Raw genomic sequence first — 144,179 nt, forward strand, 5'->3', positions numbered from 1 at the left:
CTTTTAATATTGTATTAGTAAATGTTGAAATTATCATGAATTAACTAAATAATAAACATCAAAGGGGTGGCTGATTATGATTTGACTTGTTTAACTTTAGTGAGTGTGTAGTGTCGCTGTTTGGGCAGAAACAACATCTGCAAAGTTACCACGCTCAAAGCTCAAAGCAAAGAAAGATATTTTCTCTTACAGAAATCTCTCTTTCAGGACTACAACAAACGGCCGGTAGGAACTACAACGAGTTAGTGACATCACTAACCCTAACATTTGCATAACCCCGCCCCCGGGATCAGGTGGAGTTGCTGTAGTCGAGCACATTTGGGAGTCGCTCGAGCTGTCGTCCGTCTTTCACATTTATTGATACAGTACGAACACAAATGCAATAGCACGTCTTAAACCGAGATGACAACAAGTTATAACCGTAATTAAATTATCCCTGTTCAGACTAGTGTAACGTTATACAGAGAACAACAATGGAGTCCGTTAGCGCATTTAAAGGACGAAGCACGCGATCGTGTCGTTTACTGATGTTTACTCACGCGACGATAGCCGACAGCACAGACATCTGAAGCAGTTTAACTCACCGGCTGCTTCCAAAGCAGGACCGAACCTTTATCGCTGGGACCGCTCCGTCAGAAACACACTTCTTTGGTATGATTTGGTAAAGTCCTGACAGCAGTGGCGTGGAGATCCACTTTGCGACGCGACTGAAGCGATGTTGTGAAGCTTCCCGTCATTTCTGCGTTCAAATCGGTTCAAATGCAGCGCTGCCTTCCCAGAATGCTGTGCTGAAGCGCTGAAGTCGCTCGACGTCACCCAGAGGAATAAAGTGGAGCGCGGCGCGTCAGAAGTGTTCACGGACGACTGGATCTGCAGCTGAGAGTGTGTATGGGCGTGTGTTTCCTCTCTCGCTCTAGTCACGCGCGCGCGCTCACCCTACCGGGAGAAGAGCCCGTACGGCCCATACAAGGACCTTCCGCTCTATTAACGTCAAGCCGACCCATACTCGAAAAAAACTCTCCGAAACTTGTGAGAAACCGGAAGGAGTATTTTTGACACAGAAATACTCCATCAAACGTCCAACATTAGTTTTTGAAACTTTGTCTATGTTTAGGATGGGAATCCACGTCTTTAACAGTGGAAAGCTCAGTATGCATGAAACAGCATTTCACCGCCCCTTTAAACTAAACTATCCCCGTTTTCTGTTCATCAGCAGATATCATAATCGTAATGACATTAATGATTCTGCAGTATTCTGGGTTAAATACTGTGGCCTGTAAATGTTTATATATATTGTATTTTTTCGTCTTGCATGTTGTGTGTGACTTACAATTAAAAATAATGATAATCATTTTGATGAAAATAATTTCCTCAGTTTGTAAAAACAATAGAAAGTACAGTGAAAACGTGTTCACAGAGTCGTTCTTAGTGATGGGCATTTTCAAAAGTCTTGAACACCTTCGAATCATTTTCCTTTGTTTTGAACCAGTGTCAAACTGCCCGAGTCACATGACTCCCGTAAACAAGGCTTTGTTACATCATAACCGTTTCGAAACATTTCAAAATTTCAATGGTTTGCAACTTAGTGGCCATTAATCTTGGTCAACCCGTGAGTCCATATGTTTTTTTTATTTTATTTTTTCCTTTTTTATTCATGGTTCCCCACACATGACGTGGAAAAACATATGTATATTTTACATATTGTCATCAATCAGTTCCCACGCCTTATAATACGTCAGCATATTTTACTTATTAGTTTACTTATTAGCTCAATTCGGCCATAATTTAATAAAATAAGGGATCTCAATAATACGTCATTGGAATGAGTTCCTAACGCTTATGATTTACTAAACCAAGAGAACAAATTCTTAATTCATGGCCACAATATCTATAATTTGTTAATTATAAATTTGTTTAATAAAAAGGAAGAGATAGAGTTAATAGTCTCTTTTATTGGCCCGATTATTTATTTGGGAAGCTGAACAAGGTGATCTTTCCCTCACACACTCACACACACTTCTTTAGTGAAATTGTTGATCTTGGGTCTAAACACACAACGCCAGCACACACAACTGCTCCCATAACCCAGACCAAGCTCGATGAAGTGTTTGTGTGTGTGTGTGTATGTGTGTGTGGACGTGTAATCCCTATGTTATGGAATGCAAAATAATGCAATATCCGAAATCCTTGTCCTTGTGGGGACATTTTTAGGTCCCCATGAGGAAAACATCTTATAAATCACACAGAAGGAGTTTTTTTGAGAAAGTAAAAATGCAGAATGTTTCCTGTGATGGGTGGGTTTAGGGGCTGTGTGTGTGTGTGTGAGTGTGTGAGTGTGTGTGTGTGTGTGTGTGTGTGTGTGTGTGTGTGTGTGTGTGTGTGTGTGTGTGTGTGTGTGTGTGTGTGTGTGTGTGTGATGGGTAGGTTTAGGGACAGGGGCAGTGTAGGGGGATAGAAAATATGGTTTGTACAGTATGAAATCCATTACGTCTATGGAAAGTCCCCATAAAACATGGAAAAACTACATGTGTGTGTGTGTGTTTGTGGGGGGGGGGGTCTATCTCTTTAGCTCCGCCCACTGCACACCTCCACAGACTCGGCTGTTTCCAGAAAGAATCGGTTCAGTGTGTCTGTCTTTTATAAATATGATAAACTAAAGACTCTTGTGAGATATGAAGGATCAACACGACTCTATAGAGACTCAAGATTAACATGAGACTGCCGTGTGTTTGTTATGACACTTTAATGCTATTAGCTAATTTGCAAATTGCATTTAATAGATTACGCTATCAATAAAACATTTGCATTTGGTTTGTAAAAGGGTGTTTTACTGTTCTGTGTGTGGCGTTTCCAGCGCTTTCTCCCATAGTTGCTCCTGCTTCGCTGCACAGACCTCTTTAAAAGTGAAGTGTGTAATTTTGGTGGAATTACACAAATAATGACTGTTTTCAAACAGGTTTTCTATTGGTCTGACAAACAGAGAGTCTAATGACATCATTTGAGTCACTGTATCTCAAATAAACACAGCAATGTTTTTTTAAAGCGAGTCACTGTTTACTGTTTTCAGCCCACTCATCCGTACAGTGGCTTATTGACTCCATAACCTGGGACAGGAGAAAGTATTTTAACATCCAAAAAATGACACACATCAGCTTTTACTGTTCTTCACGCTCATTTAATGAAGGTCTGTTCTCTTCAAGCATGTGTGTGTGTGTATCATGAGTAGTGTGTTTGTCATGCATCCCTCGGACTGGGATAAGAATGGACCCTTTATTTGACATTCTTGGCTGTATTATTCTTGCTCTGACATGTTTCCATATACCCGGAAACATGTCTTACTCATCAGTGCGCACTCATGCCGGACCCTGGGTGGCTCCTTTCCCTCCAAATGCACAAACATGTGACCACAAACACAAGTGTAGACCAAACATCAGATGAGCTGGAAATGGTCAGTGTTTACGCTGTCAGGGAGAGCAATGACGCTTTGGGACTGTTTACTGCTGATGTTGAAAAACATGTAATTAATCAGCCGCATCGCTCCATGCTTGTTATTATTTGTTGAAACGTGCCCAGTGCAACGTTTCGTCCATCTCTCGGAAAGCTGGGCGGAAGTTGCATCGGCTGGATTTATTTGGAGACCGGGAGGTCACAGCCCTTCCAGGCAATCTTGTCAAATTGGAAAGTGTTTTCGTGCTTGTCCCATTCACTTCTCTGGAAGCATTGTACTGTTTATTATTCATGTTTATCTGGTATACACTCACCTAAAGGATTATTAGGAGCACACAATAATAATGTGTTTGACCCCCTTTCGCCTTCAGAACTGCCTTAATTCTCCGTGGCATTGATCAACAAGCTGCTGAAAGCATTCTTCAGAAATGTCGGCCCATATTGATAGGAGAGCATCTTGCAGTTGATGGAGATTTGTGGGATGCACATCCAGGGCACGAAGCTCCCGTTCCACCACATCCCAAAGATGCTCTATTGGGTTGAGATCTGGCGACTGTGGCGGCCATTTTAGTTCAGTCAACTCATTGTCATGTTCCAGAAACCAATTTGAAATGATTGGAGCTTTGTGACATGGTGCATTATCCTGCTGGAAGTAGCCATCAGAGGATGGGGACATGGTGGTCATAAAGGGATGGACATGGTCAGAAACAATGCTCAGGTAGGCCGTGGCATTTAAACGATGCCCAATTGGCACTAAGGGGCCTAAAGTGTGCCAAGAAAACATCCCCACACCATTACACCACCACCACCAGCCTGCACAGTGGGAACAAGGCATGATGGATCCATGTTCTCATTCTGTTTACGCCAAATTGTGACTCTACCATCTGAATGTCTCAACAGAAATCGAGACTCATCAGACCAGGCAACATTTCTCCAGTCTTCAACTGTCCAATTTTGGTGAGCTTGTGCAAATTGTCGCCTCTCTTTCCTATTTGTAGTGGAGATGAGTGGTACCCGGTGGGGTCTTCTGCTGGTGTAGCCCATCCGCCTCAAGGTTGTGTGTGTGTTGTGGCTTCACAAATGCTTTGCTGCATACCTCGGTTGTAACGAGTGGTTATTTCAGTCAAAGTTGCTCTTCTATCAGCTTGAATCAGTCGGCCCATTCTCCTCTGACCTCGAGCATCAACAAGGCATTTTCTCCCACAGGACTGCTGCATACTGGATGCTCTTCCCTTTTCACACCATTCTTTGTAAACCCTAGAAATGGTTGTGTGTGAAAATCCCAGTAACTGAGCAGATTGTGAAATACTCAGACCGGCCCGTCTGGCACCAACAACCAGAAAAAAGTTCAAAAAGTTCAAAGTGTAATGTCCACTGGGTGGCGCTAAAAGCTCAGTTTTTTTCCAGAACAGATGTGCGTGAATCTGGCATGTTTTGTTACATTGTTTTTTTAATGTACATCCAAGCTAAACCTGCAACAGCAAATGTGACAAAAATAAGATTGTCATGTAATTTTAACTTGTGTTTTGAACTCGTCTTTTATCATGAGTCGTTTTTAATGGGATTCATACCTGAGCTTTCAGCATTGCAATGACAATGTCAGAATAAATATGTCACAAAAGCTGAACATATGTAGCTGGTTAAGTGATGCAAACTCCAAAATGTGTTAGATTATTTTAAAAACTATAAAAATACTGCTGTTTCACTGCCTATTGTTGCATTTCTGCTGGAAACTCCAGTGATATGACCCTATTGGTACATATTTTGCGTTTTGCCAATAAGACCAAGGCAAACATCACCATTACTATTGCTCATACTGTGGGTCGGTGATTTACCCAAATTCCCAAGTGAACATTCATGCATACACTTTGTGCTACGAAAATGCATGATGCATCAAATATCGCTGCTTGCTGAGAAAGCTGTGCGATTGTTTATTTATGTTTTTCAACTGGCAGACCATCAACTGACGTCTCATAGACTTGCATTGGCTGTTTTACAGGCCACGTAACCTCTATGAGTAGCCTGACGTGGTCATCCTCAGCTCTAGTCAGAATATGAGTCTGTGATTATGGGGCGTCTTTCAACCCAACCAGGAAAGACATCAATTTGATAGACCTACAGCCAATCAGAGCAGCGAAGGGTGGCTTTTGTCAGTCCTAAGGTTCTGGCGCTCTAAGGCCGCATTAAAACTGCAGGTCTTAATGTACAATTCCAATTGGGTGACTATATACGTTTTTTTTGACGACCCACTTACTTCCAAAGACGTTCTGGCCCAGAACAGGAAGTAACACGGCACGATATTCAATGGATGCAGATGAAATTATTATTCATGTTTTGCTTCCCGTACTATCTTCAAAGTACAGCTAAATATTGCTCTCGTAAGAAGAAAAAAGAGGAGAGCCTTTGATCGCAGTTCTTGACTTCGTTTGACTCCGTCCCTTTCTTTTTAATGAATAACTCATTTGTGATGTATATTGCAATACATTACCAATTGAGCTATGCTAAACCTGAAATATTTAGCAGATAAAAGGGAAAAATGCTTTAAAATGAAAGTGTCCTGTTGTCAATAGGAGCAGAACTTTAGTAAACGCTCCTATTGATCGTATTTCATGAGTTTAAATATTGTCGATAGGAGCACAACTTTAGTAAACGCTCCTATGGGTCGTATTTCATGAGTTAAAATATTGTCAATAGGAGCACAACTTTAGTAAACGCTCTTATGGGTCGTATTTCATGAGTTAAAATATTGTCAATAGGGGCACAACTTTAGTAAACGCTCCTGTGGGTCGTATTTCATGAGTTAAAATATTGTCGATAGGGGCACAACTTTAGTAAACGCTCCTGTGGGTCGTATTTCATGAGTTAAAATATTGTCGATAGGGGCACAACTTTAGTAAACGCTCCTGTGGGTCGTATTTCATGAGTTAAAATATTGTCAATAGGAGCACAACTTTAGTAAACGCTCCTGTGGGTCGTATTTCATGAGTTAAAATATTGTCGATAGGGGCACAACTTTAGTAAACGCTCCTCTGGGTCGTATTTCATGAGTTAAAATATTGTCGATAGGAGCACAACTTTAGTAAACGCTCTTATGGGTCGTATTTCATGAGTTAAAATATTGTCAAAAGGAGCACAACTTTAGTAAACGCTCCTGTGGGTCGTATTTCATGAGTTAAAATATTGTCGATAGGGGCACAACTTTAGTAAACGCTCCTGTGGGTCGTATTTCATGAGTTAAAATATTGTCAATAGGAGCACAACTTTAGTAAACGCTCCTGTGGGTCGTATTTCATGAGTTAAAATATTGTCAATAGGAGCACAACTTTAGTAAATGCTCTTATGGGTCGTATTTCATGAGTTTAAATATTGTCAATAGGAGCACAACTTTAGTAAATGCTCTTATGGGTCGTATTTCATGAGTTAAAATATTGTCAATAGGAGCACAACTTTAGTAAACGCTCCTGTGGGTCGTATTTCATGAGTTAAAATATTGTCAATAGGAGCACAACTTTAGTAAACGCTCCTGTGGGTCGTATTTCATGAGTTAAAATATTGTCAATAGGAGCACAACTTTAGTAAACGCTCCTATGGGTCGTATTTCATGTGTTAAAATATTGTCAATAGGAGCACAACTTTAGTAAACACTCCTATGGGTCGTATTTCATGAGTTAAAATATTGTCGATAGGGGCACAACTTTAGTAAACGCTCCTCTGGGTCGTATTTCATGAGTCAAAATATTGTAAATAGGAGCACAACTTTAGTAAACACTCCTATGGGTCGTATTTCATGAGTTAAAATATTGTCGATAAGGGCACAACTTTAGTAAACGCTCCTATGGGTCGTATTTCATGAGTTAAAATATTGTCAATAGGAGCACAACTTTAGTAAACGCTCCTGTGGGTCGTATTTCATGAGTTAAAATATTGTCAATAGGAGCACAACTTTAGTAAACGCTCCTCTGGGTCGTATTTCATGAGTTAAAATATTGTCAATAGGAGCACAACTTTAGTAAACGCTCCTGTGGGTCGTATTTCATGAGTTAAAATATTGTCAATAGGGGCACAACTTTAGTAAACGCTCCTCTGGGTCGTATTTCATGAGTTAAAATATTGTCAATAGGAGCACAACTTTAGTAAACGCTCCTGTGGGTCGTATTTCATGAGTTAAAATATTGTCAATAGGAGCACAACTTTAGTAAACGCTCCTGTGGGTCGTATTTCATGAGTTAAAATATTGTCGATAGGGGCACAACTTTAGTAAACGCTCTTATGGGTCGTATTTCATGAGTTAAAATATTGTCGATAGGGGCACAACTTTAGTAAACGCTCCTCTGGGTCGTATTTCATGAGTTAAAATATTGTCGATAGGGGCACAACTTTAGTAAACGCTCCTCTGGGTCGTATTTCATGAGTTAAAATATTGTCGATAGGGGCACAACTTTAGTAAACGCTCCTGTGGGTCGTATTTCATGAGTTAAAATATTGTCGATAGGGGCACAACTTTAGTAAACGCTCCTCTGGGTCGTATTTCATGAGTTAAAATATTGTCAATAGGAGCACAACTTTAGTAAACGCTCCTCTGGGTCGTATTTCATGAGTTAAAATATTGTCGATAAGGGCACAACTTTAGTAAACGCTCCTATGGGTCGTATTTCATGAGTTAAAATATTGTCAATAGGAGCACAACTTTAGTAAACGCTCTTATGGGTCGTATTTCAAGAGTTAAAATATTGTCAATAGGAGCACAACTTTAGTAAATGCTCTTATGGGTCGTATTTCATGAGTTTAAATATTGTCAATAGGAGCACAACTTTAGTAAATGCTCTTATGGGTCGTATTTCATGAGTTAAAATATTGTCAATAGGAGCACAACTTTAGTAAACGCTCCTGTGGGTCGTATTTCATGAGTTAAAATATTGTCGATAGGAGCACAACTTTAGTAAACGATCCTCTGGGTCGTATTTCATGAGTCAAAATATTGTCGATAGGGGCACAACTTTAGTAAACACTCCTATGGGTCGTATTTCATGAGTTAAAATATTGTCGATAGGAGCACAACATTAGTAAACGCTCCTGTGGGTCGTATTTCATGAGTTAAAATATTGTCAATAGGAGCACAACTTTAGTAAACGCTCCTGTGGGTCGTATTTCATGAGTTAAAATATTGTCAATAGGAGCACAACTTTAGTAAACGCTCCTATGGGTCGTATTTCATGTGTTAAAATATTGTCAATAGGAGCACAACTTTAGTAAACACTCCTATGGGTCGTATTTCATGAGTTAAAATATTGTCGATAGGGGCACAACTTTAGTAAACGCTCCTCTGGGTCGTATTTCATGAGTCAAAATATTGTAAATAGGAGCACAACTTTAGTAAACACTCCTATGGGTCGTATTTCATGAGTTAAAATATTGTCGATAAGGGCACAACTTTAGTAAACGCTCCTATGGGTCGTATTTCATGAGTTAAAATATTGTCAATAGGAGCACAACTTTAGTAAACGCTCCTGTGGGTCGTATTTCATGAGTTAAAATATTGTCAATAGGAGCACAACTTTAGTAAACGCTCCTCTGGGTCGTATTTCATGAGTTAAAATATTGTCAATAGGAGCACAACTTTAGTAAACGCTCCTGTGGGTCGTATTTCATGAGTTAAAATATTGTCAATAGGGGCACAACTTTAGTAAACGCTCCTCTGGGTCGTATTTCATGAGTTAAAATATTGTCAATAGGAGCACAACTTTAGTAAACGCTCCTGTGGGTCGTATTTCATGAGTTAAAATATTGTCAATAGGAGCACAACTTTAGTAAACGCTCCTGTGGGTCGTATTTCATGAGTTAAAATATTGTCGATAGGGGCACAACTTTAGTAAACGCTCTTATGGGTCGTATTTCATGAGTTAAAATATTGTCGATAGGGGCACAACTTTAGTAAACGCTCCTCTGGGTCGTATTTCATGAGTTAAAATATTGTCGATAGGGGCACAACTTTAGTAAACGCTCCTCTGGGTCGTATTTCATGAGTTAAAATATTGTCGATAGGGGCACAACTTTAGTAAACGCTCCTGTGGGTCGTATTTCATGAGTTAAAATATTGTCGATAGGGGCACAACTTTAGTAAACGCTCCTCTGGGTCGTATTTCATGAGTTAAAATATTGTCAATAGGAGCACAACTTTAGTAAACGCTCCTCTGGGTCGTATTTCATGAGTTAAAATATTGTCGATAAGGGCACAACTTTAGTAAACGCTCCTATGGGTCGTATTTCATGAGTTAAAATATTGTCAATAGGAGCACAACTTTAGTAAACGCTCCTGTGGGTCGTATTTCATGAGTTAAAATATTGTCAATAGGAGCACAACTTTAGTAAACGCTCCTGTGGGTCGTATTTCATGAGTTAAAATATTGTCAATAGGAGCACAACTTTAGTAAACGCTCCTGTGGGTCGTATTTCATGAGTTAAAATATTGTCGATAGGGGCACAACTTTAGTAAACGCTCTTATGGGTCGTATTTCAAGAGTTAAAATATTGTCGATAGGAGCACAACTTTAGTAAACGCTCCTATGGGTCGTATTTCATGAGATAAAATATTGTCGATAGGAGCACAACTTTAGTAAACGCTCCTATGGGTCGTATTTCATGAGTTAAAATATTGTCAATAGGAGCACAACTTTAGTAAACGCTCCTGTGGGTCGTATTTCATGAGTTAAAATATTGTCGATAGGGGCACAACTTTAGTAAACGCTCCTCTGGGTCGTATTTCATGAGTTAAAATATAGTCAATAGGAGCACAACTTTAGTAAACGCTCCTGTGGGTCGTATTTCATGAGTTAAAATATTGTCGATAGGGGCACAACTTTAGTAAACGCTCTTATGGGTCGTATTTCATGAGTCAAAATATTGTCGATAGGGGCACAACTTTAGTAAACGCTCTTATGGGTCGTATTTCATGAGTTAAAATATTGTCAATAGGAGCACAACTTTAGTAAACGCTCCTGTGGGTCGTATTTCATGAGTTAAAATATTGTCGATAGGGGCACAACTTTAGTAAACGCTCTTATGGGTCGTATTTCATGAGTTAAAATATTGTCAATAGGAGCACAACTTTAGTAAACGCTCTTATGGGTCGTATTTCATGAGTTAAAATATTGTCAATAGGAGCACAACTTTAGTAAACGCTCCTGTGGGTCGTATTTCATGAGTTAAAATATTGTCGATAGGGGCACAACTTTAGTAAACGCTCTTATGGGTCGTATTTCATGAGTTAAAATATTGTCAATAGGAGCACAACTTTAGTAAACGCTCCTGTGGATCGTATTTCATGAGTCAAAATATTGTCGATAGGGGCACAACTTTAGTAAACGCTCTTATGGGTCGTATTTCATGAGTTAAAATATTGTCAATAGGAGCACAACTTTAGTAAACGCTCCTGTGGGTCGTATTTCATGAGTTAAAATATTGTCAATAGGAGCACAACTTTAGTAAACGCTCCTGTGGGTCGTATTTCATGAGTTAAAATATTGTCAATAGGAGCACAACTTTAGTAAATGCTCTTATGGGTCGTATTTCATGAGTTTAAATATTGTCAATAGGAGCACAACTTTAGTAAATGCTCTTATGGGTCGTATTTCATGAGTTAAAATATTGTCAATAGGAGCACAACTTTAGTAAACGCTCCTGTGGGTCGTATTTCATGAGTTAAAATATTGTCGATAGGAGCACAACTTTAGTAAACGATCCTCTGGGTCGTATTTCATGAGTCAAAATATTGTCGATAGGGGCACAACTTTAGTAAACACTCCTATGGGTCGTATTTCATGAGTTAAAATATTGTCGATAGGAGCACAACATTAGTAAACGCTCCTGTGGGTCGTATTTCATGAGTTAAAATATTGTCAATAGGAGCACAACTTTAGTAAACGCTCCTGTGGGTCGTATTTCATGAGTTAAAATATTGTCAATAGGAGCACAACTTTAGTAAACGCTCCTGTGGGTCGTATTTCATGAGTTAAAATATTGTCAATAGGAGCACAACTTTAGTAAACGCTCCTGTGGGTCGTATTTCATGAGTTAAAATATTGTCAATAGGAGCACAACTTTAGTAAACGCTCCTGTGGGTCGTATTTCATGAGTTAAAATATTGTCGATAGGGGCACAACTTTAGTAAACGCTCCTCTGGGTCGTATTTCATGAGTTAAAATATTGTTAATAGGAGCACAACTTTAGTAAACGCTCCTGTGGGTCGTATTTCATGAGTTAAAATATTGTCAATAGGAGCACAACTTTAGTAAACGCTCCTGTGGGTCGTATTTCATGAGTTAAAATATTGTCGATAGGGGCACAACTTTAGTAAACGCTCTTATGGGTCGTATTTCATGAGTTAAAATATTGTCGATAGGGGCACAACTTTAGTAAACGCTCCTCTGGGTCGTATTTCATGAGTTAAAATATTGTCGATAGGGGCACAACTTTAGTAAACGCTCCTCTGGGTCGTATTTCATGAGTTAAAATATTGTCGATAGGGGCACAACTTTAGTAAACACTCCTATGGGTCGTATTTCATGAGTTTAAATATTGTCAATAGGAGCACAACTTTAGTAAATGCTCCTGTGGGTCGTATTTCATGAGTTTAAATATTGTCGATAGGGGCACAACTTTAGTAAACGCTCTTATGGGTCGTATTTCATGAGTTTAAATATTGTCAATAGGAGCACAACTTTAGTAAATGCTCTTATGGGTCGTATTTCATGAGTTAAAATATTGTCAATAGGAGCACAACTTTAGTAAACGCTCCTGTGGGTCGTATTTCATGAGTTAAAATATTGTCGATAGGAGCACAACTTTAGTAAACGATCCTGTGGGTCGTATTTCATGAGTTAAAATATTGTCAATAGGAGCACAACTTTAGTAAACGCTCCTGTGGGTCGTATTTCATGAGTTAAAATATTGTCAATAGGAGCACAACTTTAGTAAACGCTCCTGTGGGTCGTATTTCATGAGTTAAAATATTGTCAATAGGAGCACAACTTTAGTAAACGCTCCTGTGGGTCGTATTTCATGAGTTAAAATATTGTCGATAGGGGCACAACTTTAGTAAATGCTCTTATGGGTCGTATTTCATGAGTTAAAATATTGTCAATAGGAGCACAACTTTAGTAAACGCTCCTGTGGGTCGTATTTCATGAGTTAAAATATTGTCGATAGGGGCACAACTTTAGTAAACGCTCCTCTGGGTCGTATTTCATGAGTTAAAATATTGTCAATAGGAGCACAACTTTAGTAAACGCTCCTGTGGGTCGTATTTCATGAGTTAAAATATTGTCGATAGGAGCACAACTTTAGTAAATGCTCTTATGGGTCGTATTTCATGAGTTTAAATATTGTCAATAGGAGCACAACTTTAGTAAATGCTCTTATGGGTCGTATTTCATGAGTTAAAATATTGTCAATAGGAGCACAACTTTAGTAAACGCTCTTATGGGTCGTATTTCATGAGTTAAAATATTGTCAATAGGAGCACAACTTTAGTAAATGCTCTTATGGGTCGTATTTCATGAGTTTAAATATTGTCAATAGGAGCACAACTTTAGTAAACGCTCTTATGGGTCGTATTTCATGAGTTTAAATATTGTCAATAGGGGCACAACTTTAGTAAACGCTCTTATGGGTCGTATTTCATGAGTTAAAATATTGTCAATAGGAGCACAACTTTAGTAAATGCTCTTATGGGTCGTATTTCATGAGTTTAAATATTGTCAATAGGAGCACAACTTTAGTAAATGCTCTTATGGGTCGTATTTCATGAGTTAAAATATTGTCAATAGGAGCACAACTTTAGTAAACGCTCCTGTGGGTCGTATTTCATGAGTTAAAATATTGTCGATAGGAGCACAACTTTAGTAAACGATCCTCTGGGTCGTATTTCATGAGTCAAAATATTGTCGATAGGGGCACAACTTTAGTAAACACTCCTATGGGTCGTATTTCATGAGTTAAAATATTGTCGATAGGAGCACAACATTAGTAAACGCTCCTGTGGGTCGTATTTCATGAGTTAAAATATTGTCGATAGGGACACAACTTTAGTAAACGCTCCTGTGGGTCGTATTTCATGAGTTAAAATATTGTCAATAGGAGCACAACTTTAGTAAACGCTCTTATGGGTCGTATTTCATGAGTTTAAATATTGTCAATAGGAGCACAACTTTAGTAAACGCTCCTGTGGGTCGTATTTCATGAGTTAAAATATTGTCGATAGGGGCACAACTTTAGTAAACGCTCTTATGGGTCGTATTTCATGAGTTTAAATATTGTCAATAGGAGCACAACTTTAGTAAATGCTCTTATGGGTCGTATTTCATGAGTTAAAATATTGTCAATAGGAGCACAACTTTAGTAAACGCTCCTGTGGGTCGTATTTCATGAGTTAAAATATTGTCGATAGGAGCACAACTTTAGTAAACGATCATATGGGTCGTATTTCATGAGTTAAAATATTGTCAATAGGGGCACAACTTTAGTAAACGCTCCTCTGGGTCGTATTTCATGAGTTAAAATATTGTCAATAGGAGCACAACTTTAGTAAACGCTCCTGTGGGTCGTATTTCATGAGTTAAAATATTGTCGATAGGGGCACAACTTTAGTAAACGCTCCTATGTGTCGTATTTCATGAGTTAAAATATTGTCGATAGGGAGCACAACTTTAGTAAACGCTCTTATGGGTCGTATTTCATGAGTTAAAATATTGTCGATAGGAGCACAACTTTAGTAAACGCTCCTGTGGGTCGTATTTCATGAGTTAAAATATTGTCAATAGGAGCACAACTTTAGTAAACGCTCCTATGGGTCGTATTTCATGAGTTAAAATATTGTCAATAGGAGCACAACTTTAGTAAACGCTCCTGTGGGTCGTATTTCATGAGTTAAAATATTGTCAATAGGAGCACAACTTTAGTAAACGCTCCTGTGGGTCGTATTTCATGAGTTAAAATATTGTCAATAGGAGCACAACTTTAGTAAACGCTCCTGTGGGTCGTATTTCATGAGTTAAAATATTGTCAATAGGAGCACAACTTTAGTAAACGCTCCTGTGGGTCGTATTTCATGAGTTAAAATATTGTCGATAGGGGCACAACTTTAGTAAACGCTCCTATGGGTCGTATTTCATGAGTTAAAATATTGTCGATAGGGGCACAACTTTAGTAAACGCTCCTATGGGTCGTATTTCATGAGTTAAAATATTGTCGATAGGAGCACAACTTTAGTAAACGCTCCTCTGGGTCGTATTTCATGAGTTAAAATATTGTCAATAGGAGCACAACTTTAGTAAACGCTCTTATGGGTCGTATTTCATGAGTTAAAATATTGTCAATAGGAGCACAACTTTAGTAAATGCTCTTATGGGTCGTATTTCATGAGTTAAAATATTGTCAATAGGAGCACAACTTTAGTAAACGCTCCTGTGGGTCGTATTTCATGAGTTAAAATATTGTCAATAGGAGCACAACTTTAGTAAATGCTCTTATGGGTCGTATTTCATGAGTTTAAATATTGTCAATAGGAGCACAACTTTAGTAAATGCTCTTATGGGTCGTATTTCATGAGTTAAAATATTGTCAATAGGAGCACAACTTTAGTAAACGCTCCTGTGGGTCGTATTTCATGAGTTAAAATATTGTCGATAGGAGCACAACTTTAGTAAACGATCCTCTGGGTCGTATTTCATGAGTTAAAATATTGTCGATAGGGGCACAACTTTAGTAAACGCTCCTGTGGGTCGTATTTCATGAGTCAAAATATTGTCGATAGGAGCACAACTTTAGTAAACGCTCCTCTGGGTCGTATTTCATGAGTTAAAATATTGTCGATAGGGGCACAACTTTAGTAAACGCTCCTCTGGGTCGTATTTCATGAGTTAAAATATTGTCGATAGGGGCACAACTTTAGTAAACTCTCCTGTGGGTCGTATTTCATGAGTTAAAATATTGTCGATAGGAGCACAACTTTAGTAAACGCTCCTCTGGGTCGTATTTCATGAGTTAAAATATTGTCGATAGGGGCACAACTTTAGTAAACACTCCTATGGGTCGTATTTCATGAGTTAAAATATTGTCGATAGGAGCACAACATTAGTAAACGCTCCTGTGGGTCGTATTTCATGAGTTAAAATATTGTCGATAAGGGCACAACTTTAGTAAACGCTCCTCTGGGTCGTATTTCATGAGTTAAAATATTGTCAATAGGAGCACAACTTTAGTAAACGCTCCTATGGGTCGTATTTCATGTGTTAAAATATTGTCAATAGGAGCACAACTTTAGTAAACACTCCTATGGGTCGTATTTCATGAGTTAAAATATTGTCGATAGGGGCACAACTTTAGTAAACGCTCCTATGTGTCGTATTTCATGAGTCAAAATATTGTCAATAGGAGCACAACTTTAGTAAACACTCCTATGGGTCGTATTTCATGAGTTAAAATATTGTCGATAGGGGCACAACTTTAGTAAACGCTCCTCTGGGTCGTATTTCATGAGTCAAAATATTGTCAATAGGAGCACAACTTTAGTAAACACTCCTATGGGTCGTATTTCATGAGTTAAAATATTGTCGATAAGGGCACAACTTTAGTAAACGCTCCTATGTGTCGTATTTCATGAGTTAAAATATTGTCAATAGGAGCACAACTTTAGTAAACGCTCCTATGGGTCGTATTTCATGAGTTAAAATATTGTCGATAGGGAGCACAACTTTAGTAAACGCTCTTATGGGTCGTATTTCATGAGTTAAAATATTGTCGATAGGAGCACAACTTTAGTAAACGCTCCTATGGTTCGTATTTCATGAGTTAAAATATTGTCGATAGGGGCACAACTTTAGTAAACGCTCCTATGGGTCGTATTTCATGAGTTAAAATATTGTCGATAGGGAGCACAACTTTAGTAAACGCTCTTATGGGTCGTATTTCATGAGTTAAAATATTGTCGATAGGAGCACAACTTTAGTAAACGCTCCTATGTGTCGTATTTCATGAGTTAAAATATTGTCGATAGGGGCACAACTTTAGTAAACGCTCCTCTGGGTCGTATTTCATGAGTTAAAATATTGTCGATAGGAGCACAACTTTAGTAAACGCTCCTGTGGGTCGTATTTCATGAGTTAAAATATTGTCGATAGGAGCACAACTTTAGTAAACGCTCCTGTGGGTCGTATTTCATGAGTTAAAATATTGTCGATAGGGGCACAACTTTAGTAAACGCTCCTATGTGTCGTATTTCATGAGTTAAAATATTGTCGATAGGGAGCACAACTTTAGTAAACGCTCTTATGGGTCGTATTTCATGAGTTAAAATATTGTCGATAGGAGCGCAACTTTAGTAAACGCTCCTATGGGTCGTATTTCATGAGTTAAAATATTGTCAATAGGAGCACAACTTTAGTAAACGCTCCTGTGGGTCGTATTTCATGAGTTAAAATATTGTCAATAGGAGCACAACTTTAGTAAACGCTCCTCTGGGTCGTATTTCATGAGTTAAAATATTGTCGATAGGGGCACAACTTTAGTAAACGCTCCTCTGGGTCGTATTTCATGAGTCAAAATATTGTCAATAGGAGCACAACTTTAGTAAACACTCCTATGGGTCGTATTTCATGAGTTAAAATATTGTCGATAAGGGCACAACTTTAGTAAACGCTCCTATGTGTCGTATTTCATGAGTTAAAATATTGTCAATAGGAGCACAACTTTAGTAAACGCTCCTATGGGTCGTATTTCATGAGTTAAAATATTGTCGATAGGGAGCACAACTTTAGTAAACGCTCCTGTGGGTCGTATTTCATGAGTTAAAATATTGTCGATAGGGGCACAACTTTAGTAAACGCTCTTATGGGTCGTATTTCATGAGTTAAAATATTGTCGATAGGAGCACAACTTTAGTAAACGCTCCTATAGGTCGTATTTCATGAGTTAAAATATTGTCGATAGGGGCACAACTTTAGTAAACGCTCCTATGGGTCGTATTTCATGAGTTAAAATATTGTCAATAGGAGCACAACTTTAGTAAACACTCCTATGGGTCGTATTTCATGAGTTAAAATATTGTCAATAGGAGCACAACTTTAGTAAACGCTCCTGTGGGTCGTATTTCATGAGTTAAAATATTGTCGATAGGAGCACAACTTTAGTAAACGATCATATGGGTCGTATTTCATGAGTTAAAATATTGTCGATAGGAGCACAACTTTAGTAAACGCTCTTATGGGTCGTATTTCATGAGTTTAAATATTGTCAATAGGAGCACAACTTTAGTAAACGCTCCTATGTGTCGTATTTCATGAGTTAAAATATTGTCGATAGGGGCACAACTTTAGTAAACGCTCCTATGTGTCGTATTTCATGAGTTAAAATATTGTCGATAGGAGCACAACTTTAGTAAACGCTCCTGTGGGTCGTATTTCATGAGTTAAAATATTGTCGATAGGGGCACAACTTTAGTAAACGCTCCTATGTGTCGTATTTCATGAGTTAAAATATTGTCGATAGGGGCACAACTTTAGTAAACGCTCCTATGTGTCGTATTTCATGAGTTAAAATATTGTCGATAGGAGCACAACTTTAGTAAACGCTCCTATGGGTCGTATTTCATGAGTTAAAATATTGTCAATAGGAGCACAACTTTAGTAAACGCTCCTGTGGGTCGTATTTCATGAGTTAAAATATTGTCAATAGGAGCACAACTTTAGTAAACACTCCTATGGGTCGTATTTCATGAGTTAAAATATTGTCAATAGGAGCACAACTTTAGTAAACGCTCTTATGGGTCGTATTTCATGAGTTAAAATATTGTCAATAGGAGCACAACTTTAGTAAACACTCCTATGGGTCGTATTTCATGAGTTTAAATATTGTCGATAGGAGCACAACTTTAGTAAACGCTCCTATGGGTCGTATTTCATGAGTTAAAATATTGTCAATAGGAGCACAACTTTAGTAAACGCTCCTGTGGGTCGTATTTCATGAGTTAAAATATTGTCAATAGGAGCACAACTTTAGTAAACGCTCCTATGGGTCGTATTTCATGAGTTAAAATATTGTCAATAGGAGCACAACTTTAGTAAACGCTCCTGTGGGTCGTATTTCATGAGTTAAAATATTGTCAATAGGAGCACAACTTTAGTAAACGCTCCTATGGGTCGTATTTCATGAGTTAAAATATTGTCGATAGGGAGCACAACTTTAGTAAACGCTCTTATGGGTCGTATTTCATGAGTTAAAATATTGTCGATAGGAGCACAACTTTAGTAAACGCTCCTATGGGTCGTATTTCATGAGTTAAAATATTGTCGATAGGGGCACAACTTTAGTAAACGCTCCTATGGGTCGTATTTCATGAGTTAAAATATTGTCGATAGGAGCACAACTTTAGTAAATGCTCTTATGGGTCGTATTTCATGAGTTAAAATATTGTCAATAGGAGCACAACTTTAGTAAACGCTCCTGTGGGTCGTATTTCATGAGTTAAAATATTGTCAATAGGAGCACAACTTTAGTAAACGCTCCTCTGGGTCGTATTTCATGAGTTAAAATAATGTCGATAGGGGCACAACTTTAGTAAACGCTCTTATGGGTCGTATTTCATGAGTTAAAATATTGTCAATAGGGGCACAACTTTAGTAAACGCTCCTCTGGGTCGTATTTCATGAGTCAAAATATTGTCAAAAGGAGCACAACTTTAGTAAACGCTCCTCTGGGTCGTATTTCATGAGTTAAAATATTGTCGATAGGGGCACAACTTTAGTAAACGCTCTTATGGGTCGTATTTCATGAGTTTAAATATTGTCAATAGGAGCACAACTTTAGTAAATGCTCTTATGGGTCGTATTTCATGAGTTAAAATATTGTCAATAGGAGCACAACTTTAGTAAACGCTCCTGTGGGTCGTATTTCATGAGTTAAAATATTGTCGATAGGAGCACAACTTTAGTAAATGCTCTTATGGGTCGTATTTCATGAGTTAAAATATTGTCAATAGGAGCACAACTTTAGTAAACGCTCCTGTGGGTCGTATTTCATGAGTTAAAATATTGTCGATAGGAGCACAACTTTAGTAAACGATCATATGGGTCGTATTTCATGAGTTAAAATATTGTCGATAGGAGCACAACTTTAGTAAACGCTCTTATGGGTCGTATTTCATGAGTTTAAATATTGTCAATAGGAGCACAACTTTAGTAAACGCTCCTGTGGGTCGTATTTCATGAGTTAAAATATTGTCGATAGGGGCACAACTTTAGTAAACGCTCTTATGGGTCGTATTTCATGAGTTTAAATATTGTCAATAGGAGCACAACTTTAGTAAATGCTCTTATGGGTCGTATTTCATGAGTTAAAATATTGTCAATAGGAGCACAACTTTAGTAAACGCTCTTATGGGTCGTATTTCATGAGTTAAAATATTGTCGATAGGAGCACAACTTTAGTAAACGCTCCTATGTGTCGTATTTCATGAGTTAAAATATTGTCGATAGGGGCACAACTTTAGTAAACGCTCCTCTGGGTCGTATTTCATGAGTTAAAATATTGTTGATAGGAGCACAACTTTAGTAAACGCTCCTGTGGGTCGTATTTCATGAGTTAAAATATTGTCGATAGGAGCACAACTTTAGTAAACGCTCCTGTGGGTCGTATTTCATGAGTTAAAATATTGTCGATAGGGGCACAACTTTAGTAAACGCTCCTATGTGTCGTATTTCATGAGTTAAAATATTGTCGATAGGGGCACAACTTTAGTAAACGCTCCTATGTGTCGTATTTCATGAGTTAAAATATTGTCGATAGGAGCACAACTTTAGTAAACGCTCCTGTGGGTCGTATTTCATGAGTTAAAATATTGTCGATAGGGGCACAACTTTAGTAAACGCTCCTATGTGTCGTATTTCATGAGTTAAAATATTGTCGATAGGGGCACAACTTTAGTAAACGCTCCTATGTGTCGTATTTCATGAGTTAAAATATTGTCGATAGGAGCACAACTTTAGTAAACGCTCCTATGGGTCGTATTTCATGAGTTAAAATATTGTCAATAGGAGCACAACTTTAGTAAACGCTCCTGTGGGTCGTATTTCATGAGTTAAAATATTGTCAATAGGAGCACAACTTTAGTAAACACTCCTATGGGTCGTATTTCATGAGTTAAAATATTGTCAATAGGAGCACAACTTTAGTAAACGCTCTTATGGGTCGTATTTCATGAGTTAAAATATTGTCAATAGGAGCACAACTTTAGTAAACACTCCTATGGGTCGTATTTCATGAGTTTAAATATTGTCGATAGGAGCACAACTTTAGTAAACGCTCCTATGGGTCGTATTTCATGAGTTAAAATATTGTCAATAGGAGCACAACTTTAGTAAACGCTCCTGTGGGTCGTATTTCATGAGTTAAAATATTGTCAATAGGAGCACAACTTTAGTAAACGCTCCTATGGGTCGTATTTCATGAGTTAAAATATTGTCAATAGGAGCACAACTTTAGTAAACGCTCCTGTGGGTCGTATTTCATGAGTTAAAATATTGTCAATAGGAGCACAACTTTAGTAAACGCTCCTATGGGTCGTATTTCATGAGTTAAAATATTGTCGATAGGGAGCACAACTTTAGTAAACGCTCTTATGGGTCGTATTTCATGAGTTAAAATATTGTCGATAGGAGCACAACTTTAGTAAACGCTCCTATGGGTCGTATTTCATGAGTTAAAATATTGTCGATAGGGGCACAACTTTAGTAAACGCTCCTATGGGTCGTATTTCATGAGTTAAAATATTGTCGATAGGAGCACAACTTTAGTAAATGCTCTTATGGGTCGTATTTCATGAGTTAAAATATTGTCAATAGGAGCACAACTTTAGTAAACGCTCCTGTGGGTCGTATTTCATGAGTTAAAATATTGTCAATAGGAGCACAACTTTAGTAAACGCTCCTCTGGGTCGTATTTCATGAGTTAAAATAATGTCGATAGGGGCACAACTTTAGTAAACGCTCTTATGGGTCGTATTTCATGAGTTAAAATATTGTCAATAGGGGCACAACTTTAGTAAACGCTCCTCTGGGTCGTATTTCATGAGTCAAAATATTGTCAAAAGGAGCACAACTTTAGTAAACGCTCCTATGGGTCGTATTTCATGAGTTAAAATATTGTCGATAGGAGCACAACTTTAGTAAACGCTCTTATGGGTCGTATTTCATGAGTCAAAATATTGTCGATAGGGGCACAACTTTAGTAAACGCTCCTGTGGGTCGTATTTCATGAGTTAAAATATTGTCGATAGGGGCACAACTTTAGTAAACGCTCCTATGTGTCGTATTTCATGAGTTAAAATATTGTCGATAGGGGCACAACTTTAGTAAACGCTCTTATGGGTCGTATTTCATGAGTTAAAATATTGTCGATAGGGGCACAACTTTAGTAAACGCTCCTATGTGTCGTATTTCATGAGTTAAAATATTGTCGATAGGGGCACAACTTTAGTAAACGCTCCTATGGGTCGTATTTCATGAGTTAAAATATTGTCGATAGGAGCACAACTTTAGTAAACGCTCCTCTGGGTCGTATTTCATGAGTTAAAATATTGTCGATAGGGGCACAACTTTAGTAAACGCTCTTATGGGTCGTATTTCATGAGTTTAAATATTGTCAATAGGAGCACAACTTTAGTAAATGCTCTTATGGGTCGTATTTCATGAGTTAAAATATTGTCAATAGGAGCACAACTTTAGTAAACGCTCCTGTGGGTCGTATTTCATGAGTTAAAATATTGTCGATAGGAGCACAACTTTAGTAAATGCTCTTATGGGTCGTATTTCATGAGTTAAAATATTGTCAATAGGAGCACAACTTTAGTAAACGCTCCTGTGGGTCGTATTTCATGAGTTAAAATATTGTCGATAGGAGCACAACTTTAGTAAACGATCATATGGGTCGTATTTCATGAGTTAAAATATTGTCGATAGGAGCACAACTTTAGTAAACGCTCTTATGGGTCGTATTTCATGAGTTTAAATATTGTCAATAGGAGCACAACTTTAGTAAACGCTCCTGTGGGTCGTATTTCATGAGTTAAAATATTGTCGATAGGGGCACAACTTTAGTAAACGCTCTTATGGGTCGTATTTCATGAGTTTAAATATTGTCAATAGGAGCACAACTTTAGTAAATGCTCTTATGGGTCGTATTTCATGAGTTAAAATATTGTCAATAGGAGCACAACTTTAGTAAACGCTCCTGTGGGTCGTATTTCATGAGTTAAAATATTGTCGATAGGGGCACAACTTTAGTAAACGCTCTTATGGGTCGTATTTCATGAGTTAAAATATTGTCGATAGGGGCACAACTTTAGTAAACGCTCCTCTGGGTCGTATTTCATGAGTTAAAATATTGTCGATAGGGGCACAACTTTAGTAAACGCTCCTCTGGGTCGTATTTCATGAGTTAAAATATTGTCGATAGGGGCACAACTTTAGTAAACGCTCTTATGGGTCGTATTTCATGAGTTTAAATATTGTCAATAGGAGCACAACTTTAGTAAATGCTCCTGTGGGTCGTATTTCATGAGTTAAAATATTGTCGATAGGGGCACAACTTTAGTAAACGCTCTTATGGGTCGTATTTCATGAGTTTAAATATTGTCAATAGGAGCACAACTTTAGTAAATGCTCTTATGGGTCGTATTTCATGAGTTAAAATATTGTCAATAGGAGCACAACTTTAGTAAACGCTCCTGTGGGTCGTATTTCATGAGTTAAAATATTGTCGATAGGAGCACAACTTTAGTAAACGATCCTATGGGTCGTATTTCATGAGTTAAAATATTGTCAATAGGAGCACAACTTTAGTAAACGCTCCTGTGGGTCGTATTTCATGAGTTAAAATATTGTCAATAGGAGCACAACTTTAGTAAACGCTCCTGTGGGTCGTATTTCATGAGTTAAAATATTGTCAATAGGAGCACAACTTTAGTAAACGCTCCTGTGGGTCGTATTTCATGAGTTAAAATATTGTCAATAGGAGCACAACTTTAGTAAACGCTCCTGTGGGTCGTATTTCATGAGTTAAAATATTGTCGATAGGGGCACAACTTTAGTAAACGCTCCTCTGGGTCGTATTTCATGAGTTAAAATATTGTTAATAGGAGCACAACTTTAGTAAACGCTCCTGTGGGTCGTATTTCATGAGTTAAAATATTGTCAATAGGAGCACAACTTTAGTAAACGCTCCTGTGGGTCGTATTTCATGAGTTAAAATATTGTCGATAGGGGCACAACTTTAGTAAACGCTCTTATGGGTCGTATTTCATGAGTTAAAATATTGTCAATAGGGGCACAACTTTAGTAAACGCTCCTCTGGGTCGTATTTCATGAGTTAAAATATTGTCGATAGGGGCACAACTTTAGTAAACGCTCCTCTGGGTCGTATTTCATGAGTTAAATATTGTCGATAGGGGCACAACTTTAGTAAACGCTCCTCTGGGTCGTATTTCATGAGTTAAAATATTGTCGATAGGGGCACAACTTTAGTAAACACTCCTATGGGTCGTATTTCATGAGTTTAAATATTGTCAATAGGAGCACAACTTTAGTAAATGCTCCTGTGGGTCGTATTTCATGAGTTAAAATATTGGCGATAGGGGCACAACTTTAGTAAACGCTCTTATGGGTCGTATTTCATGAGTTTAAATATTGTCAATAGGAGCACAACTTTAGTAAATGCTCTTATGGGTCGTATTTCATGAGTTAAAATATTGTCAATAGGAGCACAACTTTAGTAAACGCTCCTGTGGGTCGTATTTCATGAGTTAAAATATTGTCGATAGGAGCACAACTTTAGTAAACGATCCTCTGGGTCGTATTTCATGAGTCAAAATATTGTCGATAGGGGCACAACTTTAGTAAACACTCCTATGGGTCGTATTTCATGAGTTAAAATATTGTCGATAGGAGCACAACATTAGTAAACGCTCCTGTGGGTCGTATTTCATGAGTTAAAATATTGTCGATAGGGGCACAACTTTAGTAAACGCTCCTGTGGGTCGTATTTCATGAGTTAAAATATTGTCAATAGGAGCACAACTTTAGTAAACGCTCTTATGGGTCGTATTTCATGAGTTTAAATATTGTCAATAGGAGCACAACTTTAGTAAACGCTCCTGTGGGTCGTATTTCATGAGTTAAAATATTGTCGATAGGGGCACAACTTTAGTAAACACTCCTATGGGTCGTATTTCATGAGTTAAAATATTGTCGATAGGAGCACAACATTAGTAAACGCTCCTGTGGGTCGTATTTCATGATTTAAAATATTGTCGATAGGGGCACAACTTTAGTAAACGCTCCTATGGGTCGTATTTCATGAGTTAAAATATTGTCGATAGGAGCACAACTTTAGTAAACGCTCCTCTGGGTCGTATTTCATGAGTCAAAATATTGTCGATAGGGGCACAACTTTAGTAAACGCTCCTCTGGGTCGTATTTCATGAGTTAAAATATTGTCGATAGGGGCACAACTTTAGTAAACGCTCCTCTGGGTCGTATTTCATGAGTTAAAATATTGTCGATAGGGGCACAACTTTAGTAAACTCTCCTGTGGGTCGTATTTCATGAGTTAAAATATTGTCGATAGGAGCACAACTTTAGTAAACGCTCCTCTGGGTCGTATTTCATGAGTTAAAATATTGTCGATAGGGGCACAACTTTAGTAAACACTCCTATGGGTCGTATTTCATGAGTTAAAATATTGTCGATAGGAGCACAACATTAGTAAACGCTCCTGTGGGTCGTATTTCATGAGTTAAAATATTGTCGATAAGGGCACAACTTTAGTAAACGCTCCTATGTGTCGTATTTCATGAGTTAAAATATTGTCGATAGGGGCACAACTTTAGTAAACGCTCTTATGGGTCGTATTTCATGAGTTAAAATATTGTCGATAGGGGCACAACTTTAGTAAACGCTCCTATGTGTCGTATTTCATGAGTTAAAATATTGTCGATAGGGGCACAACTTTAGTAAACGCTCCTATGGGTCGTATTTCATGAGTTAAAATATTGTCGATAGGAGCACAACTTTAGTAAACGCTCCTCTGGGTCGTATTTCATGAGTTAAAATATTGTCGATAGGGGCACAACTTTAGTAAACGCTCTTATGGGTCGTATTTCATGAGTTTAAATATTGTCAATAGGAGCACAACTTTAGTAAATGCTCTTATGGGTCGTATTTCATGAGTTAAAATATTGTCAATAGGAGCACAACTTTAGTAAACGCTCCTGTGGGTCGTATTTCATGAGTTAAAATATTGTCGATAGGAGCACAACTTTAGTAAATGCTCTTATGGGTCGTATTTCATGAGTTAAAATATTGTCAATAGGAGCACAACTTTAGTAAACGCTCCTGTGGGTCGTATTTCATGAGTTAAAATATTGTCGATAGGAGCACAACTTTAGTAAACGATCATATGGGTCGTATTTCATGAGTTAAAATATTGTCGATAGGAGCACAACTTTAGTAAACGCTCTTATGGGTCGTATTTCATGAGTTTAAATATTGTCAATAGGAGCACAACTTTAGTAAACGCTCCTGTGGGTCGTATTTCATGAGTTAAAATATTGTCGATAGGGGCACAACTTTAGTAAACGCTCTTATGGGTCGTATTTCATGAGTTTAAATATTGTCAATAGGAGCACAACTTTAGTAAATGCTCTTATGGGTCGTATTTCATGAGTTAAAATATTGTCAATAGGAGCACAACTTTAGTAAACGCTCCTGTGGGTCGTATTTCATGAGTTAAAATATTGTCGATAGGGGCACAACTTTAGTAAACGCTCTTATGGGTCGTATTTCATGAGTTAAAATATTGTCGATAGGGGCACAACTTTAGTAAACGCTCCTCTGGGTCGTATTTCATGAGTTAAAATATTGTCGATAGGGGCACAACTTTAGTAAACGCTCCTCTGGGTCGTATTTCATGAGTTAAAATATTGTCGATAGGGGCACAACTTTAGTAAACGCTCTTATGGGTCGTATTTCATGAGTTTAAATATTGTCAATAGGAGCACAACTTTAGTAAATGCTCCTGTGGGTCGTATTTCATGAGTTAAAATATTGTCGATAGGGGCACAACTTTAGTAAACGCTCTTATGGGTCGTATTTCATGAGTTTAAATATTGTCAATAGGAGCACAACTTTAGTAAATGCTCTTATGGGTCGTATTTCATGAGTTAAAATATTGTCAATAGGAGCACAACTTTAGTAAACGCTCCTGTGGGTCGTATTTCATGAGTTAAAATATTGTCGATAGGAGCACAACTTTAGTAAACGATCCTATGGGTCGTATTTCATGAGTTAAAATATTGTCAATAGGAGCACAACTTTAGTAAACGCTCCTGTGGGTCGTATTTCATGAGTTAAAATATTGTCAATAGGAGCACAACTTTAGTAAACGCTCCTGTGGGTCGTATTTCATGAGTTAAAATATTGTCAATAGGAGCACAACTTTAGTAAACGCTCCTGTGGGTCGTATTTCATGAGTTAAAATATTGTCAATAGGAGCACAACTTTAGTAAACGCTCCTGTGGGTCGTATTTCATGAGTTAAAATATTGTCGATAGGGGCACAACTTTAGTAAACGCTCCTCTGGGTCGTATTTCATGAGTTAAAATATTGTTAATAGGAGCACAACTTTAGTAAACGCTCCTGTGGGTCGTATTTCATGAGTTAAAATATTGTCAATAGGAGCACAACTTTAGTAAACGCTCCTATGTGTCGTATTTCATGAGTTAAAATATTGTCAATAGGAGCACAACTTTAGTAAACGCTCCTGTGGGTCGTATTTCATGAGTTAAAATATTGTCGATAGGGGCACAACTTTAGTAAACGCTCCTGTGGGTCGTATTTCATGAGTTAAAATATTGTCAATAGGAGCACAACTTTAGTAAACGCTCCTGTGGGTCGTATTTCATGAGTTAAAATATTGTCGATAGGGGCACAACTTTAGTAAACGCTCCTCTGGGTCGTATTTCATGAGTTAAAATATTGTCGATAGGGGCACAACTTTAGTAAACGCTCCTGTGGGTCGTATTTCATGAGTTAAAATATTGTCGATAGGGGCACAACTTTAGTAAACGCTCTTATGGGTCGTATTTCATGAGTTAAAATATTGTCAATAGGAGCACAACTTTAGTAAATGCTCTTATGGGTCGTATTTCATGAGTTAAAATATTGTCAATAGGAGCACAACTTTAGTAAACGCTCCTTTGGGTCGTATTTCATGAGTTAAAATATTGTCAATAGGAGCACAACTTTAGTAAATGCTCTTATGGGTCGTATTTCATGAGTTTAAATATTGTCAATAGGAGCACAACTTTAGTAAATGCTCTTATGGGTCGTATTTCATGAGTTTAAATATTGTCAATAGGAGCACAACTTTAGTAAACGCTCCTGTGGGTCGTATTTCATGAGTTAAAATATTGTCGATAGGGGCACAACTTTAGTAAACGCTCCTCTGGGTCGTATTTCATGAGTTAAAATATTGTCGATAGGGGCACAACTTTAGTAAACGCTCCTGTGGGTCGTATTTCATGAGTTAAAATATTGTCGATAGGGGCACAACTTTAGTAAACACTCCTATGGGTCGTATTTCATGAGTTAAAATATTGTCGATAGGAGCACAACATTAGTAAACGCTCCTGTGGGTCGTATTTCATGAGTTAAAATATTGTCAATAGGAGCACAACTTTAGTAAACGCTCCTGTGGGTCGTATTTCATGAGTTAAAATATTGTCAATAGGAGCACAACTTTAGTAAACGCTCCTATGGGTCGTATTTCATGTGTTAAAATATTGTCAATAGGAGCACAACTTTAGTAAACACTCCTATGGGTCGTATTTCATGAGTTAAAATATTGTCGATAGGGGCACAACTTTAGTAAACGCTCCTATGGGTCGTATTTCATGAGTCAAAATATTGTCAATAGGAGCACAACTTTAGTAAACACTCCTATGGTTCGTATTTCATGAGTTAAAATATTGTCGATAGGGGCACAACTTTAGTAAACGCTCCTCTGGGTCGTATTTCATGAGTCAAAATATTGTCAATAGGAGCACAACTTTAGTAAACACTCCTATGGGTCGTATTTCATGAGTTAAAATATTGTCGATAGGAGCACAACTTTAGTAAACGCTCCTCTGGGTCGTATTTCATGAGTCAAAATATTGTCGATAGGAGCACAACTTTAGTAAACACTCCTATGGGTCGTATTTCATGAGTTAAAATATTGTCGATAAGGGCACAACTTTAGTAAACGCTCCTATGTGTCGTATTTCATGAGTTAAAATATTGTCAATAGGAGCACAACTTTAGTAAACGCTCCTATGGGTCGTATTTCATGAGTTAAAATATTGTCGATAGGGAGCACAACTTTAGTAAACGCTCTTATGGGTCGTATTTCATGAGTTAAAATATTGTCGATAGGAGCACAACTTTAGTAAACGCTCCTATGGGTCGTATTTCATGAGTTAAAATATTGTCGATAGGGGCACAACTTTAGTAAACGCTCCTATGGGTCGTATTTCATGAGTTAAAATATTGTCAATAGGAGCACAACTTTAGTAAACGCTCCTGTGGGTCGTATTTCATGAGTTAAAATATTGTCAATAGGAGCACAACTTTAGTAAACGCTCCTGTGGGTCGTATTTCATGAGTTAAAATATTGTCGATAGGGGCACAACTTTAGTAAACGCTCCTATGGGTCGTATTTCATGAGTTAAAATATTGTCGATAGGAGCACAACTTTAGTAAACGCTCTTATGGGTCGTATTTCATGAGTTAAAATATTGTCGATAGGAGCACAACTTTAGTAAACGCTCCTGTGGGTCGTATTTCATGAGTTAAAATATTGTCGATAGGGGCACAACTTTAGTAAACGCTCTTATGGGTCGTATTTCATGAGTTAAAATATTGTCAATAGGAGCACAACTTTAGTAAATGCTCTTATGGGTCGTATTTCATGAGTTAAAATATTGTCAATAGGAGCACAACTTTAGTAAACGCTCCTGTGGGTCGTATTTCATGAGTTAAAATATTGTCGATAGGAGCACAACTTTAGTAAACGATCCTATGGGTCGTATTTCATGAGTTAAAATATTGTCAATAGGAGCACAACTTTAGTAAACGCTCCTGTGGGTCGTATTTCATGAGTTAAAATATTGTCAATAGGAGCACAACTTTAGTAAACGCTCCTGTGGGTCGTATTTCATGAGTTAAAATATTGTCAATAGGAGCACAACTTTAGTAAACGCTCCTGTGGGTCGTATTTCATGAGTTAAAATATTGTCAATAGGAGCACAACTTTAGTAAACGCTCCTGTGGGTCGTATTTCATGAGTTAAAATATTGTCGATAGGGGCACAACTTTAGTAAACGCTCCTATGGGTCGTATTTCATGAGTTAAAATATTGTCGATAGGGGCACAACTTTAGTAAACGCTCCTATGGGTCGTATTTCATGAGTTAAAATTTTGTCGATAGGAGCACAACTTTAGTAAACGCTCCTCTGGGTCGTATTTCATGAGTTAAAATATTGTCAATAGGAGCACAACTTTAGTAAACGCTCTTATGGGTCGTATTTCATGAGTTAAAATATTGTCAATAGGAGCACAACTTTAGTAAACGGTCTTATCGGTCGTATTTCATGAGTTAAAATATTGTCAATAGGAGCACAACTTTAGTAAACGCTCCTGTGGGTCGTATTTCATGAGTTAAAATATTGTCAATAGGAGCACAACTTTAGTAAATGCTCTTATGGGTCGTATTTCATGAGTTTAAATATTGTCAATAGGAGCACAACTTTAGTAAATGCTCTTATGGGTCGTATTTCATGAGTTAAAATATTGTCAATAGGAGCACAACTTTAGTAAACGCTCCTGTGGGTCGTATTTCATGAGTTAAAATATTGTCGATAGGAGCACAACTTTAGTAAACGCTCCTCTGGGTCGTATTTCATGAGTCAAAATATTGTCGATAGGGGCACAACTTTAGTAAACGCTCCTCTGGGTCGTATTTCATGAGTTAAAATATTGTCGATAGGGGCACAACTTTAGTAAACGCTCCTCTGGGTCGTATTTCATGAGTTAAAATATTGTCGATAGGGGCACAACTTTAGTAAACTCTCCTGTGGGTCGTATTTCATGAGTTAAAATATTGTCGATAGGAGCACAACTTTAGTAAACGCTCCTCTGGGTCGTATTTCATGAGTTAAAATATTGTCGATAGGGGCACAACTTTAGTAAACACTCCTATGGGTCGTATTTCATGAGTTAAAATATTGTCGATAGGAGCACAACATTAGTAAACGCTCCTGTGGGTCGTATTTCATGAGTTAAAATATTGTCGATAAGGGCACAACTTTAGTAAACGCTCCTCTGGGTCGTATTTCATGAGTTAAAATATTGTCAATAGGAGCACAACTTTAGTAAACGCTCCTATGGGTCGTATTTCATGTGTTAAAATATTGTCAATAGGAGCACAACTTTAGTAAACACTCCTATGGGTCGTATTTCATGAGTTAAAATATTGTCGATAGGGGCACAACTTTAGTAAACGCTCCTATGTGTCGTATTTCATGAGTCAAAATATTGTCAATAGGAGCACAACTTTAGTAAACACTCCTATGGGTCGTATTTCATGAGTTAAAATATTGTCGATAGGGGCACAACTTTAGTAAACGCTCCTCTGGGTCGTATTTCATGAGTCAAAATATTGTCAATAGGAGCACAACTTTAGTAAACACTCCTCTGGGTCGTATTTCATGAGTTAAAATATTGTCGATAAGGGCACAACTTTAGTAAACGCTCCTATGTGTCGTATTTCATGAGTTAAAATATTGTCAATAGGAGCACAACTTTAGTAAACGCTCCTATGGGTCGTATTTCATGAGTTAAAATATTGTCGATAGGGAGCACAACTTTAGTAAACGCTCTTATGGGTCGTATTTCATGAGTTAAAATATTGTCGATAGGAGCACAACTTTAGTAAACGCTCCTATGGGTCGTATTTCATGAGTTAAAATATTGTCGATAGGGGCACAACTTTAGTAAACGCTCCTATGGGTCGTATTTCATGAGTTAAAATATTGTCGATAGGGAGCACAACTTTAGTAAACGCTCTTATGGGTCGTATTTCATGAGTTAAAATATTGTCGATAGGAGCACAACTTTAGTAAACACTCCTATGGGTCGTATTTCATGAGTTAAAATATTGTTGATAGGAGCACAACTTTAGTAAACGCTCCTGTGGGTCGTATTTCATGAGTTAAAATATTGTCGATAGGAGCACAACTTTAGTAAACGCTCCTGTGGGTCGTATTTCATGAGTTAAAATATTGTCGATAGGGGCACAACTTTAGTAAACGCTCCTATGTGTCGTATTTCATGTGTTAAAATATTGTCGATAGGGAGCACAACTTTAGTAAACGCTCTTATGGGTCATATTTCATGAGTTAAAATATTGTCGATAGGAGCACAACTTTAGTAAACGCTCCTATGGGTCGTATTTCATGAGTTAAAATATTGTCAATAGGAGCACAACTTTAGTAAACGCTCCTATGGGTCGTATTTCATGAGTTAAAATATTGTCAATAGGAGCACAACTTTAGTAAACGCTCCTGTGGGTCGTATTTCATGAGTTAAAATATTGTCGATAGGGGCACAACTTTAGTAAACGCTCTTATGGGTCGTATTTCATGAGTTTAAATATTGTCAATAGGAGCACAACTTTAGTAAATGCTCTTATGGGTCGTATTTCATGAGTTAAAATATTGTCAATAGGAGCACAACTTTAGTAAACGCTCCTGTGGGTCGTATTTGATGAGTTAAAATATTGTCGATAGGAGCACAACTTTAGTAAACGATCCTATGGGTCGTATTTCATGAGTTAAAATATTGTCAATAGGAGCACAACTTTAGTAAACGCTCCTGTGGGTCGTATTTCATGAGTTAAAATATTGTCAATAGGAGCACAACTTTAGTAAACGCTCCTGTGGGTCGTATTTCATGAGTTAAAATATTGTCAATAGGAGCACAACTTTAGTAAACGCTCCTGTGGGTCGTATTTCATGAGTTAAAATATTGTCAATAGGAGCACAACTTTAGTAAACGCTCCTGTGGGTCGTATTTCATGAGTTAAAATATTGTCGATAGGGGCACAACTTTAGTAAACGCTCCTATGGGTCGTATTTCATGAGTTAAAATATTGTCGATAGGGGCACAACTTTAGTAAACGCTCCTATGGGTCGTATTTCATGAGTTAAAATATTGTCGATAGGAGCACAACTTTAGTAAACGCTCCTCTGGGTCGTATTTCATGAGTTAAAATATTGTCAATAGGAGCACAACTTTAGTAAACGCTCTTATGGGTCGTATTTCATGAGTTAAAATATTGTCAATAGGAGCACAACTTTAGTAAACGCTCTTATGGGTCGTATTTCATGAGTTAAAATATTGTCAATAGGAGCACAACTTTAGTAAATGCTCTTATGGGTCGTATTTCATGAGTTAAAATATTGTCAATAGGAGCACAACTTTAGTAAACGCTCCTGTGGGTCGTATTTCATGAGTTAAAATATTGTCAATAGGAGCACAACTTTAGTAAATGCTCTTATGGGTCGTATTTCATGAGTTTAAATATTGTCAATAGGAGCACAACTTTAGTAAATGCTCTTATGGGTCGTATTTCATGAGTTAAAATATTGTCAATAGGAGCACAACTTTAGTAAACGCTCCTGTGGGTCGTATTTCATGAGTTAAAATATTGTCGATAGGAGCACAACTTTAGTAAACGCTCCTCTGGGTCGTATTTCATGAGTCAAAATATTGTCGATAGGGGCACAACTTTAGTAAACGCTCCTCTGGGTCGTATTTCATGAGTTAAAATATTGTCGATAGGGGCACAACTTTAGTAAACGCTCCTCTGGGTCGTATTTCATGAGTTAAAATATTGTCGATAGGGGCACAACTTTAGTAAACTCTCCTGTGGGTCGTATTTCATGAGTTAAAATATTGTCGATAGGAGCACAACTTTAGTAAACGCTCCTCTGGGTCGTATTTCATGAGTTAAAATATTGTCGATAGGGGCACAACTTTAGTAAACACTCCTATGGGTCGTATTTCATGAGTTAAAATATTGTCGATAGGAGCACAACATTAGTAAACGCTCCTGTGGGTCGTATTTCATGAGTTAAAATATTGTCGATAAGGGCACAACTTTAGTAAACGCTCCTCTGGGTCGTATTTCATGAGTTAAAATATTGTCAATAGGAGCACAACTTTAGTAAACGCTCCTATGGGTCGTATTTCATGTGTTAAAATATTGTCAATAGGAGCACAACTTTAGTAAACACTCCTATGGGTCGTATTTCATGAGTTAAAATATTGTCGATAGGGGCACAACTTTAGTAAACGCTCCTATGTGTCGTATTTCATGAGTCAAAATATTGTCAATAGGAGCACAACTTTAGTAAACACTCCTCTGGGTCGTATTTCATGAGTTAAAATATTGTCGATAGGGGCACAACTTTAGTAAACGCTCCTCTGGGTCGTATTTCATGAGTTAAAATATTGTCGATAGGGGCACAACTTTAGTAAACTCTCCTGTGGGTCGTATTTCATGAGTTAAAATATTGTCGATAGGAGCACAACTTTAGTAAACGCTCCTCTGGGTCGTATTTCATGAGTTAAAATATTGTCGATAGGGGCACAACTTTAGTAAACACTCCTATGGGTCGTATTTCATGAGTTAAAATATTGTCGATAGGAGCACAACATTAGTAAACGCTCCTGTGGGTCGTATTTCATGAGTTAAAATATTGTCGATAAGGGCACAACTTTAGTAAACGCTCCTCTGGGTCGTATTTCATGAGTTAAAATATTGTCAATAGGAGCACAACTTTAGTAAACGCTCCTATGGGTCGTATTTCATGTGTTAAAATATTGTCAATAGGAGCACAACTTTAGTAAACACTCCTATGGGTCGTATTTCATGAGTTAAAATATTGTCGATAGGGGCACAACTTTAGTAAACGCTCCTATGTGTCGTATTTCATGAGTCAAAATATTGTCAATAGGAGCACAACTTTAGTAAACACTCCTATGGGTCGTATTTCATGAGTTAAAATATTGTCGATAGGGGCACAACTTTAGTAAACGCTCCTCTGGGTCGTATTTCATGAGTCAAAATATTGTCAATAGGAGCACAACTTTAGTAAACACTCCTATGGGTCGTATTTCATGAGTTAAAATATTGTCGATAAGGGCACAACTTTAGTAAACGCTCCTATGTGTCGTATTTCATGAGTTAAAATATTGTCAATAGGAGCACAACTTTAGTAAACGCTCCTATGGGTCGTATTTCATGAGTTAAAATATTGTCGATAGGGAGCACAACTTTAGTAAACGCTCTTATGGGTCGTATTTCATGAGTTAAAATATTGTCGATAGGAGCACAACTTTAGTAAACGCTCCTATGGGTCGTATTTCATGAGTTAAAATATTGTCGATAGGGGCACAACTTTAGTAAACGCTCCTATGGGTCGTATTTCATGAGTTAAAATATTGTCGATAGGGAGCACAACTTTAGTAAACGCTCTTATGGGTCGTATTTCATGAGTTAAAATATTGTCGATAGGAGCACAACTTTAGTAAACGCTCCTATGTGTCGTATTTCATGAGTTAAAATATTGTCGATAGGGGCACAACTTTAGTAAACGCTCCTCTGGGTCGTATTTCATGAGTTAAAATATTGTTGATAGGAGCACAACTTTAGTAAACGCTCCTGTGGGTCGTATTTCATGAGTTAAAATATTGTCGATAGGAGCACAACTTTAGTAAACGCTCCTGTGGGTCGTATTTCATGAGTTAAAATATTGTCGATAGGGGCACAACTTTAGTAAACGCTCCTATGTGTCGTATTTCATGAGTTAAAATATTGTCGATAGGGAGCACAACTTTAGTAAACGCTCTTATGGGTCGTATTTCATGAGTTAAAATATTGTCGATAGGAGCACAACTTTAGTAAACGCTCCTATGGGTCGTATTTCATGAGTTAAATATTGTCAATAGGAGCACAACTTTAGTAAACGCTCCTATGGGTCGTATTTCATGAGTTAAAATATTGTCGATAGGGAGCACAACTTTAGTAAACGCTCTTATGGGTCGTATTTCATGAGTTAAAATATTGTCGATAGGAGCACAACTTTAGTAAACGCTCCTATGGGTCGTATTTCATGAGTTAAAATATTGTCGATAGGGGCACAACTTTAGTAAACGCTCCTATGGGTCGTATTTCATGAGTTAAAATATTGTCGATAGGGAGCACAACTTTAGTAAACGCTCTTATGGGTCGTATTTCATGAGTTAAAATATTGTCGATAGGAGCACAACTTTAGTAAACGCTCCTATGTGTCGTATTTCATGAGTTAAAATATTGTCGATAGGGGCACAACTTTAGTAAACGCTCCTCTGGGTCGTATTTCATGAGTTAAAATATTGTTGATAGGAGCACAACTTTAGTAAACGCTCCTGTGGGTCGTATTTCATGAGTTAAAATATTGTCGATAGGAGCACAACTTTAGTAAACGCTCCTGTGGGTCGTATTTCATGAGTTAAAATATTGTCGATAGGGGCACAACTTTAGTAAACGCTCCTATGTGTCGTATTTCATGAGTTAAAATATTGTCGATAGGGAGCACAACTTTAGTAAACGCTCTTATGGGTCGTATTTCATGAGTTAAAATATTGTCGATAGGAGCACAACTTTAGTAAACGCTCCTATGGGTCGTATTTCATGAGTTAAAATATTGTCAATAGGAGCACAACTTTAGTAAACGCTCCTATGGGTCGTATTTCATGAGTTAAAATATTGTCAATAGGAGCACAACTTTAGTAAACGCTCCTGTGGGTCGTATTTCATGAGTTAAAATATTGTCAATAGGAGCACAACTTTAGTAAACGCTCCTGTGGGTCGTATTTCATGAGTTAAAATATTGTCAATAGGAGCACAACTTTAGTAAACGCTCCTGTGGGTCGTATTTCATGAGTTAAAATATTGTCAATAGGAGCACAACTTTAGTAAACGCTCCTGTGGGTCGTATTTCATGAGTTAAAATATTGTCGATAGGGGCACAACTTTAGTAAACGCTCCTATGGGTCGTATTTCATGAGTTAAAATATTGTCGATAGGGGCACAACTTTAGTAAACGCTCCTATGGGTCGTATTTCATGAGTTAAAATATTGTCGATAGGAGCACAACTTTAGTAAACGCTCCTCTGGGTCGTATTTCATGAGTTAAAATATTGTCAATAGGAGCACAACTTTAGTAAACGCTCTTATGGGTCGTATTTCATGAGTTAAAATATTGTCAATAGGAGCACAACTTTAGTAAATGCTCTTATGGGTCGTATTTCATGAGTTAAAATATTGTCAATAGGAGCACAACTTTAGTAAACGCTCCTGTGGGTCGTATTTCATGAGTTTAAATATTGTCAATAGGAGCACAACTTTAGTAAATGCTCTTATGGGTCGTATTTCATGAGTTAAAATATTGTCAATAGGAGCACAACTTTAGTAAATGCTCTTATGGGTCGTATTTCATGAGTTAAAATATTGTCAATAGGAGCACAACTTTAGTAAATGCTCTTATGGGTCGTATTTCATGAGTTAAAATATTGTCAATAGGAGCACAACTTTAGTAAATGCTCTTATGGGTCGTATTTCATGAGTTTAAATATTGTCAATAGGAGCACAACTTTAGTAAATGCTCTTATGGGTCGTATTTCATGAGTTAAAATATTGTCAATAGGAGCACAACTTTAGTAAACGCTCCTGTGGGTCGTATTTCATGAGTTAAAATATTGTCGATAGGGGCACAACTTTAGTAAACGCTCTTATGGGTCGTATTTCATGAGTTTAAATATTGTCAATAGGAGCACAACTTTAGTAAATGCTCTTATGGGTCGTATTTCATGAGTTAAAATATTGTCAATAGGAGCACAACTTTAGTAAACGCTCCTGTGGGTCGTATTTGATGAGTTAAAATATTGTCGATAGGAGCACAACTTTAGTAAACGATCCTATGGGTCGTATTTCATGAGTTAAAATATTGTCGATAGGAGCACAACTTTAGTAAACGATCCTATGGGTCGTATTTCATGAGTTAAAATATTGTCAATAGGAGCACAACTTTAGTAAACGCTCCTGTGGGTCGTATTTCATGAGTTAAAATATTGTCAATAGGAGCACAACTTTAGTAAACGCTCCTGTGGGTCGTATTTCATGAGTTAAAATATTGTCAATAGGAGCACAACTTTAGTAAACGCTCCTGTGGGTCGTATTTCATGAGTTAAAATATTGTCAATAGGAGCACAACTTTAGTAAACGCTCCTGTGGGTCGTATTTCATGAGTTAAAATATTGTCGATAGGGGCACAACTTTAGTAAACGCTCCTATGGGTCGTATTTCATGAGTTAAAATATTGTCGATAGGGGCACAACTTTAGTAAACGCTCCTATGGGTCGTATTTCATGAGTTAAAATATTGTCGATAGGAGCACAACTTTAGTAAACGCTCCTCTGGGTCGTATTTCATGAGTTAAAATATTGTCAATAGGAGCACAACTTTAGTAAACGCTCTTATGGGTCGTATTTCATGAGTTAAAATATTGTCAATAGGAGCACAACTTTAGTAAATGCTCTTATGGGTCGTATTTCATGAGTTAAAATATTGTCAATAGGAGCACAACTTTAGTAAACGCTCCTGTGGGTCGTATTTCATGAGTTAAAATATTGTCAATAGGAGCACAACTTTAGTAAATGCTCTTATGGGTCGTATTTCATGAGTTTAAATATTGTCAATAGGAGCACAACTTTAGTAAATGCTCTTATGGGTCGTATTTCATGAGTTAAAATATTGTCAATAGGAGCACAACTTTAGTAAACGCTCCTGTGGGTCGTATTTCATGAGTTAAAATATTGTCGATAGGAGCACAACTTTAGTAAACGCTCCTCTGGGTCGTATTTCATGAGTCAAAATATTGTCGATAGGGGCACAACTTTAGTAAACGCTCCTCTGGGTCGTATTTCATGAGTTAAAATATTGTCGATAGGGGCACAACTTTAGTAAACGCTCCTCTGGGTCGTATTTCATGAGTTAAAATATTGTCGATAGGGGCACAACTTTAGTAAACTCTCCTGTGGGTCGTATTTCATGAGTTAAAATATTGTCGATAGGAGCACAACTTTAGTAAACGCTCCTCTGGGTCGTATTTCATGAGTTAAAATATTGTCGATAGGGGCACAACTTTAGTAAACACTCCTATGGGTCGTATTTCATGAGTTAAAATATTGTCGATAGGAGCACAACATTAGTAAACGCTCCTGTGGGTCGTATTTCATGAGTTAAAATATTGTCGATAAGGGCACAACTTTAGTAAATGCTCCTCTGGGTCGTATTTCATGAGTTAAAATATTGTCAATAGGAGCACAACTTTAGTAAACGCTCCTATGGGTCGTATTTCATGTGTTAAAATATTGTCAATAGGAGCACAACTTTAGTAAACACTCCTATGGGTCGTATTTCATGAGTTAAAATATTGTCGATAGGGGCACAACTTTAGTAAACGCTCCTATGTGTCGTATTTCATGAGTCAAAATATTGTCAATAGGAGCACAACTTTAGTAAACACTCCTATGGGTCGTATTTCATGAGTTAAAATATTGTCGATAGGGGCACAACTTTAGTAAACGCTCCTCTGGGTCGTATTTCATGAGTCAAAATATTGTCAATAGGAGCACAACTTTAGTAAACACTCCTATGGGTCGTATTTCATGAGTTAAAATATTGTCGATAAGGGCACAACTTTAGTAAACGCTCCTATGTGTCGTATTTCATGAGTTAAAATATTGTCAATAGGAGCACAACTTTAGTAAACGCTCCTATGGGTCGTATTTCATGAGTTAAAATATTGTCGATAGGGAGCACAACTTTAGTAAACGCTCTTATGGGTCGTATTTCATGAGTTAAAATATTGTCGATAGGAGCACAACTTTAGTAAACGCTCCTATGGGTCGTATTTCATGAGTTAAAATATTGTCGATAGGGGCACAACTTTAGTAAACGCTCCTATGGGTCGTATTTCATGAGTTAAAATATTGTCGATAGGGAGCACAACTTTAGTAAACGCTCTTATGGGTCGTATTTCATGAGTTAAAATATTGTCGATAGGAGCACAACTTTAGTAAACGCTCCTATGTGTCGTATTTCATGAGTTAAAATATTGTCGATAGGGGCACAACTTTAGTAAACGCTCCTCTGGGTCGTATTTCATGAGTTAAAATATTGTTGATAGGAGCACAACTTTAGTAAACGCTCCTGTGGGTCGTATTTCATGAGTTAAAATATTGTCGATAGGAGCACAACTTTAGTAAACGCTCCTGTGGGTCGTATTTCATGAGTTAAAATATTGTCGATAGGGGCACAACTTTAGTAAACGCTCCTATGTGTCGTATTTCATGAGTTAAAATATTGTCGATAGGGAGCACAACTTTAGTAAACGCTCTTATGGGTCGTATTTCATGAGTTAAAATATTGTCGATAGGAGCACAACTTTAGTAAACGCTCCTATGGGTCGTATTTCATGAGTTAAAATATTGTCAATAGGAGCACAACTTTAGTAAACGCTCCTATGGGTCGTATTTCATGAGTTAAAATATTGTCAATAGGAGCACAACTTTAGTAAACGCTCCTGTGGGTCGTATTTCATGAGTTAAAATATTGTCAATAGGAGCACAACTTTAGTAAACGCTCCTGTGGGTCGTATTTCATGAGTTAAAATATTGTCAATAGGAGCACAACTTTAGTAAACGCTCCTGTGGGTCGTATTTCATGAGTTAAAATATTGTCAATAGGAGCACAACTTTAGTAAACGCTCCTGTGGGTCGTATTTCATGAGTTAAAATATTGTCGATAGGGGCACAACTTTAGTAAACGCTCCTATGGGTCGTATTTCATGAGTTAAAATATTGTCGATAGGGGCACAACTTAAGTAAACGCTCCTATGGGTCGTATTTCATGAGTTAAAATATTGTCGATAGGAGCACAACTTTAGTAAACGCTCCTCTGGGTCGTATTTCATGAGTTAAATTATTGTCGATAGGGGCACAACTTTAGTAAACACTCCTATGGGTCGTATTTCATGAGTTAAAATATTGTCGATAGGAGCACAACATTAGTAAACGCTCCTGTGGGTCGTATTTCATGAGTTAAAATATTGTCGATAAGGGCACAACTTTAGTAAACGCTCCTCTGGGTCGTATTTCATGAGTTAAAATATTGTCAATAGGAGCACAACTTTAGTAAACGCTCCTATGGGTCGTATTTCATGTGTTAAAATATTGTCAATAGGAGCACAACTTTAGTAAACACTACTATGGGTCGTATTTCATGAGTTAAAATATTGTCGATAGGGGCACAACTTTAGTAAACGCTCCTATGTGTCGTATTTCATGAGTCAAAATATTGTCAATAGGAGCACAACTTTAGTAAACACTCCTATGGGTCGTATTTCATGAGTTAAAATATTGTCGATAGGGGCACAACTTTAGTAAACGCTCCTCTGGGTCGTATTTCATGAGTCAAAATATTGTCAATAGGAGCACAACTTTAGTAAACACTCCTATGGGTCGTATTTCATGAGTTAAAATATTGTCGATAAGGGCACAACTTTAGTAAACGCTCCTATGTGTCGTATTTCATGAGTTAAAATATTGTCAATAGGAGCACAACTTTAGTAAACGCTCCTATGGGTCGTATTTCATGAGTTAAAATATTGTCGATAGGGAGCACAACTTTAGTAAACGCTCTTATGGGTCGTATTTCATGAGTTAAAATATTGTCGATAGGAGCACAACTTTAGTAAACGCTCCTATGGGTCGTATTTCATGAGTTAAAATATTGTCGATAGGGGCACAACTTTAGTAAACGCTCCTATGGGTCGTATTTCATGAGTTAAAATATTGTCGATAGGAGCACAACTTTAGTAAACGCTCCTCTGGGTCGTATTTCATGAGTCAAAATATTGTCGATAGGGGCACAACTTTAGTAAACGCTCCTCTGGGTCGTATTTCATGAGTTAAAATATTGTCGATAGGGGCACAACTTTAGTAAACGCTCCTCTGGGTCGTATTTCATGAGTTAAAATATTGTCGATAGGGGCACAACTTTAGTAAACTCTCCTGTGGGTCGTATTTCATGAGTTAAAATATTGTCGATAGGAGCACAACTTTAGTAAACGCTCCTCTGGGTCGTATTTCATGAGTTAAAATATTGTCGATAGGGGCACAACTTTAGTAAACACTCCTATGGGTCGTATTTCATGAGTTAAAATATTGTCGATAGGAGCACAACATTAGTAAACGCTCCTGTGGGTCGTATTTCATGAGTTAAAATATTGTCGATAAGGGCACAACTTTAGTAAACGCTCCTCTGGGTCGTATTTCATGAGTTAAAATATTGTCAATAGGAGCACAACTTTAGTAAACGCTCCTATGGGTCGTATTTCATGTGTTAAAATATTGTCAATAGGAGCACAACTTTAGTAAACACTCCTATGGGTCGTATTTCATGAGTTAAAATATTGTCGATAGGGGCACAACTTTAGTAAACGCTCCTATGTGTCGTATTTCATGAGTCAAAATATTGTCAATAGGAGCACAACTTTAGTAAACACTCCTATGGGTCGTATTTCATGAGTTAAAATATTGTCGATAGGGGCACAACTTTAGTAAACGCTCCTCTGGTTCGTATTTCATGAGTCAAAATATTGTCAATAGGAGCACAACTTTAGTAAACACTCCTATGGGTCGTATTTCATGAGTTAAAATATTGTCGATAAGGGCACAACTTTAGTAAACGCTCCTATGTGTCGTATTTCATGAGTTAAAATATTGTCAATAGGAGCACAACTTTAGTAAACGCTCCTATGGGTCGTATTTCATGAGTTAAAATATTGTCGATAGGGAGCACAACTTTAGTAAACGCTCTTATGGGTCGTATTTCATGAGTTAAAATATTGTCGATAGGAGCACAACTTTAGTAAACGCTCCTATGGGTCGTATTTCATGAGTTAAAATATTGTCGATAGGGGCACAACTTTAGTAAACGCTCCTATGGGTCGTATTTCATGAGTTAAAATATTGTCGATAGGGAGCACAACTTTAGTAAACGCTCTTATGGGTCGTATTTCATGAGTTAAAATATTGTCGATAGGAGCACAACTTTAGTAAACGCTCCTATGTGTCGTATTTCATGAGTTAAAATATTGTCGATAGGGGCACAACTTTAGTAAACGCTCCTCTGGGTCGTATTTCATGAGTTAAAATATTGTTGATAGGAGCACAACTTTAGTAAACGCTCCTGTGGGTCGTATTTCATGAGTTAAAATATTGTCGATAGGAGCACAACTTTAGTAAACGCTCCTGTGGGTCGTATTTCATGAGTTAAAATATTGTCGATAGGGGCACAACTTTAGTAAACGCTCCTATGTGTCGTATTTCATGAGTTAAAATATTGTCGATAGGGAGCACAACTTTAGTAAACGCTCTTATGGGTCGTATTTCATGAGTTAAAATATTGTCGATAGGAGCACAACTTTAGTAAACGCTCCTATGGGTCGTATTTCATGAGTTAAAATATTGTCAATAGGAGCACAACTTTAGTAAACGCTCCTATGGGTCGTATTTCATGAGTTAAAATATTGTCAATAGGAGCACAACTTTAGTAAACGCTCCTGTGGGTCGTATTTCATGAGTTAAAATATTGTCAATAGGAGCACAACTTTAGTAAACGCTCCTGTGGGTCGTATTTCATGAGTTAAAATATTGTCAATAGGAGCACAACTTTAGTAAACGCTCCTGTGGGTCGTATTTCATGAGTTAAAATATTGTCAATAGGAGCACAACTTTAGTAAACGCTCCTGTGGGTCGTATTTCATGAGTTAAAATATTGTCGATAGGGGCACAACTTTAGTAAACGCTCCTATGGGTCGTATTTCATGAGTTAAAATATTGTCGATAGGGGCACAACTTTAGTAAACGCTCCTATGGGTCGTATTTCATGAGTTAAAATATTGTCGATAGGAGCACAACTTTAGTAAACGCTCCTCTGGGTCGTATTTCATGAGTTAAAATATTGTCAATAGGAGCACAACTTTAGTAAACGCTCTTATGGGTCGTATTTCATGAGTTAAAATATTGTCAATAGGAGCACAACTTTAGTAAATGCTCTTATGGGTCGTATTTCATGAGTTAAAATATTGTCAATAGGAGCACAACTTTAGTAAACGCTCCTGTGGGTCGTATTTCATGAGTTAAAATATTGTCAATAGGAGCACAACTTTAGTAAATGCTCTTATGGGTCGTATTTCATGAGTTTAAATATTGTCAATAGGAGCACAACTTTAGTAAATGCTCTTATGGGTCGTATTTCATGAGTTAAAATATTGTCAATAGGAGCACAACTTTAGTAAACGCTCCTGTGGGTCGTATTTCATGAGTTAAAATATTGTCGATAGGAGCACAACTTTAGTAAACGATCCTCTGGGTCGTATTTCATGAGTTAAAATATTGTCGATAGGGGCACAACTTTAGTAAACGCTCCTGTGGGTCGTATTTCATGAGTCAAAATATTGTCGATAGGAGCACAACTTTAGTAAACGCTCCTCTGGGTCGTATTTCATGAGTTAAAATATTGTCGATAGGGGCACAACTTTAGTAAACGCTCCTCTGGGTCGTATTTCATGAGTTAAAATATTGTCGATAGGGGCACAACTTTAGTAAACTCTCCTGTGGGTCGTATTTCATGAGTTAAAATATTGTCGATAGGAGCACAACTTTAGTAAACGCTCCTCTGGGTCGTATTTCATGAGTTAAAATATTGTCGATAGGGGCACAACTTTAGTAAACACTCCTATGGGTCGTATTTCATGAGTTAAAATATTGTCGATAGGAGCACAACATTAGTAAACGCTCCTGTGGGTCGTATTTCATGAGTTAAAATATTGTCGATAAGGGCACAACTTTAGTAAACGCTCCTCTGGGTCGTATTTCATGAGTTAAAATATTGTCAATAGGAGCACAACTTTAGTAAACGCTCCTATGGGTCGTATTTCATGTGTTAAAATATTGTCAATAGGAGCACAACTTTAGTAAACACTCCTATGGGTCGTATTTCATGAGTTAAAATATTGTCGATAGGGGCACAACTTTAGTAAACGCTCCTATGTGTCGTATTTCATGAGTCAAAATATTGTCAATAGGAGCACAACTTTAGTAAACACTCCTATGGGTCGTATTTCATGAGTTAAAATATTGTCGATAGGGGCACAACTTTAGTAAACGCTCCTCTGGGTCGTATTTCATGAGTCAAAATATTGTCAATAGGAGCACAACTTTAGTAAACACTCCTATGGGTCGTATTTCATGAGTTAAAATATTGTCGATAAGGGCACAACTTTAGTAAACGCTCCTATGTGTCGTATTTCATGAGTTAAAATATTGTCAATAGGAGCACAACTTTAGTAAACGCTCCTATGGGTCGTATTTCATGAGTTAAAATATTGTCGATAGGGAGCACAACTTTAGTAAACGCTCTTATGGGTCGTATTTCATGAGTTAAAATATTGTCGATAGGAGCACAACTTTAGTAAACGCTCCTATGGGTCGTATTTCATGAGTTAAAATATTGTCGATAGGGGCACAACTTTAGTAAACGCTCCTATGGGTCGTATTTCATGAGTTAAAATATTGTCGATAGGGAGCACAACTTTAGTAAACGCTCTTATGGGTCGTATTTCATGAGTTAAAATATTGTCGATAGGGGCACAACTTTAGTAAACGCTCCTATGTGTCGTATTTCATGAGTTAAAATATTGTCGATAGGGGCACAACTTTAGTAAACGCTCCTCTGGGTCGTATTTCATGAGTTAAAATATTGTCGATAGGAGCACAACTTTAGTAAACGCTCCTATGGGTCGTATTTCATGAGTTAAAATATTGTCGATAGGAGCACAACTTTAGTAAACGCTCCTGTGGGTCGTATTTCATGAGTTAAAATATTGTCGATAGGGGCACAACTTTAGTAAACGCTCCTATGTGTCGTATTTCATGAGTTAAAATATTGTCGATAGGGAGCACAACTTTAGTAAACGCTCTTATGGGTCGTATTTCATGAGTTAAAATATTGTCGATAGGAGCACAACTTTAGTAAACGCTCCTATGGGTCGTATTTCATGAGTTAAAATATTGTCAATAGGAGCACAACTTTAGTAAACGCTCCTGTGGGTCGTATTTCATGAGTTAAAATATTGTCAATAGGAGCACAACTTTAGTAAACGCTCCTATGGGTCGTATTTCATGAGTTAAAATATTGTCGATAGGGGCACAACTTTAGTAAACGCTCCTCTGGGTCGTATTTCATGAGTCAAAATATTGTCAATAGGAGCACAACTTTAGTAAACACTCCTATGGGTCGTATTTCATGAGTTAAAATATTGTCGATAAGGGCACAACTTTAGTAAACGCTCCTATGTGTCGTATTTCATGAGTTAAAATATTGTCAATAGGAGCACAACTTTAGTAAACGCTCCTATGGGTCGTATTTCATGAGTTAAAATATTGTCGATAGGGAGCACAACTTTAGTAAACGCTCCTGTGGGTCGTATTTCATGAGTTAAAATATTGTCGATAGGGGCACAACTTTAGTAAACGCTCTTATGGGTCGTATTTCATGAGTTAAAATATTGTCGATAGGAGCACAACTTTAGTAAACGCTCCTATAGGTCGTATTTCATGAGTTAAAATATTGTCGATAGGGGCACAACTTTAGTAAACGCTCCTATGGGTCGTATTTCATGAGTTAAAATATTGTCGATAGGGAGCACAACTTTAGTAAACGCTCTTATGGGTCGTATTTCATGAGTTAAAATATTGTCGATAGGAGCACAACTTTAGTAAACGCTCCTATGTGTCGTATTTCATGAGTTAAAATATTGTCGATAGGGGCACAACTTTAGTAAACGCTCCTCTGGGTCGTATTTCATGAGTTAAAATATTGTTGATAGGAGCACAACTTTAGTAAACGCTCCTGTGGGTCGTATTTCATGAGTTAAAATATTGTCGATAGGAGCACAACTTTAGTAAACGCTCCTGTGGGTCGTATTTCATGAGTTAAAATATTGTCGATAGGGGCACAACTTTAGTAAACGCTCCTATGTGTCGTATTTCATGAGTTAAAATATTGTCGATAGGGGCACAACTTTAGTAAACGCTCCTATGTGTCGTATTTCATGAGTTAAAATATTGTCGATAGGAGCACAACTTTAGTAAACGCTCCTGTGGGTCGTATTTCATGAGTTAAAATATTGTCGATAGGGGCACAACTTTAGTAAACGCTCCTATGTGTCGTATTTCATGAGTTAAAATATTGTCGATAGGGGCACAACTTTAGTAAACGCTCCTATGTGTCGTATTTCATGAGTTAAAATATTGTCGATAGGAGCACAACTTTAGTAAACGCTCCTATGGGTCGTATTTCATGAGTTAAAATATTGTCAATAGGAGCACAACTTTAGTAAACGCTCCTGTGGGTCGTATTTCATGAGTTAAAATATTGTCAATAGGAGCACAACTTTAGTAAACGCTCCTATGGGTCGTATTTCATGAGTTAAAATATTGTCAATAGGAGCACAACTTTAGTAAACACTCCTATGGGTCGTATTTCATGAGTTAAAATATTGTCGATAGGGGCACAACTTTAGTAAACGCTCCTATGTGTCGTATTTCATGAGTCAAAATATTGTCAATAGGAGCACAACTTTAGTAAACACTCCTATGGGTCGTATTTCATGAGTTAAAATATTGTCGATAAGGGCACAACTTTAGTAAACGCTCCTATGTGTCGTATTTCATGAGTTAAAATATTGTCAATAGGAGCACAACTTTAGTAAACGCTCCTATGGGTCGTATTTCATGAGTTAAAATATTGTCGATAGGGAGCACAACTTTAGTAAACGCTCTTATGGGTCGTATTTCATGAGTTAAAATATTGTCGATAGGAGCACAACTTTAGTAAACGCTCCTATGGGTCGTATTTCATGAGTTAAAATATTGTCGATAGGGGCACAACTTTAGTAAACGCTCCTATGGGTCGTATTTCATGAGTTAAAATATTGTCGATAGGGAGCACAACTTTAGTAAACGCTCTTATGGGTCGTATTTCATGAGTTAAAATATTGTCGATAGGAGCACAACTTTAGTAAACGCTCCTATGTGTCGTATTTCATGAGTTAAAATATTGTCGATAGGGGCACAACTTTAGTAAACGCTCCTCTGGGTCGTATTTCATGAGTTAAAATATTGTTGATAGGAGCACAACTTTAGTAAACGCTCCTGTGGGTCGTATTTCATGAGTTAAAATATTGTCGATAGGAGCACAACTTTAGTAAACGCTCCTGTGGGTCGTATTTCATGAGTTAAAATATTGTCGATAGGGGCACAACTTTAGTAAACGCTCCTATGTGTCGTATTTCATGAGTTAAAATATTGTCGATAGGGAGCACAACTTTAGTAAACGCTCTTATGGGTCGTATTTCATGAGTTAAAATATTGTCGATAGGAGCACAACTTTAGTAAACGCTCCTATGGGTCGTATTTCATGAGTTAAAATATTGTCAATAGGAGCACAACTTTAGTAAACGCTCCTATGGGTCGTATTTCATGAGTTAAAATATTGTCAATAGGAGCACAACTTTAGTAAACGCTCCTGTGGGTCGTATTTCATGAGTTAAAATATTGTCAATAGGAGCACAACTTTAGTAAACGCTCCTGTGGGTCGTATTTCATGAGTTAAAATATTGTCAATAGGAGCACAACTTTAGTAAACGCTCCTGTGGGTCGTATTTCATGAGTTAAAATATTGTCAATAGGAGCACAACTTTAGTAAACGCTCCTGTGGGTCGTATTTCATGAGTTAAAATATTGTCGATAGGGGCACAACTTTAGTAAACGCTCCTATGGGTCGTATTTCATGAGTTAAAATATTGTCGATAGGGGCACAACTTTAGTAAACGCTCCTATGGGTCGTATTTCATGAGTTAAAATATTGTCGATAGGAGCACAACTTTAGTAAACGCTCCTCTGGGTCGTATTTCATGAGTTAAAATATTGTCAATAGGAGCACAACTTTAGTAAACGCTCTTATGGGTCGTATTTCATGAGTTAAAATATTGTCAATAGGAGCACAACTTTAGTAAATGCTCTTATGGGTCGTATTTCATGAGTTAAAATATTGTCAATAGGAGCACAACTTTAGTAAACGCTCCTGTGGGTCGTATTTCATGAGTTAAAATATTGTCAATAGGAGCACAACTTTAGTAAATGCTCTTATGGGTCGTATTTCATGAGTTTAAATATTGTCAATAGGAGCACAACTTTAGTAAATGCTCTTATGGGTCGTATTTCATGAGTTAAAATATTGTCAATAGGAGCACAACTTTAGTAAACGCTCCTGTGGGTCGTATTTCATGAGTTAAAATATTGTCGATAGGAGCACAACTTTAGTAAACGATCCTCTGGGTCGTATTTCATGAGTTAAAATATTGTCGATAGGGGCACAACTTTAGTAAACGCTCCTGTGGGTCGTATTTCATGAGTCAAAATATTGTCGATAGGAGCACAACTTTAGTAAACGCTCCTCTGGGTCGTATTTCATGAGTTAAAATATTGTCGATAGGGGCACAACTTTAGTAAACGCTCCTCTGGGTCGTATTTCATGAGTTAAAATATTGTCGATAGGGGCACAACTTTAGTAAACTCTCCTGTGGGTCGTATTTCATGAGTTAAAATATTGTCGATAGGAGCACAACTTTAGTAAACGCTCCTCTGGGTCGTATTTCATGAGTTAAAATATTGTCGATAGGGGCACAACTTTAGTAAACACTCCTATGGGTCGTATTTCATGAGTTAAAATATTGTCGATAGGAGCACAACATTAGTAAACGCTCCTGTGGGTCGTATTTCATGAGTTAAAATATTGTCGATAAGGGCACAACTTTAGTAAACGCTCCTCTGGGTCGTATTTCATGAGTTAAAATATTGTCAATAGGAGCACAACTTTAGTAAACGCTCCTCTGGGTCGTATTTCATGAGTTAAAATATTGTCGATAGGGGCACAACTTTAGTAAACGCTCCTCTGGGTCGTATTTCATGAGTTAAAATATTGTCGATAGGGGCACAACTTTAGTAAACTCTCCTGTGGGTCGTATTTCATGAGTTAAAATATTGTCGATAGGAGCACAACTTTAGTAAACGCTCCTCTGGGTCGTATTTCATGAGTTAAAATATTGTCGATAGGGGCACAACTTTAGTAAACACTCCTATGGGTCGTATTTCATGAGTTAAAATATTGTCGATAGGAGCACAACATTAGTAAACGCTCCTGTGGGTCGTATTTCATGAGTTAAAATATTGTCGATAAGGGCACAACTTTAGTAAACGCTCCTCTGGGTCGTATTTCATGAGTTAAAATATTGTCAATAGGAGCACAACTTTAGTAAACGCTCCTATGGGTCGTATTTCATGTGTTAAAATATTGTCAATAGGAGCACAACTTTAGTAAACACTCCTATGGGTCGTATTTCATGAGTTAAAATATTGTCGATAGGGGCACAACTTTAGTAAACGCTCCTATGTGTCGTATTTCATGAGTCAAAATATTGTCAATAGGAGCACAACTTTAGTAAACACTCCTATGGGTCGTATTTCATGAGTTAAAATATTGTCGATAGGGGCACAACTTTAGTAAACGCTCCTCTGGGTCGTATTTCATGAGTCAAAATATTGTCAATAGGAGCACAACTTTAGTAAACACTCCTATGGGTCGTATTTCATGAGTTAAAATATTGTCGATAAGGGCACAACTTTAGTAAACGCTCCTATGTGTCGTATTTCATGAGTTAAAATATTGTCAATAGGAGCACAACTTTAGTAAACGCTCCTATGGGTCGTATTTCATGAGTTAAAATATTGTCGATAGGGGCACAACTTTAGTAAACGCTCCTATGGGTCGTATTTCATGAGTTAAAATATTGTCGATAGGAGCACAACTTTAGTAAACGCTCCTCTGGGTCGTATTTCATGAGTCAAAATATTGTCGATAGGGGCACAACTTTAGTAAACGCTCCTCTGGGTCGTATTTCATGAGTTAAAATATTGTCGATAGGGGCACAACTTTAGTAAACGCTCCTCTGGGTCGTATTTCATGAGTTAAAATATTGTCGATAGGGGCACAACTTTAGTAAACTCTCCTGTGGGTCGTATTTCATGAGTTAAAATATTGTCGATAGGAGCACAACTTTAGTAAACGCTCCTCTGGGTCGTATTTCATGAGTTAAAATATTGTCGATAGGGGCACAACTTTAGTAAACACTCCTATGGGTCGTATTTCATGAGTTAAAATATTGTCGATAGGAGCACAACATTAGTAAACGCTCCTGTGGGTCGTATTTCATGAGTTAAAATATTGTCGATAAGGGCACAACTTTAGTAAACGCTCCTCTGGGTCGTATTTCATGAGTTAAAATATTGTCAATAGGAGCACAACTTTAGTAAACGCTCCTATGGGTCGTATTTCATGTGTTAAAATATTGTCAATAGGAGCACAACTTTAGTAAACACTCCTATGGGTCGTATTTCATGAGTTAAAATATTGTCGATAGGGGCACAACTTTAGTAAACGCTCCTATGTGTCGTATTTCATGAGTCAAAATATTGTCAATAGGAGCACAACTTTAGTAAACACTCCTATGGGTCGTATTTCATGAGTTAAAATATTGTCGATAGGGGCACAACTTTAGTAAACGCTCCTCTGGGTCGTATTTCATGAGTCAAAATATTGTCAATAGGAGCACAACTTTAGTAAACACTCCTATGGGTCGTATTTCATGAGTTAAAATATTGTCGATAAGGGCACAACTTTAGTAAACGCTCCTATGTGTCGTATTTCATGAGTTAAAATATTGTCAATAGGAGCACAACTTTAGTAAACGCTCCTATGGGTCGTATTTCATGAGTTAAAATATTGTCGATAGGGAGCACAACTTTAGTAAACGCTCTTATGGGTCGTATTTCATGAGTTAAAATATTGTCGATAGGAGCACAACTTTAGTAAACGCTCCTATGGGTCGTATTTCATGAGTTAAAATATTGTCGATAGGGGCACAACTTTAGTAAACGCTCCTATGGGTCGTATTTCATGAGTTAAAATATTGTCGATAGGGAGCACAACTTTAGTAAACGCTCTTATGGGTCGTATTTCATGAGTTAAAATATTGTCGATAGGAGCACAACTTTAGTAAACGCTCCTATGTGTCGTATTTCATGAGTTAAAATATTGTCGATAGGGGCACAACTTTAGTAAACGCTCCTCTGGGTCGTATTTCATGAGTTAAAATATTGTTGATAGGAGCACAACTTTAGTAAACGCTCCTGTGGGTCGTATTTCATGAGTTAAAATATTGTCGATAGGAGCACAACTTTAGTAAACGCTCCTGTGGGTCGTATTTCATGAGTTAAAATATTGTCGATAGGGGCACAACTTTAGTAAACGCTCCTATGTGTCGTATTTCATGAGTTAAAATATTGTCGATAGGGAGCACAACTTTAGTAAACGCTCTTATGGGTCGTATTTCATGAGTTAAAATATTGTCGATAGGAGCACAACTTTAGTAAACGCTCCTATGGGTCGTATTTCATGAGTTAAAATATTGTCAATAGGAGCACAACTTTAGTACACGCTCCTATGGGTCGTATTTCATGAGTTAAAATATTGTCAATAGGAGCACAACTTTAGTAAACGCTCCTGTGGGTCGTATTTCATGAGTTAAAATATTGTCAATAGGAGCACAACTTTAGTAAACGCTCCTGTGGGTCGTATTTCATGAGTTAAAATATTGTCAATAGGAGCACAACTTTAGTAAACGCTCCTGTGGGTCGTATTTCATGAGTTAAAATATTGTCAATAGGAGCACAACTTTAGTAAACGCTCCTGTGGGTCGTATTTCATGAGTTAAAATATTGTCGATAGGGGCACAACTTTAGTAAACGCTCCTATGGGTCGTATTTCATGAGTTAAAATATTGTCGATAGGGGCACAACTTTAGTAAACGCTCCTATGGGTCGTATTTCATGAGTTAAAATATTGTCGATAGGAGCACAACTTTAGTAAACGCTCCTCTGGGTCGTATTTCATGAGTTAAAATATTGTCAATAGGAGCACAACTTTAGTAAACGCTCTTATGGGTCGTATTTCATGAGTTAAAATATTGTCAATAGGAGCACAACTTTAGTAAATGCTCTTATGGGTCGTATTTCATGAGTTAAAATATTGTCAATAGGAGCACAACTTTAGTAAACGCTCCTGTGGGTCGTATTTCATGAGTTAAAATATTGTCAATAGGAGCACAACTTTAGTAAATGCTCTTATGGGTCGTATTTCATGAGTTTAAATATTGTCAATAGGAGCACAACTTTAGTAAATGCTCTTATGGGTCGTATTTCATGAGTTAAAATATTGTCAATAGGAGCACAACTTTAGTAAACGCTCCTGTGGGTCGTATTTCATGAGTTAAAATATTGTCGATAGGAGCACAACTTTAGTAAACGATCCTCTGGGTCGTATTTCATGAGTTAAAATATTGTCGATAGGGGCACAACTTTAGTAAACGCTCCTGTGGGTCGTATTTCATGAGTCAAAATATTGTCGATAGGAGCACAACTTTAGTAAACGCTCCTCTGGGTCGTATTTCATGAGTTAAAATATTGTCGATAGGGGCACAACTTTAGTAAACGCTCCTCTGGGTCGTATTTCATGAGTTAAAATATTGTCGATAGGGGCACAACTTTAGTAAACTCTCCTGTGGGTCGTATTTCATGAGTTAAAATATTGTCGATAGGAGCACAACTTTAGTAAACGCTCCTCTGGGTCGTATTTCATGAGTTAAAATATTGTCGATAGGGGCACAACTTTAGTAAACACTCCTATGGGTCGTATTTCATGAGTTAAAATATTGTCGATAGGAGCACAACATTAGTAAACGCTCCTGTGGGTCGTATTTCATGAGTTAAAATATTGTCGATAAGGGCACAACTTTAGTAAACGCTCCTCTGGGTCGTATTTCATGAGTTAAAATATTGTCAATAGGAGCACAACTTTAGTAAACGCTCCTATGGGTCGTATTTCATGTGTTAAAATATTGTCAATAGGAGCACAACTTTAGTAAACACTCCTATGGGTCGTATTTCATGAGTTAAAATATTGTCGATAGGGGCACAACTTTAGTAAACGCTCCTATGTGTCGTATTTCATGAGTCAAAATATTGTCAATAGGAGCACAACTTTAGTAAACACTCCTATGGGTCGTATTTCATGAGTTAAAATATTGTCGATAGGGGCACAACTTTAGTAAACGCTCCTCTGGGTCGTATTTCATGAGTCAAAATATTGTCAATAGGAGCACAACTTTAGTAAACACTCCTATGGGTCGTATTTCATGAGTTAAAATATTGTCGATAAGGGCACAACTTTAGTAAACGCTCCTATGTGTCGTATTTCATGAGTTAAAATATTGTCAATAGGAGCACAACTTTAGTAAACGCTCCTATGGGTCGTATTTCATGAGTTAAAATATTGTCGATAGGGAGCACAACTTTAGTAAACGCTCTTATGGGTCGTATTTCATGAGTTAAAATATTGTCGATAGGAGCACAACTTTAGTAAACGCTCCTATGGGTCGTATTTCATGAGTTAAAATATTGTCGATAGGGGCACAACTTTAGTAAACGCTCCTATGGGTCGTATTTCATGAGTTAAAATATTGTCGATAGGGAGCACAACTTTAGTAAACGCTCTTATGGGTCGTATTTCATGAGTTAAAATATTGTCGATAGGAGCACAACTTTAGTAAACGCTCCTATGTGTCGTATTTCATGAGTTAAAATATTGTCGATAGGGGCACAACTTTAGTAAACGCTCCTCTGGGTCGTATTTCATGAGTTAAAATATTGTCGATAGGAGCACAACTTTAGTAAACGCTCCTGTGGGTCGTATTTCATGAGTTAAAATATTGTCGATAGGGGCACAACTTTAGTAAACGCTCCTATGTGTCGTATTTCATGAGTTAAAATATTGTCGATAGGGAGCACAACTTTAGTAAACGCTCTTATGGGTCGTATTTCATGAGTTAAAATATTGTCGATAGGAGCACAACTTTAGTAAACGCTCCTATGGGTCGTATTTCATGAGTTAAAATATTGTCAATAGGAGCACAACTTTAGTAAACGCTCCTGTGGGTCGTATTTCATGAGTTAAAATATTGTCAATAGGAGCACAACTTTAGTAAACGCTCCTATGGGTCGTATTTCATGAGTTAAAATATTGTCGATAGGGGCACAACTTTAGTAAACGCTCCTCTGGGTCGTATTTCATGAGTCAAAATATTGTCAATAGGAGCACAACTTTAGTAAACACTCCTATGGGTCGTATTTCATGAGTTAAAATATTGTCGATAAGGGCACAACTTTAGTAAACGCTCCTATGTGTCGTATTTCATGAGTTAAAATATTGTCAATAGGAGCACAACTTTAGTAAACGCTCCTATGGGTCGTATTTCATGAGTTAAAATATTGTCGATAGGGAGCACAACTTTAGTAAACGCTCCTGTGGGTCGTATTTCATGAGTTAAAATATTGTCGATAGGGGCACAACTTTAGTAAACGCTCTTATGGGTCGTATTTCATGAGTTAAAATATTGTCGATAGGAGCACAACTTTAGTAAACGCTCCTATAGGTCGTATTTCATGAGTTAAAATATTGTCGATAGGGGCACAACTTTAGTAAACGCTCCTATGGGTCGTATTTCATGAGTTAAAATATTGTCGATAGGGAGCACAACTTTAGTAAACGCTCTTATGGGTCGTATTTCATGAGTTAAAATATTGTCGATAGGAGCACAACTTTAGTAAACGCTCCTATGTGTCGTATTTCATGAGTTAAAATATTGTCGATAGGGGCACAACTTTAGTAAACGCTCCTCTGGGTCGTATTTCATGAGTTAAAATATTGTTGATAGGAGCACAACTTTAGTAAACGCTCCTGTGGGTCGTATTTCATGAGTTAAAATATTGTCGATAGGAGCACAACTTTAGTAAACGCTCCTGTGGGTCGTATTTCATGAGTTAAAATATTGTCGATAGGGGCACAACTTTAGTAAACGCTCCTATGTGTCGTATTTCATGAGTTAAAATATTGTCGATAGGGGCACAACTTTAGTAAACGCTCCTATGTGTCGTATTTCATGAGTTAAAATATTGTCGATAGGGGCACAACTTTAGTAAACGCTCCTATGGGTCGTATTTCATGAGTTAAATATTGTCGATAGGGGCACAACTTTAGTAAACGCTCCTATGTGTCGTATTTCATGAGTTAAAATATTGTTGATAGGAGCACAACTTTAGTAAACGCTCCTATGGGTCGTATTTCATGAGTTAAAATATTGTCAATAGGAGCACAACTTTAGTAAACGCTCCTGTGGGTCGTATTTCATGAGTTAAAATATTGTCAATAGGAGCACAACTTTAGTAAACGCTCCTATGGGTCGTATTTCATGAGTTAAAATATTGTCGATAGGGAGCACAACTTTAGTAAACGCTCTTATGGGTCGTATTTCATGAGTTAAAATATTGTCGATAGGAGCACAACTTTAGTAAACGCTCCTATGGGTCGTATTTCATGAGTTAAAATATTGTCGATAGGGGCACAACTTTAGTAAACGCTCCTATGGGTCGTATTTCATGAGTTAAAATATTGTCGATAGGGAGCACAACTTTAGTAAACGCTCTTATGGGTCGTATTTCATGAGTTAAAATATTGTCGATAGGAGCACAACTTTAGTAAACGCTCCTATGTGTCGTATTTCATGAGTTAAAATATTGTCGATAGGGGCACAACTTTAGTAAACGCTCCTCTGGGTCGTATTTCATGAGTTAAAATATTGTCGATAGGAGCACAACTTTAGTAAACGCTCCTGTGGGTCGTATTTCATGAGTTAAAATATTGTCGATAGGAGCACAACTTTAGTAAATGCTCTTATGGGTCGTATTTCATGAGTTAAAATATTGTCAATAGGAGCACAACTTTAGTAAACGCTCCTGTGGGTCGTATTTCATGAGTTAAAATATTGTCAATAGGAGCACAACTTTAGTAAACGCTCCTCTGGGTCGTATTTCATGAGTTAAAATATTGTCGATAGGGGCACAACTTTAGTAAACGCTCCTCTGGGTCGTATTTCATGAGTCAAAATATTGTCAAAAGGAGCACAACTTTAGTAAACGCTCCTATGGGTCGTATTTCATGAGTTAAAATATTGTCGATAGGAGCACAACTTTAGTAAACGCTCTTATGGGTCGTATTTCATGAGTCAAAATATTGTCGATAGGGGCACAACTTTAGTAAACGCTCCTGTGGGTCGTATTTCATGAGTTAAAATATTGTCGATAGGGGCACAACTTTAGTAAACGCTCCTATGGGTCGTATTTCATGAGTTAAAATATTGTCGATAGGAGCACAACTTTAGTAAACGCTCCTCTGGGTCGTATTTCATGAGTTAAAATATTGTCGATAGGGGCACAACTTTAGTAAACGCTCCTCTGGGTCGTATTTCATGAGTCAAAATATTGTCAAAAGGAGCACAACTTTAGTAAACGCTCCTATGGGTCGTATTTCATGAGTTAAAATATTGTCGATAGGAGCACAACTTTAGTAAACGCTCTTATGGGTCGTATTTCATGAGTCAAAATATTGTCGATAGGGGCACAACTTTAGTAAACGCTCCTATGGGTCGTATTTCATGAGTTAAAATATTGTCGATAGGAGCACAACTTTAGTAAACGCTCTTATGGGTCGTATTTCATGAGTCAAAATATTGTCGATAGGAGCACAACTTTAGTAAACGCTCCTATGTGTCGTATTTCATGAGTTAAAATATTGTCGATAGGGGCACAACTTCAGTAAACGATCCTCTGGGTCGTATTTCATGAGTTAAAATATTGTCGATAGGGGCACAACTTTAGTAAACGCTCTTATGTTGCGTATTTCATGAGTCAAAATATTGTCGATAGGGGCACAACTTTAGTAAATGCTCCTATGTGTCGTATTTCATGAGTTAAAATATTGTCGATAGGGGCACAACTTTAGTAAACGATCCTCTGGGTCGTATTTCATGAGTTAAAATATTGTCGATAGGAGCACAACTTTAGTAAACGCTCTTATGGGTCGTATTTCATGAGTCAAAATATTGTCGATAGGGGCACAACTTTAGTAAACGCTCCTATGTGTCGTATTTCATGAGTTAAAATATTGTCGATAGGGGCACAACATTAGTAAACGCTCTTATGGGTCGTATTTCATGAGTTAAAATATTGTCGATAGGAGCACAACTTTAGTAAACGCTCCTATGGGTCGTATTTCATGAGTTAAAATATTGTCGATAGGAGCACAACTTTAGTAAACGCTCCTATGGGTCGTATTTCATGAGTTAAAATATTGTCAATAGGAGCACAACTTTAGTAAACGATCCTCTGGGTCGTATTTCATGAGTTAAAATATTGTCGATAGGGGCACAACTTTAGTAAACGCTCCTATGGGTCGTATTTCATGAGTTAAAATATTGTCGATAGGAGCACAACTTTAGTAAACGCTCCTATGGGTCGTATTTCATGAGTTAAAATATTGTCCATAGGAGCACAACTTTAGTAAACGCTCTTATGGGTCGTATTTCATGAGTTAAAATATTGTCGATAGGAGCACAACTTTAGTAAACGTTCCTATGGGTCGTATTTCATGAGTTAAAATATTGTCAATAGGAGCACAACTTTAGTAAACGTTCCTATGGGTCGTATTTCATGAGTTAAAATATTGTCGATAGGAGCACAACTTTAGTAAACGCTCCTATGGGTCGTATTTCATGAGTTAAAATATTGTCAATAGGAGCACAACTTTAGTAAACGCTCTTATGGGTCGTATTTCATGAGTTAAAATATTGTCAATAGGAGCACAACTTTAGTAAACGCTCCTATGGGTCGTATTTCATGAGTTAAAATATTGTCAATAGGAGCACAACTTTAGTAAACGCTCCTATGGGTCGTATTTCATGAGTTAAAATATTGTTGATAGGGGCACAACTTTAGTAAACGCTCTTATGGGTCGTATTTCATGAGTTAAAATATTGTCGATAGGGGCACAACTTTAGTAAACGCTCTTATGGGTCGTATTTCATGAGTTAAAATATTGTCGATAGGGGCACAACTTTAGTAAACGCTCCTGTGGGTCGTATTTCATGAGTTAAAATATTGTCAATAGGAGCACAACTTTAGTAAACGCTCCTATGGGTCGTATTTCATGAGTTAAAATATTGTTGATAGGGGCACAACTTTAGTAAACGCTCTTATGGGTCGTATTTCATGAGTTAAAATATTGTCAATAGGAGCACAACTTTAGTAAACGATCCTCTGGGTCGTATTTCATGAGTTAAAATATTGTTGATAGGGGCACAACTTTAGTAAACGCTCCTATGGGTCGTATTTCATGAGTTAAAATATTGTTGATAGGGGCACAACTTTAGTAAACGCTCTTATGGGTCGTATTTCATGAGTTAAAATATTGTTGATAGGGGCACAACTTTAGTAAACGCTCCTATGGGTCGTATTTCATGAGTTAAAATATTGTTGATAGGGGCACAACTTTAGTAAACGCTCCTATGGGTCGTATTTCATGAGTTAAAATATTGTTGATAGGGGCACAACTTTAGTAAACGCTCTTATGGGTCGTATTTCATGAGTTAAAATATTGTCGATAGGGGCACAACTTTAGTAAACGCTCTTATGGGTCGTATTTCATGAGTTAAAATATTGTCAATAGGAGCACAACTTTAGTAAACGATCCTCTGGGTCGTATTTCATGAGTTAAAATATTGTCGATAAGGGCACAACTTTAGTAAACGCTCATATGGGTCGTATTTCATGAGTTAAAATATTGTCGATAGGAGCACAACTTTAGTAAACGATCCTCTGGGTCGTATTTCATGAGTTAAAATATTGTTGATAGGGGCACAACTTTAGTAAACGCTCATATGGGTCATATTTCATGAGTTAAAATATTGTCGATAGGAGCACAACTTTAGTAAACGATCCTCTGGGTCGTATTTCATGAGTTAAAATATTGTCGATAGGGGCACAACTTTAGTAAATGCTCATATGGGTCGTATTTCATGAGTTAAAATATTGTCGATAGGAGCACAACTTTAGTAAACGCTCCTATGGGTCGTATTTCATGAGTTAAAATATTGTCGATAGGGGCACAACTTTAGTAAAAGCTCCTACTGGTCGTATTTCATGAGTTAAAATATTGTCGATAGGGGCACAACTTTAGTAAACGCTCCTATGTGTCGTATTTTATGAGTTAAAATATTGTCGATAGGGGCGCAACTTTAGTAAACACTCCTATGGGTCGTATATCATGAGTTAAAATATTGTCGATAGGAGCACAACTTTAGTAAACGCTCCTATGGGTCGTATTTCATGAGTTAAAATATTGTCGATAGGAGCACAACTTTAGTAAACGCTCTTATGGGTCGTATTTCATGAGTTAAAATATTGTCGATAGGAGCACAACTTTAGTAAACGCTCCTGTGGGTCGTATTTCATGAGTTAAAATATTGTCGATAGGAGCACAACTTTAGTAAACGCTCCTGTGGGTCGTATTTCATGAGTTAAAATATTGTCGATAGGAGCACAACTTTAGTAAACGCTCCTCTGGGTCGTATTTCATGAGTCAAAATATTGTCGATAGGAGCACAACTTTAGTAAACGCTCCTCTGGGTCGTATTTCATGAGTCAAAATATTGTCGATAGGAGCACAACTTTAGTAAACGCTCCTATGGGTCGTATTTCAAGAGTTAAAATATTGTCGATAGGAGCACAACTTTAGTAAACGCTCCTATGGGTCGTATTTCATGAGTTAAAATATTGTCGATAGGGGCACAACTTTAGTAAACGCTCCTATGGGTCGTATTTCATGAGTTAAAATATTGTCGATAGGAGCACAACTTTAGTAAACGCTCCTATGGGTCGTATTTCATGAGTTAAAATATTGTCAATAGGAGCACAACTTTAGTAAACGATCCTCTGGGTCGTATTTCATGAGTTAAAATATTGTCGATAGGGGCACAACTTTAGTAAACGCTCCTATGGGTCGTATTTCATGAGTTAAAATATTGTCGATAGGAGCACAACTTTAGTAAACGCTCCTATGGGTCATATTTCATGAGTTAAAATATTGTCAATAGGAGCACAACTTTAGTAAACGCTCCTATGGGTCGTATTTCATGAGTTAAAATATTGTCAATAGGAGCAAAACTTTAGTAAACGCTCTTATGGGTCGTATTTCATGAGTTAAAATATTGTCAATAGGAGCACAACTTTAGTAAACGCTCCTATGGGTCGTATTTCATGAGTTAAAATATTGTCAATAGGAGCACAACTTTAGTAAACGCTCCTGTGGGTCGTATTTCATGAGTTAAAATATTGTCAATAGGAGCACAACTTTAGTAAACGCTCCTATGGGTCGTATTTCATGAGTTAAAATATTGTCAATAGGAGCACAACTTTAGTAAACGCTCCTCTGGGTCGTATTTCATGGGTTAAAATATTGTCAATAGGAGCACAACTTTAGTAAACGCTCCTATGGGTCGTATTTCATGAGTTAAAATATTGTTGATAGGGGCACAACTTTAGTAAACGCTCTTATGGGTCGTATTTCATGAGTTAAAATATTGTCAATAGGAGCACAACTTTAGTAAACGATCCTCTGGGTCGTATTTCATGAGTTAAAATATTGTTGATAGGGGCACAACTTTAGTAAACGCTCCTATGGGTCGTATTTCATGAGTTAAAATATTGTTGATAGGGGCACAACTTTAGTAAACGCTCTTATGGGTCGTATTTCATGAGTTAAAATATTGTTGATAGGGGCACAACTTTAGTAAACGCTCCTATGGGTCGTATTTCATGAGTTAAAATATTGTTGATAGGGGCACAACTTTAGTAAACGCTCCTATGGGTCGTATTTCATGAGTTAAAATATTGTTGATAGGGGCACAACTTTATTAAACGCTCTTATGGGTCGTATTTCATGAGTTAAAATATTGTCGATAGGGGCACAACTTTAGTAAACGCTCTTATGGGTCGTATTTCATGAGTTAAAATATTGTCAATAGGAGCACAACTTTAGTAAACGATCCTCTGGGTCGTATTTCATGAGTTAAAATATTGTCGATAAGGGCACAACTTTAGTAAACGCTCATATGGGTCGTATTTCATGAGTTAAAATATTGTCGATAGGAGCACAACTTTAGTAAACGATCCTCTGGGTCGTATTTCATGAGTTAAAATATTGTTGATAGGGGCACAACTTTAGTAAACGCTCATATGGGTCGTATTTCATGAGTTAAAATATTGTCGATAGGAGCACAACTTTAGTAAACGATCCTCTGGGTCGTATTTCATGAGTTAAAATATTGTCGATAGGGGCACAACTTTAGAAAATGCTCATATGGGTCGTATTTCATGAGTTAAAATATTGTCGATAGGAGCACAACTTTAGTAAACGCTCCTATGGGTCGTATTTCATGAGTTAAAATATTGTCGATAGGGGCACAACTTTAGTAAAAGCTCCTACTGGTCGTATTTCATGAGTTAAAATATTGTCGATAGGGGCACAACTTTAGTAAACGCTCCTATGTGTCGTATTTTATGAGTTAAAATATTGTCGATAGGGGCGCAACTTTAGTAAACACTCCTATGGGTCGTATATCATGAGTTAAAATATTGTCGATAGGAGCACAACTTTAGTAAACGCTCCTATGGGTCGTATTTCATGAGTTAAAATATTGTCGATAGGAGCACAACTTTAGTAAACGCTCTTATGGGTCGTATTTCATGAGTTAAAATATTGTCGATAGGAGCACAACTTTAGTAAACGCTCCTGTGGGTCGTATTTCATGAGTTAAAATATTGTCGATAGGAGCACAACTTTAGTAAACGCTCCTGTGGGTCGTATTTCATGAGTTAAAATATTGTCGATAGGAGCACAACTTTAGTAAACGCTCCTCTGGGTCGTATTTCATGAGTCAAAATATTGTCGATAGGAGCACAACTTTAGTAAACGCTCCTCTGGGTCGTATTTCATGAGTCAAAATATTGTCGATAGGAGCACAACTTTAGTAAACGCTCCTATGGGTCGTATTTCAAGAGTTAAAATATTGTCGATAGGAGCACAACTTTAGTAAACGCTCCTATGGGTCGTATTTCATGAGTTAAAATATTGTCGATAGGGGCACAACTTTAGTAAACGCTCCTATGGGTCGTATTTCATGAGTTAAAATATTGTCGATAGGAGCACAACTTTAGTAAACGCTCCTATGGGTCGTATTTCATGAGTTAAAATATTGTCAATAGGAGCACAACTTTAGTAAACGATCCTCTGGGTCGTATTTCATGAGTTAAAATATTGTCGATAGGGGCACAACTTTAGTAAACGCTCCTATGGGTCGTATTTCATGAGTTAAAATATTGTCGATAGGAGCACAACTTTAGTAAACGCTCCTATGGGTCATATTTCATGAGTTAAAATATTGTCAATAGGAGCACAACTTTAGTAAACGCTCCTATGGGTCGTATTTCATGAGTTAAAATATTGTCAATAGGAGCAAAACTTTAGTAAACGCTCTTATGGGTCGTATTTCATGAGTTAAAATATTGTCAATAGGAGCACAACTTTAGTAAACGCTCCTATGGGTCGTATTTCATGAGTTAAAATATTGTCAATAGAAGCACAACTTTAGTAAACGCTCCTGTGGGTCGTATTTCATGAGTTAAAATATTGTCAATAGGAGCACAACTTTAGTAAACGCTCCTATGGGTCGTATTTCATGAGTTAAAATATTGTCAATAGGAGCACAACTTTAGTAAACGCTCCTCTGGGTCGTATTTCATGGGTTAAAATATTGTCAATAGGAGCACAACTTTAGTAAACGCTCCTGTGGGTCGTATTTCATGAGTTAAAATATTGTCGATAGGAGCACAACTTTAGTAAACGCTCCTATGGGTCGTATTTCATGAGTTAAAATATTGTCGATAGGAGCACAACTTTAGTAAACGCTCCTATGGGTCGTATTTCATGAGTTAAAATATTGTCGATAGGGGCACAACTTTAGTAAACGCTCCTCTGGGTCGTATTTCATGAGTTAAAATATTGTCGATAGGGGCACAACTTTAGTAAACGCTCCTGTGGGTCGTATTTCATGAGTTAAAATATTGTCGATAGGGGCACAACTTTAGTAAACACTCCTATGGGTCGTATTTCATGAGTTAAAATATTGTCGATAGGAGCACAACATTAGTAAACGCTCCTGTGGGTCGTATTTCATGAGTTAAAATATTGTCAATAGGAGCACAACTTTAGTAAACGCTCCTGTGGGTCGTATTTCATGAGTTAAAATATTGTCAATAGGAGCACAACTTTAGTAAACGCTCCTATGGGTCGTATTTCATGTGTTAAAATATTGTCAATAGGAGCACAACTTTAGTAAACACTCCTATGGGTCGTATTTCATGAGTTAAAATATTGTCGATAGGGGCACAACTTTAGTAAACGCTCCTATGGGTCGTATTTCATGAGTCAAAATATTGTCAATAGGAGCACAACTTTAGTAAACACTCCTATGGTTCGTATTTCATGAGTTAAAATATTGTCGATAGGGGCACAACTTTAGTAAACGCTCCTCTGGGTCGTATTTCATGAGTCAAAATATTGTCAATAGGAGCACAACTTTAGTAAACACTCCTATGGGTCGTATTTCATGAGTTAAAATATTGTCGATAAGGGCACAACTTTAGTAAACGCTCCTATGTGTCGTATTTCATGAGTTAAAATATTGTCAATAGGAGCACAACTTTAGTAAACGCTCCTATGGGTCGTATTTCATGAGTTAAAATATTGTCGATAGGGAGCACAACTTTAGTAAACGCTCTTATGGGTCGTATTTCATGAGTTAAAATATTGTCGATAGGAGCACAACTTTAGTAAACGCTCCTATGGGTCGTATTTCATGAGTTAAAATATTGTCGATAGGGGCACAACTTTAGTAAACGCTCCTATGGGTCGTATTTCATGAGTTAAAATATTGTCAATAGGAGCACAACTTTAGTAAACGCTCCTGTGGGTCGTATTTCATGAGTTAAAATATTGTCAATAGGAGCACAACTTTAGTAAACGCTCCTGTGGGTCGTATTTCATGAGTTAAAATATTGTCGATAGGGGCACAACTTTAGTAAACGCTCCTATGGGTCGTATTTCATGAGTTAAAATATTGTCGATAGGAGCACAACTTTAGTAAACGCTCTTATGGGTCGTATTTCATGAGTTAAAATATTGTCGATAGGAGCACAACTTTAGTAAACGCTCCTGTGGGTCGTATTTCATGAGTTAAAATATTGTCGATAGGGGCACAACTTTAGTAAACGCTCTTATGGGTCGTATTTCATGAGTTAAAATATTGTCAATAGGAGCACAACTTTAGTAAATGCTCTTATGGGTCGTATTTCATGAGTTAAAATATTGTCAATAGGAGCACAACTTTAGTAAACGCTCCTGTGGGTCGTATTTCATGAGTTAAAATATTGTCGATAGGAGCACAACTTTAGTAAACGATCCTATGGGTCGTATTTCATGAGTTAAAATATTGTCAATAGGAGCACAACTTTAGTAAACGCTCCTGTGGGTCGTATTTCATGAGTTAAAATATTGTCAATAGGAGCACAACTTTAGTAAACGCTCCTGTGGGTCGTATTTCATGAGTTAAAATATTGTCAATAGGAGCACAACTTTAGTAAACGCTCCTGTGGGTCGTATTTCATGAGTTAAAATATTGTCAATAGGAGCACAACTTTAGTAAACGCTCCTGTGGGTCGTATTTCATGAGTTAAAATATTGTCGATAGGGGCACAACTTTAGTAAACGCTCCTATGGGTCGTATTTCATGAGTTAAAATATTGTCGATAGGGGCACAACTTTAGTAAACGCTCCTATGGGTCGTATTTCATGAGTTAAAATTTTGTCGATAGGAGCACAACTTTAGTAAACGCTCCTCTGGGTCGTATTTCATGAGTTAAAATATTGTCAATAGGAGCACAACTTTAGTAAACGCTCTTATGGGTCGTATTTCATGAGTTAAAATATTGTCAATAGGAGCACAACTTTAGTAAACGGTCTTATCGGTCGTATTTCATGAGTTAAAATATTGTCAATAGGAGCACAACTTTAGTAAACGCTCCTGTGGGTCGTATTTCATGAGTTAAAATATTGTCAATAGGAGCACAACTTTAGTAAATGCTCTTATGGGTCGTATTTCATGAGTTTAAATATTGTCAATAGGAGCACAACTTTAGTAAATGCTCTTATGGGTCGTATTTCATGAGTTAAAATATTGTCAATAGGAGCACAACTTTAGTAAACGCTCCTGTGGGTCGTATTTCATGAGTTAAAATATTGTCGATAGGAGCACAACTTTAGTAAACGCTCCTCTGGGTCGTATTTCATGAGTCAAAATATTGTCGATAGGGGCACAACTTTAGTAAACGCTCCTCTGGGTCGTATTTCATGAGTTAAAATATTGTCGATAGGGGCACAACTTTAGTAAACGCTCCTCTGGGTCGTATTTCATGAGTTAAAATATTGTCGATAGGGGCACAACTTTAGTAAACTCTCCTGTGGGTCGTATTTCATGAGTTAAAATATTGTCGATAGGAGCACAACTTTAGTAAACGCTCCTCTGGGTCGTATTTCATGAGTTAAAATATTGTCGATAGGGGCACAACTTTAGTAAACACTCCTATGGGTCGTATTTCATGAGTTAAAATATTGTCGATAGGAGCACAACATTAGTAAACGCTCCTGTGGGTCGTATTTCATGAGTTAAAATATTGTCGATAAGGGCACAACTTTAGTAAACGCTCCTCTGGGTCGTATTTCATGAGTTAAAATATTGTCAATAGGAGCACAACTTTAGTAAACGCTCCTATGGGTCGTATTTCATGTGTTAAAATATTGTCAATAGGAGCACAACTTTAGTAAACACTCCTATGGGTCGTATTTCATGAGTTAAAATATTGTCGATAGGGGCACAACTTTAGTAAACGCTCCTATGTGTCGTATTTCATGAGTCAAAATATTGTCAATAGGAGCACAACTTTAGTAAACACTCCTATGGGTCGTATTTCATGAGTTAAAATATTGTCGATAGGGGCACAACTTTAGTAAACGCTCCTCTGGGTCGTATTTCATGAGTCAAAATATTGTCAATAGGAGCACAACTTTAGTAAACACTCCTCTGGGTCGTATTTCATGAGTTAAAATATTGTCGATAAGGGCACAACTTTAGTAAACGCTCCTATGTGTCGTATTTCATGAGTTAAAATATTGTCAATAGGAGCACAACTTTAGTAAACGCTCCTATGGGTCGTATTTCATGAGTTAAAATATTGTCGATAGGGAGCACAACTTTAGTAAACGCTCTTATGGGTCGTATTTCATGAGTTAAAATATTGTCGATAGGAGCACAACTTTAGTAAACGCTCCTATGGGTCGTATTTCATGAGTTAAAATATTGTCGATAGGGGCACAACTTTAGTAAACGCTCCTATGGGTCGTATTTCATGAGTTAAAATATTGTCGATAGGGAGCACAACTTTAGTAAACGCTCTTATGGGTCGTATTTCATGAGTTAAAATATTGTCGATAGGAGCACAACTTTAGTAAACACTCCTATGGGTCGTATTTCATGAGTTAAAATATTGTTGATAGGAGCACAACTTTAGTAAACGCTCCTGTGGGTCGTATTTCATGAGTTAAAATATTGTCGATAGGAGCACAACTTTAGTAAACGCTCCTGTGGGTCGTATTTCATGAGTTAAAATATTGTCGATAGGGGCACAACTTTAGTAAACGCTCCTATGTGTCGTATTTCATGTGTTAAAATATTGTCGATAGGGAGCACAACTTTAGTAAACGCTCTTATGGGTCGTATTTCATGAGTTAAAATATTGTCGATAGGAGCACAACTTTAGTAAACGCTCCTATGGGTCGTATTTCATGAGTTAAAATATTGTCAATAGGAGCACAACTTTAGTAAACGCTCCTATGGGTCGTATTTCATGAGTTAAAATATTGTCAATAGGAGCACAACTTTAGTAAACGCTCCTGTGGGTCGTATTTCATGAGTTAAAATATTGTCGATAGGGGCACAACTTTAGTAAACGCTCTTATGGGTCGTATTTCATGAGTTTAAATATTGTCAATAGGAGCACAACTTTAGTAAATGCTCTTATGGGTCGTATTTCATGAGTTAAAATATTGTCAATAGGAGCACAACTTTAGTAAACGCTCCTGTGGGTCGTATTTGATGAGTTAAAATATTGTCGATAGGAGCACAACTTTAGTAAACGATCCTATGGGTCGTATTTCATGAGTTAAAATATTGTCAATAGGAGCACAACTTTAGTAAACGCTCCTGTGGGTCGTATTTCATGAGTTAAAATATTGTCAATAGGAGCACAACTTTAGTAAACGCTCCTGTGGGTCGTATTTCATGAGTTAAAATATTGTCAATAGGAGCACAACTTTAGTAAACGCTCCTGTGGGTCGTATTTCATGAGTTAAAATATTGTCAATAGGAGCACAACTTTAGTAAACGCTCCTGTGGGTCGTATTTCATGAGTTAAAATATTGTCGATAGGGGCACAACTTTAGTAAACGCTCCTATGGGTCGTATTTCATGAGTTAAAATATTGTCGATAGGGGCACAACTTTAGTAAACGCTCCTATGGGTCGTATTTCATGAGTTAAAATATTGTCGATAGGAGCACAACTTTAGTAAACGCTCCTCTGGGTCGTATTTCATGAGTTAAAATATTGTCAATAGGAGCACAACTTTAGTAAACGCTCTTATGGGTCGTATTTCATGAGTTAAAATATTGTCAATAGGAGCACAACTTTAGTAAATGCTCTTATGGGTCGTATTTCATGAGTTAAAATATTGTCAATAGGAGCACAACTTTAGTAAACGCTCCTGTGGGTCGTATTTCATGAGTTAAAATATTGTCAATAGGAGCACAACTTTAGTAAATGCTCTTATGGGTCGTATTTCATGAGTTTAAATATTGTCAATAGGAGCACAACTTTAGTAAATGCTCTTATGGGTCGTATTTCATGAGTTAAAATATTGTCAATAGGAGCACAACTTTAGTAAACGCTCCTGTGGGTCGTATTTCATGAGTTAAAATATTGTCGATAGGAGCACAACTTTAGTAAACGCTCCTCTGGGTCGTATTTCATGAGTCAAAATATTGTCGATAGGGGCACAACTTTAGTAAACGCTCCTCTGGGTCGTATTTCATGAGTTAAAATATTGTCGATAGGGGCACAACTTTAGTAAACGCTCCTCTGGGTCGTATTTCATGAGTTAAAATATTGTCGATAGGGGCACAACTTTAGTAAACTCTCCTGTGGGTCGTATTTCATGAGTTAAAATATTGTCGATAGGAGCACAACTTTAGTAAACGCTCCTCTGGGTCGTATTTCATGAGTTAAAATATTGTCGATAGGGGCACAACTTTAGTAAACACTCCTATGGGTCGTATTTCATGAGTTAAAATATTGTCGATAGGAGCACAACATTAGTAAACGCTCCTGTGGGTCGTATTTCATGAGTTAAAATATTGTCGATAAGGGCACAACTTTAGTAAACGCTCCTCTGGGTCGTATTTCATGAGTTAAAATATTGTCAATAGGAGCACAACTTTAGTAAACGCTCCTATGGGTCGTATTTCATGTGTTAAAATATTGTCAATAGGAGCACAACTTTAGTAAACACTCCTATGGGTCGTATTTCATGAGTTAAAATATTGTCGATAGGGGCACAACTTTAGTAAACGCTCCTATGTGTCGTATTTCATGAGTCAAAATATTGTCAATAGGAGCACAACTTTAGTAAACACTCCTCTGGGTCGTATTTCATGAGTTAAAATATTGTCGATAGGGGCACAACTTTAGTAAACGCTCCTCTGGGTCGTATTTCATGAGTTAAAATATTGTCGATAGGGGCACAACTTTAGTAAACTCTCCTGTGGGTCGTATTTCATGAGTTAAAATATTGTCGATAGGAGCACAACTTTAGTAAACGCTCCTCTGGGTCGTATTTCATGAGTTAAAATATTGTCGATAGGGGCACAACTTTAGTAAACACTCCCATGGGTCGTATTTCATGAGTTAAAATATTGTCGATAGGAGCACAACATTAGTAAACGCTCCTGTGGGTCGTATTTCATGAGTTAAAATATTGTCGATAAGGGCACAACTTTAGTAAACGCTCCTCTGGGTCGTATTTCATGAGTTAAAATATTGTCAATAGGAGCACAACTTTAGTAAACGCTCCTATGGGTCGTATTTCATGTGTTAAAATATTGTCAATAGGAGCACAACTTTAGTAAACACTCCTATGGGTCGTATTTCATGAGTTAAAATATTGTCGATAGGGGCACAACTTTAGTAAACGCTCCTATGTGTCGTATTTCATGAGTCAAAATATTGTCAATAGGAGCACAACTTTAGTAAACACTCCTATGGGTCGTATTTCATGAGTTAAAATATTGTCGATAGGGGCACAACTTTAGTAAACGCTCCTCTGGGTCGTATTTCATGAGTCAAAATATTGTCAATAGGAGCACAACTTTAGTAAACACTCCTATGGGTCGTATTTCATGAGTTAAAATATTGTCGATAAGGGCACAACTTTAGTAAACGCTCCTATGTGTCGTATTTCATGAGTTAAAATATTGTCGATAGGAGCACAACTTTAGTAAACGCTCCTATGGGTCGTATTTCATGAGTTAAAATATTGTCGATAGGGGCACAACTTTAGTAAACGCTCCTATGGGTCGTATTTCATGAGTTAAAATATTGTCGATAGGGGCACAACTTTAGTAAACGCTCTTATGGGTCGTATTTCATGAGTTAAAATATTGTCAATAGGAGCACAACTTTAGTAAATGCTCTTATGGGTCGTATTTCATGAGTTAAAATATTGTCAATAGGAGCACAACTTTAGTAAACGCTCCTTTGGGTCGTATTTCATGAGTTAAAATATTGTCAATAGGAGCACAACTTTAGTAAATGCTCTTATGGGTCGTATTTCATGAGTTTAAATATTGTCAATAGGAGCACAACTTTAGTAAATGCTCTTATGGGTCGTATTTCATGAGTTTAAATATTGTCAATAGGAGCACAACTTTAGTAAACGCTCCTGTGGGTCGTATTTCATGAGTTAAAATATTGTCGATAGGGGCACAACTTTAGTAAACGCTCCTCTGGGTCGTATTTCATGAGTTAAAATATTGTCGATAGGGGCACAACTTTAGTAAACGCTCCTGTGGGTCGTATTTCATGAGTTAAAATATTGTCGATAGGGGCACAACTTTAGTAAACACTCCTATGGGTCGTATTTCATGAGTTAAAATATTGTCGATAGGAGCACAACATTAGTAAACGCTCCTGTGGGTCGTATTTCATGAGTTAAAATATTGTCAATAGGAGCACAACTTTAGTAAACGCTCCTGTGGGTCGTATTTCATGAGTTAAAATATTGTCAATAGGAGCACAACTTTAGTAAACGCTCCTATGGGTCGTATTTCATGTGTTAAAATATTGTCAATAGGAGCACAACTTTAGTAAACACTCCTATGGGTCGTATTTCATGAGTTAAAATATTGTCGATAGGGGCACAACTTTAGTAAACGCTCCTATGGGTCGTATTTCATGAGTCAAAATATTGTCAATAGGAGCACAACTTTAGTAAACACTCCTATGGTTCGTATTTCATGAGTTAAAATATTGTCGATAGGGGCACAACTTTAGTAAACGCTCCTCTGGGTCGTATTTCATGAGTCAAAATATTGTCAATAGGAGCACAACTTTAGTAAACACTCCTATGGGTCGTATTTCATGAGTTAAAATATTGTCGATAAGGGCACAACTTTAGTAAACGCTCCTATGTGTCGTATTTCATGAGTTAAAATATTGTCAATAGGAGCACAACTTTAGTAAACGCTCCTATGGGTCGTATTTCATGAGTTAAAATATTGTCGATAGGGAGCACAACTTTAGTAAACGCTCTTATGGGTCGTATTTCATGAGTTAAAATATTGTCGATAGGAGCACAACTTTAGTAAACGCTCCTATGGGTCGTATTTCATGAGTTAAAATATTGTCGATAGGGGCACAACTTTAGTAAACGCTCCTATGGGTCGTATTTCATGAGTTAAAATATTGTCAATAGGAGCACAACTTTAGTAAACGCTCCTGTGGGTCGTATTTCATGAGTTAAAATATTGTCAATAGGAGCACAACTTTAGTAAACGCTCCTGTGGGTCGTATTTCATGAGTTAAAATATTGTCGATAGGGGCACAACTTTAGTAAACGCTCCTATGGGTCGTATTTCATGAGTTAAAATATTGTCGATAGGAGCACAACTTTAGTAAACGCTCTTATGGGTCGTATTTCATGAGTTAAAATATTGTCGATAGGAGCACAACTTTAGTAAACGCTCCTGTGGGTCGTATTTCATGAGTTAAAATATTGTCGATAGGGGCACAACTTTAGTAAACGCTCTTATGGGTCGTATTTCATGAGTTAAAATATTGTCAATAGGAGCACAACTTTAGTAAATGCTCTTATGGGTCGTATTTCATGAGTTAAAATATTGTCAATAGGAGCACAACTTTAGTAAACGCTCCTGTGGGTCGTATTTCATGAGTTAAAATATTGTCGATAGGAGCACAACTTTAGTAAACGATCCTATGGGTCGTATTTCATGAGTTAAAATATTGTCAATAGGAGCACAACTTTAGTAAACGCTCCTGTGGGTCGTATTTCATGAGTTAAAATATTGTCAATAGGAGCACAACTTTAGTAAACGCTCCTGTGGGTCGTATTTCATGAGTTAAAATATTGTCAATAGGAGCACAACTTTAGTAAACGCTCCTGTGGGTCGTATTTCATGAGTTAAAATATTGTCAATAGGAGCACAACTTTAGTAAACGCTCCTGTGGGTCGTATTTCATGAGTTAAAATATTGTCGATAGAGGCACAACTTTAGTAAACGCTCCTATGGGTCGTATTTCATGAGTTAAAATATTGTCGATAGGGGCACAACTTTAGTAAACGCTCCTATGGGTCGTATTTCATGAGTTAAAATTTTGTCGATAGGAGCACAACTTTAGTAAACGCTCCTCTGGGTCGTATTTCATGAGTTAAAATATTGTCAATAGGAGCACAACTTTAGTAAACGCTCTTATGGGTCGTATTTCATGAGTTAAAATATTGTCAATAGGAGCACAACTTTAGTAAACGGTCTTATCGGTCGTATTTCATGAGTTAAAATATTGTCAATAGGAGCACAACTTTAGTAAACGCTCCTGTGGGTCGTATTTCATGAGTTAAAATATTGTCAATAGGAGCACAACTTTAGTAAATGCTCTTATGGGTCGTATTTCATGAGTTTAAATATTGTCAATAGGAGCACAACTTTAGGAAATGCTCTTATGGGTCGTATTTCATGAGTTAAAATATTGTCAATAGGAGCACAACTTTAGTAAACGCTCCTGTGGGTCGTATTTCATGAGTTAAAATATTGTCGATAGGAGCACAACTTTAGTAAACGCTCCTCTGGGTCGTATTTCATGAGTCAAAATATTGTCGATAGGGGCACAACTTTAGTAAACGCTCCTCTGGGTCGTATTTCATGAGTTAAAATATTGTCGATAGGGGCACAACTTTAGTAAACGCTCCTCTGGGTCGTATTTCATGAGTTAAAATATTGTCGATAGGGGCACAACTTTAGTAAACGCTCCTGTGGGTCGTATTTCATGAGTTAAAATATTGTCGATAGGGGCACAACTTTAGTAAACGCTCCTATGGGTCGTATTTCATGAGTTAAAATATTGTCGATAGGAGCACAACTTTAGTAAACGCTCTTATGGGTCGTATTTCATGAGTTAAAATATTGTCGATAGGAGCACAACTTTAGTAAACGCTCCTGTGGGTCGTATTTCATGAGTTAAAATATTGTCGATAGGGGCACAACTTTAGTAAACGCTCTTATGGGTCGTATTTCATGAGTTAAAATATTGTCAATAGGAGCACAACTTTAGTAAATGCTCTTATGGGTCGTATTTCATGAGTTAAAATATTGTCAATAGGAGCACAACTTTAGTAAACGCTCCTGTGGGTCGTATTTCATGAGTTAAAATATTGTCGATAGGAGCACAACTTTAGTAAACGATCCTATGGGTCGTATTTCATGAGTTAAAATATTGTCAATAGGAGCACAACTTTAGTAAACGCTCCTGTGGGTCGTATTTCATGAGTTAAAATATTGTCAATAGGAGCACAACTTTAGTAAACGCTCCTGTGGGTCGTATTTCATGAGTTAAAATATTGTCAATAGGAGCACAACTTTAGTAAACGCTCCTGTGGGTCGTATTTCATGAGTTAAAATATTGTCAATAGGAGCACAACTTTAGTAAACGCTCCTGTGGGTCGTATTTCATGAGTTAAAATATTGTCGATAGGGGCACAACTTTAGTAAACGCTCCTATGGGTCGTATTTCATGAGTTAAAATATTGTCGATAGGGGCACAACTTTAGTAAACGCTCCTATGGGTCGTATTTCATGAGTTAAAATTTTGTCGATAGGAGCACAACTTTAGTAAACGCTCCTCTGGGTCGTATTTCATGAGTTAAAATATTGTCAATAGGAGCACAACTTTAGTAAACGCTCTTATGGGTCGTATTTCATGAGTTAAAATATTGTCAATAGGAGCACAACTTTAGTAAACGGTCTTATCGGTCGTATTTCATGAGTTAAAATATTGTCAATAGGAGCACAACTTTAGTAAACGCTCCTGTGGGTCGTATTTCATGAGTTAAAATATTGTCAATAGGAGCACAACTTTAGTAAATGCTCTTATGGGTCGTATTTCATGAGTTTAAATATTGTCAATAGGAGCACAACTTTAGTAAATGCTCTTATGGGTCGTATTTCATGAGTTAAAATATTGTCAATAGGAGCACAACTTTAGTAAACGCTCCTGTGGGTCGTATTTCATGAGTTAAAATATTGTCGATAGGAGCACAACTTTAGTAAACGCTCCTCTGGGTCGTATTTCATGAGTCAAAATATTGTCGATAGGGGCACAACTTTAGTAAACGCTCCTCTGGGTCGTATTTCATGAGTTAAAATATTGTCGATAGGGGCACAACTTTAGTAAACGCTCCTCTGGGTCGTATTTCATGAGTTAAAATATTGTCGATAGGGGCACAACTTTAGTAAACTCTCCTGTGGGTCGTATTTCATGAGTTAAAATATTGTCGATAGGAGCACAACTTTAGTAAACGCTCCTCTGGGTCGTATTTCATGAGTTAAAATATTGTCGATAGGGGCACAACTTTAGTAAACACTCCTATGGGTCGTATTTCATGAGTTAAAATATTGTCGATAGGAGCACAACATTAGTAAACGCTCCTGTGGGTCGTATTTCATGAGTTAAAATATTGTCGATAAGGGCACAACTTTAGTAAACGCTCCTCTGGGTCGTATTTCATGAGTTAAAATATTGTCAATAGGAGCACAACTTTAGTAAACGCTCCTATGGGTCGTATTTCATGTGTTAAAATATTGTCAATAGGAGCACAACTTTAGTAAACACTCCTATGGGTCGTATTTCATGAGTTAAAATATTGTCGATAGGGGCACAACTTTAGTAAACGCTCCTATGTGTCGTATTTCATGAGTCAAAATATTGTCAATAGGAGCACAACTTTAGTAAACACTCCTATGGGTCGTATTTCATGAGTTAAAATATTGTCGATAGGGGCACAACTTTAGTAAACGCTCCTCTGGGTCGTATTTCATGAGTCAAAATATTGTCAATAGGAGCACAACTTTAGTAAACACTCCTCTGGGTCGTATTTCATGAGTTAAAATATTGTCGATAAGGGCACAACTTTAGTAAACGCTCCTATGTGTCGTATTTCATGAGTTAAAATATTGTCAATAGGAGCACAACTTTAGTAAACGCTCCTATGGGTCGTATTTCATGAGTTAAAATATTGTCGATAGGGAGCACAACTTTAGTAAACGCTCTTATGGGTCGTATTTCATGAGTTAAAATATTGTCGATAGGAGCACAACTTTAGTAAACGCTCCTATGGGTCGTATTTCATGAGTTAAAATATTGTCGATAGGGGCACAACTTTAGTAAACGCTCCTATGGGTCGTATTTCATGAGTTAAAATATTGTCGATAGGGAGCACAACTTTAGTAAACGCTCTTATGGGTCGTATTTCATGAGTTAAAATATTGTCGATAGGAGCACAACTTTAGTAAACACTCCTATGGGTCGTATTTCATGAGTTAAAATATTGTTGATAGGAGCACAACTTTAGTAAACGCTCCTGTGGGTCGTATTTCATGAGTTAAAATATTGTCGATAGGAGCACAACTTTAGTAAACGCTCCTGTGGGTCGTATTTCATGAGTTAAAATATTGTCGATAGGGGCACAACTTTAGTAAACGCTCCTATGTGTCGTATTTCATGTGTTAAAATATTGTCGATAGGGAGCACAACTTTAGTAAACGCTCTTATGGGTCGTATTTCATGAGTTAAAATATTGTCGATAGGAGCACAACTTTAGTAAACGCTCCTATGGGTCGTATTTCATGAGTTAAAATATTGTCAATAGGAGCACAACTTTAGTAAACGCTCCTATGGGTCGTATTTCATGAGTTAAAATATTGTCAATAGGAGCACAACTTTAGTAAACGCTCCTGTGGGTCGTATTTCATGAGTTAAAATATTGTCGATAGGGGCACAACTTTAGTAAACGCTCTTATGGGTCGTATTTCATGAGTTTAAATATTGTCAATAGGAGCACAACTTTAGTAAACGCTCCTGTGGGTCGTATTTGATGAGTTAAAATATTGTCGATAGGAGCACAACTTTAGTAAACGATCCTATGGGTCGTATTTCATGAGTTAAAATATTGTCAATAGGAGCACAACTTTAGTAAACGCTCCTGTGGGTCGTATTTCATGAGTTAAAATATTGTCAATAGGAGCACAACTTTAGTAAACGCTCCTGTGGGTCGTATTTCATGAGTTAAAATATTGTCAATAGGAGCACAACTTTAGTAAACGCTCCTGTGGGTCGTATTTCATGAGTTAAAATATTGTCAATAGGAGCACAACTTTAGTAAACGCTCCTGTGGGTCGTATTTCATGAGTTAAAATATTGTCGATAGGGGCACAACTTTAGTAAACGCTCCTATGGGTCGTATTTCATGAGTTAAAATATTGTCGATAGGGGCACAACTTTAGTAAACGCTCCTATGGGTCGTATTTCATGAGTTAAAATATTGTCGATAGGAGCACAACTTTAGTAAACGCTCCTCTGGGTCGTATTTCATGAGTTAAAATATTGTCAATAGGAGCACAACTTTAGTAAACGCTCTTATGGGTCGTATTTCATGAGTTAAAATATTGTCAATAGGAGCACAACTTTAGTAAATGCTCTTATGGGTCGTATTTCATGAGTTAAAATATTGTCAATAGGAGCACAACTTTAGTAAACGCTCCTGTGGGTCGTATTTCATGAGTTAAAATATTGTCAATAGGAGCACAACTTTAGTAAATGCTCTTATGGGTCGTATTTCATGAGTTTAAATATTGTCAATAGGAGCACAACTTTAGTAAATGCTCTTATGGGTCGTATTTCATGAGTTAAAATATTGTCAATAGGAGCACAACTTTAGTAAACGCTCCTGTGGGTCGTATTTCATGAGTTAAAATATTGTCGATAGGAGCACAACTTTAGTAAACGCTCCTCTGGGTCGTATTTCATGAGTCAAAATATTGTCGATAGGGGCACAACTTTAGTAAACGCTCCTCTGGGTCGTATTTCATGAGTTAAAATATTGTCGATAGGGGCACAACTTTAGTAAACGCTCCTCTGGGTCGTATTTCATGAGTTAAAATATTGTCGATAGGGGCACAACTTTAGTAAACTCTCCTGTGGGTCGTATTTCATGAGTTAAAATATTGTCGATAGGAGCACAACTTTAGTAAACGCTCCTCTGGGTCGTATTTCATGAGTTAAAATATTGTCGATAGGGGCACAACTTTAGTAAACACTCCTATGGGTCGTATTTCATGAGTTAAAATATTGTCGATAGGAGCACAACATTAGTAAACGCTCCTGTGGGTCGTATTTCATGAGTTAAAATATTGTCGATAAGGGCACAACTTTAGTAAACGCTCCTCTGGGTCGTATTTCATGAGTTAAAATATTGTCAATAGGAGCACAACTTTAGTAAACGCTCCTATGGGTCGTATTTCATGTGTTAAAATATTGTCAATAGGAGCACAACTTTAGTAAACACTCCTATGGGTCGTATTTCATGAGTTAAAATATTGTCGATAGGGGCACAACTTTAGTAAACGCTCCTATGTGTCGTATTTCATGAGTCAAAATATTGTCAATAGGAGCACAACTTTAGTAAACACTCCTCTGGGTCGTATTTCATGAGTTAAAATATTGTCGATAGGGGCACAACTTTAGTAAACGCTCCTCTGGGTCGTATTTCATGAGTTAAAATATTGTCGATAGGGGCACAACTTTAGTAAACTCTCCTGTGGGTCGTATTTCATGAGTTAAAATATTGTCGATAGGAGCACAACTTTAGTAAACGCTCCTCTGGGTCGTATTTCATGAGTTAAAATATTGTCGATAGGGGCACAACTTTAGTAAACACTCCCATGGGTCGTATTTCATGAGTTAAAATATTGTCGATAGGAGCACAACATTAGTAAACGCTCCTGTGGGTCGTATTTCATGAGTTAAAATATTGTCGATAAGGGCACAACTTTAGTAAACGCTCCTCTGGGTCGTATTTCATGAGTTAAAATATTGTCAATAGGAGCACAACTTTAGTAAACGCTCCTATGGGTCGTATTTCATGTGTTAAAATATTGTCAATAGGAGCACAACTTTAGTAAACACTCCTATGGGTCGTATTTCATGAGTTAAAATATTGTCGATAGGGGCACAACTTTAGTAAACGCTCCTATGTGTCGTATTTCATGAGTCAAAATATTGTCAATAGGAGCACAACTTTAGTAAACACTCCTATGGGTCGTATTTCATGAGTTAAAATATTGTCGATAGGGGCACAACTTTAGTAAACGCTCCTCTGGGTCGTATTTCATGAGTCAAAATATTGTCAATAGGAGCACAACTTTAGTAAACACTCCTATGGGTCGTATTTCATGAGTTAAAATATTGTCGATAAGGGCACAACTTTAGTAAACGCTCCTATGTGTCGTATTTCATGAGTTAAAATATTGTCGATAGGAGCACAACTTTAGTAAACGCTCCTATGGGTCGTATTTCATGAGTTAAAATATTGTCGATAGGGGCACAACTTTAGTAAACGCTCCTATGGGTCGTATTTCATGAGTTAAAATATTGTCGATAGGGGCACAACTTTAGTAAACGCTCTTATGGGTCGTATTTCATGAGTTAAAATATTGTCAATAGGAGCACAACTTTAGTAAATGCTCTTATGGGTCGTATTTCATGAGTTAAAATATTGTCAATAGGAGCACAACTTTAGTAAACGCTCCTTTGGGTCGTATTTCATGAGTTAAAATATTGTCAATAGGAGCACAACTTTAGTAAATGCTCTTATGGGTCGTATTTCATGAGTTAAAATATTGTCGATAGGGGCACAACTTTAGTAAACGCTCCTATGGGTCGTATTTCATGAGTCAAAATATTGTCAATAGGAGCACAACTTTAGTAAACACTCCTATGGTTCGTATTTCATGAGTTAAAATATTGTCGATAGGGGCACAACTTTAGTAAACGCTCCTCTGGGTCGTATTTCATGAGTCAAAATATTGTCAATAGGAGCACAACTTTAGTAAACACTCCTATGGGTCGTATTTCATGAGTTAAAATATTGTCGATAAGGGCACAACTTTAGTAAACGCTCCTATGTGTCGTATTTCATGAGTTAAAATATTGTCAATAGGAGCACAACTTTAGTAAACGCTCCTATGGGTCGTATTTCATGAGTTAAAATATTGTCGATAGGGAGCACAACTTTAGTAAACGCTCTTATGGGTCGTATTTCATGAGTTAAAATATTGTCGATAGGAGCACAACTTTAGTAAACGCTCCTATGGGTCGTATTTCATGAGTTAAACTATTGTCGATAGGGGCACAACTTTAGTAAACGCTCCTATGGGTCGTATTTCATGAGTTAAAATATTGTCAATAGGAGCACAACTTTAGTAAACGCTCCTGTGGGTCGTATTTCATGAGTTAAAATATTGTCAATAGGAGCACAACTTTAGTAAACGCTCCTGTGGGTCGTATTTCATGAGTTAAAATATTGTCGATAGGGGCACAACTTTAGTAAACGCTCCTATGGGTCGTATTTCATGAGTTAAAATATTGTCGATAGGAGCACAACTTTAGTAAACGCTCTTATGGGTCGTATTTCATGAGTTAAAATATTGTCGATAGGAGCACAACTTTAGTAAACGCTCCTGTGGGTCGTATTTCATGAGTTAAAATATTGTCGATAGGGGCACAACTTTAGTAAACGCTCTTATGGGTCGTATTTCATGAGTTAAAATATTGTCAATAGGAGCACAACTTTAGTAAATGCTCTTATGGGTCGTATTTCATGAGTTAAAATATTGTCAATAGGAGCACAACTTTAGTAAACGCTCCTGTGGGTCGTATTTCATGAGTTAAAATATTGTCGATAGGAGCACAACTTTAGTAAACGATCCTATGGGTCGTATTTCATGAGTTAAAATATTGTCAATAGGAGCACAACTTTAGTAAACGCTCCTGTGGGTCGTATTTCATGAGTTAAAATATTGTCAATAGGAGCACAACTTTAGTAAACGCTCCTGTGGGTCGTATTTCATGAGTTAAAATATTGTCAATAGGAGCACAACTTTAGTAAACGCTCCTGTGGGTCGTATTTCATGAGTTAAAATATTGTCAATAGGAGCACAACTTTAGTAAACGCTCCTGTGGGTCGTATTTCATGAGTTAAAATATTGTCGATAGAGGCACAACTTTAGTAAACGCTCCTATGGGTCGTATTTCATGAGTTAAAATATTGTCGATAGGGGCACAACTTTAGTAAACGCTCCTATGGGTCGTATTTCATGAGTTAAAATTTTGTCGATAGGAGCACAACTTTAGTAAACGCTCCTCTGGGTCGTATTTCATGAGTTAAAATATTGTCAATAGGAGCACAACTTTAGTAAACGCTCTTATGGGTCGTATTTCATGAGTTAAAATATTGTCAATAGGAGCACAACTTTAGTAAACGGTCTTATCGGTCGTATTTCATGAGTTAAAATATTGTCAATAGGAGCACAACTTTAGTAAACGCTCCTGTGGGTCGTATTTCATGAGTTAAAATATTGTCAATAGGAGCACAACTTTAGTAAATGCTCTTATGGGTCGTATTTCATGAGTTTAAATATTGTCAATAGGAGCACAACTTTAGTAAATGCTCTTATGGGTCGTATTTCATGAGTTAAAATATTGTCAATAGGAGCACAACTTTAGTAAACGCTCCTGTGGGTCGTATTTCATGAGTTAAAATATTGTCGATAGGAGCACAACTTTAGTAAACGCTCCTCTGGGTCGTATTTCATGAGTCAAAATATTGTCGATAGGGGCACAACTTTAGTAAACGCTCCTCTGGGTCGTATTTCATGAGTTAAAATATTGTCGATAGGGGCACAACTTTAGTAAACGCTCCTCTGGGTCGTATTTCATGAGTTAAAATATTGTCGATAGGGGCACAACTTTAGTAAACTCTCCTGTGGGTCGTATTTCATGAGTTAAAATATTGTCGATAGGAGCACAACTTTAGTAAACGCTCCTCTGGGTCGTATTTCATGAGTTAAAATATTGTCGATAGGGGCACAACTTTAGTAAACACTCCTATGGGTCGTATTTCATGAGTTAAAATATTGTCGATAGGAGCACAACATTAGTAAACGCTCCTGTGGGTCGTATTTCATGAGTTAAAATATTGTCGATAAGGGCACAACTTTAGTAAACGCTCCTCTGGGTCGTATTTCATGAGTTAAAATATTGTCAATAGGAGCACAACTTTAGTAAACGCTCCTATGGGTCGTATTTCATGTGTTAAAATATTGTCAATAGGAGCACAACTTTAGTAAACACTCCTATGGGTCGTATTTCATGAGTTAAAATATTGTCGATAGGGGCACAACTTAAGTAAACGCTCCTATGTGTCGTATTTCATGAGTCAAAATATTGTCAATAGGAGCACAACTTTAGTAAACACTCCTATGGGTCGTATTTCATGAGTTAAAATATTGTCGATAGGGGCACAACTTTAGTAAACGCTCCTCTGGGTCGTATTTCATGAGTCAAAATATTGTCAATAGGAGCACAACTTTAGTAAACACTCCTCTGGGTCGTATTTCATGAGTTAAAATATTGTCGATAAGGGCACAACTTTAGTAAACGCTCCTATGTGTCGTATTTCATGAGTTAAAATATTGTCAATAGGAGCACAACTTTAGTAAACGCTCCTATGGGTCGTATTTCATGAGTTAAAATATTGTCGATAGGGAGCACAACTTTAGTAAACGCTCTTATGGGTCGTATTTCATGAGTTAAAATATTGTCGATAGGAGCACAACTTTAGTAAACGCTCCTATGGGTCGTATTTCATGAGTTAAAATATTGTCGATAGGGGCACAACTTTAGTAAACGCTCCTATGGGTCGTATTTCATGAGTTAAAATATTGTCGATAGGGAGCACAACTTTAGTAAACGCTCTTATGGGTCGTATTTCATGAGTTAAAATATTGTCGATAGGAGCACAACTTTAGTAAACACTCCTATGGGTCGTATTTCATGAGTTAAAATATTGTTGATAGGAGCACAACTTTAGTAAACGCTCCTGTGGGTCGTATTTCATGAGTTAAAATATTGTCGATAGGAGCACAACTTTAGTAAACGCTCCTGTGGGTCGTATTTCATGAGTTAAAATATTGTCGATAGGGGCACAACTTTAGTAAACGCTCCTATGTGTCGTATTTCATGTGTTAAAATATTGTCGATAGGGAGCACAACTTTAGTAAACGCTCTTATGGGTCGTATTTCATGAGTTAAAATATTGTCGATAGGAGCACAACTTTAGTAAACGCTCCTATGGGTCGTATTTCATGAGTTAAAATATTGTCAATAGGAGCACAACTTTAGTAAACGCTCCTATGGGTCGTATTTCATGAGTTAAAATATTGTCAATAGGAGCACAACTTTAGTAAACGCTCCTGTGGGTCGTATTTCATGAGTTAAAATATTGTCGATAGGGGCACAACTTTAGTAAACGCTCTTATGGGTCGTATTTCATGAGTTTAAATATTGTCAATAGGAGCACAACTTTAGTAAATGCTCTTATGGGTCGTATTTCATGAGTTAAAATATTGTCAATAGGAGCACAACTTTAGTAAACGCTCCTGTGGGTCGTATTTGATGAGTTAAAATATTGTCAATAGGAGCACAACTTTAGTAAACGATCCTATGGGTCGTATTTCATGAGTTAAAATATTGTCAATAGGAGCACAACTTTAGTAAACGCTCCTGTGGGTCGTATTTCATGAGTTAAAATATTGTCAATAGGAGCACAACTTTAGTAAACGCTCCTGTGGGTCGTATTTCATGAGTTAAAATATTGTCAATAGGAGCACAACTTTAGTAAACGCTCCTGTGGGTCGTATTTCATGAGTTAAAATATTGTCAATAGGAGCACAACTTTAGTAAACGCTCCTGTGGGTCGTATTTCATGAGTTAAAATATTGTCGATAGGGGCACAACTTTAGTAAACGCTCCTATGGGTCGTATTTCATGAGTTAAAATATTGTCGATAGGGGCACAACTTTAGTAAACGCTCCTATGGGTCGTATTTCATGAGTTAAAATATTGTCGATAGGAGCACAACTTTAGTAAACGCTCCTCTGGGTCGTATTTCATGAGTTAAAATATTGTCAATAGGAGCACAACTTTAGTAAACGCTCTTATGGGTCGTATTTCATGAGTTAAAATATTGTCAATAGGAGCACAACTTTAGTAAATGCTCTTATGGGTCGTATTTCATGAGTTAAAATATTGTTAATAGGAGCACAACTTTAGTAAACGCTCCTGTGGGTCGTATTTCATGAGTTAAAATATTGTCAATAGGAGCACAACTTTAGTAAATGCTCTTATGGGTCGTATTTCATGAGTTTAAATATTGTCAATAGGAGCACAACTTTAGTAAATGCTCTTATGGGTCGTATTTCATGAGTTAAAATATTGTCAATAGGAGCACAACTTTAGTAAACGCTCCTGTGGGTCGTATTTCATGAGTTAAAATATTGTCGATAGGAGCACAACTTTAGTAAACGCTCCTCTGGGTCGTATTTCATGAGTCAAAATATTGTCGATAGGGGCACAACTTTAGTAAACGCTCCTCTGGGTCGTATTTCATGAGTTAAAATATTGTCGATAGGGGCACAACTTTAGTAAACGCTCCTCTGGGTCGTATTTCATGAGTTAAAATATTGTCGATAGGGGCACAACTTTAGTAAACTCTCCTGTGGGTCGTATTTCATGAGTTAAAATATTGTCGATAGGAGCACAACTTTAGTAAACGCTCCTCTGGGTCGTATTTCATGAGTTAAAATATTGTCGATAGGGGCACAACTTTAGTAAACACTCCTATGGGTCGTATTTCATGAGTTAAAATATTGTCGATAGGAGCACAACATTAGTAAACGCTCCTGTGGGTCGTATTTCATGAGTTAAAATATTGTCGATAAGGGCACAACTTTAGTAAACGCTCCTCTGGGTCGTATTTCATGAGTTAAAATATTGTCAATAGGAGCACAACTTTAGTAAACGCTCCTATGGGTCGTATTTCATGTGTTAAAATATTGTCAATAGGAGCACAACTTTAGTAAACACTCCTATGGGTCGTATTTCATGAGTTAAAATATTGTCGATAGGGGCACAACTTTAGTAAACGCTCCTATGTGTCGTATTTCATGAGTCAAAATATTGTCAATAGGAGCACAACTTTAGTAAACACTCCTCTGGGTCGTATTTCATGAGTTAAAATATTGTCGATAGGGGCACAACTTTAGTAAACGCTCCTCTGGGTCGTATTTCATGAGTTAAAATATTGTCGATAGGGGCACAACTTTAGTAAACTCTCCTGTGGGTCGTATTTCATGAGTTAAAATATTGTCGATAGGAGCACAACTTTAGTAAACGCTCCTCTGGGTCGTATTTCATGAGTTAAAATATTGTCGATAGGGGCACAACTTTAGTAAACACTCCTATGGGTCGTATTTCATGAGTTAAAATATTGTCGATAGGAGCACAACATTAGTAAACGCTCCTGTGGGTCGTATTTCATGAGTTAAAATATTGTCGATAAGGGCACAACTTTAGTAAACGCTCCTCTGGGTCGTATTTCATGAGTTAAAATATTGTCAATAGGAGCACAACTTTAGTAAACGCTCCTATGGGTCGTATTTCATGTGTTAAAATATTGTCAATAGGAGCACAACTTTAGTAAACACTCCTATGGGTCGTATTTCATGAGTTAAAATATTGTCGATAGGGGCACAACTTTAGTAAACGCTCCTATGTGTCGTATTTCATGAGTCAAAATATTGTCAATAGGAGCACAACTTTAGTAAACACTCCTATGGGTCGTATTTCATGAGTTAAAATATTGTCGATAGGGGCACAACTTTAGTAAACGCTCCTCTGGGTCGTATTTCATGAGTCAAAATATTGTCAATAGGAGCACAACTTTAGTAAACACTCCTATGGGTCGTATTTCATGAGTTAAAATATTGTCGATAAGGGCACAACTTTAGTAAACGCTCCTATGTGTCGTATTTCATGAGTTAAAATATTGTCAATAGGAGCACAACTTTAGTAAACGCTCCTATGGGTCGTATTTCATGAGTTAAAATATTGTCGATAGGGAGCACAACTTTAGTAAACGCTCTTATGGGTCGTATTTCATGAGTTAAAATATTGTCGATAGGAGCACAACTTTAGTAAACGCTCCTATGGGTCGTATTTCATGAGTTAAAATATTGTCGATAGGGGCACAACTTTAGTAAACGCTCCTATGGGTCGTATTTCATGAGTTAAAATATTGTCGATAGGGAGCACAACTTTAGTAAACGCTCTTATGGGTCGTATTTCATGAGTTAAAATATTGTCGATAGGAGCACAACTTTAGTAAACGCTCCTATGTGTCGTATTTCATGAGTTAAAATATTGTCGATAGGGGCACAACTTTAGTAAACGCTCCTCTGGGTCGTATTTCATGAGTTAAAATATTGTTGATAGGAGCACAACTTTAGTAAACGCTCCTGTGGGTCGTATTTCATGAGTTAAAATATTGTCGATAGGAGCACAACTTTAGTAAACGCTCCTGTGGGTCGTATTTCATGAGTTAAAATATTGTCGATAGGGGCACAACTTTAGTAAACGCTCCTATGTGTCGTATTTCATGAGTTAAAATATTGTCGATAGGGAGCACAACTTTAGTAAACGCTCTTATGGGTCGTATTTCATGAGTTAAAATATTGTCGATAGGAGCACAACTTTAGTAAACGCTCCTATGGGTCGTATTTCATGAGTTAAAATATTGTCAATAGGAGCACAACTTTAGTAAACGCTCCTATGGGTCGTATTTCATGAGTTAAAATATTGTCAATAGGAGCACAACTTTAGTAAACGCTCCTGTGGGTCGTATTTCATGAGTTAAAATATTGTCAATAGGAGCACAACTTTAGTAAACGCTCCTGTGGGTCGTATTTCATGAGTTAAAATATTGTCAATAGGAGCACAACTTTAGTAAACGCTCCTGTGGGTCGTATTTCATGAGTTAAAATATTGTCAATAGGAGCACAACTTTAGTAAACGCTCCTGTGGGTCGTATTTCATGAGTTAAAATATTGTCGATAGGGGCACAACTTTAGTAAACGCTCCTATGGGTCGTATTTCATGAGTTAAAATATTGTCGATAGGGGCACAACTTTAGTAAACTCTCCTATGGGTCGTATTTCATGAGTTAAAATATTGTCGATAGGAGCACAACTTTAGTAAACGCTCCTCTGGGTCGTATTTCATGAGTTAAAATATTGTCAATAGGAGCACAACTTTAGTAAACGCTCTTATGGGTCGTATTTCATGAGTTAAAATATTGTCAATAGGAGCACAACTTTAGTAAATGCTCTTATGGGTCGTATTTCATGAGTTAAAATATTGTCAATAGGAGCACAACTTTAGTAAACGCTCCTGTGGGTCGTATTTCATGAGTTTAAATATTGTCAATAGGAGCACAACTTTAGTAAATGCTCTTATGGGTCGTATTTCATGAGTTAAAATATTGTCAATAGGAGCACAACTTTAGTAAATGCTCTTATGGGTCGTATTTCATGAGTTAAAATATTGTCAATAGGAGCACAACTTTAGTAAATGCTCTTATGGGTCGTATTTCATGAGTTAAAATATTGTCAATAGGAGCACAACTTTAGTAAATGCTCTTATGGGTCGTATTTCATGAGTTTAAATATTGTCAATAGGAGCACAACTTTAGTAAATGCTCTTATGGGTCGTATTTCATGAGTTAAAATATTGTCAATAGGAGCACAACTTTAGTAAACGCTCCTGTGGGTCGTATTTCATGAGTTAAAATATTGTCGATAGGGGCACAACTTTAGTAAACGCTCTTATGGGTCGTATTTCATGAGTTTAAATATTGTCAATAGGAGCACAACTTTAGTAAATGCTCTTATGGGTCGTATTTCATGAGTTAAAATATTGTCAATAGGAGCACAACTTTAGTAAACGCTCCTGTGGGTCGTATTTGATGAGTTAAAATATTGTCGATAGGAGCACAACTTTAGTAAACGATCCTATGGGTCGTATTTCATGAGTTAAAATATTGTCGATAGGAGCACAACTTTAGTAAACGATCCTATGGGTCGTATTTCATGAGTTAAAATATTGTCAATAGGAGCACAACTTTAGTAAACGCTCCTGTGGGTCGTATTTCATGAGTTAAAATATTGTCAATAGGAGCACAACTTTAGTAAACGCTCCTGTGGGTCGTATTTCATGAGTTAAAATATTGTCAATAGGAGCACAACTTTAGTAAACGCTCCTGTGGGTCGTATTTCATGAGTTAAAATATTGTCAATAGGAGCACAACTTTAGTAAACGCTCCTGTGGGTCGTATTTCATGAGTTAAAATATTGTCGATAGGGGCACAACTTTAGTAAACGCTCCTATGGGTCGTATTTCATGAGTTAAAATATTGTCGATAGGGGCACAACTTTAGTAAACGCTCCTATGGGTCGTATTTCATGAGTTAAAATATTGTCGATAGGAGCACAACTTTAGTAAACGCTCCTCTGGGTCGTATTTCATGAGTTAAAATATTGTCAATAGGAGCACAACTTTAGTAAACGCTCTTATGGGTCGTATTTCATGAGTTAAAATATTGTCAATAGGAGCACAACTTTAGTAAATGCTCTTATGGGTCGTATTTCATGAGTTAAAATATTGTCAATAGGAGCACAACTTTAGTAAACGCTCCTGTGGGTCGTATTTCATGAGTTAAAATATTGTCAATAGGAGCACAACTTTAGTAAATGCTCTTATGGGTCGTATTTCATGAGTTTAAATATTGTCAATAGGAGCACAACTTTAGTAAATGCTCTTATGGGTCGTATTTCATGAGTTAAAATATTGTCAATAGGAGCACAACTTTAGTAAACGCTCCTGTGGGTCGTATTTCATGAGTTAAAATATTGTCGATAGGAGCACAACTTTAGTAAACGCTCCTCTGGGTCGTATTTCATGAGTCAAAATATTGTCGATAGGGGCACAACTTTAGTAAACGCTCCTCTGGGTCGTATTTCATGAGTTAAAATATTGTCGATAGGGGCACAACTTTAGTAAACGCTCCTCTGGGTCGTATTTCATGAGTTAAAATATTGTCGATAGGGGCACAACTTTAGTAAACTCTCCTGTGGGTCGTATTTCATGAGTTAAAATATTGTCGATAGGAGCACAACTTTAGTAAACGCTCCTCTGGGTCGTATTTCATGAGTTAAAATATTGTCGATAGGGGCACAACTTTAGTAAACACTCCTATGGGTCGTATTTCATGAGTTAAAATATTGTCGATAGGAGCACAACATTAGTAAACGCTCCTGTGGGTCGTATTTCATGAGTTAAAATATTGTCGATAAGGGCACAACTTTAGTAAACGCTCCTCTGGGTCGTATTTCATGAGTTAAAATATTGTCAATAGGAGCACAACTTTAGTAAACGCTCCTATGGGTCGTATTTCATGTGTTAAAATATTGTCAATAGGAGCACAACTTTAGTAAACACTCCTATGGGTCGTATTTCATGAGTTAAAATATTGTCGATAGGGGCACAACTTTAGTAAACGCTCCTATGTGTCGTATTTCATGAGTCAAAATATTGTCAATAGGAGCACAACTTTAGTAAACACTCCTATGGGTCGTATTTCATGAGTTAAAATATTGTCGATAGGGGCACAACTTTAGTAAACGCTCCTCTGGGTCGTATTTCATGAGTCAAAATATTGTCAATAGGAGCACAACTTTAGTAAACACTCCTATGGGTCGTATTTCATGAGTTAAAATATTGTCGATAAGGGCACAACTTTAGTAAACGCTCCTATGTGTCGTATTTCATGAGTTAAAATATTGTCAATAGGAGCACAACTTTAGTAAACGCTCCTATGGGTCGTATTTCATGAGTTAAAATATTGTCGATAGGGAGCACAACTTTAGTAAACGCTCTTATGGGTCGTATTTCATGAGTTAAAATATTGTCGATAGGAGCACAACTTTAGTAAACGCTCCTATGGGTCGTATTTCATGAGTTAAAATATTGTCGATAGGGGCACAACTTTAGTAAACGCTCCTATGGGTCGTATTTCATGAGTTAAAATATTGTCGATAGGGAGCACAACTTTAGTAAACGCTCTTATGGGTCGTATTTCATGAGTTAAAATATTGTCGATAGGAGCACAACTTTAGTAAACGCTCCTATGTGTCGTATTTCATGAGTTAAAATATTGTCGATAGGGGCACAACTTTAGTAAACGCTCCTCTGGGTCGTATTTCATGAGTTAAAATATTGTTGATAGGAGCACAACTTTAGTAAACGCTCCTGTGGGTCGTATTTCATGAGTTAAAATATTGTCGATAGGAGCACAACTTTAGTAAACGCTCCTGTGGGTCGTATTTCATGAGTTAAAATATTGTCGATAGGGGCACAACTTTAGTAAACGCTCCTATGTGTCGTATTTCATGAGTTAAAATATTGTCGATAGGGAGCACAACTTTAGTAAACGCTCTTATGGGTCGTATTTCATGAGTTAAAATATTGTCGATAGGAGCACAACTTTAGTAAACGCTCCTATGGGTCGTATTTCATGAGTTAAAATATTGTCAATAGGAGCACAACTTTAGTAAACGCTCCTATGGGTCGTATTTCATGAGTTAAAATATTGTCAATAGGAGCACAACTTTAGTAAACGCTCCTGTGGGTCGTATTTCATGAGTTAAAATATTGTCAATAGGAGCACAACTTTAGTAAACGCTCCTGTGGGTCGTATTTCATGAGTTAAAATATTGTCAATAGGAGCACAACTTTAGTAAACGCTCCTGTGGGTCGTATTTCATGAGTTAAAATATTGTCAATAGGAGCACAACTTTAGTAAACGCTCCTGTGGGTCGTATTTCATGAGTTAAAATATTGTCGATAGGGGCACAACTTTAGTAAACGCTCCTATGGGTCGTATTTCATGAGTTAAAATATTGTCGATAGGGGCACAACTTTAGTAAACGCTCCTATGGGTCGTATTTCATGAGTTAAAATATTGTCGATAGGAGCACAACTTTAGTAAACGCTCCTCTGGGTCGTATTTCATGAGTTAAAATATTGTCGATAGGGGCACAACTTTAGTAAACACTCCTATGGGTCGTATTTCATGAGTTAAAATATTGTCGATAGGAGCACAACATTAGTAAACGCTCCTGTGGGTCGTATTTCATGAGTTAAAATATTGTCGATAAGGGCACAACTTTAGTAAACGCTCCTCTGGGTCGTATTTCATGAGTTAAAATATTGTCAATAGGAGCACAACTTTAGTAAACGCTCCTATGGGTCGTATTTCATGTGTTAAAATATTGTCAATAGGAGCACAACTTTAGTAAACACTCCTATGGGTCGTATTTCATGAGTTAAAATATTGTCGATAGGGGCACAACTTTAGTAAACGCTCCTATGTGTCGTATTTCATGAGTCAAAATATTGTCAATAGGAGCACAACTTTAGTAAACACTCCTATGGGTCGTATTTCATGAGTTAAAATATTGTCGATAGGGGCACAACTTTAGTAAACGCTCCTCTGGGTCGTATTTCATGAGTCAAAATATTGTCAATAGGAGCACAACTTTAGTAAACACTCCTATGGGTCGTATTTCATGAGTTAAAATATTGTCGATAAGGGCACAACTTTAGTAAACGCTCCTATGTGTCGTATTTCATGAGTTAAAATATTGTCAATAGGAGCACAACTTTAGTAAACGCTCCTATGGGTCGTATTTCATGAGTTAAAATATTGTCGATAGGGAGCACAACTTTAGTAAACGCTCTTATGGGTCGTATTTCATGAGTTAAAATATTGTCGATAGGAGCACAACTTTAGTAAACGCTCCTATGGGTCGTATTTCATGAGTTAAAATATTGTCGATAGGGGCACAACTTTAGTAAACGCTCCTATGGGTCGTATTTCATGAGTTAAAATATTGTCGATAGGAGCACAACTTTAGTAAACGCTCCTCTGGGTCGTATTTCATGAGTCAAAATATTGTCGATAGGGGCACAACTTTAGTAAACGCTCCTCTGGGTCGTATTTCATGAGTTAAAATATTGTCGATAGGGGCACAACTTTAGTAAACGCTCCTCTGGGTCGTATTTCATGAGTTAAAATATTGTCGATAGGGGCACAACTTTAGTAAACTCTCCTGTGGGTCGTATTTCATGAGTTAAAATATTGTCGATAGGAGCACAACTTTAGTAAACGCTCCTCTGGGTCGTATTTCATGAGTTAAAATATTGTCGATAGGGGCACAACTTTAGTAAACACTCCTATGGGTCGTATTTCATGAGTTAAAATATTGTCGATAGGAGCACAACATTAGTAAACGCTCCTGTGGGTCGTATTTCATGAGTTAAAATATTGTCGATAAGGGCACAACTTTAGTAAACGCTCCTCTGGGTCGTATTTCATGAGTTAAAATATTGTCAATAGGAGCACAACTTTAGTAAACGCTCCTATGGGTCGTATTTCATGTGTTAAAATATTGTCAATAGGAGCACAACTTTAGTAAACACTCCTATGGGTCGTATTTCATGAGTTAAAATATTGTCGATAGGGGCACAACTTTAGTAAACGCTCCTATGTGTCGTATTTCATGAGTCAAAATATTGTCAATAGGAGCACAACTTTAGTAAACACTCCTATGGGTCGTATTTCATGAGTTAAAATATTGTCGATAGGGGCACAACTTTAGTAAACGCTCCTCTGGTTCGTATTTCATGAGTCAAAATATTGTCAATAGGAGCACAACTTTAGTAAACACTCCTATGGGTCGTATTTCATGAGTTAAAATATTGTCGATAAGGGCACAACTTTAGTAAACGCTCCTATGTGTCGTATTTCATGAGTTAAAATATTGTCAATAGGAGCACAACTTTAGTAAACGCTCCTATGGGTCGTATTTCATGAGTTAAAATATTGTCGATAGGGAGCACAACTTTAGTAAACGCTCTTATGGGTCGTATTTCATGAGTTAAAATATTGTCGATAGGAGCACAACTTTAGTAAACGCTCCTATGGGTCGTATTTCATGAGTTAAAATATTGTCGATAGGGGCACAACTTTAGTAAACGCTCCTATGGGTCGTATTTCATGAGTTAAAATATTGTCGATAGGGAGCACAACTTTAGTAAACGCTCTTATGGGTCGTATTTCATGAGTTAAAATATTGTCGATAGGAGCACAACTTTAGTAAACGCTCCTATGTGTCGTATTTCATGAGTTAAAATATTGTCGATAGGGGCACAACTTTAGTAAACGCTCCTCTGGGTCGTATTTCATGAGTTAAAATATTGTTGATAGGAGCACAACTTTAGTAAACGCTCCTGTGGGTCGTATTTCATGAGTTAAAATATTGTCGATAGGAGCACAACTTTAGTAAACGCTCCTGTGGGTCGTATTTCATGAGTTAAAATATTGTCGATAGGGGCACAACTTTAGTAAACGCTCCTATGTGTCGTATTTCATGAGTTAAAATATTGTCGATAGGGAGCACAACTTTAGTAAACGCTCTTATGGGTCGTATTTCATGAGTTAAAATATTGTCGATAGGAGCACAACTTTAGTAAACGCTCCTATGGGTCGTATTTCATGAGTTAAAATATTGTCAATAGGAGCACAACTTTAGTAAACGCTCCTATGGGTCGTATTTCATGAGTTAAAATATTGTCAATAGGAGCACAACTTTAGTAAACGCTCCTGTGGGTCGTATTTCATGAGTTAAAATATTGTCAATAGGAGCACAACTTTAGTAAACGCTCCTGTGGGTCGTATTTCATGAGTTAAAATATTGTCAATAGGAGCACAACTTTAGTAAACGCTCCTGTGGGTCGTATTTCATGAGTTAAAATATTGTCAATAGGAGCACAACTTTAGTAAACGCTCCTGTGGGTCGTATTTCATGAGTTAAAATATTGTCGATAGGGGCACAACTTTAGTAAACGCTCCTATGGGTCGTATTTCATGAGTTAAAATATTGTCGATAGGGGCACAACTTTAGTAAACGCTCCTATGGGTCGTATTTCATGAGTTAAAATATTGTCGATAGGAGCACAACTTTAGTAAACGCTCCTCTGGGTCGTATTTCATGAGTTAAAATATTGTCAATAGGAGCACAACTTTAGTAAACGCTCTTATGGGTCGTATTTCATGAGTTAAAATATTGTCAATAGGAGCACAACTTTAGTAAATGCTCTTATGGGTCGTATTTCATGAGTTAAAATATTGTCAATAGGAGCACAACTTTAGTAAACGCTCCTGTGGGTCGTATTTCATGAGTTAAAATATTGTCAATAGGAGCACAACTTTAGTAAATGCTCTTATGGGTCGTATTTCATGAGTTTAAATATTGTCAATAGGAGCACAACTTTAGTAAATGCTCTTATGGGTCGTATTTCATGAGTTAAAATATTGTCAATAGGAGCACAACTTTAGTAAACGCTCCTGTGGGTCGTATTTCATGAGTTAAAATATTGTCGATAGGAGCACAACTTTAGTAAACGATCCTCTGGGTCGTATTTCATGAGTTAAAATATTGTCGATAGGGGCACAACTTTAGTAAACGCTCCTGTGGGTCGTATTTCATGAGTCAAAATATTGTCGATAGGAGCACAACTTTAGTAAACGCTCCTCTGGGTCGTATTTCATGAGTTAAAATATTGTCGATAGGGGCACAACTTTAGTAAACGCTCCTCTGGGTCGTATTTCATGAGTTAAAATATTGTCGATAGGGGCACAACTTTAGTAAACTCTCCTGTGGGTCGTATTTCATGAGTTAAAATATTGTCGATAGGAGCACAACTTTAGTAAACGCTCCTCTGGGTCGTATTTCATGAGTTAAAATATTGTCGATAGGGGCACAACTTTAGTAAACACTCCTATGGGTCGTATTTCATGAGTTAAAATATTGTCGATAGGAGCACAACATTAGTAAACGCTCCTGTGGGTCGTATTTCATGAGTTAAAATATTGTCGATAAGGGCACAACTTTAGTAAACGCTCCTCTGGGTCGTATTTCATGAGTTAAAATATTGTCAATAGGAGCACAACTTTAGTAAACGCTCCTATGGGTCGTATTTCATGTGTTAAAATATTGTCAATAGGAGCACAACTTTAGTAAACACTCCTATGGGTCGTATTTCATGAGTTAAAATATTGTCGATAGGGGCACAACTTTAGTAAACGCTCCTATGTGTCGTATTTCATGAGTCAAAATATTGTCAATAGGAGCACAACTTTAGTAAACACTCCTATGGGTCGTATTTCATGAGTTAAAATATTGTCGATAGGGGCACAACTTTAGTAAACGCTCCTCTGGGTCGTATTTCATGAGTCAAAATATTGTCAATAGGAGCACAACTTTAGTAAACACTCCTATGGGTCGTATTTCATGAGTTAAAATATTGTCGATAAGGGCACAACTTTAGTAAACGCTCCTATGTGTCGTATTTCATGAGTTAAAATATTGTCAATAGGAGCACAACTTTAGTAAACGCTCCTATGGGTCGTATTTCATGAGTTAAAATATTGTCGATAGGGAGCACAACTTTAGTAAACGCTCTTATGGGTCGTATTTCATGAGTTAAAATATTGTCGATAGGAGCACAACTTTAGTAAACGCTCCTATGGGTCGTATTTCATGAGTTAAAATATTGTCGATAGGGGCACAACTTTAGTAAACGCTCCTATGGGTCGTATTTCATGAGTTAAAATATTGTCGATAGGGAGCACAACTTTAGTAAACGCTCTTATGGGTCGTATTTCATGAGTTAAAATATTGTCGATAGGAGCACAACTTTAGTAAACGCTCCTATGTGTCGTATTTCATGAGTTAAAATATTGTCGATAGGGGCACAACTTTAGTAAACGCTCCTCTGGGTCGTATTTCATGAGTTAAAATATTGTCGATAGGAGCACAACTTTAGTAAACGCTCCTATGGGTCGTATTTCATGAGTTAAAATATTGTCGATAGGAGCACAACTTTAGTAAACGCTCCTGTGGGTCGTATTTCATGAGTTAAAATATTGTCGATAGGGGCACAACTTTAGTAAACGCTCCTATGTGTCGTATTTCATGAGTTAAAATATTGTCGATAGGAGCACAACTTTAGTAAACGCTCCTATGGGTCGTATTTCATGAGTTAAAATATTGTCAATAGGAGCACAACTTTAGTAAACGCTCCTGTGGGTCGTATTTCATGAGTTAAAATATTGTCAATAGGAGCACAACTTTAGTAAACGCTCCTATGGGTCGTATTTCATGAGTTAAAATATTGTCGATAGGGGCACAACTTTAGTAAACGCTCCTCTGGGTCGTATTTCATGAGTCAAAATATTGTCAATAGGAGCACAACTTTAGTAAACACTCCTATGGGTCGTATTTCATGAGTTAAAATATTGTCGATAAGGGCACAACTTTAGTAAACGCTCCTATGTGTCGTATTTCATGAGTTAAAATATTGTCAATAGGAGCACAACTTTAGTAAACGCTCCTATGGGTCGTATTTCATGAGTTAAAATATTGTCGATAGGGAGCACAACTTTAGTAAACGCTCCTGTGGGTCGTATTTCATGAGTTAAAATATTGTCGATAGGGGCACAACTTTAGTAAACGCTCTTATGGGTCGTATTTCATGAGTTAAAATATTGTCGATAGGAGCACAACTTTAGTAAACGCTCCTATAGGTCGTATTTCATGAGTTAAAATATTGTCGATAGGGGCACAACTTTAGTAAACGCTCCTATGGGTCGTATTTCATGAGTTAAAATATTGTCGATAGGGAGCACAACTTTAGTAAACGCTCTTATGGGTCGTATTTCATGAGTTAAAATATTGTCGATAGGAGCACAACTTTAGTAAACGCTCCTATGTGTCGTATTTCATGAGTTAAAATATTGTCGATAGGGGCACAACTTTAGTAAACGCTCCTCTGGGTCGTATTTCATGAGTTAAAATATTGTTGATAGGAGCACAACTTTAGTAAACGCTCCTGTGGGTCGTATTTCATGAGTTAAAATATTGTCGATAGGAGCACAACTTTAGTAAACGCTCCTGTGGGTCGTATTTCATGAGTTAAAATATTGTCGATAGGGGCACAACTTTAGTAAACGCTCCTATGTGTCGTATTTCATGAGTTAAAATATTGTCGATAGGGGCACAACTTTAGTAAACGCTCCTATGTGTCGTATTTCATGAGTTAAAATATTGTCGATAGGAGCACAACTTTAGTAAACGCTCCTGTGGGTCGTATTTCATGAGTTAAAATATTGTCGATAGGGGCACAACTTTAGTAAACGCTCCTATGTGTCGTATTTCATGAGTTAAAATATTGTCGATAGGGGCACAACTTTAGTAAACGCTCCTATGTGTCGTATTTCATGAGTTAAAATATTGTCGATAGGAGCACAACTTTAGTAAACGCTCCTATGGGTCGTATTTCATGAGTTAAAATATTGTCAATAGGAGCACAACTTTAGTAAACGCTCCTGTGGGTCGTATTTCATGAGTTAAAATATTGTCAATAGGAGCACAACTTTAGTAAACGCTCCTATGGGTCGTATTTCATGAGTTAAAATATTGTCAATAGGAGCACAACTTTAGTAAACACTCCTATGGGTCGTATTTCATGAGTTAAAATATTGTCGATAGGGGCACAACTTTAGTAAACGCTCCTATGTGTCGTATTTCATGAGTCAAAATATTGTCAATAGGAGCACAACTTTAGTAAACACTCCTATGGGTCGTATTTCATGAGTTAAAATATTGTCGATAAGGGCACAACTTTAGTAAACGCTCCTATGTGTCGTATTTCATGAGTTAAAATATTGTCAATAGGAGCACAACTTTAGTAAACGCTCCTATGGGTCGTATTTCATGAGTTAAAATATTGTCGATAGGGAGCACAACTTTAGTAAACGCTCTTATGGGTCGTATTTCATGAGTTAAAATATTGTCGATAGGAGCACAACTTTAGTAAACGCTCCTATGGGTCGTATTTCATGAGTTAAAATATTGTCGATAGGGGCACAACTTTAGTAAACGCTCCTATGGGTCGTATTTCATGAGTTAAAATATTGTCGATAGGGAGCACAACTTTAGTAAACGCTCTTATGGGTCGTATTTCATGAGTTAAAATATTGTCGATAGGAGCACAACTTTAGTAAACGCTCCTATGTGTCGTATTTCATGAGTTAAAATATTGTCGATAGGGGCACAACTTTAGTAAACGCTCCTCTGGGTCGTATTTCATGAGTTAAAATATTGTTGATAGGAGCACAACTTTAGTAAACGCTCCTGTGGGTCGTATTTCATGAGTTAAAATATTGTCGATAGGAGCACAACTTTAGTAAACGCTCCTGTGGGTCGTATTTCATGAGTTAAAATATTGTCGATAGGGGCACAACTTTAGTAAACGCTCCTATGTGTCGTATTTCATGAGTTAAAATATTGTCGATAGGGAGCACAACTTTAGTAAACGCTCTTATGGGTCGTATTTCATGAGTTAAAATATTGTCGATAGGAGCACAACTTTAGTAAACGCTCCTATGGGTCGTATTTCATGAGTTAAAATATTGTCAATAGGAGCACAACTTTAGTAAACGCTCCTATGGGTCGTATTTCATGAGTTAAAATATTGTCAATAGGAGCACAACTTTAGTAAACGCTCCTGTGGGTCGTATTTCATGAGTTAAAATATTGTCAATAGGAGCACAACTTTAGTAAACGCTCCTGTGGGTCGTATTTCATGAGTTAAAATATTGTCAATAGGAGCACAACTTTAGTAAACGCTCCTGTGGGTCGTATTTCATGAGTTAAAATATTGTCAATAGGAGCACAACTTTAGTAAACGCTCCTGTGGGTCGTATTTCATGAGTTAAAATATTGTCGATAGGGGCACAACTTTAGTAAACGCTCCTATGGGTCGTATTTCATGAGTTAAAATATTGTCGATAGGGGCACAACTTTAGTAAACGCTCCTATGGGTCGTATTTCATGAGTTAAAATATTGTCGATAGGAGCACAACTTTAGTAAACGCTCCTCTGGGTCGTATTTCATGAGTTAAAATATTGTCAATAGGAGCACAACTTTAGTAAACGCTCTTATGGGTCGTATTTCATGAGTTAAAATATTGTCAATAGGAGCACAACTTTAGTAAATGCTCTTATGGGTCGTATTTCATGAGTTAAAATATTGTCAATAGGAGCACAACTTTAGTAAACGCTCCTGTGGGTCGTATTTCATGAGTTAAAATATTGTCAATAGGAGCACAACTTTAGTAAATGCTCTTATGGGTCGTATTTCATGAGTTTAAATATTGTCAATAGGAGCACAACTTTAGTAAATGCTCTTATGGGTCGTATTTCATGAGTTAAAATATTGTCAATAGGAGCACAACTTTAGTAAACGCTCCTGTGGGTCGTATTTCATGAGTTAAAATATTGTCGATAGGAGCACAACTTTAGTAAACGATCCTCTGGGTCGTATTTCATGAGTTAAAATATTGTCGATAGGGGCACAACTTTAGTAAACGCTCCTGTGGGTCGTATTTCATGAGTCAAAATATTGTCGATAGGAGCACAACTTTAGTAAACGCTCCTCTGGGTCGTATTTCATGAGTTAAAATATTGTCGATAGGGGCACAACTTTAGTAAACGCTCCTCTGGGTCGTATTTCATGAGTTAAAATATTGTCGATAGGGGCACAACTTTAGTAAACTCTCCTGTGGGTCGTATTTCATGAGTTAAAATATTGTCGATAGGAGCACAACTTTAGTAAACGCTCCTCTGGGTCGTATTTCATGAGTTAAAATATTGTCGATAGGGGCACAACTTTAGTAAACACTCCTATGGGTCGTATTTCATGAGTTAAAATATTGTCGATAGGAGCACAACATTAGTAAACGCTCCTGTGGGTCGTATTTCATGAGTTAAAATATTGTCGATAAGGGCACAACTTTAGTAAACGCTCCTCTGGGTCGTATTTCATGAGTTAAAATATTGTCAATAGGAGCACAACTTTAGTAAACGCTCCTCTGGGTCGTATTTCATGAGTTAAAATATTGTCGATAGGGGCACAACTTTAGTAAACGCTCCTCTGGGTCGTATTTCATGAGTTAAAATATTGTCGATAGGGGCACAACTTTAGTAAACTCTCCTGTGGGTCGTATTTCATGAGTTAAAATATTGTCGATAGGAGCACAACTTTAGTAAACGCTCCTCTGGGTCGTATTTCATGAGTTAAAATATTGTCGATAGGGGCACAACTTTAGTAAACACTCCTATGGGTCGTATTTCATGAGTTAAAATATTGTCGATAGGAGCACAACATTAGTAAACGCTCCTGTGGGTCGTATTTCATGAGTTAAAATATTGTCGATAAGGGCACAACTTTAGTAAACGCTCCTCTGGGTCGTATTTCATGAGTTAAAATATTGTCAATAGGAGCACAACTTTAGTAAACGCTCCTATGGGTCGTATTTCATGTGTTAAAATATTGTCAATAGGAGCACAACTTTAGTAAACACTCCTATGGGTCGTATTTCATGAGTTAAAATATTGTCGATAGGGGCACAACTTTAGTAAACACTCCTATGGGTCGTATTTCATGAGTCAAAATATTGTCAATAGGAGCACAACTTTAGTAAACACTCCTATGGGTCGTATTTCATGAGTTAAAATATTGTCGATAGGGGCACAACTTTAGTAAACGCTCCTCTGGGTCGTATTTCATGAGTCAAAATATTGTCAATAGGAGCACAACTTTAGTAAACACTCCTATGGGTCGTATTTCATGAGTTAAAATATTGTCGATAAGGGCACAACTTTAGTAAACGCTCCTATGTGTCGTATTTCATGAGTTAAAATATTGTCAATAGGAGCACAACTTTAGTAAACGCTCCTATGGGTCGTATTTCATGAGTTAAAATATTGTCGATAGGGGCACAACTTTAGTAAACGCTCCTATGGGTCGTATTTCATGAGTTAAAATATTGTCGATAGGAGCACAACTTTAGTAAACGCTCCTCTGGGTCGTATTTCATGAGTCAAAATATTGTCGATAGGGGCACAACTTTAGTAAACGCTCCTCTGGGTCGTATTTCATGAGTTAAAATATTGTCGATAGGGGCACAACTTTAGTAAACGCTCCTCTGGGTCGTATTTCATGAGTTAAAATATTGTCGATAGGGGCACAACTTTAGTAAACTCTCCTGTGGGTCGTATTTCATGAGTTAAAATATTGTCGATAGGAGCACAACTTTAGTAAACGCTCCTCTGGGTCGTATTTCATGAGTTAAAATATTGTCGATAGGGGCACAACTTTAGTAAACACTCCTATGGGTCGTATTTCATGAGTTAAAATATTGTCGATAGGAGCACAACATTAGTAAACGCTCCTGTGGGTCGTATTTCATGAGTTAAAATATTGTCGATAAGGGCACAACTTTAGTAAACGCTCCTCTGGGTCGTATTTCATGAGTTAAAATATTGTCAATAGGAGCACAACTTTAGTAAACGCTCCTATGGGTCGTATTTCATGTGTTAAAATATTGTCAATAGGAGCACAACTTTAGTAAACACTCCTATGGGTCGTATTTCATGAGTTAAAATATTGTCGATAGGGGCACAACTTTAGTAAACGCTCCTATGTGTCGTATTTCATGAGTCAAAATATTGTCAATAGGAGCACAACTTTAGTAAACACTCCTATGGGTCGTATTTCATGAGTTAAAATATTGTCGATAGGGGCACAACTTTAGTAAACGCTCCTCTGGGTCGTATTTCATGAGTCAAAATATTGTCAATAGGAGCACAACTTTAGTAAACACTCCTATGGGTCGTATTTCATGAGTTAAAATATTGTCGATAAGGGCACAACTTTAGTAAACGCTCCTATGTGTCGTATTTCATGAGTTAAAATATTGTCAATAGGAGCACAACTTTAGTAAACGCTCCTATGGGTCGTATTTCATGAGTTAAAATATTGTCGATAGGGAGCACAACTTTAGTAAACGCTCTTATGGGTCGTATTTCATGAGTTAAAATATTGTCGATAGGAGCACAACTTTAGTAAACGCTCCTATGGGTCGTATTTCATGAGTTAAAATATTGTCGATAGGGGCACAACTTTAGTAAACGCTCCTATGGGTCGTATTTCATGAGTTAAAATATTGTCGATAGGGAGCACAACTTTAGTAAACGCTCTTATGGGTCGTATTTCATGAGTTAAAATATTGTCGATAGGAGCACAACTTTAGTAAACGCTCCTATGTGTCGTATTTCATGAGTTAAAATATTGTCGATAGGGGCACAACTTTAGTAAACGCTCCTCTGGGTCGTATTTCATGAGTTAAAATATTGTTGATAGGAGCACAACTTTAGTAAACGCTCCTGTGGGTCGTATTTCATGAGTTAAAATATTGTCGATAGGAGCACAACTTTAGTAAACGCTCCTGTGGGTCGTATTTCATGAGTTAAAATATTGTCGATAGGGGCACAACTTTAGTAAACGCTCCTATGTGTCGTATTTCATGAGTTAAAATATTGTCGATAGGGAGCACAACTTTAGTAAACGCTCTTATGGGTCGTATTTCATGAGTTAAAATATTGTCGATAGGAGCACAACTTTAGTAAACGCTCCTATGGGTCGTATTTCATGAGTTAAAATATTGTCAATAGGAGCACAACTTTAGTACACGCTCCTATGGGTCGTATTTCATGAGTTAAAATATTGTCAATAGGAGCACAACTTTAGTAAACGCTCCTGTGGGTCGTATTTCATGAGTTAAAATATTGTCAATAGGAGCACAACTTTAGTAAACGCTCCTGTGGGTCGTATTTCATGAGTTAAAATATTGTCAATAGGAGCACAACTTTAGTAAACGCTCCTGTGGGTCGTATTTCATGAGTTAAAATATTGTCAATAGGAGCACAACTTTAGTAAACGCTCCTGTGGGTCGTATTTCATGAGTTAAAATATTGTCGATAGGGGCACAACTTTAGTAAACGCTCCTATGGGTCGTATTTCATGAGTTAAAATATTGTCGATAGGGGCACAACTTTAGTAAACGCTCCTATGGGTCGTATTTCATGAGTTAAAATATTGTCGATAGGAGCACAACTTTAGTAAACGCTCCTCTGGGTCGTATTTCATGAGTTAAAATATTGTCAATAGGAGCACAACTTTAGTAAACGCTCTTATGGGTCGTATTTCATGAGTTAAAATATTGTCAATAGGAGCACAACTTTAGTAAATGCTCTTATGGGTCGTATTTCATGAGTTAAAATATTGTCAATAGGAGCACAACTTTAGTAAACGCTCCTGTGGGTCGTATTTCATGAGTTAAAATATTGTCAATAGGAGCACAACTTTAGTAAATGCTCTTATGGGTCGTATTTCATGAGTTTAAATATTGTCAATAGGAGCACAACTTTAGTAAATGCTCTTATGGGTCGTATTTCATGAGTTAAAATATTGTCAATAGGAGCACAACTTTAGTAAACGCTCCTGTGGGTCGTATTTCATGAGTTAAAATATTGTCGATAGGAGCACAACTTTAGTAAACGATCCTCTGGGTCGTATTTCATGAGTTAAAATATTGTCGATAGGGGCACAACTTTAGTAAACGCTCCTGTGGGTCGTATTTCATGAGTCAAAATATTGTCGATAGGAGCACAACTTTAGTAAACGCTCCTCTGGGTCGTATTTCATGAGTTAAAATATTGTCGATAGGGGCACAACTTTAGTAAACGCTCCTCTGGGTCGTATTTCATGAGTTAAAATATTGTCGATAGGGGCACAACTTTAGTAAACTCTCCTGTGGGTCGTATTTCATGAGTTAAAATATTGTCGATAGGAGCACAACTTTAGTAAACGCTCCTCTGGGTCGTATTTCATGAGTTAAAATATTGTCGATAGGGGCACAACTTTAGTAAACACTCCTATGGGTCGTATTTCATGAGTTAAAATATTGTCGATAGGAGCACAACATTAGTAAACGCTCCTGTGGGTCGTATTTCATGAGTTAAAATATTGTCGATAAGGGCACAACTTTAGTAAACGCTCCTCTGGGTCGTATTTCATGAGTTAAAATATTGTCAATAGGAGCACAACTTTAGTAAACGCTCCTATGGGTCGTATTTCATGTGTTAAAATATTGTCAATAGGAGCACAACTTTAGTAAACACTCCTATGGGTCGTATTTCATGAGTTAAAATATTGTCGATAGGGGCACAACTTTAGTAAACGCTCCTATGTGTCGTATTTCATGAGTCAAAATATTGTCAATAGGAGCACAACTTTAGTAAACACTCCTATGGGTCGTATTTCATGAGTTAAAATATTGTCGATAGGGGCACAACTTTAGTAAACGCTCCTCTGGGTCGTATTTCATGAGTCAAAATATTGTCAATAGGAGCACAACTTTAGTAAACACTCCTATGGGTCGTATTTCATGAGTTAAAATATTGTCGATAAGGGCACAACTTTAGTAAACGCTCCTATGTGTCGTATTTCATGAGTTAAAATATTGTCAATAGGAGCACAACTTTAGTAAACGCTCCTATGGGTCGTATTTCATGAGTTAAAATATTGTCGATAGGGAGCACAACTTTAGTAAACGCTCTTATGGGTCGTATTTCATGAGTTAAAATATTGTCGATAGGAGCACAACTTTAGTAAACGCTCCTATGGGTCGTATTTCATGAGTTAAAATATTGTCGATAGGGGCACAACTTTAGTAAACGCTCCTATGGGTCGTATTTCATGAGTTAAAATATTGTCGATAGGGAGCACAACTTTAGTAAACGCTCTTATGGGTCGTATTTCATGAGTTAAAATATTGTCGATAGGAGCACAACTTTAGTAAACGCTCCTATGTGTCGTATTTCATGAGTTAAAATATTGTCGATAGGGGCACAACTTTAGTAAACGCTCCTCTGGGTCGTATTTCATGAGTTAAAATATTGTCGATAGGAGCACAACTTTAGTAAACGCTCCTGTGGGTCGTATTTCATGAGTTAAAATATTGTCGATAGGGGCACAACTTTAGTAAACGCTCCTATGTGTCGTATTTCATGAGTTAAAATATTGTCGATAGGGAGCACAACTTTAGTAAACGCTCTTATGGGTCGTATTTCATGAGTTAAAATATTGTCGATAGGAGCACAACTTTAGTAAACGCTCCTATGGGTCGTATTTCATGAGTTAAAATATTGTCAATAGGAGCACAACTTTAGTAAACGCTCCTGTGGGTCGTATTTCATGAGTTAAAATATTGTCAATAGGAGCACAACTTTAGTAAACGCTCCTATGGGTCGTATTTCATGAGTTAAAATATTGTCAATAGGAGCACAACTTTAGTAAACGCTCTTATGGGTCGTATTTCATGAGTTAAAATATTGTCAATAGGAGCACAACTTTAGTAAATGCTCTTATGGGTCGTATTTCATGAGTTAAAATATTGTCAATAGGAGCACAACTTTAGTAAACGCTCCTGTGGGTCGTATTTCATGAGTTAAAATATTGTCAATAGGAGCACAACTTTAGTAAATGCTCTTATGGGTCGTATTTCATGAGTTTAAATATTGTCAATAGGAGCACAACTTTAGTAAATGCTCTTATGGGTCGTATTTCATGAGTTAAAATATTGTCAATAGGAGCACAACTTTAGTAAACGCTCCTGTGGGTCGTATTTCATGAGTTAAAATATTGTCGATAGGAGCACAACTTTAGTAAACGATCCTCTGGGTCGTATTTCATGAGTTAAAATATTGTCGATAGGGGCACAACTTTAGTAAACGCTCCTGTGGGTCGTATTTCATGAGTCAAAATATTGTCGATAGGAGCACAACTTTAGTAAACGCTCCTCTGGGTCGTATTTCATGAGTTAAAATATTGTCGATAGGGGCACAACTTTAGTAAACGCTCCTCTGGGTCGTATTTCATGAGTTAAAATATTGTCGATAGGGGCACAACTTTAGTAAACTCTCCTGTGGGTCGTATTTCATGAGTTAAAATATTGTCGATAGGAGCACAACTTTAGTAAACGCTCCTCTGGGTCGTATTTCATGAGTTAAAATATTGTCGATAGGGGCACAACTTTAGTAAACACTCCTATGGGTCGTATTTCATGAGTTAAAATATTGTCGATAGGAGCACAACATTAGTAAACGCTCCTGTGGGTCGTATTTCATGAGTTAAAATATTGTCGATAAGGGCACAACTTTAGTAAACGCTCCTCTGGGTCGTATTTCATGAGTTAAAATATTGTCAATAGGAGCACAACTTTAGTAAACGCTCCTATGGGTCGTATTTCATGTGTTAAAATATTGTCAATAGGAGCACAACTTTAGTAAACACTCCTATGGGTCGTATTTCATGAGTTAAAATATTGTCGATAGGGGCACAACTTTAGTAAACGCTCCTATGTGTCGTATTTCATGAGTCAAAATATTGTCAATAGGAGCACAACTTTAGTAAACACTCCTATGGGTCGTATTTCATGAGTTAAAATATTGTCGATAGGGGCACAACTTTAGTAAACGCTCCTCTGGGTCGTATTTCATGAGTCAAAATATTGTCAATAGGAGCACAACTTTAGTAAACACTCCTATGGGTCGTATTTCATGAGTTAAAATATTGTCGATAAGGGCACAACTTTAGTAAACGCTCCTATGTGTCGTATTTCATGAGTTAAAATATTGTCAATAGGAGCACAACTTTAGTAAACGCTCCTATGGGTCGTATTTCATGAGTTAAAATATTGTCGATAGGGAGCACAACTTTAGTAAACGCTCTTATGGGTCGTATTTCATGAGTTAAAATATTGTCGATAGGAGCACAACTTTAGTAAACGCTCCTATGGGTCGTATTTCATGAGTTAAAATATTGTCGATAGGGGCACAACTTTAGTAAACGCTCCTATGGGTCGTATTTCATGAGTTAAAATATTGTCGATAGGGAGCACAACTTTAGTAAACGCTCTTATGGGTCGTATTTCATGAGTTAAAATATTGTCGATAGGAGCACAACTTTAGTAAACGCTCCTATGTGTCGTATTTCATGAGTTAAAATATTGTCGATAGGGGCACAACTTTAGTAAACGCTCCTCTGGGTCGTATTTCATGAGTTAAAATATTGTCGATAGGAGCACAACTTTAGTAAACGCTCCTGTGGGTCGTATTTCATGAGTTAAAATATTGTCGATAGGGGCACAACTTTAGTAAACGCTCCTATGTGTCGTATTTCATGAGTTAAAATATTGTCGATAGGGAGCACAACTTTAGTAAACGCTCTTATGGGTCGTATTTCATGAGTTAAAATATTGTCGATAGGAGCACAACTTTAGTAAACGCTCCTATGGGTCGTATTTCATGAGTTAAAATATTGTCAATAGGAGCACAACTTTAGTAAACGCTCCTGTGGGTCGTATTTCATGAGTTAAAATATTGTCAATAGGAGCACAACTTTAGTAAACGCTCCTATGGGTCGTATTTCATGAGTTAAAATATTGTCGATAGGGGCACAACTTTAGTAAACGCTCCTCTGGGTCGTATTTCATGAGTCAAAATATTGTCAATAGGAGCACAACTTTAGTAAACACTCCTATGGGTCGTATTTCATGAGTTAAAATATTGTCGATAAGGGCACAACTTTAGTAAACGCTCCTATGTGTCGTATTTCATGAGTTAAAATATTGTCAATAGGAGCACAACTTTAGTAAACGCTCCTATGGGTCGTATTTCATGAGTTAAAATATTGTCGATAGGGAGCACAACTTTAGTAAACGCTCCTGTGGGTCGTATTTCATGAGTTAAAATATTGTCGATAGGGGCACAACTTTAGTAAACGCTCTTATGGGTCGTATTTCATGAGTTAAAATATTGTCGATAGGAGCACAACTTTAGTAAACGCTCCTATAGGTCGTATTTCATGAGTTAAAATATTGTCGATAGGGGCACAACTTTAGTAAACGCTCCTATGGGTCGTATTTCATGAGTTAAAATATTGTCGATAGGGAGCACAACTTTAGTAAACGCTCTTATGGGTCGTATTTCATGAGTTAAAATATTGTCGATAGGAGCACAACTTTAGTAAACGCTCCTATGTGTCGTATTTCATGAGTTAAAATATTGTCGATAGGGGCACAACTTTAGTAAACGCTCCTCTGGGTCGTATTTCATGAGTTAAAATATTGTTGATAGGAGCACAACTTTAGTAAACGCTCCTGTGGGTCGTATTTCATGAGTTAAAATATTGTCGATAGGAGCACAACTTTAGTAAACGCTCCTGTGGGTCGTATTTCATGAGTTAAAATATTGTCGATAGGGGCACAACTTTAGTAAACGCTCCTATGTGTCGTATTTCATGAGTTAAAATATTGTCGATAGGGGCACAACTTTAGTAAACGCTCCTATGTGTCGTATTTCATGAGTTAAAATATTGTCGATAGGGGCACAACTTTAGTAAACGCTCCTATGGGTCGTATTTCATGAGTTAAATATTGTCGATAGGGGCACAACTTTAGTAAACGCTCCTATGTGTCGTATTTCATGAGTTAAAATATTGTCGATAGGAGCACAACTTTAGTAAACGCTCCTATGGGTCGTATTTCATGAGTTAAAATATTGTCAATAGGAGCACAACTTTAGTAAACGCTCCTGTGGGTCGTATTTCATGAGTTAAAATATTGTCAATAGGAGCACAACTTTAGTAAACGCTCCTATGGGTCGTATTTCATGAGTTAAAATATTGTCGATAGGGAGCACAACTTTAGTAAACGCTCTTATGGGTCGTATTTCATGAGTTAAAATATTGTCGATAGGAGCACAACTTTAGTAAACGCTCCTATGGGTCGTATTTCATGAGTTAAAATATTGTCGATAGGGGCACAACTTTAGTAAACGCTCCTATGGGTCGTATTTCATGAGTTAAAATATTGTCGATAGGGAGCACAACTTTAGTAAACGCTCTTATGGGTCGTATTTCATGAGTTAAAATATTGTCGATAGGAGCACAACTTTAGTAAACGCTCCTATGTGTCGTATTTCATGAGTTAAAATATTGTCGATAGGGGCACAACTTTAGTAAACGCTCCTCTGGGTCGTATTTCATGAGTTAAAATATTGTCGATAGGAGCACAACTTTAGTAAACGCTCCTGTGGGTCGTATTTCATGAGTTAAAATATTGTCGATAGGAGCACAACTTTAGTAAATGCTCTTATGGGTCGTATTTCATGAGTTAAAATATTGTCAATAGGAGCACAACTTTAGTAAACGCTCCTGTGGGTCGTATTTCATGAGTTAAAATATTGTCAATAGGAGCACAACTTTAGTAAACGCTCCTCTGGGTCGTATTTCATGAGTTAAAATATTGTCGATAGGGGCACAACTTTAGTAAACGCTCCTCTGGGTCGTATTTCATGAGTCAAAATATTGTCAAAAGGAGCACAACTTTAGTAAACGCTCCTATGGGTCGTATTTCATGAGTTAAAATATTGTCGATAGGAGCACAACTTTAGTAAACGCTCTTATGGGTCGTATTTCATGAGTCAAAATATTGTCGATAGGGGCACAACTTTAGTAAACGCTCCTGTGGGTCGTATTTCATGAGTTAAAATATTGTCGATAGGGGCACAACTTTAGTAAACGCTCCTATGGGTCGTATTTCATGAGTTAAAATATTGTCGATAGGAGCACAACTTTAGTAAACGCTCCTCTGGGTCGTATTTCATGAGTTAAAATATTGTCGATAGGGGCACAACTTTAGTAAACGCTCCTCTGGGTCGTATTTCATGAGTCAAAATATTGTCAAAAGGAGCACAACTTTAGTAAACGCTCCTATGGGTCGTATTTCATGAGTTAAAATATTGTCGATAGGAGCACAACTTTAGTAAACGCTCCTGTGGGTCGTATTTCATGAGTTAAAATATTGTCGATAGGAGCACAACTTTAGTAAACGCTCCAATGGGTCGTATTTCATGAGTTAAAATATTGTCGATAGGAGCACAACTTTAGTAAACGCTCCTATGGGTCGTATTTCATGAGTTAAAATATTGTCGATAGGAGCACAACTTTAGTAAACGCTCTTATGGGTCGTATTTCATGAGTCAAAATATTGTCGATAGGGGCACAACTTTAGTAAACGCTCCTATGGGTCGTATTTCATGAGTTAAAATATTGTCGATAGGAGCACAACTTTAGTAAACGCTCTTATGGGTCGTATTTCATGAGTCAAAATATTGTCGATAGGAGCACAACTTTAGTAAACGCTCCTATGTGTCGTATTTCATGAGTTAAAATATTGTCGATAGGGGCACAACTTCAGTAAACGATCCTCTGGGTCGTATTTCATGAGTTAAAATATTGTCGATAGGGGCACAACTTTAGTAAACGCTCTTATGGGTCGTATTTCATGAGTCAAAATATTGTCGATAGGGGCACAACTTTAGTAAATGCTCCTATGTGTCGTATTTCATGAGTTAAAATATTGTCGATAGGGGCACAACTTTAGTAAACGATCCTCTGGGTCGTATTTCATGAGTTAAAATATTGTCGATAGGAGCACAACTTTAGTAAACGCTCTTATGGGTCGTATTTCATGAGTCAAAATATTGTCGATAGGGGCACAACTTTAGTAAACGCTCCTATGTGTCGTATTTCATGAGTTAAAATATTGTCGATAGGGGCACAACATTAGTAAACGCTCTTATGGGTCGTATTTCATGAGTTAAAATATTGTCGATAGGAGCACAACTTTAGTAAACGCTCCTATGGGTCGTATTTCATGAGTTAAAATATTGTCGATAGGAGCACAACTTTAGTAAACGCTCCTATGGGTCGTATTTCATGAGTTAAAATATTGTCAATAGGAGCACAACTTTAGTAAACGATCCTCTGGGTCGTATTTCATGAGTTAAAATATTGTCGATAGGGGCACAACTTTAGTAAACGCTCCTATGGGTCGTATTTCATGAGTTAAAATATTGTCGATAGGAGCACAACTTTAGTAAACGCTCCTATGGGTCGTATTTCATGAGTTAAAATATTGTCCATAGGAGCACAACTTTAGTAAACGCTCTTATGGGTCGTATTTCATGAGTTAAAATATTGTCGATAGGAGCACAACTTTAGTAAACGTTCCTATGGGTCGTATTTCATGAGTTAAAATATTGTCAATAGGAGCACAACTTTAGTAAACGTTCCTATGGGTCGTATTTCATGAGTTAAAATATTGTCGATAGGAGCACAACTTTAGTAAACGCTCCTATGGGTCGTATTTCATGAGTTAAAATATTGTCAATAGGAGCACAACTTTAGTAAACGCTCTTATGGGTCGTATTTCATGAGTTAAAATATTGTCAATAGGAGCACAACTTTAGTAAACGCTCCTATGGGTCGTATTTCATGAGTTAAAATATTGTCAATAGGAGCACAACTTTAGTAAACGCTCCTATGGGTCGTATTTCATGAGTTAAAATATTGTTGATAGGGGCACAACTTTAGTAAACGCTCTTATGGGTCGTATTTCATGAGTTAAAATATTGTCGATAGGGGCACAACTTTAGTAAACGCTCTTATGGGTCGTATTTCATGAGTTAAAATATTGTCGATAGGGGCACAACTTTAGTAAACGCTCCTGTGGGTCGTATTTCATGAGTTAAAATATTGTCAATAGGAGCACAACTTTAGTAAACGCTCCTATGGGTCGTATTTCATGAGTTAAAATATTGTTGATAGGGGCACAACTTTAGTAAACGCTCTTATGGGTCGTATTTCATGAGTTAAAATATTGTCAATAGGAGCACAACTTTAGTAAACGATCCTCTGGGTCGTATTTCATGAGTTAAAATATTGTTGATAGGGGCACAACTTTAGTAAACGCTCCTATGGGTCGTATTTCATGAGTTAAAATATTGTTGATAGGGGCACAACTTTAGTAAACGCTCTTATGGGTCGTATTTCATGAGTTAAAATATTGTTGATAGGGGCACAACTTTAGTAAACGCTCCTATGGGTCGTATTTCATGAGTTAAAATATTGTTGATAGGGGCACAACTTTAGTAAACGCTCCTATGGGTCGTATTTCATGAGTTAAAATATTGTTGATAGGGGCACAACTTTAGTAAACGCTCTTATGGGTCGTATTTCATGAGTTAAAATATTGTCGATAGGGGCACAACTTTAGTAAACGCTCTTATGGGTCGTATTTCATGAGTTAAAATATTGTCAATAGGAGCACAACTTTAGTAAACGATCCTCTGGGTCGTATTTCATGAGTTAAAATATTGTCGATAAGGGCACAACTTTAGTAAACGCTCATATGGGTCGTATTTCATGAGTTAAAATATTGTCGATAGGAGCACAACTTTAGTAAACGATCCTCTGGGTCGTATTTCATGAGTTAAAATATTGTTGATAGGGGCACAACTTTAGTAAACGCTCATATGGGTCGTATTTCATGAGTTAAAATATTGTCGATAGGAGCACAACTTTAGTAAACGATCCTCTGGGTCGTATTTCATGAGTTAAAATATTGTCGATAGGGGCACAACTTTAGTAAATGCTCATATGGGTCGTATTTCATGAGTTAAAATATTGTCGATAGGAGCACAACTTTAGTAAACGCTCCTATGGGTCGTATTTCATGAGTTAAAATATTGTCGATAGGGGCACAACTTTAGTAAAAGCTCCTACTGGTCGTATTTCATGAGTTAAAATATTGTCGATAGGGGCACAACTTTAGTAAACGCTCCTATGTGTCGTATTTTATGAGTTAAAATATTGTCGATAGGGGCGCAACTTTAGTAAACACTCCTATGGGTCGTATATCATGAGTTAAAATATTGTCGATAGGAGCACAACTTTAGTAAACGCTCCTATGGGTCGTATTTCATGAGTTAAAATATTGTCGATAGGAGCACAACTTTAGTAAACGCTCTTATGGGTCGTATTTCATGAGTTAAAATATTGTCGATAGGAGCACAACTTTAGTAAACGCTCCTGTGGGTCGTATTTCATGAGTTAAAATATTGTCGATAGGAGCACAACTTTAGTAAACGCTCCTGTGGGTCGTATTTCATGAGTTAAAATATTGTCGATAGGAGCACAACTTTAGTAAACGCTCCTCTGGGTCGTATTTCATGAGTCAAAATATTGTCGATAGGAGCACAACTTTAGTAAACGCTCCTCTGGGTCGTATTTCATGAGTCAAAATATTGTCGATAGGAGCACAACTTTAGTAAACGCTCCTATGGGTCGTATTTCAAGAGTTAAAATATTGTCGATAGGAGCACAACTTTAGTAAACGCTCCTATGGGTCGTATTTCATGAGTTAAAATATTGTCGATAGGGGCACAACTTTAGTAAACGCTCCTATGGGTCGTATTTCATGAGTTAAAATATTGTCGATAGGAGCACAACTTTAGTAAACGCTCCTATGGGTCGTATTTCATGAGTTAAAATATTGTCAATAGGAGCACAACTTTAGTAAACGATCCTCTGGGTCGTATTTCATGAGTTAAAATATTGTCGATAGGGGCACAACTTTAGTAAACGCTCCTATGGGTCGTATTTCATGAGTTAAAATATTGTCGATAGGAGCACAACTTTAGTAAACGCTCCTATGGGTCATATTTCATGAGTTAAAATATTGTCAATAGGAGCACAACTTTAGTAAACGCTCCTATGGGTCGTATTTCATGAGTTAAAATATTGTCAATAGGAGCAAAACTTTAGTAAACGCTCTTATGGGTCGTATTTCATGAGTTAAAATATTGTCAATAGGAGCACAACTTTAGTAAACGCTCCTATGGGTCGTATTTCATGAGTTAAAATATTGTCAATAGGAGCACAACTTTAGTAAACGCTCCTGTGGGTCGTATTTCATGAGTTAAAATATTGTCAATAGGAGCACAACTTTAGTAAACGCTCCTATGGGTCGTATTTCATGAGTTAAAATATTGTCAATAGGAGCACAACTTTAGTAAACGCTCCTCTGGGTCGTATTTCATGGGTTAAAATATTGTCAATAGGAGCACAACTTTAGTAAACGCTCCTGTGGGTCGTATTTCATGAGTTAAAATATTGTCGATAGGAGCACAACTTTAGTAAACGCTCCTATGGGTCGTATTTCATGAGTTAAAATATTGTCGATAGGAGCACAACTTTAGTAAACGCTCCTATGGGTCGTATTTCATGAGTTAAAATATTGTCGATAGGGGCACAACTTTAGTAAACGCTCCTATGGGTCGTATTTCATGAGTTAAAATATTGTCGATAGGAGCACAACTTTAGTAAACGCTCCTATGGGTCGTATTTCATGAGTTAAAATATTGTCAATAGGAGCACAACTTTAGTAAACGCTCCTATGGGTCGTATTTCATGAGTTAAAATATTGTCAATAGGAGCACAACTTTAGTAAACGCTCTTATGGGTCGTATTTCATGAGTTAAAATATTGTCAATAGGAGCACAACTTTAGTAAACGCTCCTCTGGGTCGTATTTCATGAGTTAAAATATTGTCAATAGGAGCACAACTTTAGTAAACGCTCCTGTGGGTCGTATTTCATGAGTTAAAATTTTGTCGATAGGGAGCACAACTTTAGTAAACGCTCTTATGGGTCGTATTTCATGAGTTAAAATATTGTCGATAGGAGCACAACTTTAGTAAACGCTCCTATGTGTCGTATTTCATGAGTTAAAATATTGTCAATAGGAGCACAACTTTAGTAAACGCTCCTCTGGGTCGTATTTCATGAGTTAAAATATTGTCGATAGGAGCACAACTTTAGTAAACGCTCCTATGGGTCGTATTTCATGAGTTAAAATATTGTCCATAGGAGCACAACTTTAGTAAACGCTCTTATGGGTCGTATTTCATGAGTTAAAATATTGTCGATAGGAGCACAACTTTAGTAAACGTTCCTATGGGTCGTATTTCATGAGTTAAAATATTGTCAATAGGAGCACAACTTTAGTAAACGTTCCTATGGGTCGTATTTCATGAGTTAAAATATTGTCGATAGGAGCACAACTTTAGTAAACGTTCCTATGGGTCGTATTTCATGAGTTAAAATATTGTCGATAGGAGCACAACTTTAGTAAACGCTCCTATGGGTCGTATTTCATGAGTTAAAATATTGTCAATAGGAGCACAACTTTAGTAAACGCTCTTATGGGTCGTATTTCATGAGTTAAAATATTGTCAATAGGAGCACAACTTTAGTAAACGCTCCTATGGGTCGTATTTCATGAGTTAAAATATTGTCAATAGGAGCACAACTTTAGTAAACGCTCCTATGGGTCGTATTTCATGAGTTAAAATATTGTTGATAGGGGCACAACTTTAGTAAACGCTCTTATGGGTCGTATTTCATGAGTTAAAATATTGTCGATAGGGGCACAACTTTAGTAAACGCTCTTATGGGTCGTATTTCATGAGTTAAAATATTGTCGATAGGGGCACAACTTTAGTAAACGCTCCTGTGGGTCGTATTTCATGAGTTAAAATATTGTCAATAGGAGCACAACTTTAGTAAACGCTCCTATGGGTCGTATTTCATGAGTTAAAATATTGTTGATAGGGGCACAACTTTAGTAAACGCTCTTATGGGTCGTATTTCATGAGTTAAAATATTGTCAATAGGAGCACAACTTTAGTAAACGATCCTCTGGGTCGTATTTCATGAGTTAAAATATTGTTGATAGGGGCACAACTTTAGTAAACGCTCCTATGGGTCGTATTTCATGAGTTAAAATATTGTTGATAGGGGCACAACTTTAGTAAACGCTCTTATGGGTCGTATTTCATGAGTTAAAATATTGTTGATAGGGGCACAACTTTAGTAAACGCTCCTATGGGTCGTATTTCATGAGTTAAAATATTGTTGATAGGGGCACAACTTTAGTAAACGCTCCTATGGGTCGTATTTCATGAGTTAAAATATTGTTGATAGGGGCACAACTTTAGTAAACGCTCTTATGGGTCGTATTTCATGAGTTAAAATATTGTCGATAGGGGCACAACTTTAGTAAACGCTCTTATGGGTCGTATTTCATGAGTTAAAATATTGTCGATAGGGGCACAACTTTAGTAAACGCTCCTGTGGGTCGTATTTCATGAGTTAAAATATTGTCAATAGGAGCACAACTTTAGTAAACGCTCCTGTGGGTCGTATTTCATGAGTTAAAATATTGTTGATAGGGGCACAACTTTAGTAAACGCTCTTATGGGTCGTATTTCATGAGTTAAAATATTGTCAATAGGAGCACAACTTTAGTAAACGATCCTCTGGGTCGTATTTCATGAGTTAAAATATTGTCGATAAGGGCACAACTTTAGTAAACGCTCATATGGGTCGTATTTCATGAGTTAAAATATTGTCGATAGGAGCACAACTTTAGTAAACGATCCTCTGGGTCGTATTTCATGAGTTAAAATATTGTTGATAGGGGCACAACTTTAGTAAACGCTCATATGGGTCGTATTTCATGAGTTAAAATATTGTCGATAGGAGCACAACTTTAGTAAACGATCCTCTGGGTCGTATTTCATGAGTTAAAATATTGTCGATAGGGGCACGTCGTATTTCATGAGTTAAAATATTGTCGATAGGGGCACAACTTTAGTAAACGCTCCTACTGGTCGTATTTCATGAGTTAAAATATTGTCGATAGGGGCACAACTTTAGTAAACGCTCCTATGTGTCGTATTTTATGAGTTAAAATATTGTCGATAGGGGCGCAACTTTAGTAAACACTCCTATGGGTCGTATTTCATGAGTTAAAATATTGTCGATAGGAGCACAACTTTAGTAAACGCTCCTATGGGTCGTATTTCATGAGTTAAAATATTGTCGATAGGAGCACAACTTTAGTAAACGCTCTTATGGGTCGTATTTCATGAGTTAAAATATTGTCGATAGGAGCACAACTTTAGTAAACGCTCCTGTGGGTCGTATTTCATGAGTTAAAATATTGTCGATAGGAGCACAACTTTAGTAAACGCTCCTGTGGGTCGTATTTCATGAGTTAAAATATTGTCGATAGGAGCACAACTTTAGTAAACGCTCCTCTGGGTCGTATTTCATGAGTCAAAATATTGTCGATAGGAGCACAACTTTAGTAAACGCTCCTCTGGGTCGTATTTCATGAGTCAAAATATTGTCGATAGGAGCACAACTTTAGTAAACGCTCCTATGGGTCGTATTTCAAGAGTTAAAATATTGTCGATAGGAGCACAACTTTAGTAAACGCTCCTATGGGTCGTATTTCATGAGTTAAAATATTGTCGATAGGGGCACAACTTTAGTAAACGCTCCTATGGGTCGTATTTCATGAGCTAAAATATTGTCGATAGGAGCACAACTTTAGTAAACGCTCCTATGGGTCGTATTTCATGAGTTAAAATATTGTCAATAGGAGCACAACTTTAGTAAACGATCCTCTGGGTCGTATTTCATGAGTTAAAATATTGTCGATAGGGGCACAACTTTAGTAAACGCTCCTATGGGTCGTATTTCATGAGTTAAAATATTGTCGATAGGAGCACAACTTTAGTAAACGCTCCTATGGGTCGTATTTCATGAGTTAAAATATTGTCAATAGGAGCACAACTTTAGTAAACGCTCCTATGGGTCGTATTTCATGAGTTAAAATATTGTCAATAGGAGCACAACTTTAGTAAACGCTCTTATGGGTCGTATTTCATGAGTTAAAATATTGTCAATAGGAGCACAACTTTAGTAAACGCTCCTATGGGTCGTATTTCATGAATTAAAATATTGTCAATAGGAGCACAACTTTAGTAAACGCTCCTGTGGGTCGTATTTCATGAGTTAAAATATTGTCAATAGGAGCACAACTTTAGTAAACGCTCCTATGGGTCGTATTTCATGAGTTAAAATATTGTCAATAGGAGCACAACTTTAGTAAACGCTCCTCTGGGTCGTATTTCATGGGTTAAAATATTGTCAATAGGAGCACAACTTTAGTAAACGCTCCTGTGGGTCGTATTTCATGAGTTAAAATATTGTCGATAGGAGCACAACTTTAGTAAACGCTCCTATGGGTCGTATTTCATGAGTTAAAATATTGTCGATAGGAGCACAACTTTAGTAAACGCTCCTATGGGTCGTATTTCATGAGTTAAAATATTGTCGATAGGGGCACAACTTTAGTAAACGCTCCTATGGGTCGTATTTCATGAGTTAAAATATTGTCGATAGGAGCACAACTTTAGTAAACGCTCCTATGGGTCGTATTTCATGAGTTAAAATATTGTCAATAGGAGCACAACTTTAGTAAACGCTCCTATGGGTCGTATTTCATGAGTTAAAATATTGTCAATAGGAGCACAACTTTAGTAAACGCTCTTATGGGTCGTATTTCATGAGTTAAAATATTGTCAATAGGAGCACAACTTTAGTAAACGCTCCTCTGGGTCGTATTTCATGAGTTAAAATATTGTCAATAGGAGCACAACTTTAGTAAACGCTCCTGTGGGTCGTATTTCATGAGTTAAAATATTGTCAATAGGAGCACAACTTTAGTAAACGCTCTTATGGGTCGTATTTCATGAGTTAAAATATTGTCGATAGGGGCACAACTTTAGTAAACGCTCCTGTGGGTCGTATTTCATGAGTTAAAATATTGTCAATAGGAGCACAACTTTAGTAAACGCTCCTATGGGTCGTATTTCATGAGTTAAAATATTGTCAATAGGAGCACAACTTTAGTAAACGCTCCTATGGGTCGTATTTCATGAGTTAAAATATTGTTGATAGGGGCACAACTTTAGTAAACGCTCTTATGGGTCGGATTTCATGAGTTAAAATATTGTTGATAGGGGCACAACTTTAGTAAACGCTCTTATGGGTCGTATTTCATGAGTTAAAATATTGTCAATAGGAGCACAACTTTAGTAAACGATCCTCTGGGTCGTATTTCATGAGTTAAAATATTGTCAATAGGAGCACAACTTTAGTAAACGCTCCTATGGGTCGTATTTCATGAGTTAAAATATTGTCGAAAGGAGCACAACTTTAGTAAACGCTCCTATGGGTCGTATTTCATGAGTTAAAATATTGTCGATAGGGGCACAACTTTAGTAAACACTCCTATGGGTCGTATTTCATGAGTTAAAATATTGTCGATAGGAGCACAACTTTAGTAAACGCTCCTTTGGGTCGTATTTCATGAGTTAAAATATTGTCGATAGGGGCACAACTTTAGTAAACACTCCTATGGGTCGTATTTCATGAGTTAAAATATTGTCGATAGGGGCACAACTTTAGTAAACACTCCTATGGGTCGTATTTCATGAGTTAAAATATTGTCGATAGGAGCACAACTTTAGTAAACGCTCCTTTGGGTCGTATTTCATGAGTTAAAATATTGTCGATAGGGGCACAACTTTAGTAAACGCTCTTATGGGTCGTATTTCATGAGTTAAAATATTGTCGATAGGAGCACAACTTTAGTAAACGCTCCTTTGGGTCGTATTTCATGAGTTAAAATATTGTCGATAGGGGCACAACTTTAGTAAACGCTCTTATGGGTCGTATTTCATGAGTTAAAATATTGTCGATAGGAGCACAACTTTAGTAAACGCTCCTATGGGTCGTATTTCATGAGTTAAAATATTGTCGATAGGGGCACAACTTTAGTAAACGCTCCTATGGGTCGTATTTCATGAGTTAAAATATTGTCGATAGGGGCACAACTTTAGTAAACGCTCCTATGTGTCGTATTTCATGAGTTAAAATATTGTCGATAGGGGCACAACTTTAGTAAACGCTCCTATGGGTCGTATTTCATGAGTTAAAAAATTTGTCGATAGGAGCACAACTTTAGTAAACGCTCCTATGTGTCGTATTTCATGAGTTAAAATATTGTCGATAGGGGCACAACTTTAGTAAACGCTCATATGGGTCGTATTTCATGAGTTAAAATATTGTCGATAGGAGCACAACTTTAGTAAACGATCCTCTGGGTCGTATTTCATGAGTTAAAATATTGTTGATAGGGGCACAACTTTAGTAAACGCTCCTATGGGTCGTATTTCATGAGTTAAAATATTGTCGATAGGAGCACAACTTTAGTAAACGCTCCTATGGGTCGTATTTCATGAGTTAAAATATTGTCGATAGGAGCACAACTTTAGTAAACGATCCTCTGGGTCGTATTTCATGAGTTAAAATATTGTTGATAGGGGCACAACTTTAGTAAACGCTCATATGGGTCGTATTTCATGAGTTAAAATATTGTCGATAGGAGCACAACTTTAGTAAACGATCCTCTGGGTCGTATTTCATGAGTTAAAATATTGTCGATAGGGGCACAACTTTAGTAAACGATCCTCTGGGTCGTATTTCATGAGTTAAAATATTGTCGATAGGGGCACAACTTTAGTAAACGCTCCTATGGGTCGTATTTCATGAGTTAAAATATTGTCGATAGGAGCACAACTTTAGTAAACGCTCCTATGGGTCGTATTTCATGAGTTAAAATATTGTCGATAGGGGCACAACTTTAGTAAACGCTCCTATGGGTCGTATTTCATGAGTTAAAATATTGTCGATAGGGGCACAACTTTAGTAAACGCTCCTATGTGTCGTATTTCATGAGTTAAAATATTGTCGATAGGGGCACAACTTTAGTAAACGCTCCTACTGGTCGTATTTCATGAGTTAAAATATTGTCGATAGGGGCACAACTTTAGTAAACGCTCCTATGTGTCGTATTTCATGAGTTAAAATATTGTCGATAGGGGCGCAACTTTAGTAAACACTCCTATGGGTCGTATTTCATGAGTTAAAATATTGTCGATAGGAGCACAACTTTAGTAAACGCTCCTATGGGTCGTATTTCATGAGTTAAAATATTGTCGATAGGAGCACAACTTTAGTAAACGCTCCTGTGGGTCGTGTTTCATGAGTTAAAATATTGTCGATAGGAGCACAACTTTAGTAAACGCTCCTGTGGGTCGTATTTCATGAGTTAAAATATTGTCGATAGGAGCACAACTTTAGTAAACGCTCCTCTGGGTCGTATTTCATGAGTCAAAATATTGTCGATAGGAGCACAACTTTAGTAAACGCTCCTCTGGGTCGTATTTCATGAGTCAAAATATTGTCGATAGGAGCACAACTTTAGTAAACGCTCCTATGGGTCGTATTTCAAGAGTTAAAATATTGTCGATAGGAGCACAACTTTAGTAAACGCTCCTATGGGTCGTATTTCATGAGTTAAAATATTGTCGATAGGGGCACAACTTTAGTAAACGCTCCTCTGGGTCGTGTTTCAAGAGTTAAAATATTGTCGATAGGGGCACAACTTTAGTAAATGCTCTTATGGGTCGTATTTCAAGAGTTAAAATATTGTCAATAGGAGCACAACTTTAGTAAACGCTCCTATGGGTCGTATTTCATGAGGTAAAATATTGTCGATAGGGGCACAACTTTAGTAAACGCTCCTATGGGTCGTATTTCATGAGTTAAAATATTGTCGATAGGAGCACAACTTTAGTAAACGCTCCTATGGGTCGTATTTCATGAGTTAAAATATTGTCGATAGGAGCACAACTTTAGTAAACGCTCCTATGGGTCGTATTTCATGAGTTAAAATATTGTCGATAGGAGCACAACTTTAGTAAACGCTCCTCTGGGTCGTATTTCATGAGTTAAAATATTGTCAATAGGAGCACAACTTTAGTAAACGCTCTTATGGGTCGTATTTCATGAGTTAAAATATTGTCAATAGGAGCACAACTTTAGTAAACGCTCCTATGGGTCGTATTTCATGAGGTAAAATATTGTCGATAGGGGCACAACTTTAGTAAACGCTCCTATGGGTCGTATTTCATGAGTTAAAATATTGTCGATAGGAGCACAACTTTAGTAAACGCTCCTATGGGTCGTATTTCAAGAGTTAAAATATTGTCGATAGGAGCACAACTTTAGTAAACGCTCTTATGGGTCGTATTTCAAGAGTTAAAATATTGTCGATAGGAGCACAACTTTAGTAAACGCTCCTATGGGTCGTATTTCATGAGTTAAAATATTGTCGATAGGAGCACAACTTTAGTAAACGCTCTTATGGGTCGTATTTCAAGAGTTAAAATATTGTCGATAGGAGCACAACTTTAGTAAACGCTCCTATGGGTCGTATTTTAAGGAAGTAACAAACAACCTATAGGCGTATTAGTTGGATGACATGTTATATGTTACCAATTTGAACAAATAATCAAATGCTATGGCATTCACTAGGCAAGGGTAAAGTGGTAAAGGCTTACTTTTTATTAAACTTAAATTGTATTAATTCAAATATTATTATAAATGTGTTAAAGATGTTGTAGTCATGTTGCGTAGTGTTGCTTGGAGTCGAATGTTTTATCTGTTGAAATAACGCAATGAATTTTGGCAAATTGTGCAACATGATTTTTGTCCAGAAAAGAGAACCCACCAAATATTAATAACTGATTATGAAGTCAATGTCAGCATAGTAATTTTGCATAAAAGGCCAAACATTTTCAACACGTGCACATTTGGCACATTAGTTGACATTTTCATAACAGAATGAAAGTGAACGGAATAACAAACAAACAAAAATCATGATATTTTAATTTAATCTTTTGAATTATTGATTTATATAACCATAAAACCAATGCACAATACTTGTGAATACTTGCGAAATGTTTATGCTTTTCTTTTACCTCTAATTTTAATAAAAAAATAAATCTGAAGATTTTGATAACCAATATTCTGAAGGAAGGGATATTAACAAACAAGTTAAACAAATATATGCAGAACCATATTGAAAACCGTTATATTCTTGAAACACAGACTGCATTTTATTCTTTATTCAGGGCTTTTTGAGTCTTTGCACTATAATGTCTGTATTACTGTAAATCAACATCATGTTAGGGCAACAATATTCATACAGATTTTCATATTGAACAATGGGGATGATGCATAATGCGGTTCTTGATTGCAAAATGTGCTTTTCTCCAGAAACAAAGATTGCCTAATGCACCATATGCAATAATGACTAATTACAATTTATAATATTGAGAACTGTCATTTGCCGAGACAAATTATTATTTTTTTTTTTGCATGAATGTGTAACATTTTGCAATTAATATACAAACAAATTAGCTAAAATAAAGTGTCTCTGAGAAAATTAATCAAATTAAAGATTTGACCATATATTTTTACATGAATCACAAATTACATTTGGTGTACATTTATTTAGTATCTCTTTAGAAAACAGATCCATCAGACACAGAAGTGAGTAATGCAGTCTTAACACTCTAATAACTACTGTTAACTCAATAACAATAAACTCTGATTAATAAATGAGTTAATAATAGTGCTTAGTCGAATGTGGCCGTTCACTATTAGCTAATCAATAACTGCTGCAGTTTTCATAACTCCCAGAGGACTGCCAGGAACTGCTATACACAAGTTCATCATTTACATGAAGTAAATATAATTCTAAAGTGAAGGTAATGCTACTAGTAATGACTCTACTCTACATTTTACTACATTCATCTAAAGGAATTACTAATGATTAGATTTAGATCAGAATTATAAAGTGAAAAAGTTATTTAGCAAGGTTTTGAGTAACACTTGAGTAATTACTAGGGTTACCACGATCTTCACTTTAGAATACTGATCCAAATAACAAGTAATACCTTTAGAATTATGTAGTAACACTTGAGTCATTACTATCAAAAACCTTAGAAAAATGTCAAACATTAAAACAACCCATGCATTGTGTTAAAACAACCCAACCGCTGGGTTAAAACCACCCATTCACTACGTTAAAAGAACCCAACCACAGGATTAAAACAACCCATTCACTAGGTTAAAACAACCCAACCGCTGGGTTAAAACAACCCATTCACTAGGTTAAAACAACCCAACCGCTGGGTTAAAACAACCCATTCACTAGGTTAAAAGAACCCAACCACAGGGTTAAAACAACCCATTCACTAGGTTAAAAGAACCCAACCACAGGGTTAAAAGAACCCAACCACAGGGTTAAAACAACCCATTCACTAGGTTAAAACAACCTAACCGCTGGGTTAAAACAACCCAACCGCTGGGTTAAAATAACTCAACCGCTGGGTTAAAACAACCTAACCGTTGGGTTAAAATAACTCAACCGCTGGGTTAAAACAACCCAACCGCTGCGTTAAAATAACTCAACCGCTGGGTTAAAACAACCCATTCACTAGGTTAAAACAACCTAACCGTTGGGTTAAAACAACCTAACCGTTTGGTTAAAACAACCCATTCAATCAGTTAAGACAACCCAACTGCTGGGTTAAAACAACCCATTCATTGTGTTAAAACAACCCATTCATTGTGTTAAAACAACCCAACCACAGGGTTAAAACAACCCATTCACTAGGTTAAAACAACCTAACTGTTTAGTTAAAACAACCCATTCAATCAGTTAAAACAACTCAACTGCTGGGTTAGAACAACCTATTCACTAGGTTAAAACAACCCAACCGCTGGGTTAAAACAACCCATTCAATCGATTAAAACAACCCAACCGCTGGATTAAAACAACCCATTAATTGGGTTAAAACAAACTCAAAACCCATTCCTGGCAGTCCTCTGGGAGCTATGAAAACTGCAGCAGTTATTGATTAGCTAATAGTGAACGGCCACATTCGACTAAGCACTATTATTAACTCATTTATTAATCAGAGTTTATTGTTAGTTAATAGTAGTTATTAGAGTGTTAAGACTGCATTACTCACTTGTTTCTGTGTCGTTATTTATTAATGATGGATCAGTTTTCTAAAGTGATACCATTGATTTAATGTGATTGGCCCCACTTTATATTAGGTGGCCTTTACTTGTACTTACATCAAAAAATAAGTGCAATGAACTTACTGTGTTCAAATTGTATTGCAAAACCCCTTTGCTGATATTGAGGTGGATACGGGTAGAGTTAGGCACAGGTGTGGTGGTGTGTGTGAGTTTAAGGCTAGGGTTAGGTGTAAGGGAAGTGCATACTGTGTATTTACAAATGTAACTACAGAAGTTAATTACAGACGTAATTACATGCAGGTTTAAAAAAAAAGTAAGTACAATGTAAAAACATGTATGTACACAGTAAGTGCATTGTATCAAATGAATAATTAAAATATTAATACATAGTAGATAAGGCCACCTAATATAAAGTGGGTCCCTGTGATTTATTTGATTAAAAGTCAAATCAGACATAATGAATCCTTTTACAGGAGTGTGTGTTGTGTGTTTATGATGCAGTGTGTTATGATGGACTGTGATATGTGCGCAGTGACTAACTTTACTCATCTTTTTTATGCAATAAAGTTCCTTCAGCCACGATCCGCATGAGAGTTTCCTCAGAAAGCAGACGTTAGAGCAGCACATGGACACACAAAGCCTTTCCCAAGCTCATTGTGTATAAAAACGTCAGCCCATTTGTTTCCTGTAAGTGCTTTATTATTTATTTCCGCTGCTTGCACCGGTTCGACGTCTATAAATATATCTGGTTGAGTTTTGCAGCTCTTGGGGCGTTTTGCACACGGCATGCGGCCGGAATGTGCATTTATTACCTGACATAATCCAAAAATGACACTCAGACAGTTTCAACACGCGGGTCTAATCCTTCCAAAGACTGCGATTAACCTGAGACTGAAAAAGTGAAACAAAACAAAAGACTTAAAGCGGTTTGATTCAGAGTAAATGGTTTGGCAAACACGCGGCCCACGGCGACTGTTGCTGGGTGTGTGTGTGTGTGAAGAGTTACGCATCAGCATTCATGAAGTGTGTCTGATACTACAGTAACTGTGTACATAACAGCGTCTGAAACACACATTTGGACACTGGTTTAATCAGAAAACATGTTTCTGGTTGAAACCGGTTTTGTTGAGTTTCATTAAAAGCCAATAACACCACATAGAAAACAATAAAGAAACGGTTGTGTGTGTGTGTGTGTGTGTGTGTGTGTGTGTGTGTGTGTGTGTGTGTGTGTGTGTGTGTGTGTGTGTGTGTGTGTGTGTGTGATGGGTAGGTTTAGGGGCAGTGTAAAGGGATAGAAAATATGATTTGTACAGTATAAAAACCATTACGCCTCTGGAATGTCCCCATATTTCACAAAAAACAAACGTGTGTGTGTGTGTGTGTGTGTGTGTGTGTGTGTGTGTGTGTGTGTGTGTGTGTGTGTGTGTGTGTGTGTGTGTGTGTGTGTGTGTGTGATGGGTAGGTTTAGGGGCAGTATAAGGGGATAGAAAATATGATTTGTACAGTATAAAAACCATTACGCCTCTGGAATGTCCCCATATTTCACAAAAAACAAACGTGTGTGTGTGTGTGTGTGTGTGTGTGTGTGTGTGTGTGTGTGTGTGTGTGTGTGTGTGTGTGTGTGTGTGTGTGTGTGATGGGTAGGTTTAGGGGCAGTATAAGGGGATAGTAAATACGGTTTGTACAGTATAAAAACCATTACGCCTATGGAATGTCCCCATATTTCACAAAAACAAACGTGCACTGTAAAAAAAAGGCACGTTTTGAACTTTTGCAGTACAATCGACTTGAATTTGTAAGTTATTTCAACTTGAATTATGTTAAACTGACTTTAAGAAATGAGTTACATTTGTATAACAAATAAAAATAAGTTTAACATTTCTTAACTTATTTTGATGAGTTAACACAATGTAAAAACATTTATTGTCATAACTTTTTGAACATATATTTTTTACAGTGAAGAAACAAATTAAACACACTTCTGGAAAGTGTGTATACATCAAGAAAGGAGAGAAACATTTAGAACCGAAATAGTTCGAATGTTTGGCAGACTTTAACCATTTTTGCTTTGTCTTTTTATTCTCTGAAATATTCTGGGGACCCCTTAGAGAACCTTCTGGAGGACCCCCGGGGGTCCCGGACCCCAGATTGAAACCCCTGCCTTACGGCACCGCCCTAGTGACAGCACCGTACCTTTAGTTCTGAGAGTTTAAGGTGTGCAGACAGACCGTTTCTAAGCCATTTATGACATCAACTACACCCACAACAGAGACAGCATTCAGCTCATTTACATAAGAAAGGCTGGTGGCGTCTGTCCTGACCTTTAATTTACTGGTGTAATAGTTACGGAGAGGCACATTAGAGCTCAGAGTAATGACAGGACTCCTCAGATCGTACGTGACCGAATGTGAGTCACGCTCATAAATGTGCTCTTAACATCCAGCCTCGGGACAAGTTGCATTAGCCGATAAAAGCCTATCAATCAGTGCTATCTCCAACTCCATCAGTTCTCATCACTTTTTATTTGACTTTCAGGAAGTCGGTGTGATGGCAGACCGACCGAAGAAAGCTGACGTTGATTTAATAACAGGCTCTGACACAATCCCATTGAAGTTACAGTGAGATGTCAACATGTTCACAAAGGAAACGCTGGCTGGGTTAGACACTTGACATCGGTCTAGACATGTGAGGAAAAGCTCCTGATAAACAACAACAGGAGACGGACATGTGACCTAACCTCAAATCTCTCATAATGCAGAGGCCAAGTCATGTGTGGCCATGAGTGTTAGCAGAACATGTGGCGACAGCATCACATTTATTATTAACACCTTAAAACAAACACGCAAAACTACCCCAGAGCTGACAGTGCACTGCAAAAAAGGCTTTTCTGACTTAGTACACTCTCAAAAATGATGGGTTGTTTTAACCCAATGTTGGGTCAAATATGGACTAACCCAGCAATTGGGTTGTTTTAACCCAGCAATTGGGTTGTCTTAAGCAAATATTTAACCCAACCGCAGGATTAAAACAACCCAATTGCTGGGTTAAAACAACCCAATTGCTAGGTTAGTCCATATTTGACCCAACATTGGGTTGTTTTTTCACCCAGATTTTTTTAAAGTGTATCTTTGTCTTGTTTCTAGTCCAATCATCTAAAAAATCTTTAAACAAGAAGTATTTACTAGACAAGCAAAAGTAATTGTCTTGTTTTGGGGAAAAATGACGTAATAATTATTAAGCTTAAAATAAGCTAAATAATGTTGTTTTAAGATTATTATGCTTACACTCTAAAAAATGCTGGGTTGTTTTAACCCAATGTTGGGTCAAATATGGACTAACCCAGCAATTGGGTTGTTTTAACCCAGCGATTTGGGTTTTTTAATCTTGTTGTTGGGTTAAATATTTGCTTAAGACAACCCAGTCGCTGGGTTAAAACAACCCAACTGCTGGGTTAGTCCATATCTTACCCAACATTGGGTTATTTTTTACTCAGAATTGTTTAGAGTGTACCCCACTGGCAGATTATTTTGCTCCAGAAGGAGCAGAACCTCACTGAGCTCATGTTAAAATGCCCAACTTTACAGCAGAAAAGCACATGTTTACAGTCTGGGACACATTGTGTTTTTTGTCTATACGGCTAATTTTACCCTTCATGACGACTGTGAGGGGGTGAATTATTTTATAACTCATTCATTTACATTATATAAAGCCTTAAAAATTCTGCATAATTAAGGGCGTGGTTACTTTGAGTGACAGGTGGGTAGCCGTTTGTCTGCTGTCTGTTAGTCATTAGGTAACCTCAGCTCCGCCCATGTCCCGCCTCTTTGCCCATTTTTAATTATCCATATATTTAATTTATTCAATTGTCCAATTTTTTTTACAGTCTATGGGGGAAATGCTCACAAGCCTCATAAAACGTCTTTATTAAACAAATGATTTCTCTCTCATCCACCTGCGATTGATTGGAATGTTATTTTTTTATTACTTGGCCTGATCGTTGGGTATAAGCTCAAACGCGCCCTTCAAATATCAAATAAAGAGAGTGAGCAATGCAGATCAAGAAATTAATGTTATTTCATATTAAAGCCCAGGCCGGCCTTACGTTTCTGTAACCCGTCTGAAAAAACACAGCCCCGGGCCGTTGGGCTTTACGAGCCCTGGCCCATTTTAGCACAAATAAAGGATTCTCCAGCCTGTGACAGCGTGCTAAAGTATGATCTGTTAGACACGTACAATCTGTAACAATGCAATACTATCACATATAAAAACACGTTTTACTCACATAAGTGTTATTTGTGTGCTGTGTTGGTCCCCATGATTTCTCCAGATAAAATGAAACACAGATTACATTGAATATTACATGTATTAATTTAGCAGATGCTTAACGCATGTGAGCTGTCAGTGTCCCACTAGTGCTTTCTTAGCACATATTTTAGTCATCATCATAAATGTATCCAGCACAGAATATAAAATGTTATTCTGACTTTTTTTTAGTTTGCAATTGTGTGTTTACAGTCACAATTCTGAGAAATAAAAGCAGAATTGCTTCATTTTTTATTTTGCGATGGAAACAAAATTAATCCTGTTAACGATACTTTAAAACATATTAACTTTAAATTTAGAGCACAACTTGAAATTACAACTTGATTTTCTAACAATTTTACAGTGCAAATTATTTAGTAAAAATGTTTAGTTAAATTCTGTTAAAGTAAACACTTTAATTTTTGTGTTTTCACTTTTGCAATAATCTGCTGAGTCTTAAAAAAAAGAAAAAAAGAAACTAAACTGTATCTGTATCCCAAAGCATTGATGAATTATCCATTTGAGTTCAGATCTGTGCTGGGAGACAGATAACACAACATCACACACACACTTATATCGTTTATTATAATTGTTATACAGCCAGCAGTATTCATAATGATCGAGGTTAGTGAACTAGAGCAGAGAAAGATTTTGAGCTGTTGTTGTGATAGTGAGTGTTTGTGGGTGAGTGTGTGTGTGTAGGGAGTGTTTGTGGGTTAGTCAAGTGTTTGCTAAAGAGGTGTGTCTTCATGGGTTTCTTAAGTTGTGATGTTTTCGCAGATTGGGTGGAGTTTGGCATTAATATAAGAATATCCTGTACGTTTCAGAGCTGAAAACGAGTCAAAGAAAAGCTTTTATAGACACCAGGCTCAGTGTGTGTACGCCTGCTTCTGTGGCCCCGCCCACCTGCTTCTGTGGCCCCGCCCACCTGCCTCTGTTCTCTTGAAGCATCCAAAATACATTTGGGTCCAAAAATAACAAAAACTACGACTTTATTCAGCATTGGCTTCTCTTCCGGGTTTGTGTTCAATCCTCAAATAAAGATTCAAACGGTTATGAATGAGTGAATCAATCAATGATTCGGATCGCCAGTGTCACGTGATTTCCAAATTATTGATCGATTCACTGACTCATAACCGTTCAAATCTTTATTTGAGGATTGAACACAAACCCGGAAGAGAAGCCAATGCTGAATAAAGTCGTAGTTTTTGTTATTTTTGGACCCAAATGTATTTTGGATGCTTCAAGAGACTCTAATTAACCCACTGATGTCTCATATGGACTACTGTGATGATGTTTTTATTCCCTTTCTGGACATGGACAGTATAGTGTGCATACACTTGCATACGCTCTCGGACTAAATATAAAATATCTTAAACTGTGTGTGAAGATGAGCGGAGGTCTTACGGGTGTGGAGCGATATTAGGGTGAGCCATTAATAAAATCAATTTCATTTTTGGGTGAACGAACCCTTTTAATAAGATGATGTGTATATTTGTCTTATTTTTTCATTTAGTACTGCCATCCCGAAGCCACAGATGACTTGTAAATGTTTTCCAGAAGACAAAATAAGTACAATTTACCCTGATTATCCTGTTTAAAAAATCCTGTTCTTAATGCATTGTGTTTCCTTCTGGAGCATCCGGGAATGTTTTCAGCTTCTGCTGTGTATAAACTCCCTCAAGTGTAAACAAAAAATCATACCGGCACTGCTGGAAAGGGTTAAAATATGCACAAGATGCTGGAGAATCAGAGAATGTGTATTGTTTGTTGTAATACTGCATTTCTGAGCGTTTTCCCTGGTATCTTGTCTCTTGTTTTTGGATTTTTTCTCCGTTCCATGCTTACCCTTTTGCCTGTCCCTCCTGTCATGTTTGCCTGTGTATGAACGTTTGCCTGTTTTGACTACGGTTGTGGATTACCTGCATTTGGATTCTCAAAAAGGGAAATTAAGGGAAGTGCCAACTGTGTAATTACAAATGTAACTAATGACAAAAAAAAGTAAGTACAATGTAAAAACATGTATGTACACAATAAGTGAATTGTATCAAATTATTAATTTTTAATTTTGGTACATAGTACTTAAACCCACCTAATATAAAGTGGGTCCCAAACTTTTAAACAGGGTTTTGATATTATTGGAAAATTCTGCCAATTTGCATATCTACATTCATCATAGTTTTGTTTGGATGGCGATAGTAATAAAGGTAAAGACGATTACAGTGATATGCAGGAAACAAACCGTGTATGTGCGTTCTCCGCTCACTGGTCACTATAACATTATATTTCCGCATGAACACAGTTCAATATTTTCCCGTAGTTGTCAAAATGAATGTACTGTGAGTGTGTTATAACGGATTCTCGCTGAAGAAGTGTGTTTTGGAGAGGTTTGTGAGGATCAGTGGTGTTTATGTACATGTAGGCATCAGCTCCATAGATAAGATTGCTTGTTCTGACAGAGGAACTGTTGACTGAGGACATCGGATGACTTCTTTTTCATTTGTATTTTAGTGTGTTTATTAATTATGAATGGATCCTTATAGTAGTTATATGCAGTCCTTTGGCGTTTCCCTGTGTTTGGTATGGCAGGTTGACTCGTGCTTATTTGTATTTGTTGTACTGTATAACTGAGCCAAGTAAGAACTTCAGAGTTGTAAAGAATGTCTGCAAAGTATGTTTGCTAAAAAGAACACTGAAGGTTAAAGTATCTTGAATTTATTTTGTTTAAAAAAATAATAACGGGGTAATGATTTGTGTGTGTTTTTGTGCGTGTGTGTGTGTGTGTGTTTTTGTGTGTGTTTCTGTGTGTGTTTGTCGGTGGACCTTGCAGTATTGATTCGGAGAGGAGCGAGGCCTTCGAGTAAAGGTTGGGAACCACTGCTTTATGCATTTTCATATGTGATTGTTTTTCACTTTATATTTTATTATGTTTACATTTACACAACACAGACCTCATTCCTCTAGCCCTGTTTAGGGTAAACATTATATAGCGATCAGTGTTTTACAGAAAAATATTGTTCTTTGGTCCGAAGCATACTAATGTTGACTGTAAATAAAGCGGAGCGCTTCACTGATACTTTGACATTTTTGCACTTTGAATGTAATGTTTCCAGTTTTTACATGATTTATTACAAGGCAAACAGAAACTACCATGAGACAAGCAAATAAAAGGTGTGTTCTTATTATTGAGATATGTTAGCATTTAAACTTCAAAACTGGACGTGTACAGGTAATTAAAATGAATACACAATATACGTGCAATATTTTGACGAAGAGCTCTGAAATATGAGTGACCTACAGATCACATCTTTACATCAGAGTAATGCAGAATATTCTTTGAACAAAATGGAAAGGACTGATGGGATCTTAAGATATTTTAAGAGCCTCTAATTATATAACCTGAAAGAGAATGCACACACACACACACACACACACACACACACACACACACACACACACACACACACACACACACACACACACACACACACACACACACACACACGCATATAAGCCTTTTGAAAAGTGGGGCCATGGGTAATGTCCTCATATTTCACCCCCTCCTGTAATACCTGTGTCATACCCATGGCATTATACACATTGTGTCCTCATATTTCACAAAAACAAGCACACACACACACACACACACACACACACACACACACACTGACTTGCCAGCTCTCTCTGCGAGATAAGTGTTGACGGTCTGATATCAGGCTCATCATCAGCGTCTGCGCTCGAGTGAAGTAAGCTGAGGTAAATGATATTTTGTCTGCGCGTCGTCTTTTGATTGTGGGGTCTTTGATGTGGACGGAAGTGTTTTGGACACAGAAGCCGAGGGGGAGAGACGGCGTGTGACAACACTGCCAATTTAGGCTACAGGTGTGCCTGCACTCGGGGAACACAGCTTCAAAAACACCTCTTCCTCTCAGGATGAAAGAGGGATTCGTTCTAATTGTACAGCCAAGAGAAGACAAAACAAATAAAGGAAAGATAACTTTCTAGTGGCTGTTTTATACAGCTTGTCCCAATAACCACAACAGAGCTTCATGGAAACTACGGCTACGTCTGATCGTTCACAAAACCAAAGAAGATGAAGGATATAAAATGAAAACATGATTATAAAAATGTAATATGTTAACCATTCTTTTTTGGAAAGATTGCTAAGATTATTTAAGAAATTTGAGTGGCATATGCACTGTAAAAACCAAGCAAAATACATCAAATAAAAAAATGTAGCACATTTCACAATATCCACTGCCGGTATTACTGTTAAAAGCATTGGTTTATCGAGTTACACCACCCACATCAACAGTAGCACTAATATATGCTCCAGACGTAAAACACATATTTGCTTCATTCATGAATTATATGAATCATTTGAAGAAGACAATGCAGACAGACAGTTGAGCAAGAGACAGATGCTTGTGGAAACACTGCCATGATTCGGCTAAAATAAATCAAGCTGATCCTCTATATACACTATATTGCCAAAAGTATTGGGCCGCTCCTCCAGATCATTGAGTTTAGGTGTTCAGTCACTTCATGGCCACAGGTGTAAGAATCAATACCATGTGTAAAGTTTGGTGGAGGGGGGATTATGGGGTGGGGTTGTTTTTCAGGGGTTGGCCCCTTAGTTCCAGTGAAAGGAACTCTTAATGCTTCACCAAGACATTCTGGACAATTTCATGCCCCCAACTTTGTGGGCTCAGTTTGGGGACGGCCCCTTCCTATCCCAGCATGACTGCCCTCCAGTGCACAAAGCGTCGCTCCATAAAGACATGGATGAGGAGTTTGGTGTGGAGGAACTGGACTGGCCTGCCCAGAGTCCTGAGCTCAACCCGATAGAACAGCTTTGGGATGAATTAGAGCGGAGACTGAGAGCCAGGCCTTCTCGTCCAACATCAGTGCCTGACCTCACAAATGAGCTTCTAGAAGAATGGGCAAAAATCCCCATAAACACACTCCTAAACCTTGAGGAAAGCCTTCCCAGAAGAGCTGGAGCTGTTAGAGAGGGTGGGCCGACTCCATATTAAACCCCACGGGTTAACAATGGGAAGCTCATGTGTGTGTAAAGGAGACGTCCCAACACTTTTGGCAATATATAATATAATGCTAATATATTCCTGTATCTACAATCCTGGTTAAATGTTTTGTGTTTTGAAGTAAGTCTCTTCTGCTCATCAAGCCTGCATTTATTTAATCAAAAAACTGTAATATTTTTAAATTTTATTAAAATTGAGAATAATGTTTTTCTATTTTAATATACTTTAAAATAAAACGTATTCCTGTGATCAAAGCTGAATTTATCATCATTACTCCATTGCTCAGTGTCACATGATATGTTATGTATAAACACAGATCAGGAGTATTATTATGACCACCTTCCTAATAATGTGTCGACCACACGGGCCAGCCTTCGCTCCCCACGGTCATCAATGAGCCTTGGCCGCCCATGACCCTGTGGCCGGTTCTCCACTGGTCCTTCCTTGGAGCACTTTTGATAGATACTGACCACTGCAGACCGGGAACAGCCCACAAGAGCTGCAGTTTTGGAGATGCTCTGACCCAGTCGTCTAGCCGTCCATTTCTCCTGCTTCACACACTTCAACTCTGAGGACAAAATGTTCACTTGCTGCCTAATACATCTAATTTAAATCGTATAAACGCGTCAAGCTTAACATGTAATACACACACTCATCAAGCATTTTACTTTCATGGGCTTTTCACAAGACTTCCTAATAAAATTTGAATGGATGATTGCTTGATGATTGTTCTTCAGGTCAACAGGCTGCATGTCAGGCAAAACAATGTAAACAACAACAAATATGCCTTCTATCAGTCAGAAACGATGGTAAACGAACACATCACCAAACAGATGGCTTTTATAACTCACAGAAGACATTAGGATGAAAGAGCACGATCTGTGCACGTATACAGTAATATATTTGAGTTTTACACGCCGTCCTGGAAATGACTACAATGCGAAGCTGTAAAAGGAGACGTTCCTTCCCCCCGCAAGTCCCCGAGTCAACTGACCCTTTATCAGATCCATGATGTCTTTCTGACTCACGGCTGGAAATAGTTTCGGGGAGCGGAACCAAATGGTCCGGTAACATGTTTTGGGACTTTCCAGCATTCTCATGTTTTCTTCCTGGATAGATTGATCCGTCAGAGAACATAGCGATGGACAAACTCTCACAAAACATCAACTGAGCTCTCACTTCAACATCCCCCAAAAAAACCTTTTAAGCGATGCTTTCTACAGACCAGTTCGATGTCTGACATATGCTTTATTGGCTCTTTTGTCCATATTGTCTTCTAAAATCAATCATCTAGAAGTTTCAGTCTCAGATGACACTCCCACGGACACACACTGACAAAAACTGGAAGCTCGATCTGATTGTCTGAGTCAGAGGGTACAATTTTACCAGGAAATTGCAGTGAATTGTATTGGTACATATTTGAAGATTTGCAAAAGTGTAGGCAGAAGCACGTTTTTTTCCAGTGAGCCTCAATTTCAGATTTACACCCCTACATTCCTGAAAATAACACTTCCGATAGTTTTTTTTTTTTTTTTGCAGTGATGCCATAGAAGAACCATTAATGTGAAGCACATTTAAAATTTGATAAAAAACATCTGCAAAGTTCAAAGCAAAGGGAGACATTTTCTCTTACAGAAATCTCTCTTTCAGGACTACAACAAACGGCTGGTAGGAATTACAACGAGTTAGTGACATCACTAACCCTAACATTTGCATAACCCCGCCCCCGGGATCAGGTGGAGTTGCTGTAGTCGAGCACATTTGGGAGTCGCTCGAGCTGTCATCCGTCTTTCATATTTATTGATAAAGTACAAACACAAATGCAATAGCACGTCATAAACCGAGATGACAACATAAGTTACAACCGTAATTAACCTAAACTATCCCTGTTCTCTCTTCATCTGCAGGTATTATAACCATAATTAAACTAAACTATCCCTGTTCTCTCTTCATCTGCAGATATTATAACCGTAATTAACCTAAACTATCCCTGTTCTCTCTTCATCTGCAGATATTATAACCATAATTAAACTAAACTATCCCTGTTCTCTCTTCATCTGCAGATATTATAACCATAATTAAACTAAACTATCCCTGTTCTCTCTTCATCTGCAGATATTATAACCATAATTAAACTAAACTATCCCTGTTCTCTCTTCATCTGCAGATATTATAACCATAATTAAACTAAACTATCCCTGTTCTCTCTTCATCGGCAGATATTATAACCGTAATTAAACTAAACTATCCCTGTTCTCTCTTCATCGGCAGATATTATAACCATAATTAAACTAAACTATCCCTGTTCTCTCTTCATCTGCAGATATTATAACCATAATTAAACTAAACTATCCCTGTTCTCTCTTCATCAGCAGATATTACAACCATAATTAAACTAAACTATCCCTGTTCTCTCTTCATCTGCAGATATTATAACCGTAATTAAACTAAACTATCCCTGTTCTCTCTTCATCAGCAGATATTATAACCGTAATTAAACTAAACTATCCCTGTTCTCTCTTCATCAGCAGATATTATAACCGTAATTAAACTAAACTATCCCTGTTCTCTCTTCATCGGCAGATATTATAACCATAATTAAACTAAACTATCCCTGTTCTCTCTTCATCAGCAGATATTATAACCGTAATTAAACTAAACTATCCCTGTTCTGTCTTCATCAGCAGATATTATAACCGTAATTAAACTAAACTATCCCTGTTCTCTCTTCATCAGCAGATATTATAACCGTAATTAAACTAAACTATCCCTGTTCTCTCTTCATCAGCAGATATTATAACCGTAATTAAACTAAACTATCCCTGTTCTCTCTTCATCAGCAGATATTATAACCGTAATTAAACTAAACTATCCCTGTTCTGTCTTCATCAGCAGATATTATAACCGTAATTAAACTAAACTATCCCTGTTCTCTCTTCATCAGCAGATATTATAACCGTAATTAAACTAAACTATCCCTGTTCTCTCTTCATCAGCTGATATTATAACTGTAATTAAACTAAACTATCCCTGTTCTTTCTTCATCTGCAGATATTATAACCGTAATTAAACTAAACTATCCCTGTTCTCTCTTCATCGGCAGATATTATAACCGTAATTAAACTAAACTATCCCTGTTCTCTCTTCATCGGCAGATATTATAACCATAATTAAACTAAACTATCTCTGTTCTCTCTTCATCGGCAGATATTATAACCATAATTAAACTAAACTATCCCTGTTCTCTCTTCATCGGCAGATATTATAACCGTAATTAAACTAAACTGTCCCTGTTCTCTCTTCATCTGCAGATATTATAACCGTAATTAAACTAAACTATCCCTGTTCTCTCTTCATCGGCAGATATTATAACCATACTTAAACTAAACTATCTCTGTTCTCTCTTCATCGGCAGATATTATAACCATAATTAAACTAAACTATCTCTGTTCTCTCTTCATCAGCAGATATTATAACCATAATTAAACTAAACTATCTCTGTTCTCTCTTCATCGGCAGATATTATAACCATAATTAAACTAAACTATCTCTGTTCTCTCTTCATCAGCAGATATTATAACCATAATTAAACTAAACTATCTCTGTTCTCTCTTCATCGGCAGATATTATAACCATAATTAAACTAAACTATCTCTGTTCTCTCTTCATCAGCAGATATTATAACCATAATTAAACTAAACTATCTCTGTTCTCTCTTCATCGGCAGATATTATAACCATAATTAAACTAAACTATCTCTGTTCTCTCTTCATCAGCAGATATTATAACCGTAATTAAACTAAACTATCCCTGTTCTCTCTTCATCTGCAGATATTATAACCGTAATTAAACTAAACTATCCCTGTTCTCTCTTCATCGGCAGATATTATAACCATAATTAAACTAAACTATCCCTGTTCTCTCTTCATCGGCAGATATTATAACCGTAATTAAACTAAACTGTCCCTGTTCTCTCTTCATCAGCAGATATTATAACCGTAATTAAACTAAACTGTCCCTGTTCTCTCTTCATCAGCAGATATTATAACCATAATTAAACTAAACTATCCCTGTTCTCTCTTCATCGGCAGATATTATAACCATAATTAAACTAAACTATCCCTGTTCTCTCTTCATCAGCAGATATTATAACCATAATTAAACTAAACTATCCCTGTTCTCTCTTCATCGGCAGATATTATAACCGTAATTAAACTAAACTATCCCTGTTCTCTCTTCATCGGCAGATATTATAACCGTAATTAAACTAAACTATCCCTGTTCTCTCTTCATCGGCAGATATTATAACCGTAATTAAACTAAACTATCCCTGTTCTCTCTTCATCGGCAGATATTATAACCATAATTAAACTAAACTATCCCTGTTCTCTCTTCATCAGCAGATATTATAACCGTAATTAAACTAAACTGTCCCTGTTCTCTCTTCATCGGCAGATATTATAACCGTAATTAAACTAAACTATCCCTGTTCTCTCTTCATCGGCAGATATTATAACCGTAATTAAACTAAACTGTCCCTGTTCTCTCTTCATCGGCAGATATTATAACCGTAATTAAACTAAACTATCCCTGTTCTCTCTTCATCGGCAGATATTATAACCGTAATTAAACTAAACTTTCCCTGTTCTCTCTTCATCAGCAGATATTATAACTGTAATTAAACTAAACTATCCCTGTTCTCTCTTCATCGGCAGATATTATAACCGTAATTAAACTAAACTGTCCCTGTTCTCTCTTCATCGGCAGATATTATAACCGTAATTAAACTAAACTATCCCTGTTCTCTCTTCATCAGCAGATATTATAACCGTAATTAAACTAAACTATCCCTGTTCTCTCTTCATCGGCAGATATTATAACCATAATTAAACTAAACTATCTCTGTTCTCTCTTCATCGGCAGATATTATAACCATAATTAAACTAAACTATCCCTGTTCTCTCTTCATCGGCAGATATTATAACCGTAATTAAACTAAACTGTTCCTGTTCTCTCTTCATCAGCAGATATTATAACCGTAATTAAACTAAACTATCCCTGTTCTCTCTTCATCGGCAGATATTATAACCATAATTAAACTAAACTATCCCTGTTCTCTCTTCATCGGCAGATATTATAACCGTAATTAAACTAAACTATCCCTGTTCTCTCTTCATCGGCAGATATTATAACCGTAATTAAACTAAACTATCCCTGTTCTCTCTTCATCGGCAGATATTATAACCGTAATTAAACTAAACTGTCCCTGTTCTCTCTTCATCGGCAGATATTATAACCGTAATTAAACTAAACTATCCCTGTTCTCTCTTCATCGGCAGATATTATAACCGTAATTAAACTAAACTATCCCTGTTCTCTCTTCATCTGCAGATATTATAACCGTAATTAAACTAAACTGTCCCTGTTCTCTCTTCATCTGCAGATATTATAACCGTAATTAAACTAAACTATCCCTGTTCTCTCTTCATCGGCAGATATTATAACCATAATTAAACTAAACTATCCCTGTTCTCTCTTCATCTGCAGATATTATAACCGTAATTAAACTAAACTATCCCTGTTCTCTCTTCATCGGCAGATATTATAACCGTAATTAAACTAAACTGTCCCTGTTCTCTCTTCATCTGCAGATATTATAACCGTAATTAAACTAAACTATCCCTGTTCTCTCTTCATCGGCAGATATTATAACCGTAATTAAACTAAACTATCCCTGTTCTCTCTTCATCAGCAGATATTATAACTGTAATTAAACTAAACTATCCCTGTTCTCTCTTCATCAGCAGATATTATAACCGTAATTAAACTAAACTATCCCTGTTCTCTCTTCATCTGCAGATATTATAACCGTAATTAAACTAAACTATCCCTGTTCTCTCTTCATCAGCAGATATTATTACCGTAATTAAACTAAACTATCCCTGTTCTCTCTTCATCAGCAGATATTATTACCGTAATTAAACTAAACTATCCCTGTTCTCTCTTCATCGGCAGATATTATAACCGTAATTAAACTAAACTATACCTGTTCTCTCTTCATCAGCAGATATTATAACCGTAATTAAACTAAACTATACCTGTTCTCTCTTCATCAGCAGATATTATAACCGTAATTAAACTAAACTATCCCTGTTCTCTCTTCATCAGCAGATATTATAACCGTAATTAAACTAAACTATCCCTGTTCTCTCTTCATCTGCAGATATTATAACCGTAATTAAACTAAACTATCCCTGTTCTCTCTTCATCAGCAGATATTATAACCGTAATTAAACTAAACTATCCCTGTTCTCTCTTCATCGGCAGATATTATAACCGTAATTAAACTAAACTATCCCTGTTCTCTCTTCATCGGCAGATATTATAACCGTAATTAAACTAAACTATACCTGTTCTCTCTTCATCAGCAGATATTATAACCGTAATTAAACTAAACTATCCCTGTTCTCTCTTCATCTGCAGATATTATAACCGTAATTAAACTAAACTATCCCTGTTCTCTCTTCATCGGCAGATATTATAACCGTAATTAAACTAAACTATCCCTGTTCTCTCTTCATCGGCAGATATTATAACCGTAATTAAACTAAACTATCCCTGTTCTCTCTTCATCGGCAGATATTATAACCGTAATTAAACTAAACTATCCCTGTTCTCTCTTCATCAGCAGATATTATAACCGTAATTAAACTAAACTATCCCTGTTCTCTCTTCATCTGCAGATATTATAACCATAATTAAACTAAACTATCCATGTTCTCTCTTCATCTGCATATATTATAACCGTAATTAAACTAAACTATCCCTGTTCTCTCTTCATCGGCAGATATTATAACCGTAATTAAACTAAACTATCCCTGTTCTCTCTTCATCGGCAGATATTATAACCATAATTAACCTAAACTATCCCTGTTATCTCTTCATCAACAGATATTATAACCATAATTAACCTAAACTATCCCTGTTATCTCTTCATCTGCAGATATTATAACCATAATTAAACTAAACTATTCCTGTTCTCTCTTCATCGGCAGATATTATAACCATAATTAAACTAAACTATCCCTGTTCTCTCTTCATCAGCAGATATTATAACCGTAATTAAACTAAACTATCCCTGTTCTCTCTTCATCGGCAGATATTATAACCGTAATTAAACTAAACTATCCCTGTTCTCTCTTCATCGGCAGATATTATAACCGTAATTAAACTAAACTATCCCTGTTCTCTCTTCATCAGCAGATATTATAACCGTAATTAAACTAAACTATCCCTGTTCTCTCTTCATCGGCAGATATTATAACCGTAATTAAACTAAACTATCCCTGTTCTCTCTTCATCGGCAGATATTATAACCGTAATTAAACTAAACTATCCCTGTTCTCTCTTCATCTGCAGATATTATAACCGTAATTAAACTAAACTATCCCTGTTCTCTCTTCATCTGCAGATATTATAACCGTAATTAAACTAAACTATCCCTGTTCTCTCTTCATCGGCAGATATTATAACCGTAATTAAACTAAACTATCCCTGTTCTCTCTTCATCGGCAGATATTATAACCGTAATTAAACTAAACTGTCCCTGTTCTCTCTTCATCGGCAGATATTATAACCGTAATTAAACTAAACTGTCCCTGTTCTCTCTTCATCGGCAGATATTATAACCGTAATTAAACTAAACTATCCCTGTTCTCTCTTCATCTGCAGATATTATAACCGTAATTAAACTAAACTGTCCCTGTTCTCTCTTCATCTGCAGATATTATAACCGTAATTAAACTAAACTATCCCTGTTCTCTCTTCATCGGCAGATATTATAACCATAATTAAACTAAACTATCCCTGTTCTCTCTTCATCTGCAGATATTATAACCGTAATTAAACTAAACTATCCCTGTTCTCTCTTCATCGGCAGATATTATAACCGTAATTAAACTAAACTGTCCCTGTTCTCTCTTCATCTGCAGATATTATAACCGTAATTAAACTAAACTATCCCTGTTCTCTCTTCATCGGCAGATATTATAACCGTAATTAAACTAAACTATCCCTGTTCTCTCTTCATCAGCAGATATTATAACCGTAATTAAACTAAACTATCCCTGTTCTCTCTTCATCAGCAGATATTATAACCGTAATTAAACTAAACTATCCCTGTTCTCTCTTCATCTGCAGATATTATAACCATAATTAAACTAAACTATCCCTGTTCTCTCTTCATCAGCAGATATTATTACCGTAATTAAACTAAACTATCCCTGTTCTCTCTTCATCAGCAGATATTATTACCGTAATTAAACTAAACTATCCCTGTTCTCTCTTCATCGGCAGATATTATAACCGTAATTAAACTAAACTATACCTGTTCTCTCTTCATCAGCAGATATTATAACCGTAATTAAACTAAACTATACCTGTTCTCTCTTCATCAGCAGATATTATAACCGTAATTAAACTAAACTATCCCTGTTCTCTCTTCATCTGCAGATATTATAACCGTAATTAAACTAAACTATCCCTGTTCTCTCTTCATAAGCAGATATTATAACCGTAATTAAACTAAACTATCCCTGTTCTCTCTTCATAAGCAGATATTATAACCGTAATTAAACTAAACTATCCCTGTTCTCTCTTCATCTGCAGATATTATAACCGTAATTAAACTAAACTATGCCTGTTCTCTCTTCATCGGCAGATATTATAACCGTAATTAAACTAAACTATACCTGTTCTCTCTTCATCAGCAGATATTATAACCGTAATTAAACTAAACTATCCCTGTTCTCTCTTCATCTGCAGATATTATAACCGTAATTAAACTAAACTATCCCTGTTCTCTCTTCATCGGCAGATATTATAACCGTAATTAAACTAAACTATCCCTGTTCTCTCTTCATCGGCAGATATTATAACCGTAATTAAACTAAACTATCCCTGTTCTCTCTTCATCGGCAGATATTATAACCATAATTAAACTAAACTATCCCTGTTCTCTCTTCATCAGCAGATATTATAACCGTAATTAAACTAAACTATCCCTGTTCTCTCTTCATCTGCAGATATTATAACCATAATTAAACTAAACTATCCATGTTCTCTCTTCATCTGCATATATTATAACCGTAATTAAACTAAACTATCCCTGTTCTCTCTTCATCTGCAGATATTATAACCGTAATTAAACTAAACTATCCCTGTTCTCTCTTCATCGGCAGATATTATAACCATAATTAACCTAAACTATCCCTGTTATCTCTTCATCAACAGATATTATAACCATAATTAACCTAAACTATCCCTGTTATCTCTTCATCTGCAGATATTATAACCATAATTAAACTAAACTATCCCTGTTCTCTCTTCATCGGCAGATATTATAACCATAATTAAACTAAACTATCCCTGTTCTCTCTTCATCGGCAGATATTATAACCATAATTAAACTAAACTATCCCTGTTCTCTCTTCATCGGCAGATATTATAACCATAATTAAACTAAACTATCCCTGTTCTCTCTTCATCGGCAGATATTATAACCATAATTAAACTAAACTATCCCTGTTCTCTCTTCATCGGCAGATATTATAACCATAATTAAACTAAACTATCCCTGTTCTCTCTTCATCGGCAGATATTATAACTTTAATTAAACTAAACTGAACTGTCACCTTATCGTGGTGGAGGGGTTTGAGTAACTGAATGATCCTAGGAGCTATGTTGTCCGGGGCTTTATGCCCCTGGTAGGGCCTCCCAAGGCGAACAGGTCCTTGGTGACGGGCCAGACTAAGAGCAGTTCACAAGCCCATTATGATGAAATTAAAAACAAGGGCCGAGACGTCGCCCGGCATGGCGCAGCCGGGGCCCCACCCTGGAGCCAGGCCCGGGGTTGGGGCTCGTATGCGAGCGCCTTGTGGCCGGGCCTTCCCCCATGGGGCCCGGCCGGGCTCAGCCCGAAAGAGCGACGTGGGGCCGCCCCCCCGTTGGGCTCACCACCTGCAGGAGGGATCATAAGGGGCCGGTGCATAGTGGATCGGGCGACAGTCGAAGGCGAGGCCCCCGACGACCCGATCTCTGGACACAGAAACTGGCTCTAGGGACGTGGAATGTCACCTCGTTGGCGGGGAAGGAGCCTGAGTTT

Source organism: Pseudorasbora parva, chromosome 7 (genome assembly GCF_024679245.1).
Source record: "Pseudorasbora parva isolate DD20220531a chromosome 7, ASM2467924v1, whole genome shotgun sequence".
Classification (NCBI taxonomy): Eukaryota; Metazoa; Chordata; class Actinopteri; order Cypriniformes; family Gobionidae; genus Pseudorasbora; species Pseudorasbora parva.